Source organism: Dasypus novemcinctus, chromosome 3 (genome assembly GCF_030445035.2).
Source record: "Dasypus novemcinctus isolate mDasNov1 chromosome 3, mDasNov1.1.hap2, whole genome shotgun sequence".
NCBI classification, from domain to species: Eukaryota; Metazoa; Chordata; class Mammalia; order Cingulata; family Dasypodidae; genus Dasypus; species Dasypus novemcinctus.
In genome coordinates, this window is record NC_080675.1 from 3,808,569 (window position 1) to 3,941,842 (window position 133,274).

The 133,274-nt window shown below is 50.5% G+C and overlaps 2 protein-coding genes, 1 long non-coding RNA gene and 1 other non-coding gene across 7 annotated transcripts; 2 read left to right on the plus strand and 2 right to left on the minus strand.

Annotated features, from left to right (window-relative positions):
• Window positions 1-1,843: 1,843 nt before the first annotated feature.
• LOC101443321 (uncharacterized) lies at window positions 1,844-27,428 on the plus strand. 3 transcript variants are annotated; one of them, XM_058291549.1, is made up of 6 exons: window positions 1,844-1,931; window positions 20,489-20,549; window positions 21,628-21,762; window positions 22,406-22,456; window positions 26,453-27,013; window positions 27,339-27,428. In XM_058291549.1, exons 3-5 carry the CDS (start codon window positions 21,658-21,660, stop codon window positions 27,005-27,007), a joined length of 711 nt encoding a protein of 236 aa, XP_058147532.1. In that variant the 5' UTR covers window positions 1,844-1,931; window positions 20,489-20,549; window positions 21,628-21,657; the 3' UTR covers window positions 27,008-27,013; window positions 27,339-27,428. The 3 variants fall into 3 exon arrangements, with proteins under 3 accessions (XP_058147532.1, XP_058147512.1, XP_058147520.1); XM_058291529.1 differs by having other exon boundaries at window positions 1,850-1,931; window positions 21,633-21,762; XM_058291537.2 differs by lacking the exon at window positions 1,844-1,931 and adding an exon at window positions 8,294-8,379.
• A 1,274-nt stretch (window positions 27,429-28,702) lies between these two features.
• DYNC1H1 (dynein cytoplasmic 1 heavy chain 1) lies at window positions 28,703-104,460 on the minus strand. The gene is made up of 78 exons (XM_012523548.2): window positions 104,047-104,460; window positions 94,948-95,035; window positions 92,850-93,023; window positions 91,316-91,571; window positions 90,744-90,930; window positions 89,496-89,767; window positions 89,178-89,405; window positions 83,852-84,928; window positions 82,897-83,076; window positions 81,526-81,675; window positions 79,456-79,602; window positions 76,081-76,221; window positions 70,182-70,358; window positions 69,955-70,065; window positions 69,757-69,876; window positions 69,020-69,259; window positions 67,342-67,497; window positions 67,090-67,203; window positions 66,763-66,873; window positions 66,467-66,676; window positions 66,042-66,188; window positions 64,072-64,238; window positions 63,811-63,984; window positions 62,955-63,120; window positions 62,687-62,875; window positions 62,405-62,599; window positions 60,986-61,268; window positions 60,041-60,141; window positions 59,305-59,464; window positions 58,631-58,874; window positions 58,252-58,435; window positions 57,720-57,932; window positions 56,755-56,993; window positions 56,427-56,583; window positions 54,461-54,688; window positions 53,807-54,037; window positions 53,437-53,577; window positions 52,969-53,202; window positions 52,677-52,883; window positions 52,472-52,593; window positions 51,838-52,003; window positions 50,757-50,920; window positions 48,969-49,098; window positions 47,509-47,642; window positions 46,851-46,965; window positions 46,593-46,754; window positions 46,292-46,506; window positions 46,020-46,224; window positions 44,840-45,013; window positions 44,614-44,733; window positions 44,279-44,399; window positions 43,335-43,530; window positions 42,678-42,795; window positions 42,380-42,595; window positions 41,315-41,527; window positions 41,053-41,180; window positions 38,473-38,626; window positions 37,811-37,957; window positions 37,566-37,716; window positions 37,158-37,411; window positions 36,938-37,072; window positions 36,764-36,858; window positions 36,484-36,658; window positions 36,260-36,335; window positions 35,431-35,591; window positions 35,180-35,291; window positions 35,029-35,089; window positions 34,817-34,940; window positions 34,571-34,684; window positions 33,420-33,590; window positions 32,964-33,181; window positions 32,739-32,842; window positions 31,102-31,313; window positions 30,589-30,742; window positions 29,794-29,936; window positions 29,542-29,710; window positions 29,305-29,432; window positions 28,703-29,073 (listed from the first exon to the last, which is right to left on the minus strand). Exons 1-78 carry the CDS (start codon window positions 104,300-104,302, stop codon window positions 28,945-28,947), a joined length of 13,941 nt encoding a protein of 4,646 aa, XP_012379002.2. The 5' UTR covers window positions 104,303-104,460; the 3' UTR covers window positions 28,703-28,944.
• LOC111763137 (small nucleolar RNA SNORA42/SNORA80 family) lies at window positions 41,582-41,713 on the minus strand. Its single transcript, XR_002796064.1, has one exon. It is a non-coding gene; the product is annotated as a small nucleolar RNA SNORA42/SNORA80 family (small nucleolar RNA).
• Window positions 104,461-109,739: 5,279 nt separating the features above from the next.
• On the plus strand, window positions 109,740-118,519 carry LOC111763136 (uncharacterized). Of its 2 annotated transcripts, none has more exons than XR_002796063.3 (3): window positions 109,740-113,639; window positions 116,210-116,302; window positions 116,794-118,519. It is a non-coding gene; the product is annotated as an uncharacterized lncRNA (long non-coding RNA). The 2 variants fall into 2 exon arrangements; XR_009184382.1 differs by lacking the exon at window positions 109,740-113,639 and adding an exon at window positions 113,653-114,568.
• The last annotated feature ends 14,755 nt before the right edge of the window (window positions 118,520-133,274 follow it).

Consider the following 133,274-nt stretch of genomic DNA (forward strand, 5'->3'; position numbering starts at 1 on the left):
GTCACCGCCGTCGTGGCCCTTCGCCCCCTCAGCCTCTGCCCCTGCCCCCACGGCATGCTGCAGCAGGTCCAGATTTCATCTGTAAACACGTCGTCTTTTCCTTAGCATATCTCTGCAGCTCAGACATACTCAGGGCACTTGGCACAACGATTGAATACAAGCGCTTAAAAGCGAGCGCTTGACCAGGAGTCACCTCTCCTGCCTGGAGTCGGCATTCCACTGGAGGTTCTAGCAGGGCAGTCAGGCCGGAAAAGGAAACACACGCCATTCTGATGGGAAAGGAAGAAGGAAAACTACATTTACAGTGAAATGACCTTGTCTCCAGAAAATCCCAGGGAATCCACTAAAAAAGTGTTGGAAAGAACTAACAAGATCAGCAAGGGTGCAGCATACAAGAGCAAAATCTACTGTGTTGCTATACACTAACAATGAACAATCTGAAGAGGAAATTAAAACAATTTTAGGTGCAATAGCACCAAAAAGGACAAAATATTTTGAAACCAACTTAAAAGAAGTGCGAGACTTGCACACTGAAAACTGCAAAACCTTGAAAGAATGTAAAGGAGCCCTCACTAATGCAGGGCACCAAGTTCATGGATCAGAACACTTAGAAATGTTAGGGTGGCCCTGAACCATCTTCTTGAAAGGGTTAAAATGACCAGTGCTCCGTCGTGTATATGTTGCCATAGCAAAAATTTTAAAATATATTATGATGGCAATACTCCCCAAAGTAATCTACAGATTCAACAAAATCCCAGCTGGCTTTTTTTTTTTTTCAGAAATTGACAAGCTGATCCCAAAATTCCCTTGGAAATGCAAAGGGCCCAGAGACCCAAAGCTATCTTGAAGAAGAGCAAAGTTGGAGCACTCACACTTCTGGGTTTCTGAAATTACTGAAAAAGGAGTGATCAACTAAATTATTCATTTCAAAGTATCAGATTCCGTTAGCCAATTCCTTTCATCATTTGTTCACGAGGCATTTTTGAGGGGAGTGGGTGTAGTTCATTGGCTGAGCACCTGCCTCCCATGTACGAGGTCCTGGGTTAGAGTCCTGGGACTCAGGGGAAAAAAAAAGAGGTGTATTTGAGCAGCTCCTGCGCTGGGAGTTTAGGATTCCGAGCCCTCCTCTCAGCATAGGACAGCTGAGCAGGCAGCGCAGGCGTCCGCAGGCAGTTTCTTTTGGAGGGGGGTGTCCTGTTCTGTGGTGGGGACCCTGAGCAGCCACATCCTCACCAAGACGTGGGAGGTCAAGGAGGAAGTGTCTGACTGCACCCCAAAGATTAAGAGAGCGCTAAGGGTGGGGTGGGGGGCAGTTCCTGCAGAGAGCAGAGCTGCCATGGGCAGGAGGGGCTCCGTGCCTCCGGGATTGGATCACCTGGAGGTGGCCAGGGGCGTGGGCAGCGCCCAGGTAAGCCAGATAAAGGGGCTGCTGAAGCCTCGCGGCCCGCGCGTTCCAGGGCGGCATCACCCCCGGGTCCTGGGCAACCCCCAAAGCTCGACGTCCTTAAAAAGGGCTCTCTGGCCGCCAGGAGCCTTGCAGGGACAACGGGGGCCATGGGGCCGAGCAGAGGGCGCGGAGAGGCCGGCGGGGGTGAGGGAGAGGCTGGCGCAGCAGGGGTCCCCCAGCCCTGCGCCCTGGCCCCCAGCCCTGCGCCCTGGCCCCACGTGCACGTGCGCCCTGGCCCCAGCCCTGCGCCCTGGCCCCACGTGCACGTGCGTCCTGGCCCCACGTGCACGTGCGCCCTGGCCCCCAGCCCTGCGCCCTGGCCCCCAGCCCTGCGCCCTGGCCCCACGTGCACGTGCGCTCTGGGGCGGCTCCCCCGGTCGCCATGGCGACGCCTATGCCATCACAGGCTGGACCGCAGGAGGCCGGCTGGCTCCCCACCCAGTGATGATCACTCTGGAAACAGAATGGACATCCCAGCCAGAAGGTAAGGCTGGGGGTCGCCCTTCCCGGCGCCCGCGGAGGCTGAAGCCGGACGTCAGCGGTTTTGAACGAGCGCGACCCCCGGGCCAGATGAACCTGAGCCCTCTCTGTCGTCACCCTTCCCAGGCGGGTCCTCGGGTGCACCCGGCTGAACGGGGGCTGCTGTCTTTGCTCCCGGCTCCCGCTCGGGGTGGGGCGGCGCGGAGGAGCGAGCCGCAGGTGCGCGCAGGTGCGCGCAGGTGCGCCGGCCAGGTGCCCCGCGGCGGGAGGGGCCGCCACCTGCCGCCTCGGCCTCCCGCTGTCCCCGCAGGGCGCTCGGCACAGCCGCGTGGGCCGCGGGCGGCGGGAAGGGGGAGGCCCCGTGCGCGGGGGGCTGAGGCCCACCTGCCCAGGGACGGCCCAGGGGAGCCCTGTCCCGTGGAGCGAGGCCGCGCCCCCGGGAGGGCGGGGCGTCTGCCTCTGACGCCCCCTTTTTCTTTTTGCTCGTCTGGCGAGACCCCGGCGTGAAGAGCGAGCAGGTGGCCCCAGAGGGCTTCCGGGCGGGGCGGGGGCGCAGGGGGCGCCTCTTGGGAACTGCCGGGCCTCCTGCCCCACCCCCGCCCTTCAAACCCTCCTGGAGCTTCAGCCCCGGCTCCCGCAACCTGGGGTGGCTCCGCAACCGCGTGCAGAGCTGCGGTGCTTTTCAAAAATAAGGTGTAAAATACACTTTTAACCTGAAGTGGTTCCCTCTAGAACAAAGGGATTTAAAGAAGGAATAAAATCCTCCCTGCCCCGGGGCACTTGGAGCCCCGGCCTCCCGGCCTGGGGGCTGGTCTAGTGCTGGTTGTTGAGCTCCAGGGCCCCACGGGCTCTGAAGAGGTCAGCTCGGGGGCCCCGGGCCCGAGCACCCTCCAAGCAAAGAGGCGCGTCAGGGGCCACTTGTTTTTGTCCCTTTAAAACTTGGTCACTGTCGTCTTGGACCTGAGTTCCGGGTTTCGACCTTTTTTTCAGGTAACCCAAAGGACAGGAAATTGCAAAATGGGGAGGGGGAAGGGCCACTGTCCTCTTTTAATCTATTATACCAGGATAATTGTCTAAAGGATGGTCCAGTCAAAACGCTACAGCTCGGAATGGAGGGGTCAGTCCTCCAGATTAACCTGGTCTTAAAAAAAAGAGAAAAGGCAAAAAATCCAAACCTGCGATTTGCGCACACAGAGCCAGCTCGGCCCTGGCGGGCGCCACCACACAAGGGGGGGGGAACGTCCGACTTTGTCGTGATCCATTCTTGTGTGATCAATTGGGGTAAAATTCACATACAGAAAACCCACCGTTTCACCCGCGTCAACGTGTACAACTCAGTGGCATCCGCGGCGTCCGCAGCGTCACGCGCCCGCCAGCACACCCAGGTGAGAACAGCCGCCTGCCCCCTGCAGCGGCCGCGCCCCGTGTCCCGCGCCCTGGCCACGTCAGCCCGTGGCGTGGCCTCGCCTGGGCATTCACGGCGGTGGAGTCTTAAAGACAGGCCCCGCGTGTCTGGCCCCGCCGCTCGGCGCCACGTCTTTAGGCCCCACGTGGCCGCAGGCCCGGGGCGAGTCTGTCCCTCAAAGGCGCCCACCCCCAGTGGTGTCCCTCGTTGTGTGTCCAGGAACACGGGGCCAGGACTCTTCCTGCTCTGCCGGGAGCTGGTCCCAGAAAGGGGTTCAGGGTCAAAGCTTGACCAGGTCGCACTTAACCAAGAGATGCAGCGTCCTGGGCACTTTTTAAAGATTGATTTATTTCTTCCCCCTCCTTCCTTTGTCTGCTCTGTGTCCATTCGCTGTGTGTTCTTCTGGGTCTGCCTGTCTTCTCATTAGGTGGTTCCGGGAACCGATCCTGGGACCTTAAGGAGCGGGAGAGAGGCGCTCATTCTCTTGCGCACCTCAGCTCCCTGTTTCGCTACTTCTTGTTTTCCTCCTCTGTGTCTCTTGTTGTGTCACCTTGCAGCACTAGCTTTCTGCGTCGGCCGGCGCTCCTGCGCGGGGCGGCTTTCCCGCATGGGCCGGCACTCCCGCGCAGGGTGGTGGTCCTGCGTGGTCCAGCACTCGGCATGGGCCAATTCTCCATGTGGGCCAGCTCGCCCTCACCAGGAGGCCCTGGGCATTGAATCCGGGACCTCCTATATGGTAGGTGGGAGCCCAACTGCTTGAGCCACATCCGCTTCCCCAGGGCGTCGTTTTAATCCCGCAGGGACCACCCGACCTGCATGTCCACCCCTTTGTTGTTGTTGTTGTTTTTAAAGATTTATTTATTTAATTCCCCCCCTCCCCTGGTTGTCTGTTCTCTGTGTCTATTTGCTGCGTCTTATTTCTTTGTCCGCTTCTGTTGTCATCAGCGGCACGGGAAGTGTGGGCGGCGCCATTCCTGGGCAGGCTGCACTTTCTTTCACGCTGGGCGGCTCTCCTTACGGGGTGCACTTCTTGCACGTGGGGCTCCCCTACGCGGGGGACACCCCTGCGTGGCACGGCACTCCTTGCGCGCATCAGCACTGCGCATGGGCCAGCTCCACACGGGTCAAGGAGGCCCGGGGTTTGAACCGTGGACCTCCCATGTGGTAGACGGACGCCCTAACCACTGGGCCAAGTCCGCTTCCCCATTTCCACCCCTTTGGAACCTCTATTGGGAAGAGGAGTTGGGAACTCTTTCAGGACAGATTTTGCTGTAAGAAACGCCCGACTATTCCTGAGCTAGAACTATTGATTAATTGTTGAATAGTAAGGGCTAACTTAATTGATATTTTTTTCCCCTTTAAAAACAAAAATGCCATATCAAGCCAAGCGCTAACTCCGAGCCCGGGGCCCACGTGGAGGGCTCTGGTTCTGCGTGCTGGAGCTCTGACCCTCCCACCCAGCCCTGTCTCTTCCTGGGTGGGCTGGCGGGTGCTGGACAATTTTCTCGTGGCTCTTTGTATGGCAGGTGGCAGCGAGGTGGCTCCACATCCAACTTCTTTTGCCCAGGCCTCGGTCCCCCTTGTTTGTGGGACTTGTCACACCTGGTCCCTTTCTTCTCTGTCCTGATCAGCCCCTGCTCCTCGGGTGCTCCTGCTCCAGGTAGGAGCCGCACAGGTGGGCTCTGGGTACAAACCCAGAGGGGCTCGAGCGGCAGGGGGTGGCCTCCGGAGGGGACAGGCAGGGAGGTCTGCGGGGTCTCGGGGCAGAGCTCCGCCCCTCCCCCGTCTCTGGGGCAGAGACTCGGGAACCTCCTGCCTCCTTATCGTTTTCCTTTTCCGTCCTCGTCCTCGTGGGCAGACATTTACCCTCCCGGTGAGTCAGTGTTTTAACTGACACATTGAAACATTTTATTTTCAAGGCAGATTTTTTTTTATTCTCCTCCCCCTTTGTGGCTTTTTGCTTGCTGTCTGCTTTCTGTGTCCATTTGCTGCGCGCTCTTCTGCGTTGTTGCCTGTCTCCCTTTTTGTTGCGTCACCTTGCTGAGTCGGCTCTCTACGGAGCTTGTGGCCTGGCGGCTCTCCGCGGCGTGCGGGCGACCCTGCCTTCACCAGGAGGCCCCGGGACGCGAGCCCAGGGCCTCCCCTATGGCAGGCGGGAGCCCAGCTGCTTGAGCCACAGCCGTCTCTCCTCAAGGTAGATTTTTAAGTTTCCTTAGAAAATTTGCCGAGTGTTCACCTTGTAACAAACATCACAGCTGGTGACAAATGCGCCTTGGCCCCCTCCGCCCCCCCCGCCCCCCGCCGGTGGTTTCCTGCTGGGCCAGAGCTGAGGGGCTGTGAGTCGGGAGGGGCGAGGGGCAGCGGGCCGGCTCGGCGCTGGGACGTCTGCTGTTACTAACGTTCTCAGTTTGAAACCTCAGGTATAGGTTGCGATTTCTTAACACCTCACTGGTGCAACCCATCTGTAAAAATGACTCTTGTTTTTGGGGGGCCCTGGGATTGGTTTCCTTCTCCCCACCGCATTTTCTTAGGAGGCACCAGGGGTTGAATCTGAGACCTCATACGTAGGAAGCAGGTGCTCAACCACTGAACTAAAACCGCTTCCCCTTTCGCCCATTTTTTTCCAAAAAACTTTTTATTTTGAAATACTCTCAAATTTACAGGGAAGTTACAAAATAAGACAAACCCCATACAGAGAATTCCACACAGCCCTTCCCACCCACCCCCAGACCCCAGACCCACCAAGTCTAACATTTTGCCATATTCCCCATATCATTCCATCTGTCCGTCTATCGATCTGTCAGTCTGTCTGTCCATTTCTTGAACACCTGAGTGCAGGCTGAACACGTCCTGCTCTTGGGCACTGAGCCCTGCACGTGCGTTTCCTGAGAACGAGGACGTTCACTGGTGGGACCACCTTCAGGGCCGCGTCAAGCTCAGGAGGTTTAACGTGGCCTCAAGCTTACTTCTGGTATAGAAATAGAAATTGGGCATTTCGTCCAGTTTTTCTATACGCCTCAGTAATGTCCCTTTGAGCCTTTTCTCCTCCCCTGCTAGACCCCATCCAGGATGATGTGTTCCATTTAGCTGTCATTGTCTCTTTAGCTGCTCTTTCTTCTTCTAATTGTGGAAACATACAACATAAGCTCTGCATTTCCACCCCGCCCAAGCAGGCACTCGGTAGGATTAACCACGTTCTCGATGTTGTGGGGAACTCACACCTCCCAGTACCGGAATGTCTCCATCTCCCCAAACAAACGCCACACCCTTTATGTGTTGTTTTTTTTTAAGATTTATTTATTTCTCCCCCACCTCGTTGCTTGCACTCGCTGTCTTCTCTCTGTGTCTGTTCATTGTCTGCTCTCTGTGTCTGCTCACTTTCTTTTTAGGAGGCACTGGGAACCAAACCCAGAACCTCCCATGTGGGAGGGAGGTGCACAATCACTTGAGCCACCTCCACTCCCTGCTTGTTGTGTCTCTCATTGTGTTTCCTCATTGTATCTCCTCATTGTATCACCTCGTTGCATCATCTTGTTACATCAGCTCACTGCACCAGTCCATAGTGTCAGCTCGCTATCTTGCTTGGCTTTTTTAGGAGGCACCAGGAACTGAACACAGGACCTCCCATGTGGTAGGTGGGTACCCAATGCTTGAGTTACATCCGCTTCTCCTTATATGTATGTAGTAACTCCTCATTCTCCCTTTCACCAGGCCCTGGCAAACTGTACTCTACTTTCTATCTCTATGAACTTGTATACTCTCTGCTCTTTTCTTCGTAGGTCCATGGGGCTTTATTTTACTATCCTAAATCTGTATAGCCTCATTTGCCATGATACCAGCTCAACTCCAGTGATACGCACTATTGCCCTGCACCCTTTTTGTACTCCTTGTCACAAATTACACATCTGTACATTGAATCCCAAACTACTGATTTCTCATTACATTTTATGCATTTGCCTTTTGGATCCTTAGGGAGTAAAAAGGGGAGTTACAAACCGAAATTCATGTTTCCTCGTGCCCTTGCCCTCCCTGGAGCTCTTGATGTCCTCCTGCGGATCTGGCCCACTGTCCTTGTCCTGGTCTGGTGGTGGTGAGCTCCCTCAGCTTGCTTTCTCTGGGAATGTCTTATCCTCTCCACCCCCCACTTTTTTTAGGAGGTTCTGGGGATTGAACCCAGGACCTTGGACATGGGAAGCAGGGGCTCAGCCACTGAGCTGCATCTGCTCACCATCTCCCGCTTCTCCCAATTTGAAAGATAGTTTTGCCAGATAAAGAATTCTTGGTTGGCAATGTTTTGCTTTCAGCTCTTAAAACATCTTCCCACCTTCTTGCCTCCATGGCTCCCAGGAGAAATCATTTAACCCTGCTGAGGCTTCCTGGCACATGACACGTGGCTTCTCTCTGGTGGCTTTCAGAATTCTCTCTCTCTTTTTGGCATTCAAGAGTTGGATGATAACCTGGTGTGGGTCTACTTGGGTTATCCTTTTTGGAATTCACTGAACGTCTTGGATATGTACATTCTCGTCTTTCATTAAACTGGGGACGTTTTCCACCATTGCTTCCTGTGAATATTCTCTCTGCCCCTCGCTCTCTTTCTCCTTTTGGGATTCCTACCATGAGTCAACGCTTGATGGTCCCACAGGTTCGCCCTGCTCCGTTCACTTTTCCTCATTCTTCCTTCTTTCTGCTTTTCGTACTGAATGACTCAAGTTCACTGTTCTTGTGACAGCTCCAGTCTGCCGTTGAACCCCTCTAGGGAATTTTTCATTTCTGTCACTGTGGTCTTCAGCTCTGTTTGGTTCCTTTCCATAATTTCCATCTCTATTGATACTCTTTGTGTTCAGTCTGTCATTTTCCTGATTTCCTTTGGGTTATTTTTTTTTGTTCTTGTTTTCCTTTAGCTCTTTGAGCATAATGAGAATCTTTTTTTTTTTTAATTTTCTTTATTTATCCCCTCCCCCAGGTGGTCTCTCATCTGTTTGCTCACTGTTTGCTTGCCGCCTTCAGGAGGCACTGGGAACCGAACCTGGGACCTCCCACACGAGAGGTGAGTGCCCACTGGCCTGTGGCACGTCCACTCCCCGTGGGCTGCAGCGCCTGCTGGCTTGTGGCATCTGCTTCTTTGCAGTGGGAGCGGCATCTGCTTGTTTTCTTTTAGGAGACACCAGGACTCAAACCTGGGACCTCCCTTGTGGTAGGCAGGTGCCCAACTTGTTGAGCCACATCTGCTTCCCATAGGACTATTTTTTAAAAGTCTTTGTCTTGAACATCCCAGGTTGGAGCCTCCACTGATGCTTTCTAATGCTTTAATCTCCTCCTTTGCTGGGCCATCACTTCCTTTTTCTTTGTATGTCTTGTAAGTTTTTGTTGAAACCTGGACATTTTGATATTTTAATGTATTATCACTGGAATTTTGACTCTGGGGTGTCTGTTCCTTAAACTTATTTCCAGCTAATGTTATGATAGCTTTCTTTGGATTCTGGGAGCTAACCACAACAACAGAAAGAGAAAAGTAAAAGCCCTTTCTTAGTCTTTGCGGACGACCTGCCAGTGCTCTCCTTAGCAGCTTATCCATCCATGTGTTTAGAGAACAGCTCAGGGCCGAGGCGCAGGGGCCGCCTGGTCCTGTCTGCACCCGGGTCTCGTCTTTGGCGTGACGGAGGCCCTAGGAATCCCCCTGCTTATACGGATTCAATGTCCCTGCTTCCTCAGGGCCTCCGACCCTGGACTTTGTGTCCTCACAGCCCGCAGTCTGTGCCCTGCCAGCCACGTGAATGTCCACGTGGCTGTTGGAGCCTGTGGCCCACCTTCTCGCCTCCACGCGGTCCCTCAGGCCACTGTACCCGCTCCCTTGTGTGCGCGGGGTGGGGCGGGGGAGGGGCTGGCCAGGGTGGGGGCAGGGGCTGGCCAGGTGGGGGAGGGGGCTGGTGGGGGTGGGGACTGGCTGGGGGCGGGGGAGGGGCTGGCCAGGGTAGGGCAGGGCTGGCCTGGGGTGGGGGTGGGGGCTGGCCGGGGGCCCACAGGTCCCCCCGCTTCCGCTTCGAGGACGCCTTTTCCTGGAGTCTGGCGCTCCCCCTGCTACTGCAGTCCTTTAACTTTTCTGGAGCTTCCAGCTGTTTCTGTCAGTTCTTGCTGGTTGTTCAAAGCTTCTGTGAGTGGACCGACCCCTGAGGCCCCGAAGGGGGCAGGGCCCTGGGAGTGATTTTAAAAGTCCACTTGTATTTTTGTACGTTTGCAGGCTGTCCTCAGGCCTTCTACACTTCGAATGGAGCATGTTACCTCGGGTCTGCCCCAATCTCTCCTTCCCTTTCCAGCTTGTCCCTGCCAGTCCTGGTATTTCCCCACTGCTTGGAAACCATGTCCCATGTCACTTTAAACGACAAACTCTGACAACCCCAGATGAGTTCACGCTGGTTTCCTGTCCTGCCGCCTGTCGTAGGTGCTTAACTGTTGGTACACGACCCTCGCCCCGACCAGACCGACGTCCCTGCCCTCCTTGACCAGTCAGCGGGGCCACAGTCTGCGCGTCCTCTTCTAAAGCCCGGATGGAAAGAAGAGAACTTCGTTAAAATGGCGGCGTTTTTTCTAGAGCTGACACAGGGTCTAGCTGCCTGGAGCTGCCACCGCGAAGTCCCACCAACAGGGGCCTGAAAACAACAGAAGGGGATTCTCACGCAGTCGGGAGGCCAGAAGCGCGCAGTCGGGGTGTCCCCAGGGCCCCCATCCTCCCTCCAGCGCCCAGGAGAAGAGGCCTGCTTCGCTTCAGGCAGCCCCGTCGGGGCTGGGCAGTCCTGGCGTCCGTGGGGGCCGGTCCTGGCGTCCGTGGGGGCCGGTCCTGGCGTCGGTGGGGGGCGGTCCTGGCGTCCGTGGGGACGGTCCTGGCGTCCGTGGGGACGGTCCTGGCGTCCGTGGGGGCCGGTCCTGGCGTCCGTGGGGGGCGGTCCTGGCGTCCGTGGGGACGGTCCTGGCGTCCGTGGGGGCGGTCCTGGCGTCCGTGGGGGGCGGTCCTGGCGTCCATGGGGGCCGGTCCTGGCGTCCGTGGGGGGCGGTCCTGGCGTCCGTGGGGACGGTCCTGGCGTCCGTGGGGACGGTCCTGGCGTCCGTGGGGGCCGGTCCTGGCGTCCGTGGGGGGCGGTCCTGGCGTCCGTGGGGACGGTCCTGGCGTCCGTGGGGGCCGGTCCTGGCGTCCGTGGGGGCGGTCCTGGCGTCCGTGGGGGCCGGTCCTGGCGTCCGTGGGGGCAGGCCCGCCCCTGCGCCTCCCCCGGGCTCCGCGGCCACGGCGCTCTCCCTGCCTCTCAGCAGGGCACCACTCGCTGGACCACGCGGCGTCCGCCCTAAATCCAGGGTGGGCCAGGACCTGAGCTTGCCTTTTGGGGACCTCCACGCGACGCACCTGGGACGAGCCCCTCCGACCTCGGGCGGCAGGCAGGCGCCGTCGCGGTGCTCGTCTCCATCTCTCTAGTGCTGAGGTTTGGGGGGTTTCAGCGGCGGCGCCCCCCGAGCCCCGCGGTTCCCCGGGTGGGATTTTGTGGGGGGTGGACGGTCATCTTGGAGTAGCCACGGAGTGACAGGCCAGCACACGAGGGACGGCGTGTGCGCGCGGCAGCGGAGGGCCTCTTCATGGCTTCTCGCCCATTGCCCCGTTGTACGGATGAGGAAACTGAGGCCGGAAGAGGCCGGCGGCCGGGGGGCCAGGCTGTGTGGCTGCAGGACCCCTGGCTCCAGCCCTCCTGCTGCAGAGGAGCTTCGTGGTTTCCACTGGGGGGTCGCGGGGGACGGTGGGGCCCCAAGACGGGCATGTTTTTGCGGGTTAAATGATTTTGGTCTGGGACGTGTTGGGTGAGGAGTCTCTGTGGAATGGGCACAAATGTCTCTGGAAGGGACATTTATCAGGCACCGACTGTGTGCTTTGGGGCTACGGGGGGGGAACAAAGCAAGATCCCATCCGTGGAGGCCTTATGGCAACCGAGGCAGGACGTGGAGTGGGGGGTGGCACGGGAGCTGAGGGTCCCCGGGCAGTTTTCCTGGGGGGCGACGGACCCTCAAGGGAAGACCTGGGGGGAGGTCCGGGCCAAGCCTGAGGGGGGGGGGGGCTGCGAGGGCTGTGTGCGCCCCTGGGGGCTCGGGGGGAGGCGGCGCTTCTGTTTTGTTTTTTTACAATGTTTCTGTGGTCAAATATGACAAAATCCCCCCCTTTGGCCCCTTTCGAGTACCCAGTCCCTCACCCGACATCCTCTGTCCCCGTTTGGCGCGGCCGCCGTTCCCAGGGGCCCCGCGTTCAGCATCCGCCAGGGAATCTGCAAGTTGAGCTCGTGGGATATTTGTCCTTTCGAGTGGACCTGAGGTCCTCCAGGCTGAGGCCAAGGCGGGCTAAGTTCTAGAGAATTCTTGGAGGGAGCCGAGCAAGGCGATGCTGGATTGTGTTGAGGTTCTTGGCCCTGCCGCAGAAACGAATTTCAAGAGCGTGTGGGGGAGTTAGGCCAGGAATTTATTCAGGCCGGGAGGGACGAGGAACGGGAGAAAGTAACAGATTGGGGGTCCCAGGGAGAGAGGAAGGGGCTGAAGAGTGGCAGAGGGCTGGTTTACAGACTGCAGTTTCCCATCATACACTAGGAACCCCCACGTTTACTTGCGTGGCCACGTGGCGGAGGAAAAGCAGTGAGAGCGGTGCCAGAGGGCAGGACAGGGGTGCAGGTGAGAGAGAGCCGGGCCCTGCGCCTGCCTTTTTTTAAAAAAAAGATTTATTTATTTATTTATTTCTCTCCCCTCCCCCCCACCCCGGTTGTCTGTTCTCTGTGTCTATTTGCTGCGTCTTGTTTCTTTGTCCGCTTCTGTTGTCGTCAGCGGCACGGGAAGTGTGGGCGGCGCCATTCCTGGGCAGGCTGCACTGTCTTTTGCGCTGGGTGGCTCTCCTTACGGGGTGCACTCCTTGCGCGTGGGGCTCCCCTACGCGGGGGACACCCCTGCGTGCCAGGGCACTCCTTGCGCGCATCAGCGCTGCGCATGGGCCAGCTCCACACGGGTCCAGGAGGCGCGGGGTTTGAACCGCGGACCTCCCATGTGGTAGGCGGACGTCCTAACTCCTGGGCCAAGTCCGCTTCCCTGTTTACGGTTCTGATTGCTTTTTTTTCCCATCGATCCCCCAGGAGGGCCAATGATAAAGTCCTGGGGAATATCCGGGGCCTCTCCTGGATTCTGCAGGAAGTCTTCTCCTGAGTGGCAGAATCTTGGGGGGTTCCCCAGCAGCCATCCTGGGGCTATCGGTGTCCACGGGGGCTGCTTGCAGGTTCCAGAGCCGTCTCTTGATCCCTGCCTTACCAGCGGGCGTCAAAGGCTTGCTGATGAGCTGGTTTGGAAGAAAGTGGCCTTGAGGTTGCGTCAGTCTTTTCAGCCGGAGCAACAAGAGAGGACGGGGTGGGGTGGTTGGGGTGCGTCCCCCCCACCTTGTGGGCCCCTTCTCCCCCGGGGCCGGGGTCAGGGAGCAGGGTCACCAGCGGGGAGCTGGCGGTGGGGCCGCGGGGCAGCTGCGAGTGGACACCTGCTGCTCAGGGGCTGGGTCCCACACCCCGCCGGGGCTTAGGGTTTAGCTTGGAGGACTTGTTGAAGGTGGAGATTTGGTGGCACAGAGGGGGAGGCTTTGAAGCCTCTTGTGATGACATCGCGGCCCGCGCAGCAGAGAGAATCGTGCGTGATCTCCCAGCCTATTTCTTCCACCCCCTCCACCCGTGCTCAGAGCCCCCGGAACAGAGCAGGCTTCCAGGCCCCTCCAGGGCCTTTTCAAGCCTGGAACACTCACTGTGAGTGGTAACCGGGACCCGGGCCTGGCGAGCTCAGCTGGAATGCTGGAGGGCGATGGGAAGGCAGGCGGGAGGGGTGCGGGGCGAGGCAGCGAGGCAGCAGTGGGCCTGCAGGGGGTGGGGTCACCAGGCAGTCACCAAGGAGAAGGTGAACCCTGCAGTTGTCACTTGGAGGGCAAATTCACTGCCCCAGCGGCAGGCGAGGTTTTGGGGGCAGAAAGCCAACTTCCTGGAGTGGAGGAGAGAGGGAAGGGGCTGCAGCCGCCCACAAGACTTGCTTTGACCTTGGACTAGGAAGAAAGGTCCAGAAGGAGTGGCCAGGAAGAATGGCTGAAGTTTGGGTAACAGGGCGACTCCAAAGGTAGTAGCCTTGCTCTCAAAGAGCTCTGCAGCAAATCAGCATGACAAGGCTTTTTAATGTCACCACCGAGGACACTTGCCTTGGCCAGGGAAGCCCTGGGGGTCTCAGGGAAGGTGCCAGAGCCAGGGGAGCCCCAGAAACCCCTGAGGACCGAGCTCCCTGGGGACTGAGGGGTGCAGAACCAGCCACAAGGTGCCCGTTAGAGCCTGGCCTCAGCTTTGTGCCTCTGCCTCAGTTTCCCCAGTTGTAGAGTAAGGCTGATGCTTTCACACGTGTCCACCTGTTGAGCTCCTACTGGGCTTCACATAGCACTAGGGGACAAAGATTGTGCGATCTCACTTTTTTTTTTTAAGAGTTTTTATTTGTTTGTTTAGTTGCCCTCCCTTGCGGCTTGTTTTTGTGCTGTCTGCTCTGTGTCCATTCGCTGCACGTTCTTCTGCTTGTCTCCCTTGGTTGCGTCATCTCGCTGTGCCAGCTCTCCGCAGGTCCCGGCTGACAGCTCTCTGGGGGACGCGGGCCGTCAGGGTGAGCCTGCCCTCACCAGGAGGCCCCGGGACGCGAACCCAGGGCCTCCCGTATGGTAGGCGGGAGCCCAACTGCCTGAGCCACAGCCGCGTCCCCAATCTCACTTAAAGAAGCAAATTCATACGGTGAGAAACTGGACTCCAGGGCTCCAGGGGCCGGGGTTGGGGTGGGCAGGGGAGCTCAGGCATGGGGTGACGCGGAAGTCTTGGTAACGGTCGGCGGTGACAGCAGCACAACGTCGTGAACGTAATTAACACACTGGATTATATATTCGAATGTGGCTAGAAGGGGAAGTTCAGGTCATATAAATGTTATGAGAATAAAAATCTTTAAAAGCCCACAGGAATATGTCACAGTGAGCCCCAACGCAAACCAGAGATGACAGTTAATAGCACAAATAGGCACTAATCTTTCATCCGTGTAACAAACAGACCTCACTAAGGCATGGTGCTAATACTAGGGCGGGACTGTGGCCATTTGGTATTTTCTGCATGATTTTTCTGTAAACCTACAATTCCTCTAATAACAATAAAAAAACTTTTAAAAGCAAAAAACCGCCCTGAGCCCTGAGCAGGTGTCACCTCCCCGCTGCAGGCAAAGCCGGTGGTTCCACACGGAGCAGCTCAGGGCCAGCGCAGCCCGCCCCTCGAGGCTGGGGGCAGCGCAGGGTGCTTGGGTGGGGCGCCCCTGAGGTCAGGTCTCCTGCTTGACCCCTCGGAGTCTCCGTTCCCCGAGCGCTGCCGGGCTGTGCGCAGCGGCTCCCGCGCTCCCTCAGGCCTGTGGCCGAGCACTTAGGAAGGAGCTGTGTGCAGGGGCGCCCCGGGGCCTCGGGTGGGGGCCTTAGGTTTATTATATGTCATGTTTGTCATAGTAGTTCATTTTAGCCATTTGTGTGGAATACATTTTAACTAAAAAGTCTATAGGGCTGGGGGGTGTATTAGCCCAAGGGGTGCTGATGCACAATACCAGAAATCAGTTGGTTTTTATAAAGGCTATTTATTTGGGGTAGGAGCTTACAGATTCCAGGCCATAAAGCACAAGTTACTTCCCCACCAAAGTCTATCAACGTCTGCGAGAGCTCAGGCTTCCTGGGTTCCTACGTTCCTGGGGCTTGTTTTCCTCTGGGTTCAAGGTTCTTCTCTTCCTGGGGCTTGCCTCTCTTTCCTCTGTGTGCTGACTTCCTGGACTCCAGCTTAAGGCTTCTGCACCAAACTCCAACATCAAATGCCATCGGCTCTGTCCTTTGCCATGTGTTTTATCTGTGAGTCTCCACCCACCAAGGGGCAGGGACTCAATGCCCTAATGACGTGGCCCCACCAAAGCCCTAATCATAACCCAATCACCCCCAGGTACAGACCAGATCACAAACATAATCCAATATCTGTTTCTGGAATTCATAACCATATCACACTGCTGCAGGGGGAGCATGCACAAGACGGTTTAATCCCCTGGCAGAAGCGGGTCAGCCTGGAAGTCGGTGAGCCCCAGGGGAGGCACGGCCGTGCTAGGGCCCGAAGCCCGAGGCGCCCCAGGGGCTGCCTGCTGCAGGCCCTGACTTGGGGGACACGCACCGCAATGCCCCTGGACGGTCCACTTTCCTCCCCGAGGTCCGTGGCAGGCCCGTCCCTGAGCCACGTGGGGGCAGCGGGCCCCTGCCCGGCGACCCGACACCCCGCCCCGCCCAGCATGGCCCCCAGGTTTCTTCTCTGCGGTGCTGGGGGCTGCCGCTCCTCCCCCTGTTCGCCTGGATGGGGCGCTGGACCGCGGCCTGAGGGTCCCTGATGGGCCGAGCGTGCCCCGGGCCAGGAGGCGGCTCTCCCAGGCTTTGGCCCCAAGGTGGGAGTGTGGCCGGCTGGCAGGCAGTTCCGTCCCCAGGCCGGGGGTCCTCGCGTGTCCACGGGGCTGTGGGAGGGGGCGGCGTCCCAGGGGGCGGCTGGTGCCGCGATCCAAGTGGGCAGAGGGACGTCTGGAGCAGGGAGCACCCTGGCCTGCTGGGCACTGTTCAACTGGGGCCAGCCCAGGGCCCAGTGTCTCCGGGATGACCAGGAGGAGAAGGCGGAGCCGGCCACCCCTCCTAGGAGCGGGGCTGGGCCCCCCAGAGCCTCGCAGGGGTCGTCCCCCGCCTCCTGCAGCCCCTGCCAGCCCCCGTGACACTGCGAAGCTTTCTGTGGACCCCAGGAGAGGTCAAGTTCTTGGAGCTCACCCATTCCTAGGACCCTTTTGAAGCCGGCTAGTAAGATAGGGAGTCAAGAGACGGCTCTGGAACCTGCAAGAAGCCCACGTGGACATCGATACCCCCAAGATGGCTGCTGGAGGAACCCCCCAAGATTCTGCCACTCAGGAGACTTTCTCCAGAAGCCAGGAGAAGCCCTGGATATTCCCCAAGGACTTTATCGTTGAGCCCTCCCGGGAGATTGATGGGGGAAATAAGCAATCAGAACGGTGACCTCCTCCCCTGCTGTTAGCAAAGGGGTGGGATAATCAGCAGTTACAAAAGGCAGGCACAGGCCCCGGCTCTCTCTCCTGTGCTCTCGCCTGCGGACCCCTGTCCTGCCCTCTGCGCCCTGCTCTCGCCTTTTTTCCTCTGCCATGTGGCCACGCAAGTAAACCTGGGGATTTACAACCTGTAATGGGGAATCGTAGCCTGTAAACCAGCCCACGCTATCCCTTTTCAGCCCCTTCCTGGGACCCCTGCTCTGTTATTTTCTCCCATTTCTCTTCCCTCCCTACCTTAATAAATTACTGGCCTAACTACCCTGGCGGGCTCTTGAAATGCATTTCTGCAGCGGGGTCGAGAGCCTCGACACAATCCGGTGACACTTTGGTTGGGCGCTCCGGCGAGGCGTGGCCCAGGGTGGGTCTTGGTCCTCGGCTGGAATCCTCTGTCAACGGAGGACTGGGAGCAGGGACCACAGCAAGAGCCGCAGGGATGGGGAGAAGGAGCCGGGCCTCAGAGGGGCCACGGACGGAGCCATGGGGCCCGGGCGAGAGCAGGCGCTGCGTGTGCCTCGCCGCGTGGCCGGGGCCAGGACGGCCGCAGCCGGGGGTGGCGTCCCTGGTGATGCCGTGCGGGACGTTCCCAGCCCGACACATTCCCACGGCCAAGCTGCTCCTGGAATGCTGCTCCCGGCCCCTTTCAGTGAACCGAGACCCCCGAGACAGGGGCTCTGAGCCAGGCCCGCCCCCTCGCCCCCGGGGCCCCTGGCGCCCGCTCCCTGCTGGGGCCTGGAGCCGCTGCCTGCGCTCGTCCTCGCACCCCAGGGCCTTTTCACAGCCCTGGCGCCCGAGGAGCCACGCAGGCCGCGGGGCTGACCACAGCCCCGTCCTCCCCGAGCGCTGCCTGCGCCCGAGGCTCGTGAGGCAGAGGCAGGAGCCTGCTGCAGACAGAGGTGACGTCTTTCGAGGTGACTCGCCAGTCCGCGCCCGGGGGGGGGGGTCGCGCCTTGAAGGGAGGCTGGAGGCTCCGTCACCGCGTCTGGCTCGAGGTCCCGCGGCTCAACGTCCGGCGTAGCGGCCCTCGGAGGCCCTGGCCCCGCTTCCTGGGGGCGAGTTGGCGCGGGGGGCGGCACAGTGTGGCAGGGGCAGATCCGGCAACCCCCGGTGCCACAGAGAACCAGACTTGTCCCGGCCCACCTCGTCGATCAAGGCCACCGTTTCCTTTTTGAGGAAGTATAACCAGCAACGGGAATCCTGTTTTTGGCTCCAAATGATTGAAACCCAACTCGGATTTATTTGTTCACCTGACACGGAAGTGTGGGGTCGGGAGGGCGCAGGCTCTCCCCTTCCTGCTAGTTTCCCGTCCCTGCGCCTTTCTCCTTTGCCCTCTGTCAGTGGCGCTCTCTGGATTTTTGTCTTTTTCTGCGTCTCTACCCCTTGACGCTGCCCCCTTTGGTCACCGTTTTCGGGCAGCTCTCCCTGTTTCTCTGGAAGCCTCTCTCCTGTTTCTCTCATCACGTCACGTCTCCCTGTCGTGTCTCCAGGATGCCAGGAAGGGCCCTGGCTGGCGCAAGTGGCCCGAGCACGTGGGCGAGCGCCCTCTAAGGCAGGGAGCTGGCGCGGGGTCCACCGAGGACTGAGCGCTGGGCTCTCCATCCCCGGCACGGAGACGTCCACGCCTGCCCTGTGGGGTGCCCAGCCTCCCAGCCCCTCACAGGGGTTGGCATAAGGCGCGACCTGTTTCTTGGTGGAGAGAGCCCCCCACGCCCAGGGGCTGAGCTCCCTGCCGGCCTCTCACTTGACGGCAGTGCCGAGCGCGTCCTCGGGACAGCGCGTGACCTGTCAGTTCCCGACGACCTGCTCCCCCGGCCCGAGGGGCATCCCGCTGCGGCTCCCTCGACTCCATCTGTGTCTGGCCACTGAGCTGGGGCCCGGGACCCCGAAGCTGCCCCCAGCCATGCGGTCAGAGTGCAGGACTGGGCTGCCCTGGGCCTCCGTGTGCTGTGGCCCAGGCTGTCCCATAGGTCACCAGACAGGGTCACACTCAGTCAAGGTCGTAGCCCGAACCCACCCAGACCCGGGCGCCAGGGGGAGTCACAGCGCCTGCCTGGGCTCGTCTCCCCCAGGTGCACGTTGTCGCCCACCGGGAGTCCAGGGGGCGAGACGCCCTTGGAAGTGGGGAGCCCTCTCCAGCCCCCTTTGCAGTTGCACCTGTGAAGAAGGGGCGGGGCTGGGAATGAACCCCACTCGGTGTAGGGCCGAAACCCAGACGGTGGACGTCGTCCAGCTGCCCTCGTGCTGGGAGCGTCCCTCCTACTAGACAGTCATGGCCTCTGTGCCCAGTGATTCCGTAGAAGCATCTATTTTGCACCCAGAGTTGGTTGGCAAAGTATTGTTAATTGATAACTTAATTAAAGGAAGAACATCCTTTACAAATGTTGGCCGACAAAAGGACTGGGTCTGCTCAGGCTTGCAGCTTGGAGAAGGGCGCGTGGGTTCCTGGAGAGCAGCCCACCAGGCGCCAGCGCTTGGCCTCACTTTGAATAATTCTCTCAGTGCGTCTTCCAGGGCCAGTGGTGTTCCCCGATGCTCCGTAAGCGCCTGGATGTTTCCCAGCCTTCTGTGCTGTTAGGACTAGCCAGGGAGCCTTAAAAGTGGGTGTCAGCTCTTTCTGCCTGGTCCTCCCCTGCTGCCTCGGGAAGTCGTCGTTGGGTGCTAACGTACGCGATGGGGACACCTTGTCCTCGGGGCCCCTTCAGTGACTCTGAATCAGAGCTAAGCCTCTGAGGTTTGACTTCTACCCAGGACTAGGATGCTAGTGCATCATAACCTTGCCCTTTCTGACTATCATGGGATGTTTAACTAAAGGACGAGAGATCATAATAAATAGGGTAAACCTATCCAGTTAATGGAAGGAAGTTCATTTTTCCAAACATTTGTTTTTCTTTGACCAGATTATATCTATGTGTGGGTGTGTTCCCAGTGACTAGGGGAAAAAGTACATAAAAAGCCCACTGAATGGTGTTAGGCAGCTGGTCTAAAAAATGTGGGGTCGGCTGACCGCATGTGCTTGGAGGAGAGGAGAAAAGGGGTGCTTGGGTTTCTCCACTGGCCGTAATTTCACTTTTTTGGTACTTTTATCTAAGTTCAGCCTGGAGCAAGAACTAAGGTAACCCAAAAGACACGTTCCTTTGGAGAAGAACACTAAGTAGGTTTAAGTATGCCCGAGCACAGCAGTGCCAGGTGAGCGAGCTCCCTGCGGCTAAAGCTCGAACAGGCTGAGCAATAAAATAAGGGAGCATCAGATTTTCACCCACAGGATACCACTGAGTCCACACTGCTAGAGATGAACAATTGAATAAACAAAGAAATAAACGGGGGAGAAGAGGCTAATGTTGCATGTGGAACTCGAATAATTTCCATAGCTCCTCCACCCACCTCGAGGTGGAGCGTGGCTCCCCCCACAATCCTTTGGAAAGGGGGAAACTGAGTCATTTTCCAGGGAGAAATTGACAGACACTCCCTGAGGCAGGCGACCGAGGCCAGCGTCGACAGCGATGTCATGCAGATGGGGCGCACCCTTGAAGGGACGCCACCAGGATGCTGCTTTACCTCCGCGGTCTTCCCCCCAACCCACAATGCCACCGCATCACGAGGAAAACCGAATTCCTATAGACGTCCGACAAAACACCTGACCTCAAACCTTCAAGGTCATCACACCAGGAGGGTCTGAGAAGCCGCCCCAGCCCGGAGGAGCCGAAGGAGCCAATGTGAGGACTGAGGTGCCCTGGGTGGGCTCCAGGACCTCCACGGCCGCAACATCCGATGGAATAAAACCTGGGCTCCAGCTCATGCCCAAACAGAAAAGTATCACGATTTCTTTTTTACGGGGCGCACTTCTTGCCTTTACCACACGTCAGGTCTGCTCTGAACCTTTGGTTTACAGGGCTCGGAGCCGGCCTTCGGGGCTTCACCAGGTTTACCCGCTACAAGCAGGCTGCACTGCACAGGCTTAGACTCGATTCTCTTTCCGACAGGATTTAGCGGGGCCCTGCCCATAAGGATTCATGAAGAAAGCAAGTGGCATGAAACGCCAAGGTTTGTAATGCCTTATTCTCAGGAATTTTTTATTAATGCATTCTCGCTTTGCTCTATCCTGGGTGTATTTTTTATTTTTTAGAAGGCACCAGACTTTGAACCCAGGACCTTGTGCATGGGAAGCAGGTGCTCAACCACCTGAGCCACATCCGCTCCCCTGGGTTTTTGGTTTTGTTTTTAACCACCTCAGATTTCTTAGGACAAGCTCTGAGCTTGTGACCCTGGGCAAGGCCCCACTTGGGGCTTGGATTTCTTCATCTGCTTAGAAATAAGGGGGGGGGCAGCAGCCTCTGGGCTCCCCTCCACTCGGGTCCGACTTTGCCAATGAATTTGCACGACGTTTACCAGTGAACCTGCCTCATGAGAAATCACTTTCTTCAAAGAACTTGCATGAGAAATTACCTAGTAAGAAACTGCTCTATGGAAGACCAGGGGCCCTGTGCAAAAGGGCTGTCCCCCCCACGGAGGTGCTGGTCCATAGCTGCTGTCCCCCCCACGGAAGCGCTGGTCCATAGCTGCTGTCCCCCCCACGGAGGCGCTGATTTGTGGCCGCTGTCCCCCCACGGAGGCGCTGGTCCGTGGCCGCTGTCCCCCCGCGGAGGCGCTGGTCCGTGGCCTCTGTCCCCCCGCGGAGGCGCTGGTCCGTGGCTGCTGTCCCCCCCGCGGAGGCGCTGGTCCGTGGCTGCTGTCCCCCCCGCGGAGGCGCTGGTCCGTGGCCGCTGTCCCCCCCGCGGAGGCGCTGGTCCGTGGCCTCTGTCCCCCCCACGGAGGCGCTGGTCTGTGGCCGCTGTCCCCCCCACGGAGGCGCTGATCCGTGGCCGCTGTCCCTCCCTGGAGGCACTGATCCGTGGCCGCTGTCCCTCCCCGCAGGCGCTGATCCGTGGCCGCTGTCCCCCCCCATGGAGGCGCTGATTTGTGGTCACTATCCCCCCACAGAGGCGCTGGTTCGTGGCTGCACTCACCAGCTGCCAGGGGCTGTCTTTTAACTAAGGCTTTCTATAGTTCAGGCTTGCCCTCTCCCCAGCCCCTCGCACCCCGCAGCCCTGTGCCCCGTCCCCAGTACCTGGTGTTTTTTCAGTGCAGCACGACCCTCAGCCGCTCTCTGACCATGGCTGGCCTGAGGCACGGCCGCCTGACGTGCATCCGCGCGGCCTTCGGCGCAGCCAGGGCGGGCTTCCAGAGAAGACACAGGCGCGGGCTCCACCGCCTCAAGGTGCCTCTGGCTCCCCACCTCCCTCCTCTCCTGCTGGGGCTGGGGGCCTGGGGTGGGGGCAGGCGGGTGGCCGGGGCCGGTGGGCGCACCCGAGCCTAGAAGGCGACCTCAATCCCGGGGTCCTTGCTGCCACCTTGCAGGACTGGTCTCCTCTGGCAAAAGCTGGAGCCGGTCAAATTCCAGGGCTTTAAACATCCTGCTTTTGCTTGAGTGAAAACAAAGCAGTCCCTGGTCCAGCCTGCCGGGGCTCAGGGGGAAGGTTCTAGAATATCTGGCCCTGGACGTGGTTCTTCTGAGGGACCCTCTCTGGGTCCCAGCTTCTGCATCTGTCAAGGAAGGCTTTGGGGTCATGGTCTGGTATCTTCCGGCTCCCAAGTTCCACGAGCCTCTGGCTCTGTGCCCTGAGCAGGCGAGCGGGGGTTGGGGGGATCCAGCTGGTCGTTGGAGCCTCTTCCCGGGCGCTTCCCCTTTGCAGGGGCCCCGTTGCCTCCTAGTCCCTCTGCCCAAACCCCCTGGGGCGCCGCCTCTGCCTGGGGTCCCAGCAGTCTGTTCCTGGCCCTCCCCGCCTGCCAGCCACCCTCCCTGTGCCCAAGCAGGGCAGAGCCGGTGCCTTGAGTGCCACCTCCCACTCGCCTCTTTCCAGGCCAATCCTAGGAGGGTTCGCACGGACTTTGCCGAAAGCATCTGGAGAGAGGTATGTCCTGGCCTGGGGGGCACCGGCAGCGCCCCAGGGCCCGTGAGCGCCCAGCTCCAGGGCGTCATGTGGCCTTTCCTTGTGGTTATGGGACACACTTTCAAAGCAAGTGGCCATTGGGGCTCCCGTGGCCTCCTGATGCTTCCTGGCCCCTGGGTGGCCGACCAGAGGAGCTGGGCTTGGTGGCCGGGACATCAGCCTGGAAGGTTCCGGCTGAGTCTGGCAAGTCTCAGCCAAGGGCGTGAGGCCGGGACCTGCCTCTCCAATCCAGACTCCTGCCCGCGGGTGCCCAGCTGCCATGTGGCTCCTGCTCTCAGTGCATTTCTTGTCCAGGGAAATGGGCACTTCTCAGGCATGTGGTCAGTGTTTGCAGATGACTGTCCCATGGGCAGGTCGGGCTGGAGAGCGGGCTCGCTTGGGGCAGCCAGGACAGAAGGTCCCGCTGGGGTTGGGAACTGTCCCCAGGCCAGGTAGGGAAGGAAACTTAGAGCTGGGTGGGGCCCCGGGTGCTCTGCCTTGGGCTCGCCCTGCACCTGCTCTTCGCCCAGCCTGGAGTCCGTGTGCCCAGGGTCCGCCTCTGCGGTGGAAAAGGAACAAGGTGAGCTGCCCCCGGTGCACGTGTCAGGCCTCCCACCTCGGCCGCACCTCGAGCAGGTCTGTAGCTCCTCGAGTGCCAGGAGACCCCCTGGGCGTGTGGCATTTCTGGGGTTCCACCTGCAGCCCTGGGGCTAAGATGCAGGACACGGCGCCTGGCGGTGCCTTCCCTTTCCCGGGTCCTGTGGTCATCTTGTGGCTTTTTGGTGGTCACAGCACCTGGACGGGCGCCTGTGCTCGTTCTTCTCCCTCCGATTCTCCCCATCAGTGGTGAGTGGGGCGGAGCAGGGAGCCAAAGGCCTCCTAAGCTGGCCGAGGCCTTTCTCCCCGTTCGGAATCAGTCTCTTTTGTGGCTATGGGAACACTGGTCTTCAGGTGATGGTGGAGAGGAGACGGTAACTTTCTTTGGGATGTTCAGCCCCTAGAGATGCTGGCCAGACGCTAATCTTTACTAGGACATGGGGGTTGTGTTGGGGTCCTCAAGGCCATCCCCGGGTCTGATGATTCGCTAGCAGGGCTCAGCATGTGGACATTTGTTTCAGCAAAAGGATACAGAACAAAATCAGCCAAGGGAGAACGCTGTGGGTGAAGGCCAGAGGAGGTCAGGCGAGCTCCGGGGGTCTCCCCGGGGCGTCGTGCAGGACGTGGTGGATCCCTTCAGCGTCCCGCTGCACGGGCTGCGGCAAGTGCTGTCCACCTGGGACACTCCTCAGTGCCCAGGTCTTTACTGGGGGCTGGTCGCACAGGCAACCCCTGCCTGGCACTTCCCAAAATCCCAGGTTCCAGGAGGAAAGCAGGGGTTCAGCATCTGCCACTGTCTCTACAATTTCGGCCCAGGGGCCCCTTACCAGCTCCGGGATGGTGGGACCCTCCTGAGCCCTGAGTTCCCCGACTCCAGCCGGCAGCCCGCCTGGCAAGCAGGCCCCTCTAAGGCTAGCTATCTCACGCCTGCTGTTGTAGTTTCCTTGTCACTAAAGAAAATCCCACGCTGCTCCGAGCATAGCGAGGGGCTGTATAAAACGACAGCTTCCCGCTGAACTGCGAGGGCTACGTCAGGCCAAAGGACGACTCAGCAGGTGCAGCTTAGCTAGTAAACGCCCTTTATTAGGGGCTTACGTGGGGTCCTCGGCAGTGGGAGGAGAGACGACGGTCCCGAGCTCTGTCGTCAGCTTGCATCGCAAACGAGGGGTCTTTTATAACACGTCCATGTGCGGATGGGGAAGGCTTGCGAGGGGCAGCAGGACGTTAAAGAGTGCAGTGCTCGGCTGAGACGCTTCACCGTGTTTCTCAGTAGGGAGCAGTTACGTATTTACAGCAACTGTGTGGGAGATCTAGTGATACGACGTAATGAACAGAACAGGTATTCTTATAGGTTTTGGGACAAGAGAGCAAGCATCTGTGGAATAAGACTTACTGTTGTCTTGAGTCAGCAGTCATTTCCCAGGCTTGCCTTTTCACTATTTAGAAATGGAACGTTCTGCAACTAGAAGCGTTGGAAGAGAAAATGCAGTCATACATGCCACACATGCAGAGTTGGCTCACACAATAGGAGTGCCCTGGCTCACGGTTTTGAGGCTAGAACTAAAGCGTCATCAAGGCGATGCTCTCTCCCACTGGACGGTGGTGCTGGGGCTGGCTGCCGGCCTTCCTCGTCCTTGCTGCTCTGTGATGTGGCAATGCACGTGGAGGCCTCTCGTGGCTCCTCCCTCCCCTACCGGCTCCCCCCTGGCTTCCCCTGTGTTCCTCCCCTCTACAACTCTACTGATAGGATTAAGCCCCAGCCCAACCAGCTGGGCGACACCTTTGCGGAAGGAATCTCACCCAAAGCTCCCACTCACAGTGGGCTCCCACCTACAGGGACAAACTAACTTAAGAGCGTGTTTTTCTCGGGTAACTCCAAGCCACCACACTTGCTATGTTAGTTCTCTCCTGCATCTTACTAGTTTTCAAAAAATCTCATTTTGATACACAAGTTGATTGTTTTTCCTTCCAATTAAAAAAAAATCAACTCAAAGTAGTTGGCCTGAAGATTGACAGGGCCCTGGGTTTGCAGACGCTCAACCTCAGAATCAGCTCGGCAGCTGCTGATATCTGCTCTCACGGCCTCATAAGAGGCCGCACCGGGCTGGAAGGCAGCTTGTGCCGTGTTAAATCATTTTCAGCTAAACCTGGTGGGTGAACATCCCTGCTCGGCATCTCTTGGTTTGTGTCTCTCCCACCAGGCCCCGTCCCCCAACACCCACACACCAGCCTGGGCGCGGGGACTCGAGCCCCGGACAGACCACTGCGCTGGGTCAGGGTGCTGTGCGTCCAGACGCCTCCGACCGTTTCTGCATTAGAAATAAGGTGAGCTGTTGACAGATGAGGCTGTTTATTGTTACCTCTTTAAAAAAATAACAAACAGCTGTCTTGAGATGAGGGGAGCTGCCTCGGGAGGTTTCCCTGCAGAGCTGTTTTGGTGCTGTGCTGGCCCGGCCTCCTGGGGCCTTTCTGCCTGTGGGACTGAAGCTCAGGGCTCAACCAGGGGAACACACTGCGCGTGCCGACAGATGTCTGTTACCAGCAGTTGGTCCTCACGGGAGCACCTCTTGGCATGAGGCTCCAGGAGAGCACTGGAAGTTGTAGAAGTGTAGCTTGCCCATTAGTAAGCTCCAGAAATAACATGGACGAGCCAGCTATCCCAATGTGCCACAGGGAGTTAGAACTTCCAAGGAGAGTTTTGCTGCTACAGCCACTCAGTCGACGAAGAACATAGGAAGGTAGGAGAGGGAGAGGAACGAGGAGGAAGTTGAGTGTGGAAGGCAGAGCGCAGTGGGGCTGGGTTGTCACTAGACATCCAGCGGCCCCAAGCAGCCCCCTTCAGCCGGCGTCGACACGGGTGGCAGGCGCTGTGCTTTCCCTTCTTGGGGGCTGCGCCCCAGCCACATTCCCTCACCTCCCACGCCGGTCTAGGTCACGTGCAGGACGAAGGACATTTAGACTTAAAACACTTCTCTCCGCTTCACTCTTGGGTCACCGGCCCGGCCCAAGCGGCCATCAGGGAGGTGGACCTTTGCACCCTGGGCAGGGGGCTGGGGGGGGAAGGGGGAGGGAGCGGGAATCAGTTTGGCGCCGTCCTCGATGTCCCTTCACCAGGAAGATGGCGCCCTGCCCTCTGGAAGAGACGCCAGGAGGAAACGGCAGAGCTGGCTCCTCAAAAGAGGCCAGGGCTTCTGGGTTACACCCAGGCTAAGCTCCCCGCATGGCGGGTCCCCCAGGCTTTGTGGGTGCCAGCGGGTGCTGATCTTGTGCATTTGGGGGCTTATTGCCAACATCAGGGATGGAAGTATTTGAGCACTTAGGAAGTGGTATCCTCGCCTCCACTGCTAGGCTAACCTGCTGAGAAGCATCTTCTGCTGTCAGTTTTTAGATCCTTATGATGGTGAGTTGGACGACAGGCTTACCCATTCCAGCCACAGCTTCCTTGATGGTGCTCTGAGCAACGTGAACCCTAACGGGATTTCCTCTACCCTGACATGGACGAGTCCGGAAGGAGTTCATCTACAAGACTCGCCCTCGTCCAAAATCCCGGGCCTCCTCGTGCAAGTTGCCAGCTGGGCCCCCCCAGGCCTAGAGGCCAGCGACGTGGACATGCTGCCAGTCAGCGAGGCCTGGCCGCTTGCCCAGGACAGTGGCCCTGAGGTGGGAGGCCGGACCCCGAGGTGCCCCCAGGGGCTGGAAGACGCGAGAAGGAGCCAGGAGGAACGGGGGTCCCGGGCAGCTGGCCCCTGGCTCCCTCCCGCCGAGGCCCCTGACCCCAGCAGACACTGGCGGGGCAGGGCCAAGGCTTCGCGGCGGCCACCCAGACTTGGCACCGAGAGAGACAGGGTGCCCAAGCTGTCCCTGCTCAAGAGGAAACTGGAACTTTTACTTGCAGAGCCCGAAAAAAATAAGAGAAAGAAGCAGCACGCGGCCTGAGCCGAGGTAAGCCGATTCCTTCCGGGGAGAAGGGGTGCTGAGGGCTGTGGGGAGCCCGGGGGCCTTTTTACAGGGCTTGGGAAACGGGCCTGGGTACCCGCTGTCTCTCTTGCTTACGTTTACTTACGAGTACGTGAGGATCTCCAGTCTTCACGCACACCCCTCAGGACAAGACGTGCCAGGCAGCCGTCTGGCCTCTGGTACTGCCCAGAACTTCCAGGGCGGGGTCCTCTGCCACGAGGCTGGGGCAGCCCGCTGAGCTTTCTCTGGGGAGCGGCCTGGCTGCAGCGAGGCCTGAGGCGCTGATGCCGCTGGGCCTCTCCCTCCCCAGCTGCCGCGTGGTCCCGCGTTCCTTCGAGCCTGGTGACCTCCATGTGTCCCCAAGACACTGTTCCCAAAGGCCAATAAAAGTCCAGTCAGCCGGGTTGTCGCTCATTCGACCTCACGGGGCGGGTCAGCAGCTCCCGGGCCATCCTGAGCTGGCAGTGGCCCTACTCTCCCAGGGTGACGGAGCCGCCCCTCGGGCAGGTGCAGGGGGTGGGGGTGGCGGCAGGAGAGCTGCTCTGACTTCAGAGGACAAGTGGGTCCGGGGCCAGCAGTCCACCTTGACTCTCGCCATGGCCTGGGGGCAGTGAAGGTGCAGCTCTCGTGCAGTAGAGCCGGGATGAGCGCCGCAGGGCCCAGGGGCTGCCCCCACCCATCTGCGTGGTGGGGGGTGGCAGCAGCTGTGCGGGGGCTGGAAGGGGTCCCAAGATGGGGCCCGCCCGGGGGCTCCTGTGGAGGCAGCAGGTAAAGGCCTCGGCGCTCCTCGTGGGGTCTGCATGGAAGCCCCCGCTGTTGGGGAGGCACAGAGCCCCGCCCCCTGTGAAGGACCGGGTGTCGGGGCAGCAGCTTTTCTGTTGCTTGACCTCTGGGGCGCAGCCTGGGCTGGCTCACGCCACCCGCGAGCGCTCTGCAGCACCTTCTGGCACAGGCCCGTCCTGTTTCCACCGAGGGCGAGGGCGGCGGCCACCTCACGGGGGATGTCCTGGCTCTCCCCAGTGAGACCCCGTGCCGCCTTCAGCACACTCGGCGCAGGACGGCCAGGCCCGTACTCACTGGCTCAGAGAAAACTCAGAAACGGGCGCCAATTCCAATCCAAGGCCGGGATTCCAAGTGCAGCCCTGGTGGAAAGTTAGGGGGCTGCCTGACCTGAGCTCAGCGTGATGTCCCCCAGCAGCCCCAAAGACCAGGTGACCCTGGGTGTGAGGGGCCAGGGCCGAGCCCACCCTCGCAGAGCGCACAGGAACTGAGCCGCTGCCCAAGCAGCTGCTGGAACAGATGGACAAGGTCTGCCCGGGGCCCGGGGCCCGGGGACACAGGCCAAGGCAAGGCCCGTGGTCTTTTCACAGCCTTGCCCAGCATCCTCCGGGTTTGTGGGAACACATGTGGGTGGAGGCAGGGCGAGTCCCAGAGCACACTTGCGCAGGTCAAGGTGTGCCAGGCCCCTTCTGGCCGTGATGGTGCCGTCCCTTCCATGAAGGGGCTGCCCAGGTCCCCCATCCGCAGGCGCCTGCTGAGCGCCAGGCCGCGCTCTGCTCTGGCAGGGCCCTGGGTAGCTGGGTGAGCACACCTGCTGGCTCCCAGCTGGACACCCGAAGCAAGGCCTGTGCCACGTCCTGTGGGTAAAGGGGAACAGAAGAGGCAGGAGCCGGCTCATGCTTAGTGTTTTATTTCATAAAACGAGCCACGCTAGAAACCCACTGAAACCACATCCTCCCACCTTGCCACCGCCCGCTGCTCCAGCCACCCCTCCGTCTCCTCCAGCCTCAAGCCAACTATGTACTTTCTGTAAGTCCGTGCTTTCACAAGTCCATACCTTCCAGACACTTTAATAACGAATAACTGTTAAATATTGAATTGTACTAGTACAGAAAAGAAACTATAAAGTTTCAGTTTTACTCTGTGCACAAGACTGCAACGCCGCGCTCGTAGAAGCTGCGCGGGTCTTCCTTTGTAGCAATTTCCAAGTCCACCGTGAAGATAAGGTCTGCTCGGGTGAAGTTCAGGTAGACAGGTAAGGTCACCTGTGAGGAAGAAAGCCAGGGGCTTGCTGCTCATTTATGAGACAGCTGGAGGTGGACTTTGGTGACAAGTGAGCTCACATAAGTGGGAAGCGAGGCTCCTCCCATGAGGGCCTGCGTTTCAGCTGTAAGTAGACCCCGTGCTACCCAGGCCAGGTGGAGAAAAGGGGAGGCGCTGGGCCCGTGGCTACTGGGAAGAGCGGGATACCCCCTTGGCCACAAAGCAGCTCTCACCACATTGGCCTTTCTCTCGGCGTTTGTCTGCTTGACCCAGCGAAGCTGGGTCAGAGGAAGGAAGGTCGAGATGGCGTTTGAGAGCGACAGCTTGTTGTTGCTACATGTGGCCCCTTGGAGCTTCAGACCTGCCGGGAGGACATGATGCCCAGGCTGACGTGGGCACGACCCCCGGGCTCACAGACCACCTTGGTGGTGCCCAAGGCCCCAGGGCGGCCCACAGAGACGCTGGCTCACCTGTGACTCCGAAGCTGCAGGCGTCGAGAGCGGCCCCCTGAGCGGTGGTGACGTTGACCTCCAGGCAGAGCTCCTCCAGGGACCAGCTGTTGGCCTGGGCCACGTACTGCCTGGTGGCGGTGATGTAGGCCTCGGGCACGAACAGGCCGCCCAGGCACACGTGGATGTTCTGGGGAGGCACAGCCACATGAGGCGTGTGGCCCCGGGGCCCGAGCGCCGGCACGAGTGTCCTGAACCCTCCCCCAGAGGTACCTTGAGTTCCTTGGCACCGCCAGATGCGGCCGCCAGGGAGATGTTCTGCAGCTGCTTGATCCTCTCACTGAAGTCGGACACCCACTGGATGACGGTCATGCCGGCCGGCACCGTGTAGTGGGACCAGCTCCGGGGCAAGATCCCTGCAGCGGGGCGTGGAGAGCTGGGCTCGCGCCAGGCCTGCCCAGTCGCCAGTGCGCCCAGAGCATGCTGACCATGTACGTGACAGGTCTCCCTGCGTCGGCCTCACCACCCGGGACTGAGCCTCAGCCTGGAGGCCCAGTCGGCGTGTCGCTGGAGGAGCCCAGTCACTTCCAAGCAGAGCCCCGGCTCGAGGCCGCACACTGGCCCTCGGGGCAGATGGGAAAAGCCTGGGTGCCCTGCCCTCCTCCTCCTGGGCCCAGCCGCCTACTGTGCACACAATCCACTTCCGCCCCTTGCTGGGCAAGGGTCCCATACCCGTTGTGGGAGGAGACCCTCACCCACAGCCTCAAGAAAAGCACTTTCTGAGGCACTTAAGAGCTCCCTCCCCCGAGGGTAAGGGCCCTGAGCTGCACTCGGGGAAAGCGCCTTCCCAATCATGACTCCCAGAAGGAAGCACTGGGCCTGGCAAGGGGGCAAGCGCTGCGGGCTGCTACACAACAAGTCGGCCACTGCCCTCCAGTGGAGCCAGTCCTGGTCTCAGACGAGGGCAAGGGTGGGGCTGAGAGCGGGCCTCAGGGCAAAGCTCACTGAGGGCTCACCCCCCAGCACCCCAGTGCTGAGCCCCAGCCCCAAATTCGGCTTGGGAAGTACCTTTCACCAGCTCGTTTATAAGGGTACGCAAGTAGTTGGTCTGTTTCTTCTTTCCTTCACACACTTGAACAACATCAGCAAGATCCTGGCGAACGTCCTGAAGTAACTTAGCTCCCATCTTCACTTCTCTCTCAAAAAATCTGAACAAAGGATCCTAAAATTGTTCAAAGAGAAGATACAAAAAAAAGACTCAGCTCAGGGAGCCCTGATTTACAACCCTGGTCAAGACCCTGAGCACGTCACCTGTGCACCTGAGCCGTGACTGGACAAGACCTGCGGGCACGGGAGCCCGCCCTGCGAGCCTCCGCCTTCTCCAGAGGGAGCACGGCTGCCCCCAGCTCCTCGGAAGGCTCACGTTCCCAGGGCATGGAGAGGGATAACGTTGTGGACTATTTCTAGCTAGTTTAAGAACGGTCAACTCGCTTTCTCAGAGCGCGTTTCAGGGCTGTGGTCCATCTCGCTAAGACCGTCTCGCGAACGGGGGCCCTGCGAGCCCAGGCCCTGCCCCGCCACCTTGATGTTCTCCACCGTCCGCTTCAGGGGGCCCAGCGTCTGGGGGATCAGATGCAGCCAGTTGGACGCAGTGGTGTGCAGTGTCCTCATCCAGGCAGGGCGTCCGTCCGACGTGGAATCCGTCCTGGCCTTCTTCTCAGTCTCTGCGTAGGCCAGGTCATCCTCATCCTCCAGCATCTGCATCTTCAGCATCTTACTTATCATGTCCACACCTAAGCCACAAAGCCACCAAGGGCAGGTGGAAGGGGAAGGGGTGGCAGGAGATCAAAGAGGAAATCAGGATGTGACGGAATAAACTCCCGTGGAATCACTACGTGGACCCAGAAGGTACTGAGTCAGTACACATTTTCAAAGCACAGAAAATGGCCCAACCAAAAAGAGACAGCAGACACGGAAGAGAAACTGTTAGCAAGTCCAGTGCATGCCTCTGCGGAATGCACCAGCAGCCTGAGCCCGACTAGCTGGCTCCTCAAGCCTCCACAAGCCCCCGGACGCTCACCTGAGGCCCAGCCCTCCCTGGTGCTACCAGCACGAGGCTGAGAGGACGGGCTCAGAAGAGCCGCCGCCTGCTCAGCCCCACGCTGTCCTGGTGACTCACGGCCACTGCTCATGCCTGCCCATGCCAACCTGGGTGCACAGACTGGCCTGGGCTGAGGGCACCGGGAGCTGGGCTCCTGGATGGCGGCACACCGAGGGAGAGCTCGGCCTTTGGCCCCAAACCTCAGGACCCAGCTGCTCTCAGAACGCAGCTTGTGACGACCCTGCAGGGCCAGGGCACCCTCCAGCCCCACCGTGGTTAGGGCAGGGCACGGCCAGCGCTGGCTGCCACCCTCCACAACCTCCACAGCCTCCGTGAGTAGGCGCTTTCACGCCAAGGCACCCTGCTGGGTGTCCTGGCATGGGACGCCCCCGGGTCCCTCCTAAGTCCAGTCTGCTTCTGCAGCACTCAGCCCTGGAGAGGTCACGGTTGCCTCCTCCCAGCAGGGAGCAGGCTCTTGCGAGCAGTTCTAGGTTGTCTTCCGTCAAAGAAACGATCTATCTAAAGGCTCCCTCCACGGTGCAGAGGAGACAGCCTGTGAACTCGCTGCCTGAGCTTGTGGGCAGATCGCTCCTTTTTTTCCCGGGACTGTTTCCCCAATGGGAGGACCCTAGATTAGGGTCCTGGGCCTCCAGGGCACCCCTGGACAGCTGGCCACCCCAGCAGGCCTGGGAATGTGCTACCAAACCCCCCAGGCGATGCCGCTGGCTCAGCTGTCTTCTGGCAAGTGGGGACCCTTGAAGGGACGAAAGTCTCACAGATGAGAAGGATGCTGAAAACACACTCTGATAAGATCACTTAATACCAGCTATTTTTCATTTCTTTTAAGAAAAGAACTGAAGCTACTTCTGAATGTACAGTGGGAACCTAAATGCAACTTCTAGACCTCAACTTCTGTCACGCCTCTTCCCCAGGACAGAGTCTGCGCTGTGGTAAATGCCCCAGAGCTGACTGTTTTCTCCCCCACCCCAGGAGTGGGGACTGGGGTACACAGGGGCAGGGGGCGGGGGTCTGAACAAGGAGGAAAGGGTGAGGCCCTGGGACACACAGGGTGGGCTGCACAGGGTGAGAGCCCGAGGCCAGCGGGGGCTGTACCCACCCTGCGTGGTGAGGAGCACCCTCTCGGCGTTGTTGGGCAGGCCCAGCCAGGAAGGCGTCTGGGCGTCCGGGAGCAGCTCCACCCACTGCACAAACTCCTCGCGCCTGAAAAGCCAGCACATTTGGGAATGCCGTTGGTGACCGTGCAATGGGGGGCACAGCCACTTCCTGACATCACAACCACCTCGTGTTACATAGCACAGAGGATTAAAAGGTGGCTGTGTACCTGATGCCATCTGGCATTTGAATATCCTTGTGCCCGTCGACCTTGCAAGCCAGCTTAAATTCACTATCAAAACTCTTTGTCGTGAACAAACGCTCCAGGAAGGTGTTGAGCAGACGCTGGTCAAACTCGTTGTCCACCCGCCCGCCGTAAATGGACTGCGCCATCAGGGTCTTCAGCGCAGACCAGGGGATCTTATCTGGCGAGATGTTCTGCCTTCCCTGGGGTGGGGGAGAGGGGAACACGCATCAGAGGGTGGCAGAGGCACCGCAAGCCCTGGCTCTCCATGCGAGTTTCTCCCTTCATGCTAACACCCACATGTGTTCTGGCTACTGCCAAACACCAGCTTGTTGCTGGAAAGCTGAGCATGTTACTTTATATCACAGCCTTTAACTCTGGAAGTGATTTTTTCCTTCCTAAATGTGCATCTATTTCTGAAATGACACATTCCACACTTGCCTTGGCCGTGTCATCCAGCCACGTGTCCACCGTGTCACAGGCTGACCGCAGGTCAGACTCCCCGAATTCGTACTTCTTTGACCAGCCCAGGGGTGCATATCTAAGGCGCTCTTGGATGATGGCGTGGAACCAGGCCAGCAGGAAGTACAAGCGCGCGCGCTCGTTGGGAGACTGGGAAGGAGAGTCAGGTCAGAGCCACCAGGCGGCAGCACACTGCTCTAGCTCTTCAGCGGGCAGCGGGCAGCAGCAGTCGAACTTTAAAAGAGCTTCCCGGGAAACGGACTTTGGCCCAGTGGTTAGGGCATCCGTCTACCACATGGGAGGTCCGCGGTTCAAGCCCCGGGCCTCCTTGACCCGTGTGGAGCTGGCCCGTGCGCAGTGCTGATGCGCGCAAGGAGTGCCCTGCTACACAGGGGTGTCCCCCGCGTAGGGGAGCCCCACGCGCAAGGAGTGCACCCATAAGGAGAGCCGCCCAGCGCGAAGGAGCAGCCTGCCGAGGAATGGCGCCGCCCACACTTCCCATGCCGCTGACGACAACAGAAGCAGACAAAGAAACAAGACGCAGCAAAAAGACACAGAAAACAGACAACCGGGGGAGGGGAGGGGAATTAAATAAAAATAAATCTTAAAAAAAATAAAAAATAAAAAAATAAAAGAGCTTCCCGCACACTGCTGTAATGTTACCATAACCCGACCTAGACACTAACACGTGTGGCTAGGAGAAAAGCACACTGACTCTCCATCAGATGTGACCCACTGACATTGCTAAGAGAAATTATTAAGCCAACAGAAAATTACACAGGAGACAAAATCCCTCAATGTTAGAAAACGGTGGATTTAAGACACAGATTAGGTGCAAAACTGACACGCCCCTCTCCCTCCAAGTGCTCAGCCCCCGGTGGCCTGTGCTTGTGGGGAGGGGACTGTGAGGCCCACTCCTGGGCTGCAAATCTGGGCTCGAGCTAAAGCTCCACCGGGGACGCCTTCTTGGCCCCTGGGAACCTAACCCGCACAGCCCTGTGGCCAGTCACTGTATGAACTATTTCCAGGATGGACATCGTGCCTACAAAGTAGCGCGTCTGTCCTCTGGACCCCGCGAGGCGACGGCCTGGGGGTCTGCACAGCACGAGTGCGCGGGGGTGCGGCCTTACCTTGCAGATGCGAGAGACGGGAATGCTGCTGAAGGTCCGCAGCATGTTCGCCTTCACCCCCGGGGGCGGCTCAAACACGAAGATGCGGCCGGCACGCAGAAGGTTCACCGGCACCTGGACAGCACGAACCCGTTACCTTCTGGCTGTGACGTGTGCTTTAGCTAGAACCCTCCACTCCCCCCACGACGTAAAGCAGAAAACGAACACCAGATTCAAGGTCAATCTACACCCTTTTTGGCCACACACCTTGGGATTAATCTCCATGGTGAGAAAGAGCCGGAAGCAGGCGTGCGGCTGCAGCGAGTGCAGCTTCTTCTCCAGCTGCATCAGCCACCCTGGAGCCAGATGCACGTTCTTCAGCATCACCCACCTGTGCAGAGAGAGAGCACCCAGCATGCCTCAAGCCTCCGGCAGGTTCCTGGGGACTGAGGCTTTTTAGGCAAAACAGAGCAGACTACCTGCCCGACTTCACAGCGGTATTGATTGCCTTATCTGCTTGATTGAAGCCTTCTGCCGAGCCTGGCACAAGAAAGTGTCATGTCAGCCGTGGCAAACTTGGCCTTCAACATCTAACGCGAATTCTGTGGCGCTCCAGCCTGTGATGCTTACCAATTGCAATTGAAGTGATCTGTGTGTTCTGTTCAGCTGCAAGGTCTTCTACGTGACCGCTAGCGTCGTAGCCGGGCACTGAACACATGAGGACAGGAGTATTTGGCTTCACCTGCAAACAGACACAGCTGAAGCAGGTGCGGCCTAGAGCGAGGTGCTCCTCCTGGGCCTTGGCAGTCTGCAGCAGGCAGGTGCGTGGCCTGGGAGGAGGCCGCTGCCCCGACAGGGCCCAGGGCCGGGACAGGCCTTACCTCCGTGCCCACAATGTGCGCCAGGTCCAGCGGCTGCTCCATGATGGACATGAAGGACTCTCCGAGGTTTGTGGACACAAACATGTGGGCCATGGCCAAGAGGCGGTCGGGCCGGAAAGCCTGGATCAGGAGCAGGCGGTGGACAGCCTGCCCGATGGGCGCTGGAACGAGGCAGCGGAAAGGGCGGTGGGTGGAGAGCGCACGGGCGTGCCACGCGTTCCCCCCACCTGCCCTGCCTTCCCATGAGCACTCGCTCAACATGCTAGCCCTCAAGATGCGGCTCGCAGGGTCTCAGGAGCTGTGGCGCCCTGGCTGGTTCTCTAGGCCTTGAGGAGCATCCGCCACTACCGCCTGTGTCTTCAAGGAGCCCCTGGACACCCCTAGGACAGTGTCTCACCACTTGGGGCTGTTCCCCAACTTTTACACACGTGCGCTAATGCCTGCTCACTGCAGGACACCTCAAGTTTTTAACAAGTCCTGTGAATGAGGCTGCTCAGCCCCAGCTGCTGATGCCAGCAGCCCACACTCTCGTCTCCGTGGCCCGTGAGTACTGCCACACCATGAAGCCAAGTTCCCCTTCGTATGAGGCAAGGGCTTCCTGTGGACTCCCCATTCGGCTGCCAAGCAGGAGTTGGAGCTGGTACAGGAATTCCTTTGCTCTCTCATTTCTAGGCCAACTCCTCCCCAGAAGCTAACCCCACAAACTGCTGTCTGAAATGCTTCTCTGGGGAATCACTGACATTTTGGGTGGAAGCTGTCCTTCAAGCAGCAAACACTAACTGCGGTCCAAAATAAAAGCAAAACGGAGAAGGCCCCAATGAGGACTCACTTGCAGGTGTGTCCTCACTCCACAGATAAGGCACGGTCTGCTCTGGGGAGCTGCTGTCTAACCAGATGCCGAATTGCTGTGAAGACAACACTGAGAGAGTCAACCCCTGGGGCCAGGCTTGTGGGCACGAGGAGCTGAGGCGATGGCTCGAGCGTCTGAGCCAAGAGCTTCCCATGACACACGCTTCCTCATTGCCCGTCTCCCATGTCTCATCGGACGCTCACCTCATCCGCCTGGACCTTTGCGATCAGGTCCTTAAAGGCAGGAAGACAGCTCAGCCTCACCACCGCCTCCGCCTGCTCCACCGTCAGGCCCTGGATCGTCGGGGTGGAGCCGGCGCTCAGGACAATTTCCTTTCCTCTCAGGAAGTGCTGGAATTCAGCATCGTAAGTGGGCTCCCTGTGAGAGGCACAGTGGGTCAGCCAAGTCACCGAAAGTGAGGGTGATGATTCCCGGGAAGGGAAGTCGCCCGTGGTGGACAGCGGTCAGCAGGGGAGGCCCTACCCGACGGTGCCCTTCAGCTTGATCCTGGCCAGCAGCATAGCGAAGGTGATGTGGTCCTGGTGCAGCATGCCCCGTGCCACCCGATTGAACGCCACCTGTGGACGAGCGCAAGGGAGAGCAACGCTGCCCGAGCGCCTCCAGGGGCTGCCTCCCGCAGAGGGCGGCCGGGCTTACCTGGAAGAGGTCCTTGGTGATGACGGAGAGGCGCTGCGTGTGGTCAGTGATGCCCTTGAGGTTGGGGTTCTCGTACAGGACGTTATGGTAGATGTCCAGGAAGAACTGCAGGGAGTACTGGTACAGGAAGTGGATCTGAGGAGCGAGTGAGAGCAGCGTCAGGAGGGCTGCACAGGCCGCTCCGCGTCCGCGTGCTACTGGGGCCGCGCCACACCCTCACCTGCTTCAGAGACTCCATGGTGAAGTAAATGCTGCTGCAGGCAGTGGAGAGCGGGAGGTACTGCTGCGACACCGTCTCCACCTCCTGCATGACGATGTCTGTCTCCTCCACTTTCCTCGTCACCTCGGCAGCCTCCCTCTTGAGGTTCTCCAGCGTCGTTATGATGGTGTCGTCGTCCAGAATGCGTCCTTTCACCTCGTTCAGAGCTTGCAGCAGAGATTTTTCTAGCTGACGGAGACGTAGCTGAAACTCCCCTAAAGCGTATTAAAGAATTCAGTTTGCTCTAACACCTACACCTTCTTAAGGGGAGCGCTCTCCCAAGTGTCTCACACAAACAGCGACAGCGGAGTCCCTGAAAGCTCAGCCCCCGCCAGCAGGAGAATCTAGAACCAAGATCCAGGAACAGACCTTGAAGCTTAAGAAGATCGGAGCGCTTCTCGTCCACATCGGGCCGCTCTGCCTTAAGCACCTCATTCAGACACTGGCTCTGTAAACTGCTGCGGGTGACCGTGAAGTTCACGAAAGTGACCCGGGAACAGAGGTCCGGCGGGAACTCGACCTGCCAAGACAGGCAACAGGACAGCCTGCCGCGCCACTGCAGCTGAAAGCCACGTGCTGTCACACGGCCACACAGGGAGAGGCTCGCTCCTTACGGTTGGGTCTCTGGTGGACAGGAAGATGACGAAGGACGGCGACAAGTCTATATCCTGGTCACCGAGCGTGATCAGCACTCTGCCTCCCGTTCGCCGGACTTCCCGGTTCAGCACCGGATTCAGAACAGGATCGTAGCTTTCCACGTCCTGCGCACACACGCAAGCAGCTCAGCGCGAGGCACCACAGCCTCCACTTCACGCTGACGGTTTCCCAATGCTGCCCTCCTCCAGGCCAACATCTCCCTCCTGAAGCTGCCCGCACCGCCGAGACCTGCGCTGGCAAACACAGCTGCCGGGAGCCACCAGTGGCTACTTTTTAAACTGATTAAGAAGAAAGCGTGCTTCCTCAGTTGCACTTGCCCATGGCAGCTGCCATCCTGGGTGACATCACTGGACTGCCGTCACCGGAAAGAGCTACGGGACAGCGCTGACCCTGACTTTCTAACAGAATTCTAGTCCACAGGGGCTTCTGCTGGACTAAAGACCATTCACAAGACGACTATGTAGCTCCACTCTTGCCCTGAATCTCAAAGGCTAGCAGTGTTTGCATTGCGGAAATTAGCTTTACTTCACGCCAATGGTTTTTAAGAAAAGTTATGCATAGCTCTAAAAAGAATTCACTCCACAAGCAGGGTCTGAAGAATTCAAACGAGGACACGAACCTGGACAAGAAGAGGGTTCCCGAATCGCAGGGCGCTCTCCAGGTTCTTTCTGAAGGCGTCGTCCAGGAAGCTGGTGCGCGTGATCTTGCGGTCCTTGTACTCGTTCATGATGAACTCCGTGGCCTGACCAGAGGGGTCGATGATCAGCGGGTACCTAAGGAGGAGGCGTGGAGGAGTGAAAACCCCAGGAGCAGGAAGCGGACTTGGCCCAGTGGTTAGGGCGTCCGTCTACCACATGGGAGGTCCGCGGTTCAAACCCTGGGCCTCCTTGACCCGTGTGGAGCTGGCCCACGCGCAGTGCTGATGCGTGCAAGGAGTGCCCTGCCACGCAGGGGTGTCCCAGAGTAGGGGAGCCCCACATGCAAGGAGTGTGCCCCATAAGGAGAGCCGCCCAGCGCGAAAGAAAGTGCAGCCTGCCCAGGAATGGCGCCGCCCACAAGGAGAGCTGACACAGCAAGAAGACGCAACAAAAAGAAACAGGGATTCCTCTGCTGCTGACAACAACAGAAGCAGACAAAGAAGATGCAGCAAATAGACACAGAGAACAGACAACTGGGGTGGGGGAGGGGAGAGAAAGAGAAATAAATAAATCTTAAAACAAACAAACAAACAAAAAAACCCAGGAGCAGCACGAGAACACAGGGGAAGAGCCTGCGACCCGTGGCCATGGCTCTCGCCACCAGCCAGGGATCTCCAGAGTCACAAATGAAGACAAACGGGCCTTAGACACTTAACATTACAACTGGATCGTCTTTCTCAAGAACTACTGTAAGGACAGAGTACAGGCGAAGTTAAAACCCTTTTCTCTCTGGCATAGACATTCTCACCCTTAGGGCACCTGCACTTGCTCCTGTCTGAACTCCAACTTCACCTTTCTAGACCAGGAACTCCTGGGAAGCAGGTGATAGCACCAAAGCTGCCAGCAGCCGCCACCTGCAGTTCACTTTCCCAAGAACCCTGGGCACGCTGCGGACAGCTTCTTACCTCAGTCCTCTCAATACCGAGAGGGGCTATTCTCAAATCCACTTTACAGATGAGAACCACACAGAGGGGTCACAGAACTGATTACAAAAAAAGTAACACACACGCTTGAACAAAATCCTCAAGATGCAAAAGCGCAACTGGTTAAAGCACTTCCACTGACTTCCCTCAGTAACCCAATTCCTCCATCCCATACCTACTGTCAGTTTTGTTTCTGGTGCATCTTCAGAGAAGTCTGTACACTGCAGACCTGCGTGTGCGTGTGACGAATGTGTCTGCATGCCCTCCCCATTGGCAGCTGCACCCTCTCGTCCCACCCTGCCTGAGCACTTGGCACTGATGGCGTCACACACACGGCTCCCACCATATGCATGCCCAGCAACCCATCGACTGGCTCTTTAATGAGACCCCTGGTTTCCTTTCTCCTGCTTCAGTGCAAGCTTCAACCTGGTAAATGTGCTTGTATCCAACCCCTGGCATGCGTGCCAGGCTATCACTGGCTAAACTCCAGGGTCAATTAGACAAGTCAACCCCTGCACTGATGGATCAATGATCTTGTTAGCACCAGCTGGCGAGAGACACTGGGCCACCCGGGAGAGAGAGCCCATAACATTCAGAGGACAGGGAAGCGAACCTGGCCCAGTGGTTAGAGTGTCCGTTTACCACATGGAGGTCCGCGGTTCAAACCCTGGGCCTCCTTGACCCATGTGGAGCTGGCCCAGGTGCAGTGCTGATGTGTGCAAAAAGTGCTATGCCACGCAGGGGTGTCCCCACGTAGGGGAGCCCCACACACAAGGAGTGCACCCCGTAAGGAGAGCTGCCCAGCGCAAAAAGGAATGGCGCCGCCCACGCGGAGAGCTAACACAACAAAAAAATGCAGATTCCTGTGCTGCTGACAACAACAGGAGCGGACAAAGACGAAGACACAGCAAATAGAGAACAGACAACCGGGGCGGTAGGGGGAAGGGGAGAGAAGTAAATAAATAAATCTTTAAAAAAAATTCAGAAGACAATTGGCAGAGGCATCATTTTTTGTGTCCCTAGGACAGTGACACACAGTAAGGGCTCGATAAAGGTTAGATGAAGGTTTCAAGATCATTAGGTGAGGTTCAAAAGAAATCTACATCCCAGGGCATCCTCAGAACACTCAGGGACGTTTAGGGGGCCTGGCCCCGAGGGGGCCCTCAAGTCAGCATCCAGTCCACCCTCACATGGCCACATTCCATTTCTAACCCCCACCTTAGAAAGGACAACAGAGGCAGCTTCCCCTTTACTGCCTGGCTGAATATCTCCAGTTCTTTTTTTTTTTCTCTTGAGGTCCCGGGGCCAGAGATTGAACCTAGGACCTTGCCTGTGGGAAGCCAGCGTGCAGCCACTGAGGACACCAGCTCCCTCTCAGGGTATGTTAAGAACGTCCCTCCAGCACACATCCCTGCCAACTGAAGCTACACCAGCAACGTTTACTGTAGAACAGTTCAGACAACTGAGATGCAAAAACGCCTACCCCACCCCCAGGGCTGGCACTAACCAGGCAGTCCCGGCACCCAATTTCCTCATCTCTTCAACCACCTGCCTTCCTGTGGGCCAGTGAGCACGCACCTGTTGAACCGTTTCAGCATGATTGCATTTTCCGTGCACAAGTCGTCTGCAGGCAGCGAGCTGGCCTGCCAGCGGAGGCGCTCGTCGGCGTTGGAGAGGTACTCGGTCCTTGCGATGTCGGTGCGGAACTGAAAGGTGAGGGCGGTCACTCCCTGCTCCACATGAGGACAGGGCCACCCTCACGCAGAGCCTCTGAGAGTTGACTAACATCAACGCGGCTCATGCCTTCAACACGTTTTTGAAATTCTCTCCGGGTTGTTACCTGGATGTTGGCTTGCTGTAGGTGATGGGACCAGGTAGTGAACAAGTTCTGACGCATCTGCTGGTCAAAATAACCTGCGTAAGCAATGAACGCCGCTGACAGGAGGCAGTCCCCGGCGATGGTGGACATCTGGTTCTTGAAGGTTTCACTCGTTTTTTCCCACCGTTCACGCTCAGCAGACAAACTCTTCAGAAGAGCGGTGCTCCGGTTTACCTGAGAAGAAACCAGACCAGGTGCTCAGGAGCCAGCACTTTTTCACTGTTGTTACACCAGGCAACCCACTCCAGTGCTGTGGCCTATGAACTAGGCCAGGCAATGGTTTGGGGCTATGGTCTTCTCTAGCATGGGACACCATGAGGGGCCCAGGGGGACAGGCCTGCCACAAATCCAAACCCAGGCGTGGGACCACCTCTTTAGGCATTTCTATCAAATGCTGCAAATCGGTTCATCCACAAAGGGTGCAGGGTCCAGGTGAGCTAGAAACGTGCTCAGTCCTCAGTCCTCAAGGAGGAGAGACCCGGGTTACAGGACTGATGACAGCTCCAGCCCAGTGTCTAATCAGGCCTGTGGTGAGTAGAGGGAGGCCACCTTCACCTGAAATACGCACATAAATGGAGGCGGGGGGGAGGGGAGGAGCAGCGGGGCGAGGGCTGGTCCAGAGAGGAGAGAGAAGTGGCAGGAGATGAAAGTGGTAGGCAGAAGCAACGAGAGGAGCAGCAGAAGGGACGGGGAGTGGAAGGGAGGCACCAGCTCCAAAGCTCTCAGCCAGCAGAAGGGGAGAGAGGTCGTGCTGGTTTTAGACCGTCCAGCTCATACTAGCTATCCTTCATTACTGCCACTCCATAAATTATCAGGGTTTAACATTTCCCAGAAAAACGAGCCTCAAGGACCTCAAAAGGCATTAAAGAGCAAATCCACTAAGGCCAACACGGTATACACACCACATGTTAAAAGTTATCTGCCAACAGGGGCAGACACTCATCTCAGAGGGAATAACCCGCAAAGACAGAACATCAGAGGACAAGCCAGCAGGAAGCCACGGCGGGCTGAGGACGACAACCTTACTTTCGCTTCGACAGCAGCCAGGTCTGCCTTGATGGCCTGGGCCTCTGATATCAGGACCGCGTACTCCTCCTTGTAGCGGGCGATGCTGGCTTCCAGGTCCCGGATCATCTGCTCCACCTCGTTGGCTTTCTGCTGGTTGTCCTTGGCGTCATCTTCCAGCTTCTGCAGCTCATTACGCAGGGGCTCCACGCGCTTCAGCATGTCCGCATAGTTAAGCTGAGAAGAGCAATCCACGGTGGGTATTTAAAGGAGACTGACAGGAGGCCAGCTCCCCTCAGCACTCCTGGCTGGGCAGTACCTGTGCAATGGCCCACTTCACCATGGGGCCGCAGGCCAGGGAGGCCCGGTTCACGATTTCATAATTGTAACTTGGGTTGGACATGTAGTTTTTCTTCATCTTCTCTCTTATGGCATCGCTGCAAAAGATGAATTGTATTTCCAAGTATGTACAGGGAAGAAGTAAAGAATTTTTAAGAAATGAAACGTAAGTGACTAGGGCCCGGTTTTTATCGTTACCCAAAGATGACCAAAGGAAAAGCTAGAACAGGTGGCACTTAGTTCCCCAAGATCAAAGCTGACAGCATGCTGATGAAATGCTCCCTGATAATAACCAGACTAATTCTTTTCTAGGCTCTTTCCTCACCCAACAGGAGGACACAGAAGCTATCGCCAGTTTTCAGGCAGGCTGGCCTTGCTCTGAGTCGTCACAGAGCTCACAGCTCTTTGTGCGGGACAGAGCAGCACTAGCACACAGGAGCAACAGGATTAGAAAAGTACTGCCAGGAGCACTGGAAAGAAATTTGGTTTCTTGGAGTGATGACCTAGAAAAGCACTCGTGCAATTTAAGGACTGAAAATGTCCGCTGGCAAGCAGGGCCACCAGGAACGAGGAACACGCCTGGCGCCGTGAACGTGCCTCAGTTTCCGGCAGGGGCTTGGTCTTCCCACTTACTCACCTGATCTCCTCTGCAGAGAAGTTCACAATGGTCGGGATGAAGTTCTCTCTCATGATGATGGAGCGGATCTGCTTCCAGTCCGTGGTGCTTTCCCCCAAGAGCAGACAGATGGACTCCAGGGCCAGCTTCACTGCGGCAGGGGGGTTGGCCATGGACCGCACCTCCACCAGGTGCTGCTTCTTGATTGACTTCACAGCTGGGGTAGCAGACAGAGCCAGGGCAGGAACGGGGAGAAAGGCAGAGCACTCAGTGTGGGAGAGCATTAGGTCCCAGAGGGGATCTGACCCGTTAGCAAGAGGACTCCTCAAAAGAGCTAAGCCAAAGCAAGGCTTTCTGTCTTACACAGGCCTGAAGAGCTTACAGAGCTAATCTTTTAAATAATTATGAAAAGATGATATAGTAACCCTAAACTGCAAAAATTCCTTTAAAACTCCTTAAGTTCTGCTACTACTTTTTGCAAGTCCTCATTAATTCCTTTATCTCCATAAGGATTTTAAAGCATTTTTAAAACTTAATTATGCGTTTGTTTTGTATACAATTTCAACAAAAACGTTTTCCTCCCTGCCATAATTGAGTAGTTATCTCAGGCTGGGTGGAGGTGTGGGCTCTAGAAAATGGCTATGGCCCTCCACAAACTAAAACCACCATCTTCTAGTTTGAAATTCTATCGAAGCACTTGCCAAGAAACTACTCAGCGGGCGAGAACCAAATTTAAAAACCCTCATCCAATCCAACTCTGAATGGAGTGAGCGGTGCACTGCTGTCTGCGCTCCTCTTGGGCTGGATGTGGGCGCCACGGCCAGGGTAGCTGATGGGCAGGAGAGCAGAGTCAGGCTGTTCTGAACTACTGTGCAGCTATGCAGAGGAGATGGCAGAGGAGACTGCTGTCAGGCTGTAAGCAGGCGTGTTTATGAGGGTGGAGGCAGGGCGCAGTGCCCACATACCGTTCTGGGCCTCGATGACTGCAGGCTCCACCTTGTCAAGATCTTCCTTGACACTCATCTGCTTGTCTGCAATCACTGCCTGCTGCTTGTGCAGCTGCTCTTGAATCTCTTGGCTCATGACCTGGGAAAGGAGGATGGCTTGGCTTAGCTATGGGCTAATTTGCTGAACGAATCCTAAAACAATCCTGCCCGCCTCTCCAAAACAAGCAAGTGAGCGTGCATCCTCCACTACTAACCCTCTAAACCCTGAAACCATCTTAAACTAAACTTCCTACTCCTTCAGGAGACTGAAAATCCCAGTCCACACTAGCCATAGTTTGAGGAAATAAAAATACCTTTTTCTTTTCAGCTTCTTGTTGATCTTTAACCATCTTCTTCAGCTTGTCATTAGCTGCAGCGTTTTTTACCTCCAGCTCTTGGCTCTTTATCCTCAAGTCACGACGCAGCTCTTCTACCTAAAGAATCAAAATCACAGTAAGAAAGCAGAAACCTGGAAATGACCCCAGTAGGGGCCTGTGCTCCAGCAGCTGCTAGTAAATGGTGTTCAAGCATGTGCCATACCTGGTCGACTGTCTCTTTTATTTTCCTGAGCCCGACGTTCAAGTGCATCTGCTGCTCCTCCAGCTCACTCCTCTTCTCATGGAACAGGTTGGCGTAATGGTTGATGAAGTCCAAGTAGTGGCGAGGTGTGATGGCCATCGTCCTGCCGCCTCGCTTTGCCAGCCGAGCGTTGGCCTTTTCAAAAGTCAAAGAAAAGTTAAGTCTTTTCCCTCGTTTGTCATTAAACCTCAGAAAATTCTAATTGCCCTCGGCCTTGCTAGCCCAGTGCAACCCAGTAGAATGAACCCAGCTCCCAGGAGTCGGAACACGGAATTAGAATTTCAGCTTGGCCACTCATGAGGTCCCAAGACCTAAGTCCTTAACTTTCTCTAAAACGAGGATGGATGTGCCACCTTCAGTGGTACTCCACATGGGAAGGTGGTACAAACTGCTTACAGTCTCAGGGCTGGGTGTGCCCAGTCTACCTTTTCTCACTAATTTTCAATGGCTGCTGAAATTAGAAATAGCACGAACAAGAGAGGGGCAAGGTAGCCCAGCCTTTCTGGGATAAACTGCTTTGGTGTCCTCTGGCTGAAAGAGAGGATGACTGAGGCAGCACAAAGCAAGACAGACTGGCCAGAGGAGCCAGTGCCAGACCACATTTCCTGAGGCAAAGCCAGTGACCTGGGTGGGCGGTGCCAATAAGACACCTGGGTTCAGGGCAGTCGCTACCAAGTAGTGGGGTCCTTCTAGCACAAAGAGTCTTCAAGGTGTGGCAAGCAAATGCCAGCCAGCAGGCCACACCCTGTCCACGGCATGCTTTCGTGGCACTCTGCCTCGACCCTCTGTTCACACTGCCCAAAGCTTTTGGTCCAGAGCCTAAAACATTTACTGTGTGGCACCTCCCCATCCCTGGTCTCAATGAGAACAAGCCTGAATGCAGTGGCAATGGGAAGAGAAAAGCAGGGAAGAAGACTTGACAGAGGGAGAACCACTGTGGGCACTAAAAGGGCTACATGATTCCAGAACACAGAGCCTGGAGACAAGAAGGATGAGATGTCACTAGTGGAGGTAAGAAAACAGGTGAGAAACTGCTATTTCTTTGGCAGGTGACAGTACAAAGTATGAAACACTCCAGGCCTAGTTTCTTATCAGTCTAGTTCTGGGTGGCATGGGGACAGCTTGAGCTAACAGTACCCACCTGGTGAAGAGTCTGGTGCACAAACACACAGCTGTTTACAATAGCTTCCCGGTGCGAGGGCGGCTGCGGTAGTTTATCATACACAACTGGCATGTAATCAGGCACAATATAATTCGGCTTCTCCAGGTCCATCTTACTTGTGAATTCTTTGCCAACTTGATACAGTGCTTCAGTGGACCAGTCACCAAACCAGTTCAACACACACCTGAAAAAGACACGTGGGTCTCGAAACAGCTACCTGCCAGGGCCCCCCGGGGGGAAGAGCAGCTCACCTGTTGAAAAGCGCTGGCGAGGTGGCCGCGCGGTCCTTGAGCCCCTCTGAGGACGGGTTCATGGTGAAGACAACATGGAGGTTGCGGATGACCTGGCTGGTGAACCACTTGTAGAGTTCCTCGTGCGAGTCCAGCATGAGGCCCTCCTTCTGTGCGCCCTCCTTACACTGGGTCATCAGGGTGGCGTACTCGTCTCCTTCAAAGAGACCGGGCACCTACGGCGACGAGACCCCACTATGCTTTACTGCCCTTGGCACGAGGCTGTGCAGCCCGGGACGCAGCGTGGCGTGCCTCCAGTTACCTCTCCGTTGGCCAGGAGGGTGTTCATCCGCTCCAGGAACCCGGAGTCCAGGACGTTGGACTCGTCCATTATGAACGCTATCTTCTCGTTCTTACAGCCTGAACGTCGCAACACTGTCCGCAGATCTTCATCAAAATCTTCCCCTGTGTATTTCCTATGGACCTACAGGAGTGGATGACAAGTTAGGGCCATTCCCACTCCAGGTCGCGGGAATCGATCGAGCCTCTGTTGCTGGGAGAGGCAACGGCCCAGACCCACCTTAATCTGGTACACGCTCAGACCATTCATCCAGGCGACAAAACGAGACAGTGTGGTTTTTCCTGCTCCACTAACACCGATCAGAAGTAAGTGGCCTTGAGGTTGACGGAATATTCTGGAACATGAGCAGAAATGACAAATTATAAGGCTTTTATGCCCCTTTTCGCTTTTGATATCCACATTCTAAACTTTTATAGGGTTTTCCAACATTTGAATGTGTTGTTTTTTTTTTCAAGGAGGCACCAGAGATTGAACCTGGGACATTATACATGTGAAGCAGGTGCTCCACCACTTATCTATACTTGTTCTGCTGAATATGCTTTAACTTGAATTTGTACATTAAATTTACTAAGCAATTGCGATTTGCCAAAATCAATAAGCCATAGCCTGCCCTCCCGTGATGAAGGAACAAGGGGATGACAAGGCCGATTCAGGCCGTGTGTTCAGCGTGCCAGCGGCCTAAGGGGAAGCTCTGCTGGAAGGACAAGTCAGGCCTAGTTAAGCTGAGAGCTGGGAAGTTGTTGGGCAGAGCAGGCTTGAGGTGAGTATGGGGACAGGGACTTAATCAGGCAGAAGAGCAGAGGCCTGGCTTGGCCCTGCACACACGCTAAAGAGAGCAGCTTGGTGAGCAGTGAGGCTGCCACAAGAAAACGCCCACCGGTCGATCCTGAGCACATGGTCTAAGACTTCGTTAAACAGGACCAGAGGAACATCGAGTTCTTCCTCATAGAAGACTTTCAATCTAGCTTTGACATAATCTCTCAACTCTTCTTGGTCTACTGGGATGTAATCCTACAGAAAGCAGAAACACTCAAATTACTTAGAGTAAGTCTCCTTGCTTATACCAAAGACAGTTCTATTTGCATATACTATTAACAAATGCTAAAAAGAAAACAATAACATAGCAACGAAATTACAAGTTAAACAGGAACAGATGAAAAATAAGGAAAACCTTTACAGAGAAAATCAAACTTCACTGAAAGATGTTAACTAAGATCTAAATGCGTGACAAAATATACCATGATCATGATAGAAAAACATACCACTTTAAAAGTCTCAGTCACATTCAAATTAATATATACATCCAGTTAATCCCAATCAAAATCTCAGTGGCAGTTTTTGTTTTCAGTGCAATTTTCAAGCCAATTCTTAATTTCATTTGGACTAGGAAGGGGCCAAGAATGACCACGATTCCCCTAAAGAACAGGTGTGAGGACTTTCCTTATTAGGTAAAGACTTTGTACAGTGAAAGACTCATGCATTTGGGGACATCTGTTATGTCAGAGTGGAGGGACAGAACAGTGAGCTAAGGCTTCAACAACCTGTGCTGGGTTGATGGACAAGTACCAAGAAAAAGTAAAAATGGAGCCCAAGCACAAGTCACACACAAGCCCAGTTACAAGTGGTTTAAATGGTAAGAAATAAAACTTATGAATATCTGTTCCTCAAAAGGCACTAAAATGAAAAGGGGTTAGCACCTAGAGTCTAGAGTCTACAGAAAATTCTCACACCAACGAAGAATCTTATCTTGCTATTTCTTGCCTGTCAGGCCCACCAGGCTCCCCAGCCCCACTGTGTGAGATGGAGGCCTAAAATCCCCTTTAAGAGCCGTGGCAGGGCTGACCCTCCCCGCATCCCAGATGGAGCTACCCATATCTCCTCTCCCTCACCAGGACTGTGCGCTCCCTAAAGGAAGACTTATTCATCCCTGCATCACCAGTGTCCGCAGAGTGGAGGTATTTGATAAAGGTCTACAGGGTCAACTATATTTACCAAAACAACCTTTCCGTCTTCCAGAAAAAAACCTCGCAGCTATTCTAGAACTGTTGACTCTGTTTAGCATGTTAGTACAGGAACATTTGCATACAAATCCTTCCTAAGTGCGCTGTTCTACTGGAAGCTGGGGTGGAGCACAGGTGACGCCAGGCTTCCTCACTGCAGACACGCTGGGGCAGTGTGGGTTCCTGGTGGCGGGCCAGCCGGCCTCAGCCACACTCCTGGGACCTCCCTCTCCACTACCAGCGTCTGCCAGTGAAAAGCAGCGCTCCTGTAAGCAGGGCCGCGCTGACAGTGCACCGGAGGAGAGAATTCTAACACGGGACAGAGGAGCCACCTTACCTTTGACAACCAGTTGCTGTACAAGATGGGCCGGCTCATGGCCTTCTCCTTGTCTATGTTAGGAAAGTGCTTCAGAGCCACCATGTCAATGTTTTCGTCAGTCCAGCGCCTTTCCTCATCCTCGACGAGCCTGGTGGGGGGAGAGCAACGTGCACATTGGTCTCAGGGTCTAGACAGAGGCCAGGGTGAGGGAGCACTGCTCTGTGGGTCTAATACAGGTGCTACCACAACCATTCATTTCCTCAAAACAGAAGAACCTAAGAATCCAAACTCAAGGCTGATGAAGCAAACTGAAAATTAAATTATGGTGTCACTTTTTAATGCCCTTAAAAAGGTTTAAATAGATTAATTTTGAAAATGAAAATTCGATTCTGGTTCCTAGGTTGGCTTGCCGTAAGTGTGCCAAATATTACAGGGCCAAAAAGGAAAGAGAGTCCTGCAGTGGACCCAGGGCCTACAAAGAATCCAACAGAGCAAGCAGGTGAGACCCCCTCTCAAGTAGGGGTCCTGAGAAGCCGAATGCATGGAGTGTTACGCGCTCCCAGGTGAAGGTTGAAGAAGGGCACAGATATGCTGCTACTAGTCCAAATTTAAAGGCACAGCTGCTATTGCTGTATTTGAATTGGAACAAAATTTCATCTCTGGCATTATGGGAAATCTGTGTAAAATTATATTGTGACTCGATTCTTTGAAAACTTTGGATCAAGAAAGGGAGAGTGACGGAAGCGTGAGTAGCGACAGAACTGCAATTTCCTTTTCCCAGCAGACTTCAATTCAGTAGACGAGACACCAGGGCTGGGTGGTCCCCACCCGCCCTGCGCGGCACCCTCCACGGAGTCGAGAACTCCAAGGAGCATGTCCCGCGGGGATGGCAGGGCCTCACTCTGAGACCGAGGGGCCTGGTCACCAGAAGCCAGGGCCCGCCTGCCCCTATCAGCAGCCTCGCTCTTTCTCTGTTTTCAGGAACCTGATTCAGGGAAGAACATTTCCCCAAATAATTTGCAACAGGAAACTACTGGTGCTTTGTTAAATAGTGTATCTGTTAAGACGTGTTAACAGAGATAAAGCAACATCAATTTATCTTCTTTTCACTAGCCTAAAGATTGCAGCATTAAAATACAAAAAATTAAAGACATTTTTTAAAAAGTGAAAGGGCAAAAGATAGGATAATTAAGAATTTATTCTAAAACAAGGATCATATTGAACTGAAAAAATTATAAGATAAAGGTCCTGGTTTTTTAAAAATTTTATTTTCAAGATTGCTGCAAAGGTAAAAAGGATACAACTGTCACTCAAACTACCAAATCTTTAGTGACTCATGCTGTCCACAAGGGCCATTTGCAATTCTTTCCATGAAATACTGGTAAATAATTCTAGGTAAGACTCAAAGCTCACGAGGCAACAGTTGGTAAGAGCAGCCAACAGCTAAGAGGGAAGCAAGGTCCTGAGACAGAGCAGGGAACGGGCCGCAGGCCCAGGACACACTCCTGGAGGCTGCCGGAAGGCATGGTGGTTCTCCGCGAGCTGCCCAGCTGGGTGGTGCTGCCCTGACAGCCAGAGGCACACAGAGGCCACTGCTCCTGGGCCAAGGCCTTGCGGTAGCTGGGTGGGGACACACTGCGGCCTCGCGGGACCAGGGGCGGCCACGGTCAATACCAGGGTGTGTAGCTGCCCTAGCTGCCTCTGCTCCCCACAGTCCCAGGGAGCACCCAGCTCAAACCTGGGGGGCCCATCCCACCTAGACCCCACCTCGAGGGGCACGGGAATGCAGAGCCCGGCTGTGCTGACCTGTCTTGGAAGAGACGGAGGGCTTCGTGTGCCCAGATCCGAATGAGGCCTTCGACAGGCAACGTCTCCAGGGGCCGCAAGGCTTCAAAGATCCCCCTCACCCATCGCGTCATCTCCCGGGGCGAGTAGATGTAATGGGGCTGTGTGTCCTGAGTGAACCTCTCCTGCCGGAGCAAGAAAAACAGCAGCAATGTGCAGGTGTCTAAGACACGAAAAACGGCTGTACAGTAAAATGCTATCTAAAATTCTTGTTAAAGAGAATCTAGACCCTGGGATACTTGAGGGCGGGTCAGTAAATTATGTTGGATTAACTGGACAACTGTTCCGAAAAAAGATCCAAGCAGCTCACTTGAAATTGGAATTATAAAGATTTACACGTTTCAAAAAATGAAACCTTCTGAAAACAGAGAATAAAGAAACGTTATTCCGAAGTTGACGGAAGGCCTTTCTAAGCGTATCTCAGAAGCAGACACAAGGATAAAGGATTACACGCAATAATGTCAAGGCGGTCCAGCTCTCACAGGGCAGTAGGAGGCAGATGGACAAGTCACGGTAAGAGTACACCCTCCGGCAGGCTGTGCCCCCACAGACCTCTCACTTCAAACCCCCAAAAGGCCGTGCCCTCCCACGAACCCTTATTAAGGGGCTAACGCAGGAAGGCATATTGGCAAAATGCAAATCAGAAACCGAGAAGCACTTTTGCTCGTGGCGTGGGTACAGCTGAAATGTCGGACGGTGCAGGGAAGCAGGCCCTGCTGGTGGGAGTTCAAGATGACCTAACCCTTGACAGCATTACGTAGGTGGGAGAACCTAACTGGACGTGGAAAATGCTTACGTGGCTCAGAGTGTGTGCAGTCTCCATGAGCCGCACGAGAAGACACCATTTTCATGAAGAGAATCAAACATGTGTGGATAAGTACAAACAGGATGGCAAAGCACAGCGCAGATGCTCCCAGGGCAGCCCCTGGCAGGTCTCAGAGCAGGCTCCTGGCTCGGCACACGCTCTGAACCTTCTAACAGAGCTCTCCTGGCACCAGAGGAAAACCCTCACAGAAGACCAGGGAAGCTCCACATTGTGTACCTGCGACATGGTGTAGAACTCCACCATGGCTGCCGTGAGCGGCTCCGCGTACGTGCGCAGGGACGGGATGAGCCGCAGCATGGCGCGGTTGAAGGTGCCGTAGATCTGTGTCAGGGAAGCAGGGCCCGGGTAGTCCACGTACACCACGGGCACGTGACGTAGGAACCTGCGCAGAGACAGTCCCGGTTAGCGCCCTGCTCGCGAGGCAGCTGTGAGCTAACAAGGACACATTGCCCTGGGCCGAGACGCGAGGTTGCCACTTAACCCAGCACGTGAACTTGAGGCACAAGGTAATAGAGATCATACCCACATTGCCCTGGCACAGACCAGGAGATTCAAAGAACCTAAAGAGTGCCAAGCAAAGGTGGAAAGCTACCTCAGGTTACTCTCAGCCTCCCCTTGGCCCTGGCCAGGTTGGGGACAGTTTGTTACACCTGGGAACTGGAAACTTATTTTTCAGTGCACTTTCCCTGTTAACTACAGCACAGGACAAGTAAGCTGGGTGGAACCCTGTGAGAAACAACTTTTTGCTACCTTTTTAGAATTAAAACCAGGTTTTTGTGGAGCTGAGTCTAAAGCAACCCTAGAACTGCCCACGTGTGGGAAGCCAGTTATGTCTGCAGAGCTGCGTTACCTGTGAGAGAGGGGCTTCCTTCCAGGGTCGGTGGGGGGATTACAAGCCCCAACAAACTGGATTCTCTCCAGCTTCACCCACGTTTGGTCTGAGGTGCGGTAAAAGCCCCCATGCTCCACCATCTGGGGAAAGCAGAAACGTGATATGTGAAGAGGAAGGAAACTGTGACCAAGAAGTAGGGAGGCGCTCGGGAGTATAATAGCACCTGTCTGATGAAGGATATGACCCTCTGCGTCCCGTATTTGTCCATGTCTGGCAAGTTGATTTCATCACAGAACAGCACCAGCCACTTCCCCAGCTGGACAGGGGCCAGCACAACCCCGTTGGGCGTGCGCCTGTACTCGCAGTAATGGTCGAAAGTTTTCAGGAGCAGCTCTGGAGTGGTTGCACTTGAAAAGTTAAGGCCCACGACCTTGAGAAGGCAAAAAGTAAAACCAAGTGTCAGAAGCCCCTCCTGGACGCCATCAGCGCAGCCCCGGTCCTCTAGTCCCTGTCACCTCCATGTCAGGCAGGGCCCGGAGGGCACTGAAGAGCGTCATGGTCTTGCCAGAGCCAGGAGGGCCACACAGGACCAAGGGCTTGTGCTCCGCCAGCCAGGTGTACAGGAGGGCTTCGTGGCGCACGGTGTCCAGAGTCGGCACAACCACGTCAGGGGCCGCGACCTTGTGCGTCTCCACTTCGATCTGAGGCACCTTGGACTGCCACGGGGACCACTCTCCACTGATGGAGACCTGGTGGGAGGCAGGGAGGGTCAGCGGGGACCAACGGGCCTCACCTATAAGACCTGCTTGCGGTGACAGCTCGAGTTTGTCTGCATCTTTGCTACCACACAAAAGCACAAGGACAAAGTCCTTAGACGAAATGGGGAAAGCGAAGAATTAAATCCATTGTCTGGTTGCTCCAGGACAAATTAAACCAAGATGGCAAGAACCAAGGAAAGAGAGCTACAATCTTCCTGTACTCACTTCGTAATCAATAATAGGTATGTTGGGGGCAGTGGGCAGAGGCACAGTGGTGATCCTCCTGATGTATTCACCCAGCTCTGCTCTCATCTTCAGCCGACTGTCTCCAGACAAGGACCAGAGTATGGCATAAACCAGATAGCGCTGTTGAAAGATAAAGCACAATCTTATTTTCCTAAATAAAACTGCAACTACAAAGACAGACTTTTACAGTAAAGTCACTCAAGTGAGTGCCTCCTGCTCCTTCTCGTGTCCCACATGCCTGCTGCACCCTTCTCCCACCCTCCTGGGAAAGCGTGACCCTCTCCAAGGAAAGAGGACGCACACAGTCAGCACATCACTCAGGAGGGTGCTGGGCCCCAACAGCCCTGACCTGGATGTAGCGCTCCAGCTGCTCCACCTGCATGGGGAAGTCGGGGTGGTTGGCGTTGTACTGCGCTACGTTGCGGCATGCCTGGTGCAGCATGGAGAAGAGCGAGCCCAGGCAGCGGAGGCGCGTCAGGTCCATGATGTGCTCCAGCTTGAACGCGTGCTCGAGGGCCTTGATGACCAGGCCGTTGGATGTGAAATACGGCTGCATGATCGTTGCTGCATCCCTCTGGATCTAGGACGGGAAAGAAACGATGCATAATTGTCATTTCAGAAAGCCTTCCTCTGCTCTAACCTGGGCCCCAGAGGGCCCATTTCCCTGGACCAGTCACCCTGGGCAGAATGGTCAGTCCTCTGCTCAGGGCCCCGGGTGCCGCCACCGAAAAAGAAGAGGGTCTCATCAACTTACAGAAAAAAAGAGGTTCTCAGTAGAAAGTATTTTTAATTCTCCCCTAGCTGCCAGGGCTGGGCTCCTCAGAAGCTGGCATAAGACAACACTGACAGAGCCAGGCAAGAGTGAGGGTACGATTCTACCACCCTCCTCAACAGCACAACTTCAAGGTGCCCCCAGGAAGGGGACAGCTGGAGCCGCCCCACATCCAACCGTGCTGACACCCTTAAGTGCCAACCACGAGGACAGGGCCCGTGGTCCTCGTACCTGCAGCATCGGGGAGGCAGCCTCCTCCCCCTCATCCTCTTTGCCCTTGCGCCGACGCTGTGCCTCGTCCTCGCCTTCGTCCAGTGGGATGCTGCGCAGCCTGGCCAGGAAGTTGTTGAAGATCATGTCCGTGCTGAGCACGTCCTCGCTGAACCAGACCATGCCACAGCGGGACACGGTGGCCAGGGTGGCGTACTTCAGGTCCTGCACTTCAAACATGATCCGCACCTGCAAGGACAGAAGTCAGCACCTGCGACACAGGGTGCTGGAAACCTAGCCGCGAACATTCTTTTACCTTGTTCACGCCCAAAGGGCAAATGCATTTTTCTGCGCTTCCCTCAACAGCCAAGCTACCCACAGTAGGTCACCACACCCGCCAGCCTCTCTTCACAAGGACTGGGCAGGAAAACCGTGTGGGGGGAGAGGCGGCTGACCAGAGTACAGTGCCCCAGCCAGAGGTGCACTCGGCAGCATCCACGCCAGAACACTGCCTCCATGGGGCGCGCCATGCACGCCAGGGGCTGAGCTGAGCTCCCTCCCTCCTCACCCCGCAGGACAGGGACCATCGCTGCGCTTTCCAGCTGGGGTGGCCTGTCAGGACCCACGGCCAGTGACTGGTGCTGCTGTGCAGCCTCGCAAGGAGGGCAACTGCATTCTCGCCCCAGGCAGTGCCTGGGGAGCGCCAGCTGTGAAAGAACCCGACCAGTCCCACAAGACAGGAGCCCGAACAAGTGCGCATTTTCCAGACAGCACTAAGTGCCTGTGGCTCGGCTCCGGAGGGCCCTGGGGACCACCAACCCCTGCCCTTCCTGACAAAGGTCCACCCCAAGTCGTCTGGCCTCCTTCCTCGCAGGTCTGCCCGGGTCACCAGCACAACCTTCAGATTAGTCCAGTCCCAGCACTGCTCACAGCCTCCACTGCCACCATCCTGTCCCACTCCACCACACCACTTGGCCTGGATTACTGCGGCAGCACCCAAGTGCCTCCTGCTGCCCCCTGCCCCTCTTCAACTGTTTTCACAACATAAGGGGGTTTGATCACACACTCGCTGTTCAGGGCTCTTTGTCCAATGACCAGCTCCAGTCCTCACGACAATGGAGCCGGCCCCTGCCCCCTGCCCTACTTTGTTGTCTCCACCTCAGCCCCTGCCCTGGCTCTCCCGCACACGCCACGCACCTGTGCTCTAGCCTTGCCCCCTTGCTCTTTGCTCCTTCTACCTGGACTGCCCAGGAACCCATGGGACTTGCTCCCTCGCTTTCCTTCAGTAATTCAGGTTGTGACTAGACAGCACCGCCTTCTCAGGGAGGCTTCTGGCCGCCCGTCCTGAACATGTGGCATCTCCCTTTCTGTGCTTTTTTCCTCCCAGGCACTTACCACCACTTAGGTCAACTGTCTTTCCCATCAGAACATAAGCCCCTTGAGGGCAAGGTTTATCTACCTATTTTGTTTACTGCTGTATTTCCAGCATCAGGAACAGTGTCCAGCAGGTGACGGCAATGAAAATTGCAGTCTTGAGTGAGTGCAAATCGCCCCCAGGGCTGCCAATGCTTCCTCATCTGTGAGGGGAGGGGGTCCATAGCCTATACCAGGCACTCTTTTCTCAGGTACAGTCTTTAAAAAAGCTTTCATATCTAAATTTCACATTTTGCCACTCCTAGATATAAGTTAAGCAACCCTCACTACAAGCCCACCTTACAGGGTTGTGGAGAGAGTTAACAAAATTATGGATCAAGCTTAGGTACTCAATAAAAGAACATTACTGACAAATCCTACTAAAATATTTCTCCCTAGCCAGAAAAATGAAAAATATCTAGTACTATCAAAGTTGGACTAACTTTGAAAATTATTTACATAACTGACTGCAACTAAATGGATCTTCAGGCCCCACGCTATCCTTGGCTGGCGGCACATGCATCTCAGCTAGCAGAAGTAGTTATAGTACAACACACAGGAGCACACTACTCACATTGGGTGGAAGGCTGAGGCGCTCTCCGTTTGGCAGAGTTAGGAGTTTGTTGTCATCCAGGACTGAGTTCAAGTTCTCCACCCACTCAGGGTCCACATCCCCATCAAAGACGATCCACTGGCGCTTCTGCAGCTCGCCTCTGACATTGTCTATGATCCTGGTTTGGAAGGATTTTAAAACAGCTACTGACGAAATCACAATCGTCAGGCTCAAGTGCTCACCCTATAATAGCTGCCACGGTGACCTTTCCATTTGTTCAGACTTTGGTTGGAAAAACGAAGCATCCCTGAGTTAGGTATGGGAAGGACACCAATCAAGGGGTACTTACTTTCTCAGAACATGTGTGAACAGCCCGTCTGTCCACTCCCTGGTGTTGGGGTCCAGGGTTCCGTACAGGTGGTCTTTGCTGATGGCCTTGGGGTCAATGATATGGGCCACCCCTTCTACACCCTCGAGCCTCTCCAGAGCCTTCAGCAGAACTCTCCAGGCCATGCTCTTCCCACTTCCTGAGGGCCCGACCATCATCAGGCCATGATTGATCTGGGTGATCTGATAGAGCTGGAGAACCTGCAGGGCCCAACAAGCCAGCATCACCAACAAGAACAACAGGGAAGGTTCTTCAGCCAGCGCTCGTCATGAGAGCAAGAACTATGTGTTGTATGAACTCTTAAAGGTAAGTATTGAAATTTGTTGAACTGGAGAGACACTACACAGGCCACATCTAAAAAAATCTTTCAAGAAGGGCTTTAAAGTATGGAGGTTCTCCTGTAAGTCAGGAAGGCTGGGAGCCTGTGGGTGAAGGATGCCTGTCAAACTACCACAAAGACGACATATTAAGTCCCCTTCAGGAGACCAAATGGGTAAGCCATTTGTTTTACCCAGTGAAGGATCTCTCAGACTTGTATAAACAAACTTTTTAAGTGACACAGAAGAAAAGCAGCAACTGGTACAGAATGTAAATCATGTGCTGATTAGCATCCTTCATGAGCCTATGATACTGCAAGCCCTGCAAGCAGCACTTTTATCAGCATAAACACACTTCCACTAGAGTATTAGAGTCAGGCATTTACTTAGCATTTTCTGAGAATGAACTGGACCATGGAAGTTTTGATATCCCTAGATTTAAACTAAAAAAATTTCAAGGAGGTCTTGGGGCGAATCATCATGAATCAGATTAGGTGCCCCCATTGCACATGGTTTCCTCCTCCTGGCCCACAGTCATCAGAGGCATCAGCAAACTGCAATCTGAAGTCGGCAGGCGTGGGTGAGAGCCAACACAACAACCCCACTTACCTTTTCAACCCACATTCCGCCAACCTCTTCTCCATCGCCGTATGTCAAGTACATTTCCTGACATACTTTCTTCAGCTCCTCTCGGAGGGCAGTCATCTCACCCCGATGATACTGGACTCCAGGGAACACATCTGACAAGAGACTGAAGAGCAGTGGGATGTCTTCTGCCACCAGCTTTGGTACCATCGTCTCACAGACGCTCTGTATCAGGATCTACATGAAAAAAAGGAAGAAGTTGACCTCCAAGGGCAGTGAGCATGGCTCACATGCTGCAGTTCCAGAAGAGGCTTAAGAAACAACTATGAAATGAACACACTATTTTCAAGATTGCAATTCCAGAACATCAGCTCATTTACCCTACTCTGAGGTGCTTCCATTCAACTTAGTATGAATGTTATGGTATATTCTAACACATAAGAATCACAACGAACTGACAGAAGAATGAACTGACAAATCACGACTAAAAACACTCAAAAGGTAAATTTTAAAGAACTTAAGAGGTTAAAGTGATCAAAATGACATTTATACAAACCTCTTGTTCAGGAAGATTTTCGGCAATTTCTCCCTCATCAACTGCTTCCCCCCGTTCTTCTTTCTCTCGCTTTATCTTCTGAATTCGCTCTCTCTTCACATTACCCGCACTCACCAATACACTCTTCAGAGCCCGAAGGCCAAAGTCATAATGGCTTTGAGAAGAGAGCTGCTCATCACAAAGTCTGGAAAAGAAGAAAAGGTCTTCTTTTTAAAAGTACGCTTTAAGCAACAGTAGTGGCAAGCATCAAGAAAGTAGAGACACACACACTGAGATGTGCCGTAATTAGAAATTAAAGTTCTGAGGATAAACGGGCACATTCAGCGCATGGGACGGTCTTGTTGGCGAGAACCCGTCCAGGAGGAGCCCTGTGACTCACTTAAAGAACGGGACGATCTTGTTGGCAAGAACCTCGGCAGTGCGGAAACCCTGGGAGTACAGCATGACCTGGGCGATGAGCTGCCGGTCGGGCTTGGTCATGGCCAAGCTCCGGAAGAGCTTCTTCAGATTGTCTGGAAGGTTCGACCTGCCTGCATAGCCGGGGTTCATGGTGATGAAGATGGCCATGTCCGGGCTCACCTTGACCTGTTTGTTGAGCAGCTCGCAGGTAATGGGGGCAGAGGCTGAAAATTGGAAGATGGTGGTAAGACTCGAGGTCCAAAAGGCCACCCTAAAGCCAACCTAACAGTAACATGCCCATTCTTCTCTGCTGGCCTCTGAAGTCTGAAGCTCCTGGGGCCTGATCTCCAGCTCTTCCACAGACACTCACCAGGCAAACCCACATGCACATGCATTGTGTACACGGTCTGACCTTGTAACAGATCAAGCCATCGGAGGAAGGAAATCCTCTCTCCCACTGGGGGCAGAGCTGCCGCCCATCTGGGGAAGGCCTGCTTGGGCCCTCGGCTGCCAGGATGAGCAGCATGCACTGCTGCAGGCCTGACCTCCTGGTAGCTAAAGCTTACTTCTAACCAAAAGAGCAGCAAATCAGTCCACAGTGGAGTTTTCCTCTATGCTCTTGCAGTGTTTCCTAAGTAAACAACAAGGACTCACTCTTATCATAGCTGGGGCTGGAGTGCTCACGCAGAGCCTCCTGGATACACTGCACCTGCTGCGACACGGCCGAGAGCATCCTCTCCTCCAGGCGGTTAAACTCGTCGAAGCAGCCCCAGGCGCCCACCTGGCAGAGCCCCACGAAGATGCGGCCCATGGCCTGTAGCAGAGAGAGAGAGAGGCTGCAACTCCCTGCTCAGTGCTGGCTTTTTGGGGTTCAGATCCTGGCTCTGAGGTGCTGTCCAACCTTGGGCTAGTCACATCTTGAGACCTAGCTGCCCTCATCTTTAAAAAGGGAACAAGCACCATTTACCTAACAAGGTGGCTTGAGGATGATGCGAGACAGACTTGTGAGGCAAGGCTCAGCACCCACACACACAAACGCTAACCCAATCTCTTCCTGTGCCAATAAAAGCTGTCATTTTTACTCGATTCTTTTTTGCCACTTAAAAACCTCTTCTGCATATCTGTTCATCCTCAGACACAGGCACTAAGCGCTTCTTTCAAGTGCAAGAAGTTGTCTTTTTAGAAAAAGATACATTACACTGAAAGATTCAACTTTGAAAATATGAAGCAAACAGTTCAAGAGAACATCAAGCTCGAGAACAACTCAGAAGACCAAAGGAGCCACGTTTAGCTCTGAGGCCAAGACTCTTCAGAAAGCTGTAAACTTGATGGTCCCCAACCGAGCCTCTTGGGGTACGAGATTTTAGGTGGGTCCCCTAAAGCCTCTCACCTGGAAATCAAAAGTTTCATCACAGTTGAAAACCAAAACAAACCGTCCAAGCTGATGGCCAAGTGCTTTGACAGACTCTGTTTTCCCAGTACCAGCAGGTCCTGTTATTTGAAGAAAAGTAATTGAGTACTTGAGTTCATTATCAAATTGAGAACATATCTCAAGCTTTAAAAGAACTGTAAAAAACCAATCTATTTAACACGGTAGATAAAATAAGTGCAAGCAAATTTAAGGCTTGACTGTACCAGCCATGTTAAAAAACACATTGAAATTTGCCACATGATTTTTTTTTTTTAAAGATAATCAAAACAGCATTTATAATGTTAATGCTTGTATGTGGATTAACAGTACTGGTCAAAAGTCCACTTTAACTGAAAGGCTGGACTATGAAATCACCACAGTAGAAAGCATAAACCATGCCTTTAGCAAAATCTGTAATTCAACCAAAATATTACTAGATGTGCCTGAAATACCCAATTTTTTTCTCCGGTTTAATGCCAAACAAAGAGTCCTTCTAAAAATCCACCTCCAGGAACTTCCCGTGCTGATATTTGGTTTCTCCCTTTTGACTAACATGAAAGTATCTTCTCTGTGTTTAGATCAATCTATATTTTATTCTCTGGAAGTCTACTATTTCAGCCACTCACATATCCCAAGTAGTCAAGCTTAAAACTGAGGTCCAGCCATCAAGGGTTTAACTGTAACAGAGTTTCTTTGAATTGCTGTCTTAAATCAGTTTTGATGCCATGGTTAGAGGCCTGTTAGTCCCCTCTCTTGATGAGCTAAATATATCCACACACCATCCACCTCTCTTAGTTTCTCATACTCTGGGGCCACTATATGCTCACCCTAATCTCCTCAGGACCAAGTATCAAATAACTAGGCACGTGATCTTTAAGGTGTTTTACATGAACACCAACGGTCCAGGTTCATGGAGAAACTTACCAAAGGGTGACCCCCCCAGGCGTGCCTCCAAGGCCTGTGTCATTGTCAAATAGCAGCGGTCCGTGAGGGGCGTCTGCACCAGCTTGTCCTGAACTCCCAGGTACTCAAAGCCATAGTTAAACTTGGCATTTGCCATCTGAATTGACAACTGCTGTAACACATCCGTTTGTTTAGGGTCAAAGTAAAACCGCATCTGGCTGAGCCACTCGAAGGACTTGGCATTGTCAATCTTGCTTTTGATCAAGGACCTTGTAACATCTCTCTGATGAACCAACTCTGTAATCTGAAGAAAGATAGTCACTTCAAATGTTTGTCAAAAATTTAAGTAACGCAGTATAATCTCTGGACTGTGGATTATTCTTTAGACTTCACTTGAGTTTCTACATCCAGTGACTTAGATAAAAATTCCAAAATATAAATTCACTCAAGAGACAATAAAATGTTACACAACTGGATTTGGCTCAATAGAGCGTCCACCTACCATGAAGGAGGCCCACAGTTCAAACCCAGGGCCTCCTTGACCCGTGTGGAGCTGGCCCACATCCAGTGCTGATGTGTGCAAGGAGTGCCGTGCCACGCAGGAGTGTCCCCACATAGGGGAGCCCCATGCACAAGGAGTGCGCCCCATAAGGAGAACCACCCAGTGCAAAAAAAAGTGCAGCCTGCCCAGGAGTGGCACAGCATACACAGAGAGCTGACGTAGCAAGACGACACAACAAAAAGAGACAGATTCCTGGTGCTGCTGACAAGAATAGAAGCGGACATGGAAGAACACACAGCAAATGGACACAGAGAGCAGACAACTGGGGCAAGCAGGCAGGCGGCGGGGGAAGGGGAGAGAAATAAAAACAAATCTTTTTAAAAAAGTCAATTACTTTAAAAAAAAAAAAAAGGTTACACAACAGGGGAACAGATGTAGCTCAATGGTTGAGCACCCGCATCCCACATATGAGGTTGGGGGTTCATTCCTCAATACCTCCTAAAAAGAAAGTTACACAATAGGATCTTGTAGTACCAACACAGCTGCAGGAAAAACAAACAAATTCACTTTAAATATGGAGCTCTGTAGCTGGCGTTCTAACAGCGTAGCTGCTGCAGACTGGACCTCAAAGCCCAGCCTCAGCCATGCCAGGTGCAGAGACAGAGCCTCTCAGGACCTTGCCTCTTTGGGAAGGAGGTGATGAGCGGGCAAAAGAACCTGGATTAAGGTCTGGTATTTTCTTTCTACAGTGATGTCTCAGCATCCCCATACCCCACCAAGATTATCTTTCGACAGGATCAGAGAGCAGAACACCCAGCCCCGAGCCCCCCAGTGTGCCAGTTACTGTTCTTCCTGACACGTGCTGACATGCATCTCAACGCCAACTTCCTCTTAACTATTCAGAGAGGGAGGTGTGGGGGCCTAACGTGAGGACTAACCAAGTGCTCCAGCTTCCTTCGTCGCAGCGGGGGCTGTTCCATCAGGACTGAGTCCGCCAGCACGTTGAGCGTGACCTCCACGTTGCTCAGCACTGAGTGCAAGGGCGCAGCGTCGCCACCGCCACCCATGCCACCAAGGGCTGACTCCACGTTCTCAGACCAGGCGATCTGGGCGGACAAAACCACAAGCTGGGCCTGGAAGACACAAGCAGGATCCACAGCACCTCCTTAGAGATCAGCAAGAACACGTCTTCAACCCATCTCACTTCTCCTACACGGTACCTGGTACTTATCAATCCAAGTGATGTAGGTATTTGGGTCAATTGAAGTTGCTTTCCCAAAAATCTCAACTTCTGTAACAGACTCGGCAAGAAGTTTAGCCAGGGTGACCCTCATCTCCTTTTCTACCAGCGTGAGCCACTCGTTGATTTTGGGATGGTCAGTAATTGACACAGGAGTTTTAAACATAACCTGAAACAAATGCAATTTAAGAATTAAGATGTGCAAAAACCTGAGGGAAGCTTTCTAAGTTACAAACAAATTTAACCACCTCCTCTCCTTCACGGGATGAAATGCCTAAGACGACAGAGTTATCCTCGTTCAGGATGATGCTCGAAACTCCAGCAAACATTTTCTTGAAGTGTTTCTGTAACTTAGCTACATTCTTGCTGTTTCCAATGATTTCAAGCAAATCTTCGTCACCCACAAAATAGAACCTAAGGTTTAAAAGTATTTAAGTTGCTAAAATGTTGTAATATACACAAATAAGGTGAACCAAGGCAAAATTTCACATTGCAGGAAGGGAAAGATGACATGTAGGAGGTGGAATACATCTGCCTGCATTCAGACCATATCTAAATACTTTCTAGTCCTCACCAAAAAAAAAAAACATTTATGTAACAACGTCTTTATGAGGAATTCAGTGAATTTTATGCCATTCACCTTGCTCCATGAATTCATTTTACTTTATAATCTACAGAATTCATGCTAAGCAAGCTACTCAAAAAGGATGAGGTGCCATTTAGAATAATCAGAGCTAACCAATTAAGAGATGCATGCTGCCTGAGTGGATGATAGTTTAAATAAAGTATAAAAATAACTCACACACTAATGCAAAATATTAATAATAGGAGGAACTATGTATGTTGTGTAAACATAAAACTGCTCTAAAAATTGTTTACTAAAAAAACAAACACAAACAAAAACAAACCCAAGGTAGATGATTAAGGATTATTGGTTATAATTAGGAATCGATGATTAAAAGGGAAATGGCATTCATTAAATGGCCTATGGGCTAACAAAATCTTTGAGACAGAAACTGACCAACACACAGGCCTAGAAAGGAGAGAAGATGGCTACAAAAAAGCACAACAAAAGCTCAATACAAGTTAAAACAAATCTCTTACCTGGGGAAAGATGAGCGCTCCCTTTCCAGGTACTCTCCCAGGGCTTTCTGGATCTTTCCGAGCAGGTCTGCCAACCTCTCCAGGGACCTCTGTACCCCTTGGATATTCAGAACATCCATAACAAGGGGAGACTTGGATACTTTTTTCATTAGAGCCAAAAACTCCGTGCTGATGCTACAGATCAAATCAGAATAACGTTAGCCTTTTGGGGGAGGCGGGTCCCATCACTGTCTGGTTCTCAGGTCCCGCCGGGAGCCCTACCTTTGGAACCTCTGGGTTTCCACTGGCAGCAGGTGCTTGATGTCTGCACTGCCAGTGAAGATACCTTCCAGGTAGACCCACCGCCTTTGCACATCGATCCACACATCAAAGAGAGCCATGATCCGATTCAGTTTGTCTTCCCAGCTGAGCGCATCCTCTTCGAAAACCTAGGGAGTAAACAGAAGGGCAGAGTTCAACTGCTAACCTTTTCACGGACAGATCATATGTTAAAACATACTCAAATCATGCAGATCCAGATGGCCCATCAGGTTATTTTCTGGATCACAGAGTGTTTCAACAATGGCAATGGAGGGATACTGGTATGGGGTACCAATGACAGGTGATATATGGCTGACAGGGAGCTGTACAGAACATATGTCCAGGGTGCATGGTAATGTTTGGATATACTCATAGTGGCAACAATTAAAAACCACAGCAGGGGGGGTACTGGGTTCCTGGCCAGTGGTGCTCTGTCGTGGTCCCTAGGGGAGCAGCGACAGTCTCCCAGGTACAGCGGCGGGGACCGGGAGGGAGTGAGGGTTCAACAGTGAGCCCCTGATGCTAATGACTATGCTTGTGAGCTGATAAACCTAAAATAAGAACAAGGCCTAGAGCAACATTGTGCCTGGGAATTTCCTCCTGTCAGCCTTCATGTTACTCAAATGTGGCCAGTCTCGAAGCCAAACTCAGCATGTAAATGCAATGCCTTCCCCCCAGCGTGGGACATGACACCCGGGGATGAGCCTCCCTGGCAACGAGGGATCACTATCAACTACCAACTGATGATGCAACTGGAAAATGATATACGGAAGGTTCAATGCGGATCAGCAGAATAGCCACGTCTACATAAAATACCATGACTTTAAAATGCTGTTTGACCTAAAGTAAGGGGGAAATGGAAAGGAGAAATGAGTTTATATGGCTACGAGTTTCTAAAAAAGAGTCTGGAGGCTGGCAGAAGGATTGCCCTCATGCACAACTGAGCAGAGTCAGAGAGACAGATAAAGCAGATACAACCCCCAGATATTGGTTCCTTTGAGGGCTAAAGAGACCCATGGGAGTTATGGTCATGGCCGATGGGTTTAACTACCAGGTCAGATGGCCCCTCTTTGGAAATGGTGTTTATGTGTGATGAATCTGGGACTCAGATGGGATCTCCCTTCATAAGACTTTCATGCTAATGTGCTGGAGGTGCAGTTAATGTTGGGGTTTAAGATATATTTAGGGGATTTGAATCTCTGGACTGACAATGTGATAGCCAGATCCTGAGCCTCAACAGACTCCAGCACCTACAATCTGATTTATTGGACTTACCACACTCAGCTAAGATGGAGTTGAAGAAGAACAACCACCACACCATGGAGCCTAGAGTGATTACAACTGAAAATGGGAGGATTGCATCCAGCATCCAGGTGGAATCTGACCCTCCTCTTGACATAGAGGTGCAATGGACACAACCAATCCAATGTCCACATAGAAGAGGTGGCATTGGAATGGGAAAAGTGGACATAGTGGACGAAGGGTATGGGGAAAGGCAGGAAGAGATGAGAGGTGGAGGCATCTTTGGGACATGGAGCTGCCCTGGATGGTACTTCAGAGGCAATCACCGGACATTGTAAATCCTCACAGGGCCCACTGGATGGAATGGAGGAGAGTATGGGCTATGATGTGAACCAATGTATATGAGGTGCAGAGGTGCCCAAAGATGTACTTACCAAATCCAATGGATGTGTCATGATGATGGGAACGAGTGTTGTTGGGGGGGGGGGAGAGGGGGGGGTGGGGGGATGGGGTTGAATGGGACCTCACATATATATTTTTAATGTAATATTATTACAAAGTCAATAAAAAAAAAAAATTTAAAAAAAAAAAAAAACAAAAAAAACCAGGTACCTAAGTAAGCCAAAAGGTACTGTAAAAACATAGGAACACCCTGACGCTGGGTGTCTGTGTGTGTGTCCCTGAAGTACCTTGTAATACGGTGAGAGCTTCATGGCTGAGACACTGTTGATGTGCTCTTTGACCTTGTTGAAGAGGTCATCCCAGCCACGGATCAAGCGACATTTGTTCTGATAGTTAACCAGATCTAATTCGTAAGTATTCCACACCTCTCTTATCTGAAATGAAACCAGAAAGAGGCACGTTATCGATATGCCTTCACCAGATGCATGAGGGACCAAGAATTATGAGGACCAAAAGAACCACAGATAACCAGGCCCCATTTTTAAGAAGCTACAAACATGTAGTACTATTCTGGAGGCCGTTTCCCAGTAGAGGTGTACCTCAGTGGTTCCTGCTAGCCATACTTGCCCTTTCATAACTTCCTACTGTTTCCACAGCTCCAGTCTTAGCCTAAAATCTGACCGAGAAGTAGCCATCCAAGTCCGTTACTTACCTGTTTCAAAAATTCTTCCAAAGCCATCTCCCCTTGTGCCACAAGCAGTACATCCTTGACGATAGCTTCATTTTTCTGCAAGTCAACATCCCAGATTTGGCCAAGGGTCAGCTCAGAAACAACCCAGTTAACATGAAGCCTTTTCATCAGCTGTTTCCAGTGGCGATCTTTAAGTGCTTCAGATTTCAATTCAATCACCAGCATGTTTATCTGTGGAGCAAATGAGCTACGTCACCCACACAGTTCTGCCTCTGCTGGATATGACACCCGTGGCCATGCAATACCAAGGTACCGACCTTCATGTAACCTTTGAGGAGCCTCTGAACAAATTCATAGGATGCATACTGCCGTAACCGTGCAGGGAAGTTTTTCAACTGGTTCAAGAGGCCATCTAAATTTTGTCGAAGCTATTGAGAGAAACAATAGATGTTAGCTTGCCAATATTCCTTTAAGTGTTGAAATATTTTTTAAATGGTTTTAAGATAAATTTTACTTTAGTCTGGATGAATAATATAAATGGCATATAACAACATTAAGTGACACTGTGTCACTTGTTTGCAAAGTCTCTAAATAAAGCCTCTGTTAAAGAATAAAGGCACATATAAATGTCTAATTAAACACACCTTTCGAGGCTGTACAGAAACCCACGGTTGCTCTTTCATCTGATCAATTTGCTCCCAGACCTTAGAAAGTTCTGACCAAACACCTTTCAGGTCCTGTAATTCTTCTAAGGCCACCTGTAATTAAGAACAGTTAAATTTTGGATGTAGAAATAATCTTGGAATATAGAAGGGACCGTGTAAGATTACCCAGGAAAATGGCAAAAGTGGGCTGAGAACCCAGATTTTCAATCTCCCCACACAAACAGTTCATACCTGTACTCGCTCTTCACTGCCACTGAGAAGCCCCGTGTCGGTCAACTCCAAAGCCTCCTTGGCCTTTGCACACTTTTCTCTATCATCCTTCAGCCTGCCAAACTTTCCTTCATATATGGTGAGGGCTTGAAGTGCCTCCTCTGGGCGAAGATTGCCCTGAAAGCAGGTAAAGCAAAGAGAACTACAGTTTAAGTCTCAGGAGAGATGAAGACTTTGGCTTTAAGAGCCCACTGGGTTTCTGGAAATACGTGATTCCTTGAACCTGTGGACAACATGCACAAAAACTCAACAAACTGTACACTTATGATTTGTGAATGTTACTGAATCTAAGCTATAGATAAAAAATAAGAATCAATAAATAAAAAATATGAATAAAAAAATAAAAAAGAAATGAAAATGTAGCACCTCTCAACTCTTAAGTGCCACACTTCCCTAGGCACACAAGGTGCCAAGCAGCTGGAGAAGAATGACAAATATAAGCACTGTCCTCACCTGAAATGGGTGCTACTTCAGCATTAGCACTATTATTTATAGACTTTTTTTTTTAGTATTTACACAAAGATTTACTCACTTATGTGAACAAATACTAGACTAACAATGAAAACAAAGGCAAAAAATCCCACAGAATTTATACAGCTTTTCATTGTAATAACCTTTGAGAATATCTACACAAAATGTCACAGCTTCCTATAAAATCAAAATACCAATCAAAATTTTAACTATCGCACTTTACCAACACCAAGGTGAGGTGGTAAGAGGTATTCAAATTTTAGTGACCAAAATCTTGCCTACTGGTTAGGATTCACTCCCCAGGAAGCAGCACTGGCCAGTAGACTCTGCCCACAGGCGTGCCGCAGAAAACGTCCATCCCCAAACTAGGGAACCAGATTACCATTCTAACTATTAGGAACATCCTTTCCCCTTTTAGGTGTCTATCTAAACAAATGCCATCTGAATTCTGCCCCAGCAGACCAACCAGGCCTGAGCCAGCATGTGCCCCTCCTCTGCCTGAAATGCCCCCAACTGCCGCCTGGCCCCTGCGGGCCTCTGCTCACCCCGCCTTTCCTGACACAGCATCAAACCACTAGTACCCCTCTACTCCCCTTGCCCAGCACCCTGCCCCTGTTCACTTTTTTCTATAGCACTTCTTACCACCTGACTCAAAAACCATGTTTTTCCTGTTCATTTACTATGCCTACTGGAGAGTAACTCCACAAGGGGTTCACTGCTGTACCCCTATTATAAAACATAGTAGGTGTTGAGTGGAGAGAACTGGATGTGGCAGGTTCTAGGAACAGAAAGGCTGAATAAACAACGGCACCTGCCCTATCCCCAATACACAGAGTGGCAGCAGTGTGAGGCTTGGCCTGTGGCTGTCAGAAATTAAATTCTAATGCCCATGGTAAGAGGGTAATTTAGGAAGAAAAATTAATCTTTAAAACCATTGCCTAACTTAAATAACAGTCATTAGGGGTTCTAGGTAGGAAGAGATGTAGTTGGCCTCTTTCATTTTCAAATTTACTAGGTCTATGTACTGCCTTCTGAATTTCAAGAAAGAAGCAAGTCTTCAGTGTTGGAAAGCTAAACCACACCAAGGCTTTTTAAACTTAAGCGAAATCCCACCAGACTGTGCTGGTGGTTTAGAGAAGCTTCAGGTAGGTGTGGGGGTGCAGCTCACCGTGACAGGCTTGGTTTTCTCCCAGTCCGCCAGCAGGTCCGTGGTGCGGCTCTCCACCGCCCGGTCCTCCTGGACGATCTTCATCTGCAGGTTGGCCACCTGCTGCTGAATGGCAGAGTCTTTCCGCCGCATGATGTCCGTGAAGGCCCCCCACTCACCCTCGATGTTGTCGATGTAAAGCCAGGAAGGTGGGAACTGGAACCTCTGCTTTTCCAGCAAGCGCTGACCATTGCGGTAAAGCTGTGACAGTAAACACACGGATTTTTGTATTAAAATAGCTCTCTTCAAACCTTCCATCCTGAGATTCCTATGGTTAGAGGGCAGCCAGCCCTGACAGCTCTACTGGCCAGCAGAGGTCCTGTGCCTGGCTGTGCCCAAATAGGCCCGAACAGGATATAAAGCCTGTGGGAGCTGTGCTCCTTCCCTCTCATTCCAAATGACACAAAGACTATTCAACAAGTCAAGCGAAGGCTTTTAAGAAACCCAAAGCAGTGGCTCTCAAACATCATGGGTAGAGGAACCACGTGCAGCGCTCTCTAAAGGTCAGATTCCCTGGACACCTGCCCTTGTGGCAGACATATCCCAGGGGGTCGTGATGATGGCGAACTGAGGGCCACACCGTCACAAAGAGCAAAGTCAAGGCTGGCTAGATTCACAACATCCTCTCGGAAGCAAAATGTTACCAAAACACATTAAACTAGGTGTGGTTTAAGAATTTCAATATCCACCAGGCTTACCTCCACTTGTTTTTCAAACTGTTTGATCTTCCGCTTCAAAGACTGCACATAGGTGATGAAGGTCACTGCGTCGGACGTGCTGGCTGTGTCCACTGAGTGCTGCTCGAGCTCTTGGCGAGACTGTCCATGGAGTGACAGTGGTTAGTGAAAAGGGGAACTTATGAGCACCCATTACCTGACAGCACCTGACCTCCTCACCTTTGAGATCTGGGAGTGGAACTCCGTCATGTTTGAGCCCAGCATCTGGCCAAATTTGCTGAGAACCTCCTTGTGCCAAGAATCATACTTCAAGTTCACCTTGGACTGCACCTGCAGAGTGGGAGGAAAGGCCACACCCTCAGCACCTTCGCACCAGGTGTGGCTGTATGCTTCTGCTCGGCTTGCGTCAAACAGTATGCTTTTACAGTGACCCAATCAGAACTGACCTTGCCGTAATCTATCACTACTGGTCCAAACTCTTTCTTCGTTTCCGCATTGTCAAAAGTTCCTCTGGCCTTCCTTATTTGGACCAAGAGAGCTTGCCATTTGTTCAGATCCTCCCCAAGTCTGTTATAGATGTTTTCAGCTTGCATATCCCATAAGCACTGATACTGAAGCCAAACCTGCAAATGAAGACCTGGTTCAGAGACACAGTTCTGGTTTCCACTTTGTAAAAAAAACACACATTATGGTCATATTCCATTAAAAAGGTTCAGATTCTTTCATCACTATTAAATACAGAATATTCTCACTTCAGATTCTCAGAATTTTCTTATCACAAAAGAATAAAATTTACTGTTAACAAACATACATAACATCATACAGTGCTCTCATACCTCACCTAACAACCAATACCTTGCATTGCTGTGAAACATTTTTAACTAATGATTAAAGCATCCTCAAAATATTACTATAACCAAACTACATTTCCCTCACTCCACCGTATTATTATATCATTTATACATGAACATACATAAATAAGTGTATTGTGAAAGTTGTGAACTTACAAAGCAAACATGCGTAACATCATACAGGGGTCCCAAACATCAACCCACCACTTAACACCTTGCATTGTTGTGTAGGATTTACTACGAATTATGAAAAATATTGACAAAATCTTACATTTATATAGTCCTTATGTTACATTTGGTGTATATCCAACCATCCTATTATTTTTTACATATATTTTTATGACAGAAGTTGTAAACTTACAAAAAAATCATGCACATGTGCAGAATTCCCAAACAACACCCCTCTATCAACACACCATACTTCAGTAGAACATTAGAACAGATTATGAGATATCTGACTACTACCACCAACCACAGTCCACAGGGCACATTTGGCACACTTTTTCCACAGTTCCCGTTATCAACACAGTACATCTTTGGCATAGATGCATGACTATTACATTATTACTATTAACCACAGTCCACTGGTCACTCCAGTTGTATTTTTCCCATGCTTCTCCACATTCCCGCCTCCAGGCAATCGTGATGTATGTCTGTTTTAGTTCACAGAAGACACTCTTGCATCTGTACCATCAACCACAATTCTCATCCACCTCTGGGTTTTTACTGTTATTCAGTCCCTAGATTTTTCTCTAGCTGTCAATTGGCAATTATATTCCCAGATTACCCTTTCCAGTCACATTCCCACTTATAAACTCGCTGTTATTCATTATTAGGTGTTACCATCCACACTATACATTTCCACACTTTTACAGTAAAGTTAATTAAAATTTCTACTTACATTAAGCATCAGTAGTCCATCTCAGTTTTCCTTTTATCTCCATTAAGAATCCCCTACCTACCACCAGGTCTTGAAGATATTTTCCTATATTTTTCTACAGAAGCTTTATGGTTCTTGCTTCTATATTTAGGTTTTTTGATCCATTTTGAGTTAATTTTTGTATAAGGTGTGAGAGAGGGAAGGGGTCTTCTTTCCTTCTTTTGGCTACAGATATCTAGTTGCTTACCACCATTTGTTGAATGGACCGTTCTGCCTGAGCTGGATGGGTTTGACAGGCTAGTAAAAAATCACTTGACCACAGATGTGAGGGTCTGTTTCTGAACCATCAATTCCATTCCATTGATCTATGTGCCTGCCTTTTTGACAGTACCATGCTGTTTTTACCACTGTAGCTAGGTAGTATGATTTAAAAGTCCAGAAGTATGAGTCCTCCAACTTCACTTTTTAAGACATTTCTGGTTATTCAGGACCCCTTACCCTTCCAAATAAATTTGATAATCATGTTTTCCATTTATTTTAAAAATGCTGGTTGAATTTTTATCAGGATTGCATTGAATTTGTATATCAATTTGGGTAGAATTGACATGTTAACAATATTTACTCTTCTGATTCATGAGGAACTTGGACTGGTTCTTCCAATTATTTAGGTCTTTTTTGATTCCTTTTAACAATGAGTTGCATTTTCTGAATACAAGCACTTTACATCATTGGTTAAGTTTATTCCTAATATTTGGGTTTTATCTACCATATTTTATTTTCACCATCCTTTTGACACTTTTCGTTACTTTTATTGAAATAATCTTCATTGCTAGGCTCTCTTCTGTCCTTTCTTTTCAGGCTGAAGCACACTCTTTAGTATTTCCTGCAAAGTCAGTCTCTTGGTTACAAACTGTTTCTGTTTATCTGTGAATATTCTAAACTTGGCCACATTTTTGAAAGACAGTCTTGCCAGACATAAGATTCTTACTGGAGGTTTTTTCCTTGCAGTACTTTAAATAGATCATATCACTCTATCTTCTTGCTTCCATGGTTTCTGATGAGAAATCAGCACTTAATCTTACTGGGCATCCCTTATATACCCTGTCTTGCTGCTCTCTGAATCCTTTTTTCTCCTTCAAATATTCCACCACAGTGCGGTGTGTTTTTTTTTAAATATTTTTTTATTTTATTCCCCCCCCCCACTTTGTCTGCTCTGTGTCCATTTGCTATGTGTTCTTTGTCTGCTTGCATTCTTGTCAGCGGCACCAAGAACCTGTGTCTCTTCTTGTTGCATCACTTTGCTGCGTCAGCTCTCCATGTATGCGACACCACTCCTGGGCAGGCTGTGCTTTTTTCACGTGGGGCGGCTTGCCTTATGGGGCACGCTCCTTGCATGTGGGGCTCCCCTACGCAGGGACACCCCTGCGTGGCATGGTACTCCTTGCACACATCAGCATGCGTGGGCCAGCTCACCACATGGGTCAGGAGATCCTAGGTTTGAACCCTGGACCTCCCATGTGATAGGTGTACACTCTATCGACTAAGCCAAATCTACTTCCCTGAATTCTGTCTTTGGCATTTGACTTCTGACTAGCATGTGTCTCAGGGTTGGTCCACTCATTTATTTGGATGGAAGTATGTTGATTCTTGGACATGGATATCTATGTCCTTTAATAAAGTTGAGAAATTTTCTACCATTATTTCTTTAAATATTCCTTCTGCCCCTTTTTCCTTCTCATCTCCTTCTGGGACACCCATGACACGTATATTTGCATGTCTCCTGCTGCATTCTAGTTCCCTGAGACCTTGTTCAATTTTTTCCATTCTTTTCTTCATCTGTTCTTTTGTATGTTCACTATCAGGTACTATTTCTTCTGACTCTTCAAATCTGCTATTACGTGATTCCAGTGTATTTTTAATTTCATTTACTGCGCCTTTCATTCCCATAAGATCTGCTACTTTTCTATGTATGCTTTCAAATTCTTCTTTGTGTTCATCCAATGTCTTAATAACCTTAATCTCTTTTCCCATCTCATTAAATTTATTAAGGAGATTTGTTTGAACATCTGTAATTAATTGTCTCAATTTCTTTATGTCATCTGGAGGCTTAGCCTGTTCCTTTAACTGGGCTGTATCTTCCTTTTTCTTGGTGTGGATTGTAATTTTTTGCTGGTGTTGTGGCATCTGGCTTACTAGATGTATTTATTCTGGGTACAGTTTCTCTCTCTACTTTAGGGCTTTCTTGCCCTTTCCCCCTTGCTAACTGTGCAGTAGGAGCCAAGGATGTAGTTGGTGCTGTAAGCTGTTGAGGCTTAAGCTGTCCTCATTGCCCCAGGGACCAATGAAGCTTCTTCCAACTTTCTCCTGTGACAGGGGTAGGGACAGAGCCACAGCCATGTGTAATAATCCAAGTTGTAGAGACCTAGACTGTAGCTGCCCAAGAGACTGATTAAGTTTCACACCCTTTTCTCCCCTGCCTGGAGCAGGGATGGAGCTGCAGGTGTGGGCAGCAATTTATGCCACGCAGGTCCAAAATGACTGCAGTCGTCCCAGTAGACTTCCAACTATTCAATCTGTGCTAGCAGAATATACCAGCAGTTACCCAGAGAGGATGGTGCAGGGCCCACCAGCTTCCTCCCTGCTTGAGGTAGCTAAAGCCTAGGCTAGGGCTGCAGGCCAATGTGTGTGAAAGAAGCTGGTCTCTACCATCGCTGTGATTTTTAGTCAGCCCGGCTTCCCCTCATGCCAGGGGCAGAGTAAAAATGGCAGCTACCAGCTTCTTCCCAACTTGGACTTTAACTATTCTTAGGATTATACTTTAGCCAGCCAAATGCATTACCCGGTAGCTGAAATCGGTGGCCAACCATCTCTTCCTCCCCCGTTTTTGGGAAACAGAACTTCCAATTCCAGCTGCAGAATAGCTCCTGAGGTGGTTTGTGCCACCAGAGTAGGATACCAACTGGCCTCCACGGCATGGCCTGTATTCCCCTGGAGAGGCTGGTGCAGGTTCCTCGTTACCTCCATGTCCGAGGTGGGGCTGGGACTTACACCAGAGCTGCAGTTTGATCTGGATGGAAAGAAGCTGGTCCCTACCAACATTGTGCTTTTCAAGTCCATCCTGCTTCCCCTTGTGCCAGGGACAGAGTTAAAATGGCGGCTACCGGACTCTTTCTGACCTGGACAGGTTCAAACTTTAGCTGTTCTTAGGATTATACTTTAGCCAGCCAAATTTACTAATCAGTAGGCTGACGTTGGTGCCCAACCATCTCTTCCTCCCCCAGTTTTGGGAAATGGAGCATCCAACTCCACCTGCAGAAGAGCTCCCAAGGCAGTTTGTGCTGCCTGTGGAGGATGGACACTGGCCAAGGGGCACAGAGTGCTCTACTTTCAAATCTCCTCTGCAGGTGGGCAGTCTCTTCCTTTCATTCTTTCAAGGACGTTGCAAGATATTCTTATGGCCTCCTGGAGCCCCCAAACAGGTGCTTTAGATAGCTCTGGGTAATTATTAACTGTCCCATGGCACGAGCTGACTCTAGGAACTCCTTACTCTGCTGCCGTCTTGCTGGTTGTGTCTATCCATTTGTGTTTTTTTTGGTCTTTGTTTTTTTTTTTTAAACTTTCAACCCTCATCCTCTCCACGACCCCCAATCCAGCTTGACCTTTTTTTTAAAAAATTTATTATTTATTTATTCCTTCCCCTTGCGGCTTGCTTGCTGCCTGCTCTCTGTCCATTCGCTGAGCGTAGCATCTTCTGTGCCTACTTGTCTCCCTTTGTTGCATCATCTTGCTGCACCAGGTCTTCGTAGGTGCAGGCCAGCCTCCTTTCACAAGGAGGCCCTGGAAGACGTGAGCTCAATCGACTGAGCCACAGCTGGTTCCCCTATCCATTTATTTTTTAAAAAGCAACTATTAACTAGGGAACCTGTAGCAGTTTGATATTACTGATGAATTCCAAAAAGAAATATTGGATTATGTTTGTAAACTGGTCTTTTCCTCGGGGCATATGAGATTATATTGGATTCAATACTTAATCAAGTAAACCTCTTATGTTTCTAAGGCGTTGAGTCCCCACCTCTTGGTGGGTGGGGACTCACAGATAAAAGACATGGCAAAGGACAGAGTGGAGGGTTTTTGATGTTGGAGTTTTAATACTGGAGTTTGATGCTAAAGCCTTAAGCTGTAGCCCTGGGAAATAAACTCATAGAGGAAAGAGAAGCAAGCCCTAGGAAGAGAGAACCCTGAGCCCAGGAAGAAGCAAGCCCTGGGAAGAGAGGAACCCTGAACCCACAGAGAAGCAAGACCCTGGAGGGGAGGAACCCAGGAAGCCTGAACCCTCGAAGACATTGGCAGTCATCTTGCTCCAACATGTGGAAATAGACTTTGGTGAGGGAAGTAACTTATGTTTTATGACCTGGTATCTGTAAACTCCTACCCCAAATAAATACCCTTTAGAAAACCAACCAATTTCTGACATTTTGCATCAGCACCCCTTTGGTTGACTAATACAGAACCTTAGAGCCAAAATGTTTTATTTCTGTATTTATAACGTCTGATACTCTATAAGTTCTAGAATCGACTACACAGCAAGTTTGAATGAAAAATAGAGCTTCCTACCTTGACATACTGCTCAACTTCAGTCACGATGCCCATAACAGCAGAATATGACTCTTCCAGGGCAACAGGGCCATCTGGCATTCGTGTGAGAGCGTTCCGGTAGAATTTCTCCTCTTCCGTCAATTCGTAATGTACACCCACCTAACCAACCAAAGCCACGAGTGAATGCAAGGACTATGCAACAATTTTAATCTCCAAGTCACCTTTTACTTAATTAAAATGAATAAATTATTCATTTATTATTAGAATAAATTATGATAAAAACTGCACAGAAGGAAGACATTGTATATCCTGCCATTGGACACTGAATGGACCAGGAGAGAGTGTAAACTACAACATAAACTATAATCCATGCCATGTGGCAGTGTTCCAAAATGTATTTCCCAAATGCAATGAATGTGCCACACTGATGAAAGAGGTTGTTGATGTGGGAGGAGTGAGCAGGTGGGGAGGGGGGGGTATGAAACCTCTCATATTCTTTAATGTAACATTTTGTGTGATCTATGTATCTTTTAAATAAAAGAGAATTTAAATTTTGCAAAAAAAAAAAAAAAGGCATTGAAGGGAGAACATCACATGACCCTAGTCATAAGTAACCTGTGCATATTTAATGCATCCAACTAATGAAAGGACCATGAGATGAACCCCCAGCTAGATACTATGGCATCACTAAGGGCACAATGCAAACAATTAAAGAGCATGCTGAGAGTAACAGACAGAAGGCACCACACTCCCCAACTGCAGCTCTCAGAGATCTGAAGCTCTTCACCTAAGAGGTTAAGGCCTGATGACCACGTCTAATACACTGTGAGCCAGGACTAAACACTGTCGTCCACTTGGCTGATGGAACCCATGGTATGTTCAATCATTTGTTCAACTATTTGGAGTGTCTGTTATGTGCCAAGCACTGTTCTACGTTCAGTACATACTAACGGACAAAAGCCCTGCTCACATGGACTTCCATTCTACAGGAGAAGAGACACAAAGGAATAAGTAAAATACAAAGAAAGTCAAATGGTGCCAAGTACTATGACGAAAAATCAAGAAGGGGGACAAGGAGTACAGGCAGGGGGATGGCAGAGCTATTTTAAATGGGGATTCAGGGGAGCCTCACCGAGACCAGAAGGAAGTGAGGGAGCGGGCCACGTGGTCATGTGCCAGAAGGCTGTTCTGAGTAGAGAGACCAGCAAGTGCAAAGCATATGCTTGGTACCTGCAAGGACCACAAGAGTCCAGTGTGGCTAGAGCAGAGGAAGGAGGGAAGAAGCAGGAGCTGAAGTCAGAGAAGGAATAAGCAGTACAGTACACGGGGCCCAGCGAGGTGCCATGGGGACTGTGGTTTTCATGGGAAGCCATCCCAAGGTTCTGAAGAGAGCAATGTCAGGATCGACTTACATCCGAAGACTTGCTTTGTTGAAAATGTAGCAGGCAGAGGGAAGGTCAGGAAGCCAAGGGAGAGCTGATGGAACCTTGGATGGGGTGGTAGCAGAAGGATGTGGTAAGAAACAGATTAGGGAGATGTTCTGAAGACAGAGACAATGGGAGTCAAGGGTGATGCCATGATTTTTGGCCTGAGCAGGTTGAAGGATGGAAAAGGAGACGGAAGAAGAATCAAATTTGAGGGTGGGGGACCAGGAAAGATATGTCAGTGAAACAGCCTTGGAGAGGCCAAGCAGGCAGCTGGCGAGACAGGCCTGCAGGTCAGGAGATATGAACACGGCACTATCGGCACATAGAGACAGTAGACAGTCCACAGACTGGGTGAGACCGCTGGGGGTGGGAGGGCAGGGGTAAGGATACATGGGAACTTTTAGAGGTGGGGAACAGGGAGAGGAAAACTAGCCAGTGAGAAAGCAAGAAATCCAGGAGAGTGAGGTGTTAGAAAAGCCAAGTGAAAAAAGCATACCCAATCCACAAAAAAAACTGTTAGAGCTAACAAGTTCTGCAAAGATGCAGGGTACCAGCAAAATCACTTGTTTCTATATACCAGCAATTAACAATTTGAAAAGGAAATTAAGAAAATAATTTCATTCATAATAGCATATGAAAAAAGACAAAATAACAAAGAATCAATCACTTTAACCAAGGTGAAAGACTTATTTGCTGAAAACTACAAAACACTGCTGAAATAAACTAAAGACCTAAAGTAATGTGTTCATAGACTGGAGGACTTAATAATGTTCGAGTATCAATATTTCCCAAAGCAATCTACAGATTTGCTGCATTCCCTATCAAAATTCCAGCAGCCAGTCTCCAGTGCCCTTACCGAGAGCAGTGCTGGGATGACTAGGAGAGAGGGAAGACCTGCTGGCACATTGGTCCTGACTGGGTGAGAGGGCATGGGGGCTGGTGCACGAGAGAGGGTGGCTTTAGCTTGTCACATCTGGAAAGAAACAAGCTTAGCAATTGCTCTTGCTAATTATTCTGGAATAACAGAATAGTCAAACAGAAACAAGCTGTTTAAAAACAGGTGGAATACAACAAAAACATCGTGAAGAATGTATGTAGCCTCCCTGAGGGCAGGATGCAGTAATAAGCAAAGCTCAGTCCTGTCTAGCTAAACCCGTGGGCAATTAGCTACCAGTAAGTCACTGCCCTGTTATCTCAAAAGACAAACAAAAACAGCAAAAAACAAAAATAAAACAAAACACACCAAGAAGTGAGTTTATGTTCAAATAAACTATTGTTTGGAAAAAAGATGTAATTCCTAGTAAGAGCATTACATTCCAGAAGAGTCTGCTATAGCTGTGGTGGTAGAATCTTTTGATTTAAAAACCTCTGGTCTAGGAGTAGGTACAGCTCAGTGGTTGAGCATCTGCTTTCCATGTACAAGGTTCCAGGTTCAATACCCAGTACTACCTAAAAATAAAAATAAAATTTAAAAAACACTGCTGGTCTTACTTAGGAGTGATATTGCCTAGAGGCTGGAGACTAAACTGTCTTCTGAGTTTCCCTATTGCTCTAGAAGCGTAGTAATAAGGCTACACTCTACCTGGGACTTGCTTTAAAATTAGGTGAGGAGAAGGGAAGGAGATATAAATGAAGCACAATTGGCCACATGTTGATATATAAAGCTGTGATCCTTCTCTATACAGTTTGGAAAAATTTCCCTAATTAAAAGTGGGGGAAAAAAAGAAGCAGGAATAAAGATGGTCAAAGAAGTTCATAGAGGAAATTCATAAGAGACTATTGAGACCAGAGTTGCAAAGGGCAAGTAACTACTTGGAAAAAAGGTCACACAAAGCTTCCTCTAGTCTTCCCTTATGATGTTGAGTCTGGAGCCTGGAGTCTGACAAGACACTCAGAGAGCTTTTTAAAAAGAGTGCTGCGGACAGGCGGTGTCCTTGGCGCTCCCGAAGCGGGGACCGGAGCTCACCTGGTACCTCTGGCTCTGGATCCTGGGGAGAGACAGCACGACCATCTTCCAGGCAAACATTTCCTGGTACAGCTTGTATCTGCACTCTTCAATTGGTGGATTCAAATAGATGACCTGATTGGTTATCCTTAGCTCATGAACAACATTCTGTAAAAGAAAGGATTCACTTCTTACTCAACCATCTATTCCAATAAAATGTTTTTGACACATCACAACTTCTGTCTCTAAATTTTTCAACTATGTTAGTCTGAACCACAACATGCGTTACTTTATTACTCAGCATGGCCTTATGTAATTGCATGTTTGTGATCTGTGGCCCTCCCCCAAAGGATCAAAGCACAGGGGAGGGCAGGCACAGCTTATCCTCCTTCTGTCTCTCCCCAGTGCCTGGGTGTTGAATTCACAACAGGTGCTCGACGACACACATGATGATCTTCCAGCGCAATGAACACTGGGAATGTGCTACACTGACTCAGGTTTGTCAAGTCAAGGTAAGTCTTGTCACTCGCCAGTACCTTAAAGTAACCCAAAATCCCAACTCAGAATCCAACTAGATAATTACATCAACTCATTCACTCATTTCCATCTTTAAAAAGTATGTTCTCTTAAAAAAGTAAAGTTCTGGGGGATGAATACCTGTAATACTCAAAAGGGGAAAAACATTTTCAAAAAATGATCATAATTATTACTCTACATTAACTGTTTATATATGTTTATATATGTGTGATATACTTCCAAAAAATTAAAAGAAAAAAAAAGACAAACACAAATGCTGTAAACCACATGTCAGTGTGAGGTGGACACCTTGGTAACTACCACCCACACCAGGAAACAGGACCTACTTGCCAGTGCTAATTAAGAGAACTATTATTTTTCCAAAAAAGCTTGCTAAACTGTGGTCAGCATCTCCTCCACAGATGGCTTGGGAGACAGGTAAAAAGTGTCTGTGGCCACCGTGCCAGTCCATGGATCTTCCATTAGACTGTGGTTCACAGATTTTTTGTTCTTTTTTTTAAAGATTGATTTTATTTACCCCCCTCGTTATTCATGCTCGCTGTCTGCTCTCTGTCCATTTGCTATATGCTCTCTGTGCCTGCCTGTCTTCTCTTTAGGAGGCACTGGGAACCAATCCTGGGACCTTCTATGTGGGAAAGAGGCCCTCAATCACTTGAGCCGCCTCAGCAACCTGTTTTGTTGTGTCTCATTATCTTTTCTCTTTGCATCTCCTTTTTGTGTCATTTCTTTTTGTTGTGTCAGCTCGCCACACCTGCCCATCACATCAGCTTGCCGTCTTGCCTGTCTTCTCCAGGGGGCACTGGAACTGACCCTGGGACGGCCCCATGATAGGCAGCTCAAATGCCTGAACCACATTTGCAATCCCAGTTCAGAGTTTTATAGAAAGAGTAGAACAAGCGTTAGTGTCATAATTTAAAATTCCACTTGAGGCAATTATATTCAATTTCTGAAATGATTTCTTGCTTGTATATTTAGTCAGGAGAGATTTTTTTCAGTGTAGCTTCTTTTTAGATTTGTTTTTCAATTTTTTCAACTTAAAAAAATTACTTTAGACTTACATAAGAGTTGCAAAGAAAGGACAAAGAGTTTCCATATATCTTTCACCAACTGCCACTCGAGTTACCACCTTTCAAAGTCATGGTACAATTATCAGAACTGTTTCCCACACACAGACTCTACTCAGGTCCCCAGGGCCTAGCTGAGGACGCCACGTCACAGTCAGCTGTGGTGCCTCCCCAGCCCCTTCCAACAGTGATGGAAGTCTTCCCTGGTCTCCCAGGACCTTGACTCTCTGAGAAGTTCAGGTCAGGGGTTCTGCAGAACACCCCTCAGAGTGGGTCTGCCTGACACTCTTCTCACGATGAGCGTGGGGCTCCAGAGGCACAGGCTCTTCTCATCATGTGCTCACAGGGGGACACCACATGCCATCTGGGATGAAGCCCTGGCCACCTGGTTAAGGTGGGGTCTGCCAGGTGTTTTCACCAAAGTGGCTAGTTTTCATGTACAGAGGGACTTTTGTTTACTAGCAAACAGGATGCCACAGGAAATACTCACTTTGATCTTGGGCTCCCCTCCAGGCTTGTGACTCACTTGGGGAGCATCTGTGTCCATGTCAACTTCTGCTTTGTCTTCAGCTAGTCCAAGAAGGACTTGTGTCCAAGCTCTTAGACCTGCTTGTAGGCGAACACCCAATATTCTTTCAATCTGCAGAGAAAGCAGAGTCAAAGAATATGTTTCTTCCAAAAGTTAGCTTTCCAAGCACATTAGTCTTTTAAGTAGCTATTTCAGGTCAAAGGTAAAAAGCAATTAAACTACAATCCTTCATTTCACTTTATGTAATCGCTTCTGTACTATTTTCCCCAGCTCAGATAACTAACATAGCTCTTTCTTGTCTAAATTGAGCTGTGTTCTCCATCTTGGGACTAAGTGAATCACTAAAGCTCCCAGCTCAGCAGTGACAAGGAGACTGGAACACAAACACCAGGCACAGTTAAGAATTTGGCAATTCTTCACTATAATAGAAAATTCACCAAAGTGTTTTCCTGGCAACCTCTGAGATAAAACTAGAAAAACTGTAATTTGGAGATTACCCCACTTCCTTTGAACAGGTAAAAAAGAATGATTCTCTGATACAAAAGAGATAGGCCAATTGTCTTCTCTACACATCTGTGAAGAGAACAACCATCCTGGGAATGCCATGAAAATTACTACGGGAAAAACCAGGAACTTTCAGAGAACGGGGTTTGTTCATTTTCACTATTAAAGTTCCAATGTAGACACAGTGCAATTTATTAATCCATCTTAAAAGAGTGGGTCGGGAGGGAAAAGCCATGAGCTGCAAACAGCTTGGGAATCAGCCCTGTTCCCAGGTCACATCTTCCTTCCTGACACTCTTTTACTGTACTGCATACTCTCTGCAGTCTACCAATAGAAAGCTCCCATGAGATCAGCACACGTGCTTCATACACACGTCTACCTGTCTGTAAATACACATATTCACCCCTCAGAGAACTTGGAATCTCACCCACCCAACACAAATTAAGTCAAGGAAAGTATTCCTGCCAAAAGTCTACACCAGGAATAAGAGGCTTTTGTTGCTGGATACGTCTTTTTTTAGCAGAAGGAAGGGCAGAGTTGTCCAGAAGATGCCTGGAGGGCCAGGAAGAAGAACATAAATTGTAAGAGCAGAGAAAGGCAAGTGGGACACGGCCAAGTTCCCTGCTTCCATGACTCAGAACAGAAGTGAGGACCGTAGCACCCAAGCTCAGCTCCATCATTAAATGGGATTTTAATGGAGTGGAGAACTGGATTGTCACTGATAACTTCTAGGGACAACGACAAACGAATAACCTTATGAAATGGGATCTATTTCTATGTCAGCAGCAAAGAAACGAAACACGCTGAATACCCAATCCCATCCCTTACCTGCATGTCAAGTTTGTTGACCCAGATGGGCAGGTTGGAGTAGGAATGCAGATTGAGGTCATCCACAGCTTTCTGGACCCTGTTCAGGATCTCTGAGAAAGTCTTATGATCGTACATACACGTTTCCAAGGAGCGGACCTCCAGATCTATTTTTTCTTCAATAATGAGCAGATCATCCACCTAAAGGAAGGGATATTTAGTCTTTAAATACTCACTCACTACATTCTTTTTTTTAATATACATTCTTCTCAGTTAATTAACCAAACCTGAAGGCAGTGAAGTTTGTTCATAAATAGTTAATACTCTTTGTTCGGGTGGGGAGATTTACTCCCAGTCCGTGCAGCTTCACCAAGGGAAGGGAAACTGACAGAACACAATCAACTTCTCTCCCAAGAAAGGCAACCTCTGATTGATGAGTTCTGGAGAAGGACTGATTTCTCTGCTCAGCCCCTTCTGCCTTGGAGCCAGCCTGGGCAGTGGAGGCATGCATTCCTCATGCATGCTGGTCCTCAGGGCAGGCTTAGGGCCAGGCCAACAACCGGCCAGCTGTGCTAGTGGGTGGGAAGGAAGGCTGTGCCCAGTGGATCGTCAGCTAGTGCCAGGGTCTCCATTCAGCTTCTTCAATAATAAAGCTCTCATTTTGCTCTCTGTCAGGTCCCCCTGCCCCTCATCTCTCAAACGGTTTCTAAACTCAGGGTATTATTTAATGGCCTTCCCTAAAGCCCCAATACCATCAAAACGACAGGGTTGTAATTAAAAAAATAAATAAATAAATAATTATTTAAAAAAAACGACAGGGTGAAAAAAATGGCTTCTTCCCCATCTCAGCTAACATGGCCTTACACTGTATCCACCAAGCATGTCTTCTCCAGGAGGATTAATATCTTTAACTGGTTTACCTATTACTAAACGTAAGTCATTATCAGGGTAACGGGAGCATTAAATTAGAACCAACCTTTTCTTGGAAATTGAAGACAGTCTCTGCTAAGCGCTGGACGTACGGATCAAGCTTATAGGACTCCCACACCAGTGCTATGCCTTCTGCAATCAAGGCCTGCACTTCCTTCTTCAAGCCAGCCACCAGAAGTGAAATGGTGTTACGCTCTTCCACTTTTTCACAAGTCCGCTCGTAGGTACGGACACTCTCAATCAGTGAGATAGCAAATGGGTAAAGCTGGTTTGCTTGATGAGCCTTGTTCACGATCGCCAGGGGAACTCGGAAACCAAGCCACTTTAGGTTCCGAACTTCTTTTGAAAGTGTGATAATCTCAGGAAGAAAGTTAACCTTCAGCTTAAGGACATTTCCAGTTCGACCTCGAACTCGAGTGCTTTCAATGGTGAAAATGCGCCCAGAGACCCCAAGGTTACGCTGTTGCACCTTCCTTGCCCAGTCGTCAAATATTTCTTGAGTGTTGAGCTTCATGCGGAAGCTGTCTCCATCCTGTTTCAACTTCTGTCCTTCCACGTGGTTCTCCCAACCTTTGCCAAGGACATCTTCCACACGTTTCATGTAGGCAGTCAGCTGTCTGTCAATCTGTTTTGCCCAGATGATAGACCCCGAGACAGGAGGCAAATCACGAACATGACTCATCTTACAAGCCTGGCTCTGTGGGTACTGAACCTTGAACTTGTCATGAAGAGACTCAATATCATCTTTTACGCGCTGGATTAGCTGGGTTTGATATTCACGAATGGCCCCACGAATGTGAGGCCTGACAAATAGAGCATTGAACCTGGAGAAAATCCTGAACATCTCATTAGCATTCTTGGCTGTACCAAGTTGGTCTCGAAGGCGAGCAGTGATGCGGGTTTCCACTCTATCAATCCTTTCATCATATCGCTTCATTGCAGCTTCCCATGCCTCTGTTCCTTCTTTGGAAACATCTAGTCCATCTACTTCCTTGACATTCTCATAAGCAAGGTTTACTTCCTCAATAGCATTCGCATCAGCAGCATCAAAAAGAACCTCAGCTACTTTCATATCTTGGGGTTCTGGTACCTCTCCTTGATTCTGTTGTGCAACTGCTGTAACCTAACAGCGAAAGACAAATACAATAAATCATATGCCAAATGAAGACTCATTTTGCTGCATACGAGGAGTATACACCACACAAAAGTTCCAATCAAACATAGGGGTTTATAACTTTCAGTTTCAGATGTTATAACCACAACTCAATGAAACCAAGTAAGTACTGCAGAATATATTTTAACTCTACTCTATAAGACCTTCTGAAAAGGTAGTTTTGTTACTTAAGTAGCCAAAATAACATATAAAAATCTGGGTGTTTGGTACTTACCTCTTCAACGATCAGTCTTTGAACAAAACTGCACTGGCAAGCTCAGTAATTCACAGGGGTACTAAGTTCAAACTCAGTACCGAAAGAAATCGTCTTCCTTTTAGATTTCTAAAAGCTTATACTTGCAATTCCGGAGGTAAGTACTACAGCAGAGTGACAGGTAAAAAGTGCTCCAACAGCAGGGAAAGAACCTTAGAGTCCCCATTTGCTACGAGGGAAGACAGTGGAGCACCTCCCTCAGGAAGAAGTAGACCCCACACAACTCATGTCTGTGCAGCCACAGAATTATTATATAATGTCAGGCAGGGCCCCGGACTACACTGAAATTCAGATATACTATGAATTTGTTTGGGGGAAAATTATAATTATTATTTTCATAAACATCCGACCAAAATTTAACACTTTCCGCAATTATGGATGTAGGTGACAAGTCACACGTATTCACAGTTTCCATGACTGTTACAGCTGTACCTGTCTTGAGACTCACCACTACTTCAAAATCATGATATCAGATCCATTACCAGACCTTGCTCTTTTGTGTGTTCACTGAGAGGCACATTTATTATATATATTACCAGATCACAATTTTTTCATGCTGATAATTGTAAAGCTTTGCTTTGTATTTTATGCATTTTAAAACATTCCGAGGACTCCTGGTACTGGTAGTGCGAGGACAACAACTGGAAAAACTTATTAATAACAACTATTTCAGGATGATGGAAAACAAAGAGATACAGTGAACCTGAGATGTGTCTAGTCATGACCAAGTGTCACTGTGTCAGGCAGGAGCTGTGAGTTGAGGGCTTCCTTGCCTGGAGGTGCTCTCATCCTCTAAGCATGGGCAGTGAGACTCTCAGCAAAGCAGCAGCATTTAAACAGGGAGATTTTGAAAAAGAGAGCCTAAGAAGGGCCAAGATGATAAATCACACATGCTCACAGCAGACCTACAGCTCTGTGGGCCTCTGAAGGAGGTGGCAGAGGACAGAAGCCCTATTGACTTGAGGTACTAAGAGTAACCTCTCTCCACATCATAGGCTCATTGAGGCTGAGGGGACACCCCTTTAGGGAGCCAGGCTTAGAAACACAAACAGAAAAAAGTGAGAAAGACGGCCATGGTTATACACTAAGGAGAGACATTTCATATTTTGTAGTATGAATCTAGGTAAGCAGACTGCCCACTAAAACAAAAATAATGACATTCAGAAGAATAAAACAATTCAAAATTCTATAATGCATTATACTGTATATATAGAGAGAATCAATTTTTAAAATATCAAATACGCAAAGAAATAAAAGTAAAATTACTAAGACATGCAAGGTCTGACCCATACTCAGGAAAAAACACAGCCAATAGAAACTGACTCCAAGTGGGCCTATACCATGGATTTACCAGGAAAAGATTTCAAAGCAGTTATTATAAATATGCTTATAATTTTTTTTCTATCTGGTTGCGTCATTGTCTCTTTGGTGCATTGCTTTACCATGTGGGGTCCGTCGCCTCACCACGCAGGTCTCGGACACCTTTTTTCTTTTTTCACCAGGAGGTCCGGGGATCAAACCCACGTCCTCCATGTGGTAAATGGCAGTGCAATTGTTTGGGACACGGCTCCTTCCCTCGACAATTTTTTTAAGTGTTCTAATGAAAGGAGGTGGCACAAGAGAGTAATGAAAGGAAAGTTAAAGGAAAAAAAAAGGAGTGAATAGGGAATCTCAGCGAAATGAAAACTATAAAAAAGAACCAAAAAGTTAAGTCTAGAGCTGAAAGTTGCAGTGGTTAACTGAATTTTTTTTAAAAGTCACTAGATGGGCTCAAGAACAGATTTGTGACAGCAGAAAAGTCACTGAACTTAAGTATAAAACTGAAGAAACAATGCCCGAAAACTCCCAAAATCTGTGGAAAAAAGTATAAATATAGACCTATGAGGCCCAATGACTCCCAAGCAGGATAAACACAAAGAGAACTACACCTAGAAACACCATACTCAAAATGCAGAAAGGTAAATTAAAGAAAACCTTAAAAGTGGGAAGAAAAAAATGACATTGCACGAAGAGGAACAATGATAGGACTAAAAGCTAATGTTCAGTCAGTAACAATGGAGGCAGGAGGCATGGGAATGACATTCTAAGGCCCGAAAGGGGGAGAAATACCTGTCAGCCAAGATGTCTATATCCAGCGAAACTATCCTCCAAAAATGAAAGTGACGTATTTTTCCTGATAAACAAAACAACAGAATATTCAAGAAATACTAAAGGAATTCCTTTAGAAAAAAGGGAAAAGACATGAGATGGTAGCTCAGCTCCACAGGAAGGAAGAGAATTATAAATTGTAAACTCGTGGATAAATATAAAAGATTACGTATATGCTCTTTCTTTTCTTCTCTTAATTTCTATGAAATGTGTATGACAGTTTTAAACAAAACTTATCAGAATGTTTTGTTGGGATTATAACATATATAGATGTAAATATATATGACAAGAATAGCATTATTCCCCCCATTGCACACAAAGTTCCTATATTTACAGTATGATGCAGATTATGATAAACTATAGATGCATACTGTAAACCTTAAGAGGAATCGCTAAAAAAGAAAATTCAAAGAAATACAGTTACAAAGTCTACAGAAGGATTAAAATGATTTAATAAAAGGTAAAAAAAAACCCACAAAAGAGCAGTAAAGGAGAAAAAGAGGCACAAATAAAGATGAGGCAAGTACGAAAAAAAAGGCAGATCTGAATCCAACCCTAACAATAACCACATTAAATGTGAACAGACTAAACACTCCAATCAGACATTCTGAGAACTCGGGCACTGAGGCCAGTTGGTCAAAGTCTGAGGGGTGACTCCTTCCCCTGCCGATGCTGAGTTTTACATCATAATTTCTATGCTGTCCCTGAGTGTTAGAACTATAACTTCTAATTTATTCTTTTTTTTTTTTTCTGTGTCTGTGCCAAGGAGCCCAGGCTCTGAGTCTGTCCTGTCACCTCTCCCCTTGTCCCCTTGCCCAGGAGGCCTCGTGAGCCTGTGTGCTTGTGGGAACACCTTGTATCAGAGCTTACAGCTACCAGTAGAGACCCTGGTTTTTAAAACAAACAAACAAACAAACAAACAACAAAAGGGTTTATCAACCCCTGGACTAGAGGAAATTAGCACTAGTCTCAAATCATCTACCATGTATAAAGGGTTAACATTTTAAACCAACAAAACACGCATATACACACATACAAATTAGTACCACACTAAAAAAAAGAATGCTGAGGAATTATTATTAACGATTTAGTCCACCCTGAATAGTAAGCAATTTTAATCAGTGGATGAGACTTCCCAGAGGCATGATTTCTAGCCTGGATTTTTCCTCCCAACAATTATTACAAAAATTTTCAAACCACAGGAAAGCTGAAAGAACTGTGAAGTGTACACACCTATACTTCCACTTATTTTATAATTGACATGTAGCCAAACAACATTTTGCTGTATCGGCTTTATCACATATCTAACTATCAATTCATCATATATTTCTGGCCTGGATTTTTTTTTTTTAAAGGGAGAGAGAAATGGTAAAAAGACAGAAAGGTGAATTCAGAAGGGTAAAAAGCATGTATAAGAAAATAGTTCTTATACTAAATATGAGGTATATGCAAATATTACCTACATTTTACAGATGTGGAATGTGGGAAAAAGAGATTCAATGCTACCAAGTCACATAGCAAATTAAGGGGTGGTGTTAGAACCCATCATTTAAATGCCAGAAGTCTGGCTCTCAGGTCATAGCAGGTGGGGTTAGGGATACATGAATGGAAACATGGAATTAGGCAAAGGTATCTGAACTGAAATAAGGTAACACAGAATCACTAGATCTTAAATGTGACAGTTACAAGACAAAAATGGGGCTAAAAAATTTAACAGTGTAAAATAAAAACATGCAGTTAAATTGTGAAAAAGCATTGAAACAGTGTAACTGTGCATTTTTAGCATGGGAAAAATACCTGTGGCCTCAGGACCCTGACAATAACAGCTCTCAGCTGTTCATGCTGACGGCGAAACTTCCTCATCTGGTCAAGGCGAGCCTGAAGCTTTCTGTGAGCAGGGTTGATACGCCAGACCATCTTCAGATTCTCTTCCCTCTTTCTTTTCACAATGTCTCTCAGCAACACCTGAAGTTTCTCATATTCATCATCCCAAGTCTGAAAAACTTCAAAGCATGCTACCATAACCTAGGACATAATTTAAGAAAGGAAGCTTATTATTAAGGCATATTTTCATCTCAATGCCCTGAGGTTTGTTTTCTAAAGACTAAAACTTACTTTTTCAAATTCTTCATAAGCAACATGCATCAATTTTCTGGTTCCCAATACTTTAAGCAGTTGAGAACTCAAGTCCCTGGAAATTGCCTCCACCAACCGCAGTGCCCTCTGAATTGGGTATTTTGTGTTTCGTATCTTCCTCAAATGGGTGAAAATTGCAACAAGTGCCTGTCTTATTTTGTCCAGTTCAGTGGCAGACAGCAAATCATTTAGAGGAAAATCTTTCATCAGAGGATTGTAGTCATTCACAGTTTCCAAAGCCTGTTTGAGACCTAGATTTAGAGGAACAGTTCACGGTTTTCATATACAGTAATAAAGCTAAGGACATTCATCACAGGCTCAATGTTGGGAAAATAAATGATGATATATCCTAACAATGGAACGTTCTAATGTTGTAAAAGATTTCTTGACATGGAAACACTTTATGGTATTTGAAAATAAAGAACATGTTATTAACAGGATAATCCTCATGTGCCCTCCCCCCACCTTTTTTAAGAGTAAAGAGTCAACGCACACACACTGCAAAGGTTGTGGATTTTTGCAATATTTAATTTAGAAAAATTAGAATTTTATCATCCCTGAGAACACTAAAATTTAAATTTCAGCATTAGTGAGCGAAAGTGAATGCCCAGGTACTGTGTAGAGAATCGTGGAAGTGACTGGAAGGCCCTAGGTAGAATTTCCTTTAACTTTAAAATACGGGCACCCTGTTTGTTTGTTTTGGGGGGGGGAGCTCATTCCAATGCAGCACCACTCACAACTTCCCCCATTCAGAAAACTCCTTTAGTCTGACCACTTATCAGAACAGGGAGGAAGGCAGAGGAGAGAGTTTGAAAAGGGGGTAGGGGAAGAGGCAAAGAAAGGCGTAATGACCAGCTCTTCTCCCACAGTTCTCTGGGTAAAGTACTTCTGCTTAAATAAAACCCTCTTCCCGCCTGAACTGTAAAAAGCACAAAAAAGTACAGTCTACTCAAGGAACCATGAAAGTGAAAAACAGAAGGGAAACTCCCAGAGCTTGGTCCACTGGTGCCTAAAATCTGGCTTGTGTTCTCCAACGCCCTGACGGGAAAGGGAGGTATGTGGGAAAATCACTTGCATTACCTAGAACTGAGGGAAAGGTGGGACAAGATGCAAGAAAGGAAATAATCAAGAAAAATGGTGCCTCTATCAGTTTTCATCTAAATTATCAATGAGAGTTCACAAAGGCCAGATTGGTTTCCTGTTCAGATTATTAGCTCTGGTTTGTACCTGTGTCAGTGTCAAAACTGACTGTGGCATGGAAACGCTTGCCATGTTTCAAGATATCCAGAGTAAGGAGAACTTCTGGGCTCTCTCGTTTCTCCTGAATGCGGTATAATGCTCGTTCCAAGTTTAGCCAAAAACTGATTTCCTGTAAGGCAGTTCCCGATGCAGGGTCTCGATCAAGTTTGGTCACCTGTAAAGACACAGGGACATTTAAAATACTATTTAAACAAAGGTATGGAAAGTATCATTAAATACATGCATTACACCTTAATTTTAATAACATCAAGTAGATTTCCTTCCCTGTAAATTTCAAGGAGTTTTGATCTGAAACCAAATATAAGGGACAACTGAGATCACCATCCTCTTGGGGTTAACAGTTAACCAATCTCAGCTCATACCCCGGCTGCGTGCCCAGAATGACGTCAATCTTCCCTTAAGCACTCCCAGGATGAAGGAGGCACCAGCAACAAGCCACCACAGAATTCATTTCATGGACAGAAACTCAGCCCAGTTTTCCCACCCAGATATTAAAGGGTAAAGTATTTTACACTATCTTTTCAATACTGTGCTCTTACTTTTTGAATTTCTCGGATCCAGCGGTTGACTCCAGACTGTAACTGATTGAGAAAAGTTGGGTCTTCAACTTTATCTCCAAAGTCTGTAACTTTTGGCTTTTCTCCACGTTCATAACACTGTTTTGCAACATTTGTAATAATTGGATGAATTGGCAGGCTGATCTCTGGGATTTCAATATTTTGCTGCAAGTGAAGGAGTCCCATTTCAAGTTCTGCGATCTTTTTTTCAACTGAGGGAGCCATTTTATCACCATCCCTAAAAAGATACAAAGTATACCTCAAAATTCAGTTTGTTATGGGCATCCAAAGAGAGTCTATTAGTTCAGGTGTGCCAAACATAGTAACGTACATATTTAAGAATGCAAGAGGGAAGTGGACATGGCTTAACTGATAGAATGTCCACCTCCCATATGGAGGGTCCAGGATTCTGTACCCAGGGCCTCCTGACCCGCGTGGTGAGCTGGCTCATGTACAGTGCTGTTGTGCGCAAGGAGTACTGTGCCACCCCTACGTGGGGGTGCCCCACATGCAAGGAGTGCGCCCTGCAAGGAGAGCTACCCTGTGTGAAAAAAGGGCAGCCCATTCAAGAGTGGTGCTGCACACATGGAGAGCTGACGCAGCAGGATGACGCAACAAAAAAGACAGTTTCCCTCCATTGCCTGATAATACAAGCGGATGCAGAAGAACATCACAGCGAATGGACAGAGAAAGCAGACAATGGGGGGAAGGGGAGAGAAATAAATAAATCTTTTAAAAAAAAAAGGGACGCAGTTGTGTCCATCTACCATATGGAGGGTCTAGGGTTTGATACCCAGGACCTCCTGACCTGTGTGGTAAGCTGGCCTATGCACGGTGCTGCCACACATAAGGGGTGCCGTGCTACACAAGGGTGTCGCCCGCATAGGGCAAGGAGTGCGCCCCGCAAGGAGAGCCACCCTGTGTGAAAAAAGTGCAGCCCATTCAAGAGTGGTGCTACACACACGGAGAGCTGACGCAGAAAGATGATGCAACAAAAAAAGTGACTCAGGGGAGCGATTTTTTGCTCAACTGATAGAGCATCCGCCTACCTCCTGACCTGCATGGTGAGCTAGCCCACGCACAACTGCTGATGCATGCAAGGAGTGCCATGCCACGCAGGGGTGTTCCCCGTGTAGGGGAACCCCACATGTAAGGAGTGTACCCCATATGGAGAGCTGCCCCACACAAAAAATGTGCAGCCTGCCCAGGAGTGGCGCCGCAAACATGGAGAGCTGACACAGCAAGATGACACAACAAAAAGAGACAGATTCCTGGTGCCGCTGACAAGAATACAAGTGGACACAGAAGAACACAGAGCAAATGGACACAGAGAGCAGACAAAAGGGGAGAAGGGGAGAGAAATAAATAAAATCTTTAAAAAAAAAAAAAGAATGCAAGAGATTTCTATGCTCCTGGTTTACCAGCTTTGCCCTCTATAGTCATAGTTTTACATCATCTTCCACAAATATCTTATGAAATACAACATTCAGGTGAACTAAGGGAAAACAGTTTTTACCTGTCTGCTTTGCCAGACTCTCTGATATAGGACTTAAAGAAAGGAGCCACCGCATTGCTAATGAAAGAATGCAGTGTTTCATAGGGGGAGTCTTCGCTGAGGGTGAGGACTCGCAGTTGAGAAGACACTGGCTTGTCGGCATCAATTACTGGAGTCCGTTTAATGAATGCCAAGCTAAAAAAACAAGCAAAGGAATAAATCAGAACAGTCTCATTCCTAATCAGTCTTAACAATTGTGGCCTTGTTACACACAAAACTAAAAATTCATTTGGATGTTATAATTTAAAAATCAAATTAAGAATAAACAGTTGTTTTTCTAATAATGAGATGTATTGCTCATCTATCTTTACTCACTTGGGGGAAAGCCATAGAATCAAGATAATAATTAAAGCATGCGGCTGTGAAGCCAAGTGAAGTTTATTCATCTCATACATAGATGAGTTCTTGGCCCCATTAAATCTAGCCTGCCCCAGCAACAACTGTAAGTTACAAGCCATTAGACACTTAAGGCTGATCTTACACCAATTTGTATCATTCAATTAGGGCACTAAGTACCTCATCAGCTTGTATAAAGGAAAGATGCCCACAAACTAAAGTGACAGGAGGCCACTGCAGGTGCCCCACAACCTGGCCAAAACCAAGTCTTTCAGTTTCATCTCCTGCTATGTTCCCCCTTCCCCACTAGACGAGAGGTCTCATTCCCTGAACGTGCCATTCCCATGTGCCTTTATGTCTTTGCCTTAATCAACCTATCTTCCCCAATTGAAATTCCAGGTAACCCTCAAAACCCAATTCCAGCGTGACTTCTCCCTTGGGGCCTTCCCTGATTAGAAGCAACCTCTCCACCCTCCATGCGGCCATGTATTTTGCACCTTAGATTTTGCCAAGTGTTACAGTTAGTTACGAACCATTTCGAAGAAGAAATGAAATCCTCCCCAAAGACTACACGCTTCTTGAGAAAGGAACCAGGTCTTCTTTCTTTGCATACCACTCTACACCTACTGCCACATCTAGTACATAACAGCTGCTCAAAATCAGGTTGAATTAATGGTTTCAAGAAGATTAGTGTTTGAAGTAGCACGTGTAAGACTTCCTATTATTCTAAAAGTGATGCACTGAAAGGAACACAGTCACAGTAGTAATCCTGCCAAATGTACAGCCTGAATCAGAATCAGACAAATCTAGCTAAGGGACATTCCATAAAACCACTGGCTGCACTTGTCAAAAATGCCAATGTTATGAAACACAAAGAAGGCTAAAAAACTGCTCCAGATCAAGAGATTCTAGAGTCAGGAAATAAAACACAATGTGTGATTTAGATTCTGGACCAGAGAAAACTCTACAAAAGGACATTTCTGAGGAAACTTGCACCTGTACTTTAACTAGGTAATAATACTGTAGCAATGCTACTCTTTCTGAATTTGGTAACTGCTGAGGCAATAAGCCAGACCTGTTTTGTCCTCAGGAAACACACACTGAAGTATGTGGGGATAAAGGGTATGTTGTCAATAACCAACTCCCAAATGGTTCAGGGTAACAAAGTGATAATGCAAACACGGCAACATGTTAACCATTGGTAAGGCTCAGAGAAGGGTATCTTGGAGTTCTAGGTGCTAATTACTTGAAATTATTCAAAATAAGTTTTATAATAAAAAATCAATGCAGAATCAATGATAACGTTTACACATTTAAATTTGGATATGCCTCTTGGAGTATAAATTGGCACTTTCTTGGAAGATGGGAAGACTGGTAACATGCATTAAAACCTTTAATGGTGCATTATATTTGAACCAATAATGCTATCTTTAGGGATTTACCCAAAAAAGAACCAGACTTGTACAAAAAAGTGTTTACTATTTATAATAATGAGTAATCACATAAAATCTCAGAGTATGGTTGGACGTGTACAGTAAATTACAGTTCAAATATAAAATGGATGCCATGACAGAGCCATTAAAATAAAATTATCTTAGAGGTTATATTGACTTGGAAATTCTCTTACATGAAATCCAAGAAAAGATACTGAATTTAAAGAAAGATTCACATTTAATTCCCATAAATTTATCATCTCAGACAATAGCATATTCACACTACTCACCTATTGGACTTAATCCCATAATGAATGTCTATGTTGATGTTATAAGAAATAAATTCTTTTTCTTCTTCTCCTTCATCACCAACATCCTCTATAAATTGTAATAAATATTACATCAGATTCATATCAACATTTAAAATTTTTTGTTTTATCAACTGCTTATCTAATGATGTAACTTCACCCCAAACTGACATTCAAACCCGGACGTAACTTGGCTTCTACCTATTTTTGTCTCTACCCAGGGTTTTTGACTCCTGACCCTGTCACTTCTTTGCTATGTGATCTTGGGCAAGGTGGTTAACTTCTCTGTGCCTCCATTTCCTTATCTGTAAAATGGGGACAGTAAGAGTAAGTCTGGGCTGTTGGCAGAATCATGGGCTTAAGGCACAGGAAGGGCTGAGTGGGACCTGCTGTTGCTAAATTCTCGCTAGCCTATCCCAAAGGCTTCATCCCCTGCACTCCAAACAGGGACAGTGACTTGGCAATTCCCAAACACACCATGTATCCTACTCAGTTGTATGCGCAATACTTAATACAGGACAGGCATTTGATTAAGGATTGTGTGTGTCTCACACATTTAACCCTCACATGGACCCTATAAGGGCTGGCATGGCTATTATTATCCTTACTTTCCAGGTAAGGAATTTAAGTAAATTGCCCATAGACACGTGGCTGGAAAGTGATAAAGTCAGACTTCAGAAATCTGTGGTTCCAAAGTCCAGGCTCTTCATCACTACCCATTCCCGCCTCCCTTCAAGGACAGGCCAGTTTTCCAAGAAAACTGCTATTAAGAACCAACTTCAGGTGATGATAAGGTCTTGGTAATGGATGGTGGAGGTGGCAGCACAACATTGCCAGTGTGATTAATACCACTAAAGTGAACACTTAAAAATGATTAAAATGAGAAATTTTATGTTATATAATTGTTACAATGGGGGAGGGGGGCAAAATAATCCCCATCAAGCACCCATCAGTCTGCGGGGGGGGTGGGGGTGGGGTGACTGATCAAATAACCTCCTTCCCTCCCGGTCAAGTCCCAGGAGGCAGAGGCAAGCTGGACCCCACAGCACTGTGCTGTGTACACAGTACTCATCTGCAAAAGTTCCCCAGAACCTAACAGTAAGATAGCCTCAAGATGCATGCATGTTAAATTTCTAAATAATTAAAAATCAAAATAGAAAAATTGAAAAATTTTAAGAACAGAAAAAAATCCAAACCTCTGTACCTAGCACCAACCCATTTAGATGCCTAAACGGTTTAGTTAAATTATCTTTGCAATAATGGACTGTATGAAATATCTGCATTAGCCAGGACTATACCCTAAAGGATTAACTTTACATGATAACTGCCTTCAGTTTTAAGACACAAGGTAACTGAAATGGCAGAAGACTTAGCAATCAGAAGACTTGGGGGTCAAGTTCAACTACTTATAACCTAAGGCTTTTTTCTTCCTCTGGGCTTCAAGTTCTTGAGATGCAAAACAGGCAGCAGAGGTGGGGGTGGGCTGGTGCATTCAGTGGTCTATTACTTAAGTACTTCAAACTATGAAATCTGGTTTTTACAGGGGTTGAGCAAAAGTTTGCTGCATCATTAGCTTTCAGATGAGACAAACACAAAATTCAAAATTCACACTAAAAGTGTATAAATCAGGAGTATATCTACAGAGAAGAACATACTCCAGAGGGAAGACTGCGTGGTAGAACATTCAGGTGTGCCAGGTACTTCCTGTTTTTATAAAATGACTATTTGAAAAAAAAAAGGAATGAGCTGATTTTTCTAAAACTCAAATATGGGTATACCACAAGATAAATCACACTGCCTGAAACCAACCAGACAGTATGACTGCAATCTGCAAAATGCAAGTTTCTGGACAAAGGCAGTAAGGAAAGCCCCCAAATTAAAACCGTTGTCTGGGTGATGGGATGATGAAATATTTTCTCCCTCCATTTTCTCAACTTTCCATAATACTGTTCTATTATTTATGTAAAATATATGGCATCAGTATAACACCCGAACAATACATAGAAAAGTAACTTCCCATAATCACCAAAGGAATTATTATTAACAAAATGTAGAAATGTGCTGTGTTCACTTTGAATCCTTTCTTCTCCCTGATAAAGATTCACCATCTAGGTGATGCAGTCACACTGAGAACTTGCCGGCTGCCCGCACTTCCTGATGCCAGCAGGGAGGCTGGCTCGGGCTGCACGCCAAGCCCTGAGTCACTGCGGCTCTGGGCTCTGGGCAAGGGATGCCGCAATGCAGTCAGTCATCGGGAAGGCTGGGAGGCTGGGGAAGGCCCGCCCAATGACTCAATCCTCGGGCAGAGGATGCACCTAGGCGCCCCCTACCGACTTCTAAAATCCTAGATTCTCCGGATGACGGTAACTCACGGAAGTCATTATTAATCAACGTAAATACTTTGGGTTCACTTTCACTGCTTATTCCCTGTATGATGAGAGCAGATGACTTCTGAGGGTGCCTGGCTTCCATTCACAGTTAAACAACTAGCACATTATTTCATAAGCTGTGCTTACCTCTCTATAAATGATTATATCTTCCAAAGAATAACTTGATGTTCTACTTCATTTAAAAACTGTTCAGATTCTGCACATGTGCATAATTGTTTCATAAGTTTACAACTTGTGTCATAAAAATATATTTTAAAAATAGTGGGAAACGGACTTTGGCCCAGTGGTTAGGGCGTCCGTCTACCATATGGGAGGTCCGCGGTTCAAACCCCGGGCCTCCTTGACCCGTGTGGAGCTGGCCATGCGCAGCGCTGATGCGCGCAAGGAGTGCCGTGCCACGCAAGGGTGTCCCCCGCGTGGGGAAGCCCCACGCGCAAGGAGTGCGCCCGTGAGGAAGCCGCCCAGCGTGAAAAGAAAGTGCAGCCTGCCCAGGAATGGCGCCGCCCACACTTCCTGTGCCGCTGACGACAACAGAAGCGGACAAAGAAACAAGACGCAGCAAATAGACACCAAGAACAGACAACCAGGGGAGGGGGGGGAAATTAAATAAATAAATAAATCTTTTTTAAAAAAAAATAGTAATAGGATGGATTGGGAGAAAAATACACCGAATGTATGATAAGGACCATAATTAGTAAGATTTTGATGATATTCTTTTCACAATTTGTAACAAATGTCTCATGACACTGCAAGGTGTTGGAGGGCTGATACATGGGACCCCATATGATGTTATGCATGTTTGCTTTGTAAGTCCACAATTTTTACTATACACTTATTGTTTATGTATGTTCATATACAAATTATATAAAGATAATAATAATAGGGTGGGGGTTGGGGAAAAATAATAACAGTATTTTGAAAATGCACTTTAATCAGTAATTAAAAATGCTTAACAACAAGGCACGGTATTGGTGGTAGGGTGAGGTACGAGAGTCCTATATGATGCTATATCTGTTTGTTTTGCAAATTCACAACTATTACTATAAACTTATTGTTTATGTATGTTTGAGTGATATACTTCAATGAATTTTTAAAAATTGTCAGAGGCAGGGACACTTGATTGTTAATTCTTAATAACATGCTATTAATCCTGTTGTGTTTAGAAGATTATTTCCAAACACAATATGAATGTTTTGCCAGGCAATTTCACTTTCAGTAAAGTGTAAATCAGTTTACTGATGCTTGGTAAAGTTACAGGTTGACACTTACTGGACCAAGACTGTACTGCCCGCAGATGCAAAGAATCAGAGCAGTTTGTTGCAACCTGTGTGACATGCATTACTGTGACTTAATTTCTAGTGACATTCAAAATGTCATTTAGAACTAATCTGTGTATACATCTACTGAAAGCCTAATATATTGTATTTCAAACCACTATGTGAATGAGGGGAGCGTTACAGCCCATTTAATAAATATAAGAAAGATGGCATCCAACTGCCTTCAGAATTACACTGCTCCCTCTCAAGTGGACCAGGGCCATTTTCACAGAGCCTGGTGAAGGGGCAACTGGAAAAGGGGATGCAGCACACAGATAAAATCCAGTGAAGCCCCGGTTTCCCGCAGCCTTGAGCAGTTCCCTCATCTCTCCGTCTCCTCCCTCCCTTCTTAAGCCTTCTCGATCGAGAATGTGAGGGGGGTGTTAAAACCCCTATAAGAGTTGCACATAAAGTAAAAGATATTCATTTTGTTATCTCCAGAAAAAGAGAAACAAGGACAGAAAAATTAACAAATAATAAATGCCCATAGAACTTAGGACTTAGTACTTTTAAAATACTTAGTACTTTTGAGGACTAATACTAACTCAAAAGGCAGGATATGAAATCGATTAATACAAACATTCCTGTCTAAATGATACCAAGGAACTGCATAGAGAGATTAGTTTTTAGGGTTCGTAATCCTTCTTAAAGCAACCTTTACTCAGGAAGGAGATGTAGCTCAAGTGGTTGAGCACCTGCTTCCCATGTACGAGGTCCTGTCCTGGTACCTCCTAAAAAAAAATTAAAACACAAAACAAAACACCTTTTCTCAATGGGATGTTAAAATCCTGGGGTTTCAGTTTCTTCACTCAGAAAAGGCAAAGGCTGGAGCTGCTATGGCTCCCAGCCAGACCCTCTGGGATGCTGCTGAAGAGGATTCCGACCATCTTAGCCTCCTGGAGCAACTAATGGCTGATTCCCCTTTGCTGTAGGTAAATTTCATTCACTGCGCTGCACAACACATTCAAACATACCTCGCTGCAAGACTGGTTTGTTCTATAAAAAGGTGGACAGCCCTGCCTACAGGGGACAGCACAGGGCAGTAAGCCCAGGTGGATGGACTCCAGTTTCAAAGAAGATGCCTTGTATTAATTTACTAACCATTCTGGTTAGTAAACGAACACTACACTTGTCATTCTACTACATTTCTTACTCTTTCAGGAAAATTAAGCCTCCAGAAAAGTAAATTTAAAGACCCCTCAAAAAACAGAAAATGCTCAAAAGGACATTAGTGGGACTGCTGGGAAAAAAAAAAGGAATATAGGGAAGCAGATTTGGCTCAACTGATAGAGCGTCTGGCTACCACCTGGGAGGTCCAGGGTTCAAGCCCAGGGCCTTCTGACCCGTGTGCTGAACTGGCCCACGCGCAGCGCTGATACGCACAAGGAGTGCTGTGCCACACAGGGGTGTCTCCCACATAGGAGGAGCCCCACGCACAAGGAGTGCACCCCGTAAGGAGAGCCGCCCCGCAAGAAAGAAAAAAGTGCAGCCTGCCCGGGAGAGGCGCTGCATACATGGAGAGATGTCACAGCAAGATGATGCAAAAAAAAGACACAGATTTCCGGTGTTGCCGAGAATACAAGCTGACACAGAACACACAGCAAATGGATACAAAGAGCACACAATGGGGACGGGGACGGGGACGGGGGTGGGGGGGGGGGGTGGGGGGGTGGGGGCAGAGAAATAAATTTTAAAAAAAAATCTTTTTTTTAAAAAAAGAAATATAGATGCATGCTTTATATCAATGTTCAATTTCTCCAACTGGATAGCTATACTTAATAAATTACATAGGTGACTATTCTTCTCTTAGAACACATATATGCATGGAAGTATTCAGTGTTCAAGGAGCATGATGTATACAAGTCACTCGTTTAGAAAACAGAGAGCTGGATAGACAGAATGATGTAACAAATGAGGCATATGTTAAAAGTTGGTAAATCTGGGTATATGTGGTTAGGGAATATATTAGAGTTCTCTATAATGGTTTTTTGTATTATTTTTGCAACCGTCCTGTAAGTTTGGCATTATTTCAAAACAAAAATTTAAAATAAAGTATCTTAGGGATTATCTAGGGCAGGGTTTTTCTATCTGTGGTGAAAGACGAGGTTTTTATTCTTTTTTCCAATCTCTCGTTGTACTGTGGAACAATACTTTAGTAAATTACAATAAAAGTGATCACACATTTGGATGCCAAAAAACAAAACCACACACACTAAAACACGTCCCATAAAACTTTTCTAACTGCTATCTCTCTAGAAAGCTATGTACTATAAGAAGCTCTAGCTTTATTTCACACTCCAGGCCCCAGTCATCACTGACTATTTCATCAAATTATATGTCTTGGGAAAAACTATAATCCCAAGCTTAAGATAAATATTGACAAAAGGCAGCTACAATTTTCAGTTTTAAACACAAAGTTCCAAGAATAAGAGAGGTCATAGGGAGACACCTGAGTGTAAAAACAAGAAAAACCCAGGACCTGATGGCAGTCTGGTCACTGAGGAGCTAGCTCAAAGGGCACATAAAGTCACAACCCTGTTGGTTCCCCAGCTGCAATAAAAAGCAGACATTCTCTGCTTCAACCTAAATCACACCTTTTCACAGGATAAAACACAGAAAAAAATATACTTCAAGGAACAAGTGCTTAGAGGTGGCATAACTACTGTAAGATACCGAGTTAAGTAATGGGTAAAATAGAACCTATTTGCTCCTAATTTATAAGTACACTATAAAGAAAATTTCCTACAGGCCAAGAATTACAGAAAGGAGGTTTCTCTTTCTAAAACAGGAGCTTTAACTTAACATTCTCTTTCCCACCTACTTTCAGATTCTTCACCATCAAAATAAGCTGTGAATTCACAATCTTATTCTATGCTTTAAGGGAAGGTAAACTTTACCCAAAGAAGCGTATAGCTAACTGGGGTAGCTTAAAAAAAAAAAAAAAGGCAAATTAATTAATTACACACACATAGTGCTTCTCTATTCATTTACAAGTATTTGGAAAATTCTTTCCACGAAAACAAGGAGAGGGTTAAAACACAATTTCCCTGTCCGTTAAATAAATTGTATGACTTTACCATTGAGGGTGCTCTTTATTCAGTTTGAACAAAGCAGTTTTTTTTCCATATCAAGGCAAGTTTACCTTCTCTCCACAACCAATCCTGGATGTTCATAAAACCTATGAATGCCAATGCTAACGTACAAAGACCAACCCAGAGGAAAGCCCTCCCAGGGAGTGTCAGGGTCCTTACCCATCCCATCTAAATTATGATACTGTGTAGCCGGGAGGCAAACAAGGCGATGGAGACATCCAGTGTAAGATTAGGTTCATTTTAAAATCTTTCCTTAGATTATCATAAGTGAAAAATAATTACAGAGAGGTTGAATTACTAGACACACTTCAGGAGTTTTCATAAATACAGCAATGAGGTAGGATTTCAATTTTAGATAATCTCATTCTGTAGTCAATTTTCAAAAGTGCAAGTCATTATGGAGCCAAGATTTGGATGCCTGGATATTCGCTTTTGCTGAAAGGAAGACAATGTACCCATAAAGAAAATACAGAGCTGATTTGCACTAGAGAGGATACGATGAGAAACAGGGCTCCCACTCCCCCAATTATTTTAGCAAAGTTCAATTCTAAAATATTTGATAAAAATGAATTACTGAACATGCTAGAAGCAAAGAAAAGTTACAAAATTTTTCCGTAATTATGACCAGAAATAGAAACCACTGACTTCAATGCATAAATTGTACAATAAAAATATAATAAAAAATTAGCCAAGGTCAAACTAGTCAAAAACCCAAGTTAAAATATATTTTAATAAAATAAAGTATATGCATTGAAAAACACACGCCAAAATGCTGACAGTAGTCTTATCTGGGTTGAAGGATTCCAGGTGATTTTACTCTAAAAATGACTACACACTTTTTTGGAAACACAGTAAAGGAGCTGTTTTTTAAAAAAACACTAGTGGTTTCCAAGGAGGAAAACACAACCACAAACCTAACAGGAAACATCCCTGAACATCCTTCATCTACCTGAATGGTTTATTTGCTAGGAACATTCCATGGGCTCTAAGAAATGTTCCTTGACATTCTCCCAGCCTCCAGCACACACCAAAGGTACAGTGAAGCATCCTCTGTGTAAGGACAGCCTTTGAAAGAAACAAACTATCAGAAACAAATACCAGGTGGGGTGAAGAGAGGACAGTGTATGTTCTCTTACCGACAGGTGAACCATGTGGGGTTTTTTTGTTTTGTTTTGTGATGCCATTTTCAGAAATCCTCAATCCCTCCCTGCTGATGTTAAATTCTACCTGAACAACATGGTCCGGACTCCCAGGTGCATGGTGCCACACCCACATGCCGGCTCAGCAAATATGTTAACTCTAACCACCACAACTTGGTCTTAAAACACTAAAATGAAATCCTCCCTGCTGACAAGCTCCAGCCTCTCAAGGCAATTCTGGCCTTGCTTTTCCAAAAGCTTGCCACCTTTTGAGGAGACCCCCGGAATATGCAAACCTTTTGGTCCCTGCTCCACGAGGGGCATAACCTGAGCCTTTTTTCCCCCTAATCTGTAAAATCAGACTCGAATATCAAAGAATTCTCCTTAACCCCACCTAAGCCTGTACAGATACAAGACACGACCGGCAAGCACTAGCCAAGGCCTGGAAACGGAGAGACTGAGCCGAGGGAGAAGGCCTGGCGGGCTGGCGACCTCGGGCAAGTCACTGAAGCCGGGCCTCCGCTCCCTCGAGTGTAAAACGAGGAGAGACCCCTCCTTGCCGTGAGCACCGCGAGGGATGCTCGGCGGGCGCCGGGGCTGCGCTGTCACCCCGCCGCCCAGCCCCCGCGGCCGCGCTGTCACCCCGCCGCCCCGGGCGCCCAGCCCCCGCGGCCGCCCGCCGCCGCCGCCGCCCCGGGCGCCCACCCGCCGCGGCCCAGCCCCCGCCCCCGCCCTCCCGCGGCGGCCCCGCGCGGCCGGGAATCGAAAGCGCCGCGCTCATGTGATGCTGCGCCCGGGATGCGGCCTCCGCCCGCGCTCGGCCCCGAGACGCCGTCTCCACCCAGCTCGGCCATCTTGAGAGGCCCGCGCAGACAAAGGGAGCCCGTTGTTCGGGGTGCGGTGAGAGGGGGGCAGCCTCCTCCCTCCCGGCCGCCCGGCAGGCGGGGCGCCCCCGGGACCCGGGGTGCGGGCAGGGGGTGTGGCCCGGGGGAGGCCCGCGCGCGCGGCGGCGGCCGTGAGGAGCCGGCCTTTTGGGGGCCCTGCCAGTGAGGCGCTGCGGCTGTGGAGGGTCCTTCCCGCGGGGCGCCTGCGGCTGTGGGGGGCTCTTCCCGCGCGGCGTCCGGCCGCGGGCCCGGCCCCGCACCTTTGAGCGTGGACCGCTCCACCAGGACCGTGTGGACCTGCGGGTCCGAGAGGAACTTGCGCATCTGCTCCAGGGCGCTCTTCTCCTCCAGCGCCGCCTCGAGCGCGGCGGGCGCCTCGCCGCCGTCCTCCAGCAGCAGCGGCACCAGCTTGCGCAGGTGCTTCTGCAGCACCGACACGTCGGCCACGTTCTGCACCGCCGACACCTCCAGACCGGCCGAGCCGTCCTCGCCGCCGCCGCCGCCGGGCTCCGACATGGCGCCGCGCTCGGGTCCCCGCGGGCAGCGCCGAGGGCCAGAAGGAGAGAAGCGGCCGCCGGAAGAAGCCCCGTCCGCTAACCCGCGGCCGTCTGAGGCGAGCGGCGCCGGCCCCGCCCTAAAGGCCGCCTCGCCCTCCGGCCCCGCCCCGCCCGCCGGCCGCAGCCACCGGCGCCCGTTCGCGGCCCTGCGTGCGACGTCGCGCATGCGCGCGGGTGGGCCCCGGCGACGTCGCCGCGCGGCCTTCTGGGCCTTGTAGTCCCAGTGCTGGGCGGGGTCCCGCTCCGTGTCTGAGACGTAATTCCTGTTTTATTATTATAGAGAAGGGGACTTGGCTTGACACCGGGGGTGGGGATGGGGTGGCCGGGGACCACATCCGTCTTGTTCACTGCTATGGCCGCAGAGAACAGCGCGGTACCAGAGACGCTCCATAAATATCGAATGAATGAATCTATGAATGATAATGATAAGAGCTGAAATTTACGGAGCGCTTAGCTTGTGTCTGGAATTGTTTCAAGGTTTAACCTGTGTTCTTTCATTGAATGAATGAATGAGTGAATGAATGACCATAAAGTGGAAAGTGATAAAATATAGGCACCATGGATGTGCTATTTGATATGCATGGGGGGGTGTCAAAGTATTTTTTAGATGCAGAGAAGGTGAAGGTGTGTCAGGACAGACATATTGCTAGGAGGGGGTTGGGAGGGCACATTCCCAGCAAAGGACCAGCCTCTTAAAAGCAGAGCGGCCAGAAGGATGTGACTGAAGGGGCAGTGTAAGGTAAAGCCAGATGACGTCTGAAAGCCTGGGTAAAGTCAAGCTGTGATGGTCCTAAGGACAAGTCATTCCCTGCGGGAGGACTGAGAAGGAGACCGACGAGGGGCAACTAGCTAGAAGAGTGGTGCTCAGCAAGCAGCATGGGGCTGACACTGTCCCCCTGGGGCCCCAGCTCCTGGGTCTGCACAGCGCAGGGGCTGGGATGCCCACCCACCAATATGCCCCGCAGCTCCCACTCACCACAACCTCCTTCCCTACACCAAGAAACTTAAAGGCAAGAATCCAGCCTGCCCACCTTCGCAGCTCAGAGATGACAGCTTTTTCCTCTGGGGCAGTAATTTGCCTTTGAAAGTGCAAACTCTTAACTTGCTTCTCAGATTGGGTGGGGGCAGGGAAGGCACAGTCAGAGAGCTGAGGTCTGATTGGTGGAGTCAAAATGGGATGATTTGATTCCCCAAAATCATCTCTGGAAAATTGCGAGACATTCAAAATGCTCATTCCTTGCTCATTTACCCAGTGCCGGGCCCCAGGGGTTGCTGGGAAACTAATCAGATAGTCCTTTTCTTTAAGGAGCTTGCAGAAAAGGGAACAGATGAATTCCCCCTCCACCTGCCCTCCACCAACCCTCTGCTCACCCCTGTGAGATGTGCCCAGGGAGTTCTAGATCATCTTCTGGGACAAAAAAATGAAGCGGCTGCAATGAGTCTGTGTTTTATGAATAATAATGATGCCACCGGCTGATAACACTGAGTGTTCACCACGTGCTGGGCAATATGCCAAGGGCCATTCTCCCACCTGTCCTTTGCAGGTAAGAACAGGGAAGGAGAAAGAGGAGGCTCTGTCAGCTGCAGGTCAGCTAACTTTGGATTGGGTGCACAATCACCCAGGCAGGGCCTGCTGGGTGGAGAGAGGTTACAATGCGGTGCTCACAGTGAGTCAGCACAGGCTGGGGAGATGCAGCTACTCGGCCAGGAACTCACATGTCTGCAACCTGGCCCTGAGCCCGGGACCAGAGCAACAGGCTCCGGATTTGCATCCCTGCGTGAGAGGCGCAAAATGGTGAGTGTTTATCTCTGAAGGGATGAGAGGAGCGTGACAGTCAATCCACAGGGATACGTACATTAACCAAGCATGTTCTTTCTCTGTTTCCTAGAGAGGTTGGTTGTACTTAATTTCAAACAAACGAGAAGCCTGGTCCACATGGATTGAGTGCTTACTGTATACAGGGTGCTAATGCATATCCCTGGGATGTAAGCTCTGAGAGGCTGGATAGGCTGCCCCAGGCTGAAGGGTGAGGGGTGCTCCACGAGGTGCCCCTTTCACCCCCCACCCAGGGCCAGCCTGTCCCACACACCTACTTGCTTGCTTTGGCATCTCTGCCTCCTCCTGTCCACAGCAGAATCGACTTTCAACTGGCGATGGGCAGAGGGTGCCAGAGAGAGAATGTGTGCTAAGTTGATTGGGAGTGATGGCAGCTGGCTGCTAGGGCATCCTAACCCATAATATTTTTATTTGATCAGAAATTGGTGAACTGACTGAGCAGATGAGACCGTGTCCATTCCCCCACCTGTCCCCTCCGTAAAAGCATCACGCTCCATGGCCCCTCAAGTCCAAGCTCGAGTTCCCACCTACACCCCAAAAAAGTTGCAGGTTGTACCACCAACCCCTTCATCACCCCCAGAAACAGGGATGTCCCTAGCTCTCCTGGATTCCCCGCAGGGCCTGGCCAGGACGGGCACCCAGGAATGGGGTGCTGGTGGGGGAGCACCTACGTCCCCAGGCAGATGTTGGAAGTGACCTCCCTTGCAGTTTTAAGCCAGACCGTCGGGCTGACAGAGGCTTCCAGACCAAGCCCCTTCCAGGCCCTCTCCTTTGCTGTCGCGGGTCCTTGTCCAGTCCAGTGAGCCTTGGGTGAGGGGTCCCCGAAGCTCAGCAACCCGCTGGGGGCTGCGGTGTGGGGACCCTCTAGCGGTGCAGAGGACAAGGCTTGGAACTTTCTCTGGCTGCAGGGTGGGCCCCCTCCCTGGCCCTCTGCCCGGTGCTGTGTCCAGGTGGCGCCACCAGGCTCACTGTCCCAGGATCATCTGGGCCACCTGTGCAGTGTCCCAGAGGTGTGAAGGCAGTGACCAGAAGGAGACTCTCGGCTCAGGTCTGGCCGTCCCGCCACCCACCTGGATGGTGCCAGCGAAGCCCTCCTGACTGCTGCTGACCGGGGACAGTCCCCAACGCAGACAGCAGATGATTCGCTTCTGCACTTGAGGGGTCCTGTGGGGACTGGGTTGGATAACGTTTGCCCAAAGGCCCTCGTCCTTGATCCCTGGACCTTGTCCAGTGATTTTATCCAGAGAAAGAGTCTTTGTAGATGGAGCTAAATCAGGGGTGTCAAGATGAGGAGGTTACCTGAGATTATCTGGGTGGCCCTAAATGCCACCACAAATGTCCTTATAACTCACCGAGGAGGCCTCGTGAAGCCAGAGGGACCCAGCCATGGCCACAGAAGCCACCAGAAGCTGCTCGAGGCCAGGAGAGACCCGCACCTTGATTTCAGCCTAGCAAGACCGATTTCAGACGTCAGCCTCCAGAATGGGGAAAAAATACCTTTCTGTTGTTTTAGCCACCAAGACTGTGGCGGTTTGTCACAGCAGCCACAGGAAAACAAGACAACATGAGGGACCTGCAGTTACCTGCAGCCTCCAGGTGCCTCTGACAGCGGCAGCCGGAGTTGTATGGTTTTCCCTCTCTGTGAGCACATTCGGCAGGTGCATGTGGCCAAATCTCACCTTCCACCGCTCATGGAGAATTTGCCAGATTCACAGCTGGCTGAATGACGATCCTTGGCTTCCTCAGCTGCAGGTTTCTGCTCTGTGCCCTCTCCTTTCCATTCTATCCGTTTGTACTGGCGATAAATGTTATGACCTGGTGGAGGTTTTTGTATGACCAAGTGGAGAAACTCCAGCCCACAACACTGAGGGATAATGGGTAACTGCATCAGTGAGAAGAGGCTAGGTTATGCTGCAGTAACAAAGACACTCAAATCTTGGCTCAGAACAACAAAGGTTTCTTTCTTGCTCCCACCATATGTTCGCCAGGGTTGGCTGTAGCTTTGCTCCATGTCACTTGTTCGAGATGTAGGCTGATGGAATAGCTTCTCTCTAAAGCTTGGCCTGTTTTGAGACAGAAGGAAAAGAGAGCTACGGAAAGCCATGAGCTGGCATTCCCTCCCCTCACCCCCATGGTTCCCTTGTCTGTCTGCTTGTTGTTTGCGCTTGTTGTCTGCTCCTTGTTTGCTCATTTTTTTTCTCCTTGTTTGCTTGTTTTTGCTTGATGTCTGCTCGTTGTTGGTTTGTCTTCTTTAGGAGGTGTAGGAACCGAACCCAGGACCTCCCATGTGTAAGGCAGGCGCTCACTGCTTGAGCCATATCCACTCCCCCATGTGCTGGCTTTTAAGGTTTTGGCTCAGAAGTTACACGTGTCACTTCCACTCACATTTCATTAGTCAGAACAAGTTACATTGCCAGACACGACGTCAATGGGACAGGGATGTATCTAATCTTCCTGCCGAGAGTGGGGATGAAAACAATAGCAAAATAATGCAATTTACCACGGTAATGCCAAAATGAGGTGCATACCATAAGTCAATGCAGAACCTAGTTTAAACCTGTGTGGTGATGGTACATGAGTGTACCTGTAGAATTCTTTTTAACTTTATGTTTGAAAACTTCTATATGAAATGCCAGAAAAAAATCAGTCTTTAGTGCTGAATAACTTTTTTGTTTGATTCCTTTCTAACCACTCAGTATAATTTCCCTATTACATGATTATCAGGGATCAGTTATGTTTATACCAGTTTATGTAATTATAATTTTTATTATAATTATGTAATTTCATTTAATTTCCTGTAAATCAGTGAAATAGGGCTGCAAAAAGAGTTGTTTCAATGAAAACTAAGTTGAGTGCTTCAGAGAGACTGGGTAAAGACAGGTCTCCAAAAACTGCTGCTGAATTACATTGGAGTCCACTGTCTCAATGGGGGATTATAAACATCTAGAAGGACAGTGTACACAGGTTACTTCAACAGTGTCCTTACGCCCTTACTCCAATTTAAAGAAACCAAGACCAAAAATTTTATATAATACATCATGAGTATATGATTTGTGCATGGAGAGATTAAGGGGAATTCAAATCAGTGGTGTCATCCTGAAAGAAAAGACTTTGCCTTACATTAAAAAGCTGGTTGGGGAAGCGGACTTGGCCCAGTGGTTAGGGCGTCCATCTACCACATGGGAGGTCCTCAGTTCAAACCCGGGGCCTCCTTGACCCGTGTGGAGCTGGCCCATGCGCAGTGCTGATGCGCGCAAGGAGTGCCGTGCCACGCAGGGGTGTCCCCTGCATAGGGAAGCCCCACGTGCAAGGAGTACGCCCCGTAAAGAGAGCCGCCCAGCGCGAAAGAAAGTGCAGCCTGCCCAAGAACGGTGCCGCACACATGGAGAGCTGACACAACAAGATGACGCAACAAAGAGAAACACAGATTCCCGTGCCGCTGATAAGGGTAGAAGCAGTCACAGAAGAACACACAGAGAATGGACAGAGAAAACTGGGGGGGGGGGGGGGGGGAGGAGAAATAAATAAAAAATAAATCCTAAAAAAAGCTGATTGGTTCAATCAGCATTCAGGGCAGGAAATGAACCTCTCTAGGGATTTCAGGGAGAAGGGCATTTCTATCAGGAATTAGGTACTTCCAAAACTGCTGGCAGGATTAGAGGTGCAGACACCAGGTGGCACCTGGGCCCGGGCCTTAAGACTGCACTGTCCTCCATAAGCCAGGGGACTGCTCCCGTCCCAGTCACCCGCCCACCCCACAAAGCTGGTGACCAGGCTGTAGGTTGGCAGGTCAGCCACTGTAAACACACATGCCTGCCGGAGCCCACTTGTCCACCCATTTTCCTACAGAAAGATTGCCTTCAAAGGCATGTGTGGGTGCATTTAATTGGCAAAACTTGATTCCCAACAGAACCCTAGCTGCAAGAGAGTCTGGGAAATATAGTTGTTGTTTTTCTCCTTTCCTTTCCTTTTTTTTTTTTCAAGCTTTCTACCCTCTCCAAATTCAAAGTGGGTAAGATGGGATTAAAAGAAGCTATGTATCTGGTACAATTGGCAAATGAATGTTCTTTGATATATTTTAAGCTAAAATATTAAATGTTCAAGGGAGCAGACCCTCTATTAATAATATTGTATGATTCCCCACATGAACCAATTTTTTGCTCAGACCATCCAAGCAATCCTAAAACCAATGAGCAGTGCCGGTGGCATAGCATGGCAAATATCCTACAAACCATGGCATCGTGCGTGTTAAAATGCTAAAATAGTGAATCTTAACTTATGTAAATTTTATCTCAGTAAAAAATCTTTAAGTGAATATGTGGGGACAAAAAAACAATGGGAAAATTACAAATTTCCATGCCTTCAAAAACATTAAACATTTGCTTACTATTGATTAAGCATATGTAGAGAAGTAAAAAATTAGTAAAATGAGTGTTTAGTGAGCACATTTTAATTGCAAACATTGAGAATTAAAGAGTTCGCTTGTACAGAACTTGCCAAGAGTAGTTTGAACAGAGACTTCTGTTGAATACCTCGCAGTCCTTGGGTGAACTTCTTTTCTTTGCCGTGGAGAATTTACATTCTCCTTTGTAAGTGTGCACCAGCTTCCAACATTTTATCTTTTGCACTTTCAATGCATGAAATATCTTCAGAGATATTTCCTCAATTAAATTTCTCAATGTGCAGGTTTTGGCCAGCATCACTTGCTGTGAGACAGCTCCATCCTTTTCAACACAACCACCTTGCTCCTTTCTGCTGGTAAAGGCACCTTTGCTCTAAGTCCTCTGGCTGCGTAACTAGAGAATTTGGATGGTTCCCTCTGGAAACTTAGCCAGAACATCTCTGAGCTAAAAGCTGGTGAACTGTGGAATAAGTTCTTTGTGCGGATTCTGAATGCCAGTGATGAGGACACAGTGTCTGTTCTGAGGGAACTTGCTGCAGAAATGAATGGGGTGTTTGACACCACATTCCAGAGTCACCTGAACAAAGCCTTATGGAAGGTGGGAATGTTAATCAGTCCTGGGGCTTTACTCTTTCATCAAGATAGGCAGTCAAGTCTCTGACAGATTCTTGCCTAAAACAAATGGTTGTATTTTAGAACACTGTATATTGCTATAATTTAATTTAGGACACATTTGGATATACTGCCAACACTTTCCTACATTTTGGTAGAGGTATATTTCTAGTTAACTAGTATTTTTTACACAACAATGTCACTAGTCTTGGCTTTGTCTAACTTTAATAAAGAACTGTTTTATTCTAAATAGTTCCATAAGGATAGCTACCTTTCCATTTAGCAAGTTTGTCTCTACTTTTCCATTTTATAATTTGTAACGTGTATGTACCCTCATGATCACCATGTATTTTGTAAATAATAAAATAATGTTTGTTAAAAAAAAAAGAGAGAATTTGGATAACGGCAGTGTCAGTTATGTCCTCTTTTACACAATTTATATTTGATTTGAATTTTACTCCCAGCATTATCACTTTTTTTTTTCAGGAGGTACCAGGGATTGAACCCAGAACATTGTACATGGGAAGCAGGTGCTCAGCCACTGAGCTACATCTGTTCCCGTTATCACTCCCCCCGCCTTGCGGCTCGCTTACTGTCTGCTTTCTGTGTCCATTCGCTGTGTGTTCTTCTGTGTGTCTGTATTTTATTTTTATTTATTTATTCCCCCCCTTGCAGCTTGCTTGTTGTTTTGCTCTCTGTGTCCATTCACTGCATGCTCTTCTGTGTTTTTACTTGTTTCCCTTTTTTTTGTTGTGTCACCTTGCTGAGTTGGCTCTCCGCGGCGCGTGCAGGCGAGCCTGCCTTCACAAGGAGGCCCCAGGACGCAAACCCAGGCCCTGCTATATGGTAGACGGGAGCCCAGCTGACTGAGCCACAGCCGCTTCCCGTTATCACTTTTTATTTCTTTGCTGCACTTTCATCTGTGCTAGACAATTCCCTGTTTCAATGATCCTTTTCGTAAAATATGTGGATTTATCACTGGGAGAAAAGGAGGCAGCGTAACTTCAAACTCTGCTGTCTGAGTGAGCTTGGGAACAGATGTGCAGTGACAATCTTAACAGGCTTTCAAAGAAGTGATGCGATTGGTCACTGATCAGGACACGCATCTGTGGTTTACAGAGGGATTTGTAGTCTGGAGCGCAAGCATGGAATTTTCTACTTTACGCGCTTTCTCAGTCAAGATACCATTGTAACTGACGTTTGAACCGTGTTGTTGGAGGGGCCGGTGTTATTTAATTAAACCATGGTGTGATGGCTCAGTCCATGTGTCGGCTTGGCCAGGTCACTGTGTCCAGCTGTTTGGTCAAGCAAGCCCTGGCCTGATTGTTGCTATGAGGACATTTTCTGGACTTAAATCACCAGTCAGTTGAATGCAGCTATGCTGATCCCATCCATAAGCAACAAAGGAGATTGCCTTCAGCAATGAGAGAAGTCTCATTGAGTCAGTTGAAGGCCTTAAAAGAAGTACGGATGCCAGCAGTCAGAAGGGAGAATTTCCATCCCCATTTCAGCCAGTCAGCTTCTCCTGGGAATTCACTGAAAACCTTCGTCGGAATTCCCAGCTTGTGGCCTGCCCTATGGAACTTGGACTTGTCCATCCTCATAGTCACGTGAGCCAATTCCAATAATAAATCTAATATTAGGCATACATTCTGCTGGCCCTGCTGCCCTAGAGAACCCTGAGTAGCACACACACAACTGAAACGTGTCCATACTGGAACTGTGCTAAGTGTACTGACTTTTCTTTTCCTGTTGTTTTTTTGCCCTAAATCTTATTTGTTTTCCTGTTCCTTCTTCCCATTTAAGCAGGGGCCGGCCTGGGCCTGTTTCCTGAGGACTGAAAACAGAGGGCTGACCTTTCAGACTTTTGTTTTCCCAACTCCAAGCTCTTGGAAGGACGAGGATGGTCGGGGCGGAAGAGGAGACCGGAGCCTCCCACCCAGGCAAAGCATCCTGGGGAGGCAGGCGGCCAGGAGGCACCCCCGACTCCAGGGAGATGGCCCCAGACTGGGGCATGGAGAGCCAGGTGGAGGGTCCTGACCCTGTTTCCTGCCATGCCCCAGGGGGCAATGCCCGGCTGGGCACCAGATGACAAGACCACAGGCCGACTGGCCAAAGAGCCTGGGGAGGCAGAGAGGCACAGGGTGGGGGGAGGGGCAGCAACTGGTTTGCACATTTGCACAGATGACATGGCCAGCAGGTCCCACAGGCCTGTCCTGCACAAGCCCCCTCCTGCTGGGCCGACAGCTGAGTGCGGCCAGTGTGGAGCCGGGTGGGGTCACGCACAAGGCTGCTGTACAGGATGAAGAGTGGACTTGCTTGCACCCCAAGTCAGGGTGGTGGCCAGGCCTGCCCTGCCACCTCCTTGCCCGTTTCCCCAGCAAGACGATAAAGATGACAACAACATCGCCACAGGCGGGCGTGTCTAATTTCCTAGCACCGCAGGTGAGGAGGAAGGAGGGCGGCCAGGGGAGGGCTTCGACCTCAGAGAAGGGCAGGGCTGGGAGCCCACCCGCCCTCCACCCACCGCTGGCTTCAGCTCCCACCTGCGACGGCGACAGCAGGCCCTGCTGCCCCTGCTGCGGGCATGGCCGGGTGAGGGGCGGCTGCCCAGGAGCAGGGCCCGCCTGGCCCAGCAGCCTCTGGGCCTGCGGCACACTGGGCCCGGCGCAGAACAGGCCCTGGCATGCATTCCCTCCGTTTCCTTCAAGGCCGGGGACCCCACCTTTTGGGGCAGCTGGAGGGCTGCAGGCAGAGCCTTCCCTCTGGCTGTCCCCAGAGCAGTCCGTCTAGAGCCCCCTGCCCCATCCTTCCAAGCATCTGCTCAGGGCGCGAAGCACACGCATACGCCCGGTGGAGGAGGAAACGCCCCAAGGGGCGTAAACGTTTTCTGGGACAAACCGAAATGTCCACCTGGGTCTGGGGAGAGGGGACCTCGCTGAACCTCAGTACAGTGGCAACTTTTTAGGGGGGCAGTTTTACTTTTTTTTTTTTAAAGACTTACTTATTTGTTTCCCACCCCTACTCTCTCCCCCTGCCCTTCTCTGCTGTTCTTGCTGTCTGTGTCCATTCGCTGTGTGATCTTCTGTATGTTTCTCTTTTGGTCTTCTCAATTTTTCTCCTCTAGGATTCACTGGGATTCAATCCTGGGCACCTTTGACGTGGAGAGAGGCTCCCTGTCACTTGTGCCACCTCAGTTCCTGATCTCTGCTGCGCTTCACCTTGACTCTCCCCTTCATCTGTCTTTTGTTACATCATTATCTTATTGCATGACTCATTTGCGTGGGCAGGCACTGGCTCACCGCACGGGCACGCTTCCTCTTCTTCTTTTTCACCTGGAGGCCCCAGGAATGGAACCCGGGTCTTCCCATATGGTAGGTGGAAGCTCCATCACCTGAGCCACATCCGCTTCCTGCGGTTTTACATTTTTACTGACAGGACAAAATCCTACTTCACCCCAAAGGTGTTGGGACATAAAATTAAATGACCTATTGAAGATGGGGAAGTCGGGGGACCATGGATTCCTCTAGGTTCTTGGCTATTTTACATAAAAGAATTTCAGAACATGCCGGTTTAGTTAAGCCAGTAGCTTACTGAGAAATGGAGAGAACAGGATTATGCACTGCGCCTGCAGACGCGGCTCCTCTGGGCAGAGAGGCTGTGGGCTTGTGGGGTTATCTTCAGGAAGCTATTTTCTCCTCCTTGTCCTAATGCTGGGCAAGGGGCCTCAGCTCTTTGTTCTGATTGGTTGCCCCGCCTGTCAGGTCCCCAGGGGGCGCATGGTGAGGCCTCTTGAGGCTATCTGGGGCTTTCCCTTGACCCTGAATGAGATCTCCTTCCATTCTCATTCCAGATGGGGTTCTCGTGGCCAGGGTCTCGTGGGGTCCTCCCAGCAGCCTTACTGGTGGCAGTCATCCCTGGGGGTCTCCACGGCCACGTGTTTCACAGCCACATTTTTCTGCCAGGTCGTAGACTCCTCTTCCCTTTTCCTGAACTAAGCTGCCTCACTATCAGAAACTATCATTGGGAAACGGACTTTGGCCCAGTGGTTAGGGCGTCCGTCTACCACATGGGAGGTCCACGGTTCAAACCCCGGGCCTCCTTGACCCGTGTGGAGCTGGCCATGCGCAGTGCTGATGCGCGCAAGGAGTGCCGAGCCACGCAAGGGTGTCCCCCGCGTGCGGGAGCCCTACACGCAAGGAGTGCGCCTGTGAGGAAAGCCGCCCAGTGTGAAAAGAAAGTGCAGCCTGCCCAGGAATGGCACCGCCCACACTTCCTGTGCCGCTGACGACAACAGAAGCGGACAAAGAAACAAGACGCAGCAAATAGACACCAAGAACAGACAACCAGGGGAGAGGGGGAAGTTAAATAAATAAATAAATCCTTAAAAAAAAAAAAAAGAAAGAAAAAAAAAAGAAACTATCATTACCATCTCCTTTATCACAGCAGATTCTGGAATCTCCCACTGCTGCCCATCAGCTCTTATTTTAAGTTTGATGTCAATTGCGCTCTCTCTCTAGTACCACATTTAACTGAAGCATAATTTTCTAAGTTGAGCGAGTGGGGGACCATGGCTAAGTTGTTTAACTGCTCTGCACCTGCTCTCCTCACCAATAAAGTGCAGACAAAAACACGATGCTGCCTTGTGGAGTTCTGCCCAGAGGCTGCCCATGCATCTGACCTTGAAAATGGAGATCTGCCCCTTTGGGAATCACTGGGTTAAACAAAGCGGAAGAAGTTTCTTAAGTATAGGATTTAAGTATAGGACCCTCCAGGGTGGATGGTGCATGGTGTGTGTGAGTGTGCAGCATTTCCCAAACATTTTGGCCACAGACCCCCTCTTTGGTGGAGCACCTTGGGGGGCTAGAGTTGTCATAGGAGAACACTTTCCTAGAATGTACTAGGTGTTTAGTAAACATGGGTCACTATTATAATTAATTTTTAAAAATGACAACCAGTCCCTTCCTTGCTAGCCCTCATTTGACCACATGGAATATTCTGTATTCTGTCGACAGCCTCATCCCAGACTTGGCCAAGAACAATTCTCTGCCGTTATTAAGAAGGCGCTGGAGGAGGTCTGGAAGGCTGTGCTGGCACCACAGCGGATGGTGAGAGCCCTGTTTCCAGGGGGATCCTGGCACTGCCTCTCCCGGTTGGGTGACCTTGGATGAGTCACCTAAGCTCTCTGCCCAAGTTCCCCTTCTTTAAACGAGGCCATGAGCGACCTGCCGCTGGGGCTGTTGTGGGGAATACGCGAGTTAGTGTGGTGGAGCTCCCAGCACAGAGAGCCGTCGGTCACAGGCAGCTCTTACCAGCCTCATCGCCGTTGGAGCTGGGTCTGCCCTGATCCCGGGGAGGGGATGAAACTTATGCAGGGACCAGAAGGGTCTGTCCACTCTGGAGGGTGACACGGTCCTCAGCGCCCTGCCTGTCTGCAGTGATCCAGTGGCCCGCTCATCTCTCACCGTCAGAAAGAACACAAAAACCCAATAAGCAACAGCCCCCATCCCTAGGACTTCAAGAGACTTAAAGTCAAGGGAAAACTTAAACAATGACGTGCTTCTTTTAACTTCCCTCCCCCTCCATGCTCTTCCTTCAGAATTAAAAACCTGAGGCGGACAACGAAATGTAACACAGTGTCCTGCAGGGGAGCCTGGAACAGAAAGAGGACATCAGGGAAACAGTAGAAATCTGAGCCAACTATGGACTCTGGTTAATAATAACGTATCAATATTGTTTCGTTATTTGTCGCAAATGTACCACACCACTGTAAGATGATTACACTAGAGGAACCACGTGTGTGTATGCGTGATGTGTGCACACACACACGTAGGAACTCTGTGTACTGTCTCTGCTAACTCTGTAAATCTAAAACTGTTGTAAAAAATGAGGTCTGTTAAAAAGAAAAGGTGGAGGACGGGACGTTTCGAGGACCACATGTGTTGGCGAGGACCTGCCATCCTGGCTGGGGCTGCCGGGGGTCTAGGCTACTGGCCTCTTGGGGCAGACGGCAGCTTTGGGAGGCTGACGATGCACAGGGCCTTTTAGATGCTCTGAAAAATCGCATAGTTAAGAAGCCTGCTCCACTTTGTTTATCCCAGCGATTTCTTGGATGGTCTGAAGTGCCCCACCCAGTCTGTGCAGGTAGCTGCAGGCCATTCTCCCTGACTGTTGCACCCCTGGGCCCCTGGGCCCGGTGTCCTAATTATGCTCTGTGGTGGTTTGGTGCTGCGTGTACTCCAGACAAATCCGTCTTAAACCCCATCCGTTCCTGCGGGTGAGAGCCCACTGCAAGCCAGGCCTCTGAATGAGCTTACTGCAGTTAAGCCGTGACCACCTCGTTCAGGATGGGTCTTACTGGTATCACTGGAGTCCTATATAAACTGAATAAATGCGGAGAGAAAGAAAAAGCCATGGAAGCGAGAAACTGAAATTGACGAAACCTAGAAGAGAAGGGACAGACTAGCAGACACTTCCAAGTGCCTGGCCATGTGACACAAGACCCTGGGATGGTTGGCAGCAAGCTTTTGGGAAGAAAGTATCTCCTTAATGGTGCCTTGATTTGGACATTTCCCCAGATTCAAACCACGAGCAAAAAAACTCCCACTGTTTAAAACAGAACTATTTCGTGGTATTCACTTTAGCAGCCTGGAAAAAGAACACGTGCTCCCAGAAGACCACAGGGCTGTGGAGGCCCAGGAGCACCAGGGTTTCCAGACACGGGGGCTGGGGCTGTGCGTGCAGGTGGGCTCCCTATGGACTAGGGCTGAGTCCCTTCCAGACATGGCTGCACAGGCCCCTGGCAACCTCTGGCCTAACCTGTCATTGGCCGGCCTCTTAAGGCACAGGTCACGCGTACTGGGCTAGAACACAGAGCTTGTGCGATTTCCCCTCTACGACTGTTCATTCAGGCAGCTGGACCTTGAGCTTGCCATGGCATTAAAGAAGGATCATTACAATGGAAGGTAGAAGAATGAGAGGCAAATCCTTGTATTGGACTTCCAGAGATGATCCTGTAAGAAATTGTGAACTCCTGAGCACACAAGGCCCGTGGTGGTTTAGGAGGTGCCTTTGAGGAAATTTAGTAACATATATCAAATGTCAAGTTTTCCATTCTAACAGCCTTCAGGCATACCGTTTAGTGGTGCTAATTGCATTCACTGTGTTGCCTTACCATTACCAAAACTTTTTCATGACTCCAACAGAAACTTTGCATCCATAAAACTGTAACTCTCCACTCCCCTCCGCCCCAGACCCTGGTATCCTCTACTTTCCATGTCTATGAATTTGCATTTCTAGTTCTTTCATATAAATGGGATCATAAAATATCTGCCCTCTTGTGCCTGGCTTATCTCACTTAACAGCATGCCTTCAAAGTTCACCAGGTTTGAGGCACGCATGAGCGCTCCACTCCTTTCTAGGGTTTAACAGTACTCTGCTGTACATCTAGACCGCACGTGGCTTCAGCGCAGAGGGGCACGGCCCCCAGGCCCCCAGGCCCGCTCCTCCCCGCGGGGCCCTCCGGCGCGCCCGCCTCTGCCAGGCCTCGGGGCGAGCTGCTCCGCACAGCGCTGCGCCCACGGCCTTGTCCCCAGCCACTGTGAACGGAAGACCCGCGGCACGAGCCAGGCAGGCCGCGCCGGCGGGAGGCACGTGCCCGCGGCCGCCGAGTCCCGGGCGGGGACAGCTCCCCGCGCTTCCTCCGCACGGCAACGCCGGCCCCGCGCGCCGCCAGCGCCAGCACGTGACGGCAGCCCGCCGCTCACGTGCGCCCTCGGGCCAATCCGCGCGGTTAGGACAGGGAGGCCTTGGGATTGGCCCGCGCTGGCCAGGAGGCGGGACTCTGACTCCCAGGTGGGGAAGCCTGGCCTGCCCCGCCCCGCCTTTATAAGGTCCGCGTGAATCTCGTGCGCTCGCGAGACCCGGCATCCTGCAAACGCCTCGAGCTCCACAATGCACCGGGCCGGGGGAGTCAGGCCCGTATTGGCTCGGCGTCGTGCGCCGCCTGCGTCATCTTGCGGAGCCGGATTTAGGATTGGGCTTCCCGCGTCCTGAATCCTTGCCCTTGGCCCGTGTTGCGCGGGAAGGGGGGACGTTTCCTGACGCGGACCCGGGGCCTTTCCCCGTCCTTCCCTCCGTGCCTCCAACGCCCTGCTTCCGGCCTGGCTCGCGCTCGGCTCACTCATTTCTCTTCTTCCTTTGCTCCAGCTAGACTGAAGAGAAGCCGCGGTGCTCGGCGGGGCTTCCCATTATCTCGGGAACAGGCTCTGTTGGTGCTTCGCTGGATTGGGGAAGCGTGGGTTTCACCAGACTCAAACGCTGAGCACCCCCAGAGGACTGGCGCCCCTGTCGGGCAGGGCCCTGCCTGTCCGTCTGTGCGCCCTTAGCCAGCGCGGGGCCTGCCACATGTCAACGCCGCTTACTGGACGGAAGCGAAGCCTAACTTTATTTCTCCCGGTTACCTTGTGCGCACACCTCAGTCCTTTTCCACAGGAATACTTGATGTTCTCTGCACACAGCTTTTGATCGCACACCTCCCTTACCGGGATCATGCTTTTCCCTCATACTGGGCATCTATCCATCCACCCACCCATCCATTCATTCATTCATTCATTCATCCTTCCATCAAGTACTGATTGAATCTGCGGGAGAGGGCAGTGGAGTCCAGCTCAGTACTAGATCCTGGAGACCTAGTGGTGAACAAGACAGGCCTGGGCACTATTCCCACAGTGAGGCAGACGGGCTGGGGATGAGAGAGAAGCTGCGGGTGCCTTGGAATTGGGCATTAGTGAGGCAGGACCTGGCTGGGGAGTAGGTGATGAGTTAACCGAGGCAAGGATAAGTGGCCACTGGCCAGGCCAGTTTGAGGGAGAATAGCATGTTGGAAGCCTTGTGGGTAACATCCCACCTGCCACAGGAGGAGGGTAGAGAAGATGGCAGGAGCATAGTTTGGGCTCTTCGTCCTGGGGGCATTGGGAAGCCTTCAATGGGCTGTGAGGCAGGACTGTGGCCTGATTAGGTGGGTGTTTTGGAAGCTCCCTCTGGCTACAGCAGGGAGAGAGGCTTGCTGGGTGATGTGAGGGGTGCAAGGGCAGGAGGAACTTGGGCAGGCAGGGGTACAAGAGGGAACAGTCTGAGCAAAGGGTGAAGTAGAATTCTGAACACGTTCAGGAGCCTTGCTGGGCCTCAGTTTGTCCACCTGTAAAGTGAGTTGGAAAAGAGCCAACACTCAAGGTAGGTGAGAATTTATAAAGTGGCTGAAATGAGCAGAGTGAGGGATACAGGGGAGGGAAGAGAGGAGAGATGAAGGAGGGAGAGAGAAAAACAAATACAAGTGGGACAGTGGAAAGAGAAGGGTTTTGAGGACAGAGCAAGACCCAGAGACTTGCCAGGATTGAGATAGCCATTAGATTCAGGTCCTTGGACTGTCCTGCCGTATACCCCAGCTCTCTAGGTTCCCTTTTCTGCCTCTAATTTGGGGATAATAATAGTAACAATCCTGCATGCTGCCGCTCGCGAGGGGTGCCGTGCCACACAGGGGTGCCCCCCACGCAAGGAGTGCACCCCGCAAGGAGAGCTACCCCGTGTGAACAATGCAGCCCACCCAGGAGTGGCGTTGCACACACAGAGAGCTGACACAGCAAGATGACTCAGCAAAAAGAGACACAGATTCCTGATGCTGCCTGAAAATAATGTAAGCAGACACAGAAGAACACACAGTGAATGGACACAGAGAGCAGACAACAGGGGGGAGGGGGAGGGGGAAAGGGGAGAAAAATAAATCTTAAAAAAAATCCTGGGTGGGAATGTCCTTGGGCTTTAGGGGATACCACAGCCAGGGAGCTGCAACTCTGAGAATAAGCATCTTTGTTACATGCATGTAATAGTCTCTAGAAAAATACAGAAGAGACTAGTTGTGGGAAACAAAGGCACATTGTTTCCATTAAGCAAGTTACTTCCTTGACCACTGCGACATACAGTCACCATAGCTTTACGTGCAGGTCACAAGGCCAGCAAGGAGAGGTGTGTGTTCAGGTGGAACAAGACAAAGTGAGCAACAAGATTTATAGGCTTGTTTATAGAATAGTGTTAACACGGCGATTTCGTACTCAGAAATGTAATCGTGTAGGTCCTGTACATTAGATGTGTATCTACTTTTACTGGAATGGGTTGATGTAATGGTAATAACTAACTAGGAATAATTGCCTGCTTTCATGCTCTGAGGGGGTTTACAAAGAAGCCCCTAAAATTAATAAAACTTGTCCGATGAGTTTGATGAGTCTGTGTTCTCAGACCCCCTGATCCCAATCTTTCTTTGTCTTTCATTCCTCGACTCTGGGTCCTCAACTCTGCCACTAGTAACACTGGTTACCTCTGAGGAGGATAACTGAGTGCCTGGTTAAGAGGGATGGTGGGGAGGATTGGAAGGAAAAATTCTACTCTTCATTCTTTTTGAATTTTGAATAACATGGCACATCAGAGAGAGAGGTCAGGCCTTCCTGAGTTTATACTGTCACATACGAGGTACTGGGTAGTGACTTCACGGCAGGGATAGCATCAGCACAGGTGTGTTCCAGGTACTCTGCCGCTGACACATGCTGGGCTTTCGTTTCTTTACCCATAAAATTCAGGAACAAGCCAGGGCCTTATACCGGCTAAAGCAAGATGTTGGGACCCTGGCTGGCCTAGGATGGATTCTGACTCTACCACTGACCAGCTGGAGAGCTCGAGCAGGTCACTTCATCCCTCATAACCTCAGTTTTCTCTTCTGGAAAAGTGGGGATGACATCAACCTTATCATGGCGAGAATTTGATGACACTAGATGGTGTACACAGGGAGAGCCGAGTGGGTTGCAGGTGCTCATTCAGGGTTGCTTCCATTCTTTTTCCCCTTTCTGCTTTGAAGAGCCCGTGGCTGTTATGCAGCCCACAGACCGTTATTTCATTTAAAGGCCTTTGGAATGTTTGCTGCTGGGAGAACACATCAAGAAGTCCAGAGTGATGAAGGAAGCAGGAGCCCTGGGTCCCAATCTGTCCATCCTCATGCAGAGCTGCCACCCTGTCATCCCAGGCTAGGCCTTTCTTTACCATAGACACCTTCCCCAATGGGCCTTCACTTTCTGTTACAGTGTCGAACTCTGCAGTGTCAGTGGGTACAAGTCCATCCTGGATATGGGACCTCCTACCCCAGGACCAGCAGGAAGGGTTGCCAGTTTCTTAATGCAAGATGCAAATCAGCACTCCCTTGTAAGAGAACCCTCGGCAGTAAACTGGATTGTCCTCTACAGAAACAAGCATCAAAAGGGACAATTGGAAGAAATTCTGAAAAAGAGAACTTGCTGTGCAGTCAGATTCCAGTGGGTTCTCACCCGTGCATCTCTTGCTGATTATGGCCAAGAGGAATCAGAAACCTGAAATTAGAAAGGCTCAATGAGAACAAGCTATCAGGGCTGCCAAAGAGGCACAAAAGGCTAAGCAAGCACCTAAAAGACAGCGATGGCTGCTGCTAAGTCTCCCACAAAGGGAGCACCTAAACAAAAGATTGTGATGCCTGTGAAGATTTCTGTCTCTGGGTTGGTAGAAAATGCCAAGTTGGTAGCATTCAGGGATCACTCAGATTTTAAAAATGAATTGATTTTTAATGGTGGCAAAAGAAAACGCACAATGTTAAATTCCCGTTAACCGTTTTGAGTGGACGGTAAGTACTGTGACAACAGTGTGTAACTTTCCCCATGAGCTGCTTCCAGACTTTTCCATTATCCCAAATCCAAACCCCTACTCCGGGAGCAGTAACCCCCGCCCCTGCCCTGTCACCGCAGTCCTGCTTTCTGCCTCTAGGAGTTTGCTTAGTTTAACCATTTCCTGTAGGAGACCTCATGCAGTCCTTGTCCTCGGGCACGTGGCGGCAGGGACCAGCGCGTCCCTCCCGCCCACGGCTGCAGACACGCCCTTGCTTGGCTGCTCCCCGTTTCGCTTCTCCTTTCCCCCGCTGATGGACACTTGGCTATTGTGCATAATGCGGCGGTGGACATTGGTGTGCACACACCTGTCCGAGTCCCTGCTGTCAGGTTTTGGGGATATCCCTAGGTGTGGAAGGGGCAGGTCAGATGGGAGCGCTCCGTCTCGCCTTCTGAGGAACTGGCAGACCCTGCGCCACGGCTGCACCATTTTACAGTCCAGCAATGTGGAGGGGCCCTGTTTCCTCACATCCTCTCCAGCCCTTGTTATTTTCATATTTTCAATAGTAGTCATCCTAGCAGGTGTGAAGCCGATATCTCATTGTAGTTTTTAAAAATAATAAACCTTCCCTCAATTTCAAGCAATAAAACAACAGACAAAAGGCAACTTAAAAAATTCTGGGAGCATTACTTTAACAAACTGTCCAGGGACATTGATCTCATTTAATCCTAAAAACAAATTCAAATTTTTCTCCAGCTCCCAGAAAGATAAATAAATGAGCACAGATTGGTTAAATGGCTTGACCAACGTTTCCTTGCTAACGAAGAAAATGAAGGAAAAAGTGCTTGATCGTATTCACATCTCATAAAACTAAACCCTCTTTTTTGTTGTTGTTGTTGTTAATGTTGTTTTTTGCCTTTAGCATTAATATAGTGCCTTCTGGCCTTTGCTACAAAATATTACAATATTAACAATCCTCATCGCCCTCCAAAATCACTATGATACACAGCCCTTAGATTACCCTCCAGTAGTCTTTCAATTAACATTAACCTCCCTAGACTACCCGTCAGCCACCGTCACATTTCTAAATCGGCCGTGTTAGTTATACTCCTCATGATGTGCTCCCATCACTCTATCCGTTACCACATATTCACGATTGACCTTATTAAACATTCTATGTACGTTCAGCATCAGCTCCCCCTTCTACACCACATTCTGTCTCCTACTAACCTACACTCTAAAACAGTTTCGCACCACGAATTTACTATTGTACTTAATTCCTATTAGTTAGACCATAATATTCATCCTCTTGCATCTGCTTATTTCACTCAACAAAATACCCTCAAGTTTCGTCCATGTTGTCATGTGCTTCCCCAGTTCACTTCCGACAGCCAAATAGTATTCCAGCGTATGTATAAGCCACATTGTGTTTATCCATTCATCGGTTGACTGACGCTTCAGCTTTTTCTGTGGTTTTTAAAAAACAGTTATTTATCCCCTTCTCCCCCTCTCCCTCCCTCCCCATTGTCTGCTCTCTGTGTCCACTTGCTGTGTGTTCTTCTGTGTCTGCTTGTCTTCTCTTTAGGTGGCCTGGGAACCAATCCTGGGACCTTTTGGAGTGGGAGAGAGGCGCTCGATCTCTTGAGCCACCTCAGCTCCCTGATCTGCTGCGTCTCTTATTGTCTCTCCTCTGTGTCTCTTTTTGTTGCATCATCTTGCTGCGCCAGCTCTCCTGCACGGGCCAGCACTCCAGTTGGGCCAGCTTGCCTTCACCAGGAGGCCCTGGGAATCGAACCCTGGACCTCTCATATGGTAGACGAGAGCCCAATTGCTTGAGTCACATCTATTTCTCTGTCGGTTGTTTTACTTTCATGATGAAGTCCTTTTAATGCTCAAAAGTTTTATTTATTTTTTTAGGTACTAGGGCTAGAGACTGAAACTGGGACCTCATGTGTGAGAAGCCAGAGCTTAACCACTGAGTCACATCGGCTCCCCTGAATTGGTTTTTTCATTTGTTTGCTTGTTGTTGCTTTTGTTTCTTTTTAGGAGGCACCAGGGACCAAACTGGGACCTCCCATGTGGGAAGCAGGCGCTCAATTGCTTGAGCCACATCCGCTCCCAAAAGTTTTAAATTTTGGTGAAGCCCCATTTATCTTTTTTTTCTTTTGTTGCTCCTGCTTTTGGTCTGAAGCTGCGTTTTCCAGGCGGTGGGTCGTGACTGAGTGAGTGGGCTGTGAAGAGCTTCAGTAAAAGCATTAAAGAGAGGACTAAAGCAGGGAGTGCCAAAAGCTTGGCGTGTAGCAATGGAAATTATCGTCTCCACACTTAGTCGTGATATAAGTTCTTTCTCTTACTGGGTGCCAGTGAAAAAGCTTCAAAAACCCGGCTTCAGTCTTCTCGTCTTGTGGACACACACCCCCTCCCTGAACCCCGGGGCTCCCGTCAGTGCGGCTCCTTTCCCCGCTGCCCTGCGTGGTGAAACGTTTGAAAAACCTTGAACTTGTGTTCTGAGCCACTGCCTCCTCCCGCACTCCCCAGGAGGGCCCTGCCGCACCTCTCAGCTGAGACTGCTCTGGTCGAGGGGCGGCCCCTCGGGTGGCGTCCCCTCTGCGGCGTGGGCCTGGGCTCGGGCGTCCTGCTGGCCTGTGGTCACTGCCGCCGGCCTCTGCGGCTCCATCTCTCAACGCAGCCTGTGGCCTTAAATACAGTCCAAGCCGGCCTTCTCTCAAACTTTCGCGATCGGTGTCTGAAGACGTTCTAGAGAGAAGGCTGGGGAGCGGAGCTGGGGGGGACTGGGGCGCCAGGGCAGAGGTGGGGCGAGGCGGGCAGGCGCACTGCAGGCGCGGGAGCTCCCGAAGTGGACGGCCCCAGGGTGCCAGGGCCGCTGGACGAGGCCCACGGGCTGCCGCGCCCGGCGGGCGTTCTCCGGCCTGTGGGTCCGGGGCAGCGGCGGGCCTGGCCCTCCCTGGGACCGGGCGCCTCGGGCAGTCCTGCCGCGGGGCCCGCTTCCTCCCCGGGTCTGCTCCCTGGCCCCGCCTGGCCTCCTGCTGCTGCTGTGCGCCAGGTGCTTCGGGCAGCAGGACCTCAGTCCTGCTGGCTTCCGGCCCCCGTCACAGCGCGCATCTCCAGAGCCCCTGCTCACAAAGGGGCCTGAGAGCTGAGCCTGTGCTCTGCCACCGGCTCTGATCCAGGCTCTTGGCTGTGCTGCAGAAATGAATTTCAAGAGCACGCCGGGCGACTTAGGCCAGTAATTCATTCAGGTAGGGAGGGACTAGAAATGGGAGAAAATAACAGAAAACAACAGAGCAGGGGGCCCAGGTAGAGAGGAAGGGGGTGAAAAGGGATAAAGAGGGCTGACTTACAAGCTACAGTTCCCCATTCTAGGTTATAACTCCCCAGGTTTAGCTGCAGAGGAAAAACGGCGAGAGTGGCACACAAAGGACAGGGCTGGGCCCAGAGGTGAGAGAGCAGGGCGGGCGCCCGCGTGGATCTGCGCCTGGCTTTTATTTATTAATTAAATTAATTTTTAAAAAAGATTTATTTCTCCCCTGCACCCCATTGTCTGCTCTCTCTCCGTTCGCTGTGTGTTCTTCTGCATCCACGCGTTTTATCAGGTGGCACTGGGAAACCGCGTCTCCTTTTGGTTATGTCATCTTGCCGTGCCAGCAATCCTTGTGTGCAGCGCCACTCCTGGGCGGGCTGCGCTTTTTTTCACACAGGGTGGCTCTCCTTGCAGGTGCACTCCTTGCATGTGGGGCTGCCCTACATGGGGACGCCCCTGCACGGCAGGGCACTCTTTGTGTGCGGCAGCACTGCGCGTGGGCCAGCCCATCATGTGGGTCAGGAGGCCCTGGGTATTGAACTCTGGACCCTCCATATGGTAGGCGGACGCTTTATCATTGAGCCACTGTCCGCTTCCCTGTGCCTGGCTTTTAAATTGTTAACTATTCCACCCCTCTGCTGACGGCAGGGGAGGGGCTCCAGCTGCTGGCTGTTTGGGCTGATCACCCCACCCATCGATCCCTCAGTGAGGACCCAATGATCAAGTCCCTAGGGAACATCTGGGTTTCCCCGTGTTCTCAGGAAGGAGTCTTGGTTCTGGATAGCAGAATCCTGGGGGTGGGGGTCCTCCAGCAGCCGTCTCGGGGTCACTGATGTCCACGTGGACTCTCTACCAGGTTCCAGATTCAGCTCTTAATTCCCTGTCCTACTCGCCGGCCTAACTTCTGTGGGGGACACGAGTCAATTGCCGGCGTCCCCGTGACCCCTGGCTTGAGGCCTGACCAGCCAGGGGAGGGCAGTGCTGGTCACTCAGAAGGCTGCAGGGCGCGGCTGGGAGGGGCCAGAGCTCGTGGGCACTGACCACTGTGCCGAGGTGACGCTGCACCAGCGTCCTGACGTCCCAGCAGCAGCCACGCAGACACCCGCCCATCAGAATGCTTTTCGCCGTCTTCCTTGGGTCGGATCTCCAACCCTAGGGGGTTGGGTTTGTTATGCTCAAGTTTTACAGTCCTCTCCCTTTTTTTTTTAAAGTAGAAAATGTGCTGCTGTAAACGACTGAGCATTTCTGGTATATCCTGTACAATGAACCGAAGACGGTTCCAAAAGGATCTTTCCAGATGTGGTGAGAAGCCTAGCTTTTAAGAATGGGCAGCTTTTTTTTTTTTTTTCTGTTCAGGAAATAGCAACATTTTCACGTGGTAAAAGAAAAATACTTTCCTATTTTCCCACGTTTTTCACTACCTATTTGAAATAAATCTTTCAAATGACATTTCCCAGAGACATTTTAAAAATCGTCAGTTAGAAAGAATTCGAGTGGGACTGGCTGAAGGACTCCCCGCACGAAGGCGACGCTGTGGGTCTCCATAACGCCCGGGAGGCCCTGCTGGAGCTGTCCCTGGCCGCGGGGCTTTCCTTTCTCTGAGTCCACTTCCTTTTTCTGTAGAACAGGAGGTTGGCGCTAGACCAGGGTTCCTGGAATTGTGGATCTCACAGACCCGGAGGCAGGTTGGGGGGTGGGGCACGGCGTTGCCGTCTCTTTTCAAGGAAGGACTCATATAGAAACAACTACCATTTATGCTTGCCATTTCATAAAAGCATATATATATTTTAAAAGCATATATATATTTTTATTTATTTATTCCCCCGCTTGCAGCTTGTTCCATTCTTTGCTGTCTCTTCTCTGTCCATTTGTGGCACGTTTTTTGTGTCTGCTTGTCTCCCTTTACTGCGTCACCTTGCTGCGTCAGCGCTCCGTGGGGCATGGGCCGTCAGCACGCACTGCCTGCACAAGGAGGCCCTGGGACACGAACCCAGGGCCTCCCATATGGTAGTGGGAGCTCAACTGATTGAGCCTCAGCTGCTTCCCATAAAAGCAAATTTTAATGCCCCCAAAGCAGAAGCATGTCAGGAAAAAAAAAGGATAATTCTTTAAATTGATAGTTTTCTGGGAAACTCAGTCCATTTTCCTCCTCTGATTTTGGGGAGGATGTGACGCCTCCACCACGCCCAGCCTTGGTCTGTGGGCTGGCATTGAGGGGCAGCGGGCCATCTCCAGGGACCCATCCGACACCCATCCAAGCGTCCACTTCAGGGCGCCGCAGGCTCTCACCTCCGGGTGGACACAGGCCCTGCTGCGACACTGGGGAGCCGGGCTTTTCCATTCCAGGGAAGCAGGCCCTGTAGCAGTTTGATATCCTTAGGAATCCCAAAAAGAGATACTGGATTGTGTTTGTAAACTGGTCTGTACCTGGGTGTGATTAAGTTACGACAAGAGGGAAGCAGATTTGGCTCAACAGATAAGAGCGTCCGCTTACCACATGGGAGGTCCAGGGTTCAAACCCCAGGCCTCCTTGACCTGTGTGGAGCTGGCCCATGCGCAGTGCTGATGCGCGCAAGGAGTGCCCTGCCACGCAGGGGTGCCCCCCGCGTAGGGGAGCCCCACACGCAAGGAAGTGCGCCCTGTAAGGAGAGCTGCCCCACTTAACAAAAGTGTAGCCTGCCCAGGAATGGCACTGCACACACGGAGAGCTGACACAGCAAGATGATGCAGCAAAAGGAGACACAGATTCCAGGTGCCGCTGACAAGAATGCAAGCGGACACAGGAGAACACACAGCGAATGGACAGAGCAGACAACTGGGGGCAGGGGGAGGGGAGAGAAAAAAATGTTAGAAAAAAGTTAAAACAAAACAAAACCTTATCCTTGCGGGGACCTGTTGGTGCAGGTGTGCTGTATTTATTAAATAGTCCACAGGTTGGGGAGGACTTACTAAGGGGCCCGTGGTTTTCGCCTGACTGGCAGAGGGGTCCGTGGAACAGAGAAGGTGAAGAACCGCTGCCCCAATGAAAGCCCCCAGGCTCAAGCCCCGGCCCTAGGATCTGGGCTCTAGAAGGTGTGTCAGGGAGCCACAGCGCCACCTCGTTCTTCCCATCAGGGAGGTGCAGCCCCTGGCCAGAAGCTGCCCTTTAAGGCGCCCTGAAGCAGAAGCTACAGGACACGTCTTTAGCAACACAGACACCTCCCACAACCCTTGCTGGATTGCATCAGCACCAGGGCTCACCTTACTTTGCCCTTTGCTCTCTTGTGAGGCCATAAACTAGAGAAGCCATAAATTCCTAAATAAGTCACCCCCCTCAAGTGCAGCTTTTTTCTGCATAGGCTTTCAAATTCTTCTTGTGCTCACCCAGGGTCTTCTTAATATCCTTAGTTTCTTTAGCCATCTCACTGAATTTAAGGAGATTGAACACCTGTGATTAGTTGTCGCATCTCCTTTGTCACCTGGAGGCTTAGCTTGTTCCTTTGACTGGGCCATAGCATCCTGTTTCTAAGTATGACTGTAATTAAAAAAAAAAATTTTTCTCTCCCCTTCCCCCTGTTGTCTGCTCTCTGTCCATTTGCTTTCACTGTGTGTTCTGCGTCCACGTGCGATATCCGGCAGCACTGGGAAACAATGTCTCTTTCTGTTGTGTCATCTTGCTGTGTCAACTCTCTGTGTGTGCGGCGCCACTCCTGGGCGGGCTGTGCTTTTTTTCACATGGGGCTCTCCTTGCAGGGTGCACACCTTGCGCATGGGGCTCCTCTACACAGGAGCATCCCTGCGTGGCACCTGGTTGATAGATGTATTTATTCTGGGCTCAGCTTCTCTCCATAGTCAAGTCAAGGGCTTTCTGCTTGATTGGCTCTGTGCTACAGCCTCTTTGATACTTGGTTCAGCCTAGTTTGGAACTTTATAGTGGCTTGTGTTTAGCCCATCTGAATTTTTTTTTTAGCTATTTTTCATCTGTTTTTTCCCTGCCCCTTCTCCCTTGCTGGTTTCATAGGAGCAGAAGATGCGGTTGTACTGTAAGCCGTGGAGACTGAAGCTGTTTTCCCAGGAACTGATGAAGCTTCTCCCACCTTTTTCTCCTGCTGGGGATAGGGCTGGAGCCACAGCCATGTGCAGGAACCCAAGCCATGCAGGCCAAGACCATCTACAGTTGCCCAGAGAGACTGATTAAGCTGTGCATGCCAACCTCCCCTGCCTGGGGTGGGGATGGAGCTGCAGGCCTGGGCAGCAAACTAACCTGTGCAGGTCAAAACCGACCACAGTTGCCAGGTAGACTGACGAAGCACGGGCCCCAGCCTCCACTGCCAGGGCCGGGATGGAGCCTCAGGAGTGCCCAGCACTCTAGTCTGGGTGGCCGAAAGTACCTGCAGTTGCCTGGAGAGGCTGAGGAAACACCACCCCCTCCTGTCCTATTGGGGGTGCTGAGGTATCCACAGTTTGCCCACTGGTTTAGTCTGTGGTGACCAAAAGCACCTGCAGTTGCCTGGCAAGGCTGGTACAGGTCCCTCCAGCTTCTTCCCAGCCAGAGAGGGGGCTGGAGCCCAAGGTGGGGCAGCAATCTCACCTGGGTGGAAAGCCCCTGCCGTCACTGTGATTTTCAATCAGCCTCCCTCTCCCTCATGCCAGGAGTGGAGTTAAAATGGCGGTTACCAGCCTCTTCCCAACTTGGACAGGTTCAAACTTTTAACTGTTCTTAGGATTGGGATTTAACCAGCTGAATTTACTAATCAGTAGCTCAAGTTGGTGTGTGACTGGCTCTTCCTCCTGTTTTGGGGAAATACTTCTAACTCCAGCCATGGAACAGCTCCTCAGGTGGCTTATGTTGCCAGTGGAGGATGGGTACCAGCTCCCATGGCATGGAGCACTCTACACACAAATCTCTGCAGATGGGCAGTCTCCTCCTTCCACTCTTCCAAGGATGTTGCAGGATGCTCTTCTGGCCTCCTGGAGCCCCCAACAGGTGCTTTAGAAAGCTCTGGGTGGTTACTAACTACCCTGTGGCATGAGTTGACTCTAGGAGCTGCTCACTCTGCTGCCATCTTGTCCTTCCTCCTCCCTGTAAGTGCATCTTAAAGTGCATGTGTTAGAACCACTCCTGCTACATATCAGTAATTTCAGAGACACACCGATGATCTTGCAAATCCCGACTTGGCTTTGCCTTCCTTGTTCTCACCTGGTATCACCCTGCAACCCACGGGGCAGTGCGGATGCTGCTGGGGATGTCCCACAGTCACCCAGAACCAGGTTCCTGGTCTATAAGCCCCCTAAGAACCTTCTGCTATTTTGCTCTATGGTGTGGCCTGCTTTGCTTTTCGATCTTAAGTATCCACTGGACTTTGGTGGCACCTATTCTGTAGGCTCATGGCCAGACACCTCTCTAGCCCATAGTCTGACTTGTGCATTTGAGCAGCAGAGATAATTGGGGTAACACTTCTGGGACACAGATCTATTGATGAAAGCTATTTCTTCCAGAAAAATGGACATATATAATCGCAGGTGGTCCTGAGCCCCTCAAAGCCTAACCTAGTTCTCCAGGATTTTCACAAACATCAATTCTCCACCCTTCTGTTTCCATCACAGTTATGCTAAATGTAGAGCAAAAGTATCTGTTACTGGCAGCACTTATAGAGGAATTAAGAATATGGGCCCCAAACTCTTGTGACTGACTAGCAGTTGGTTGGCTATACATTATCCAGTAAAAATAAGTCACAAAATCCCATTCAATGAACAGAAAAGGTGAAAGCACATCATAGTGTTGCTAACTAGCAATTTTATTTTATGGGTATGACAGTGGTTGAAAGGGAAAATCTAAGGTCATGTAAATTACTAAAAAGAAAGCTAAAAAGATGTTACATGGGACTGTATAGCATAGTAAAACCTCATGTGAAATATGAATTTGTACATATGACTTTTTCTTTGAAACTGAACTAATGTATATCAATGTTACAAGGTATGATTAGGCCAAAAACCCAATTATGCTAAGTAAAAGAAACCAGACACAAAGTACTACATAATGTATGATTCCATTTATTTAATATGTAAATATAAAACCAATTTATAAAGATGAGAATTAGATTAGTGGTTATGTAGGGCTATGGAAGGATAGAGGGATTGAGAGCTGACTGCTAAGGGGTGTGTTGTTTTTCCTTTTGGAGAAATGAAATTGCTCTAAAATTCTTCTGATGAATGCACAATGTTGTGATTATACTAAAAACCATCGCTCGACTATATACTTTGTATAGATTGTATGCTATGTGAATATATCTTAATAAAACTGCTTTAAAATAAATAAATATACAAGAATAGCCAAAAATAGCAGCTATGTACAGCAGGGGAAGCATAGGGAAATTGAGAAGTGAATTTTTTGTTTAATTAACATAATGAAAATGCTCTAATAATGACTGAAGTGATGAGTACACAAGTATAAGATTATGCATTCATAATGATTGTACAATTTAGATGGATTGTACGCTTTACTAATTTATCAATACGATTTTTTTTTTTTTTTAAACAGCCTCGTTCATGGAGCCAGTTGTAGTCAGTGGTTGAATGCCAGCTTCCCACATTCAAGATCCTGGATTCAATCCCTGGCCCGGTACCTCCAAAACACCCAACCAACCACAAAACACCAAACAAACAAAAACAAACCAAAAAAAATCTCATTCACCCCCAGTTTATGGTGATTTAACTATTTTTATAGCACCTTCAGGAGTAAACTAGGCCAAATTAACCTTGAACTGGGAATGATTAGGAAAAACTGGAAATATTGAAACAATTATAAAACTTCTTGATCCCCTCTGCCCAGGTTCTGTGGAAGTTAATTTGCAAATTGTTTTTGTAAAAAGCAAAAAGGCATGAGAGGCAGTGCACAGAAAAAACACAGCTTCAGATTAGTTTGGGCAAGTCCCTTCCCTTCTAGGAACTATTTATTTTACTAAAGAAGAAAGTTAATTTAGGTGAGTGGATTTCTAACCATAAAGTTTGAAAAAGTAGTGGAATCCATTTTTTTCAAATTTCCAAATGAAATCTTATGTAAAACCAAATATACACAGCAAATAAAAGCTGAACTTTTG

Coding starts and splice junctions, on each gene's coding strand:
- LOC101443321 (XM_058291529.1), top strand. CDS start 1,892: ATGATCACTCTGGAAACAGAATGGACATCCCAGCCAGAAG. Junction 20,550..21,632: donor AAGTGGCATGAAACGCCAAG/GTTTGTAATGCC, acceptor TTTTCAGTGCAG/CACGACCCTCAGCCGCTCTC. Junction 22,457..26,452: donor CCGAAAGCATCTGGAGAGAG/GTATGTCCTGGC, acceptor TTCTGCTGTCAG/TTTTTAGATCCTTATGATGG.
- DYNC1H1 (XM_012523548.2), bottom strand. CDS start 104,302: ATGTCGGAGCCCGGCGGCGGCGGCGGCGAGGACGGCTCGGCCGGTCTG. Junction 44,734..44,839: donor TAAAAGAGACAGTCGACCAG/GTATGGCACATG, acceptor TTGATTCTTTAG/GTAGAAGAGCTGCGTCGTGA. Junction 36,859..36,937: donor TCACCAAGGACCTCTTCCAG/GTAAGCCCGGCC, acceptor GCTCGTCCACAG/GTGGCGTTCAATCGGGTGGC.